This window comes from Peromyscus eremicus, chromosome 6, assembly GCF_949786415.1.
Source record: "Peromyscus eremicus chromosome 6, PerEre_H2_v1, whole genome shotgun sequence".
Lineage (NCBI taxonomy): Eukaryota > Metazoa > Chordata > Mammalia > Rodentia > Cricetidae > Peromyscus > Peromyscus eremicus.
This window is the reverse complement of record NC_081421.1, coordinates 79,181,465-79,325,643: the sequence shown is the minus strand read 5'-3', so window position 1 is coordinate 79,325,643 and position 144,179 is coordinate 79,181,465. Positions and strand designations below refer to the sequence as shown.

At 40.8% G+C, this 144,179-nt stretch overlaps 6 protein-coding genes, 1 long non-coding RNA gene and 2 pseudogenes across 10 annotated transcripts in view; 4 read left to right on the top strand and 5 right to left on the bottom strand.

The window, feature by feature from the left end:
* The window catches only part of LOC131913837 (acidic mammalian chitinase), an 18,819-nt gene extending 4,277 nt beyond the window's left edge, over positions 1 to 14,542 (bottom strand). Inside the window, exons 1-4 of the mRNA XM_059266605.1 lie at positions 14,494 to 14,542; positions 13,232 to 13,433; positions 3,500 to 3,556; positions 2,641 to 2,806 (exon numbers count right to left, since the gene is read on the bottom strand). Of these exons, the coding sequence (XP_059122588.1) occupies positions 2,641 to 2,806; positions 3,500 to 3,556; positions 13,232 to 13,433; positions 14,494 to 14,542 (474 nt within the window). The remainder of the gene's footprint in view (positions 1 to 2,640; positions 2,807 to 3,499; positions 3,557 to 13,231; positions 13,434 to 14,493) is intronic.
* A 28,431-nt stretch (positions 14,543 to 42,973) lies between these two features.
* LOC131912624 (chitinase-like protein 3) lies at positions 42,974 to 59,568 on the top strand (annotated as a pseudogene).
* Positions 51,024 to 57,040, bottom strand: LOC131912625 (uncharacterized). The gene is made up of 3 exons (XR_009379660.1): positions 56,905 to 57,040; positions 54,091 to 54,224; positions 51,024 to 51,099 (listed from the first exon to the last, which is right to left on the bottom strand). It is a non-coding gene; the product is annotated as an uncharacterized LOC131912625 (long non-coding RNA).
* Positions 59,569 to 61,447: 1,879 nt separating the features above from the next.
* On the top strand, positions 61,448 to 79,986 carry Cimap3 (ciliary microtubule associated protein 3). 3 transcript variants are annotated; one of them, XM_059266042.1, is made up of 6 exons: positions 61,448 to 61,683; positions 75,000 to 75,142; positions 75,720 to 75,818; positions 76,516 to 76,646; positions 78,473 to 78,590; positions 79,744 to 79,986. In XM_059266042.1, exons 1-6 carry the CDS (start codon positions 61,515 to 61,517, stop codon positions 79,810 to 79,812), a joined length of 729 nt encoding a protein of 242 aa, XP_059122025.1. In that variant the 5' UTR covers positions 61,448 to 61,514; the 3' UTR covers positions 79,813 to 79,986. The 3 variants fall into 3 exon arrangements, with proteins under 3 accessions (XP_059122025.1, XP_059122027.1, XP_059122026.1); XM_059266044.1 differs by lacking the exon at positions 61,448 to 61,683 and adding an exon at positions 74,685 to 74,825; XM_059266043.1 differs by lacking the exon at positions 61,448 to 61,683 and adding an exon at positions 74,715 to 74,904.
* Positions 63,479 to 66,673, top strand: LOC131913421 (DNA-(apurinic or apyrimidinic site) endonuclease 2-like). Its single transcript, XM_059266041.1, has one exon. The coding sequence runs from the start codon at positions 64,872 to 64,874 to the stop codon at positions 66,432 to 66,434; it is 1,563 nt and encodes a 520-aa protein (XP_059122024.1). The 5' UTR covers positions 63,479 to 64,871; the 3' UTR covers positions 66,435 to 66,673.
* Positions 79,987 to 88,749: 8,763 nt separating the features above from the next.
* On the bottom strand, positions 88,750 to 91,904 carry LOC131913836 (heterogeneous nuclear ribonucleoprotein A3-like; annotated as a pseudogene).
* Positions 91,905 to 95,959: 4,055 nt separating this feature from the next.
* On the bottom strand, positions 95,960 to 112,757 carry Ovgp1 (oviductal glycoprotein 1). Its single transcript, XM_059266038.1, has 11 exons — positions 111,389 to 112,757; positions 110,815 to 110,844; positions 110,222 to 110,426; positions 109,479 to 109,535; positions 107,753 to 107,918; positions 106,641 to 106,765; positions 101,057 to 101,165; positions 100,786 to 100,971; positions 99,400 to 99,516; positions 98,739 to 98,874; positions 95,960 to 97,822 (listed from the first exon to the last, which is right to left on the bottom strand). The coding sequence occupies exons 1-11, from the start codon at positions 111,510 to 111,512 to the stop codon at positions 96,339 to 96,341; spliced, it is 2,739 nt and encodes a 912-aa protein (XP_059122021.1). The 5' UTR covers positions 111,513 to 112,757; the 3' UTR covers positions 95,960 to 96,338.
* A 4,491-nt stretch (positions 112,758 to 117,248) lies between these two features.
* Wdr77 (WD repeat domain 77) lies at positions 117,249 to 125,742 on the bottom strand. The gene is made up of 10 exons (XM_059266040.1): positions 125,582 to 125,742; positions 125,169 to 125,354; positions 123,489 to 123,630; positions 123,167 to 123,216; positions 120,644 to 120,714; positions 120,456 to 120,510; positions 119,960 to 120,031; positions 119,264 to 119,372; positions 118,673 to 118,741; positions 117,249 to 117,976 (listed from the first exon to the last, which is right to left on the bottom strand). Exons 1-10 carry the CDS (start codon positions 125,694 to 125,696, stop codon positions 117,817 to 117,819), a joined length of 1,029 nt encoding a protein of 342 aa, XP_059122023.1. The 5' UTR covers positions 125,697 to 125,742; the 3' UTR covers positions 117,249 to 117,816.
* Positions 125,743 to 125,946: 204 nt separating this feature from the next.
* Positions 125,947 to 143,425, top strand: Atp5pb (ATP synthase peripheral stalk-membrane subunit b). 2 transcript variants are annotated; one of them, XM_059266037.1, is made up of 8 exons: positions 126,026 to 126,086; positions 126,358 to 126,394; positions 130,436 to 130,711; positions 131,382 to 131,527; positions 133,745 to 133,908; positions 136,223 to 136,348; positions 141,711 to 141,890; positions 143,032 to 143,425. In XM_059266037.1, the coding sequence occupies exons 3-8, from the start codon at positions 130,635 to 130,637 to the stop codon at positions 143,107 to 143,109; spliced, it is 771 nt and encodes a 256-aa protein (XP_059122020.1). In that variant the 5' UTR covers positions 126,026 to 126,086; positions 126,358 to 126,394; positions 130,436 to 130,634; the 3' UTR covers positions 143,110 to 143,425. The 2 variants fall into 2 exon arrangements, with proteins under 2 accessions (XP_059122019.1, XP_059122020.1); XM_059266036.1 differs by lacking the exon at positions 130,436 to 130,711 and having other exon boundaries at positions 125,947 to 126,086.
* Positions 143,426 to 144,179: the final 754 nt, after the last annotated feature.

The window sequence follows — 144,179 nt, the reverse complement described above, 5'->3', positions numbered from 1 at the left end:
AGTGTCTGAGAAATGACACTTCACATACATGTGCACCTGAAACATATATATAACCTATACATACACACACATAAAATGTTCATGCTCCTGTGTGTGTGAGTGCAAGCACATGTGATGACCTCAGATACCAGTCCTCACCTTCCACTTTCTTTGAGGCACTCTCCCTTTTTCTCTTTGCTACTGTATATGCCAGACTAGCTGGTCCATTGCTTCCCAGGATGCTCCTGTCTCTTCCTCCCATCTCTATAGGAGCCCTGGGATTGTAGATGTGCATTACTGCATCTGGCCTTTATGTGGGCTCTGGAAATTTGAACCCAGGTTCTCATGCTTTGGAGAAAATACTTTACCTGCTGAGGTATCTCACTAGCCCAATATTGAAGTTATTCTGAAGCCAGCTGGTAACCTGATTGTAAATGGACATCTTCCTGTCCCAACCACTTGCTCCCAAATAACAGACACAGAGGTTTAATATTATCACTCAACTGATGGCTCAGGATTGTTACTAGCTAACTCTTATACTTAAATCAATGAATAATTGTTATCTATGTTTAGCCATGTGGCTTGGTACCTCTTCTCAGTACAACATTATCATCTTGCTTCTCTCGGGTGACTCTGACTCTGCCCTTCCTCTTCTGAGAATTCTCCTAGTCTGGCTCTCACACTCGATTTCTTCCTGCCCAGCTATCAGACAGCCAGCTTCTTATTAGCAAATGGGAGTAGTACATATTCATAGTGTAGAAAAGGATTGTCCCAAATCACCTGATATATGAATCCATTCAGAAAATAATCTATCTTAGAAGAAAGTCTGAAGCTCATGTTGTAGTAAGGTCACTGAGAGGTCAGAAAATGGATAGGATATTTTCACAAACTTGGTTCAGAAATTTCAAAAAGAAAAATCTTGCCTCCAGCCAAACTATTAACTGTAAATGCCAAACAAAACCACAATACTGTCTCACCCTAGACCTGCAACCAAAATCTCTGCCTACTACAGAACTATGAACAATCAGAACTACCTTAATTTTTGTGTCCCTCAATTTTACAGGCTTGATTTGCTTGGAAGAGATTATATATATTATATATAACAAGAAGTGACGTGTTTAGCAGATTCATAGTCTGAACTTCACTCATTCACATTGTGGAAGCTAAACATCCAGAAGCTGCATGCTAAGATGTTTACCCTTGTGCAACAAATACTTCTCTGAAACAGAGACAATTTCAACATGCAGCCTACTTTGTTGTACTGTATGTGGATCTCTAGTCAGTGTTTCCCCTTCCAATGTACCCAATAAACGTGTTTTCTTACTGTTGTAGTATAAATGTTCAATTTATTCACTGCCAATTACTTCCCCAATTTGACAAACATCATAGCTGTTGCTTTTATCATTTATTTTTCCTTGGCAATCATATACCCTTGCTGATAAGTTCAGTAGTGTCCTTTGCTATGTCCTCCAGGTTGGTATCCACTCAGTTCCTTGCAGTTATTCCAGATATGCCACACTCATATTCAAAGCTAACAAACAGTCCTCTTATTATTCTTCTTATCTATACCAGCTGCACTACAATGAAATTAGTCTTCAAAATTAAAAAACTAGGAATCCTTTCTACTTCAAACCCAATTCCTACTGATACTTGTTCTCTTTATGTATCTGTGTATATCCTCTCCTTCCACCAGTGTTAGGGCCACTATTGGGATCTTGTTCACCTCTTCTTTAACTTACTTCATTGACTTACTACTGTATCCTGCTTCTGCATTCCTAATTCATGATTCATAGTTAATCCAAAAATAACCATTCCAAAATATACAAGGTTGGTCATATTTATCGGTTCATGAAATCTTTGAAAGATCTCCATTGTCCTTAGGTAAGTTCAAAATTCTTTAACTTAATATGAAAATCTCTGCATGATCTGATTCATGCCACCTATTTGCTCTCACAGGCTTAAAACTCATTCCTCACTTGCACACACAAATCTGTCTTCTTTGTGTCATCTCCATCCTCACTGAGTTGGATAACAGCAAGTTCTCTCAGTGAGATCCAGCACCACTTTACCTAGAAAGCTTCTTGTGACTTTGCCCAAGAGCAGAATTAGGTAACTGCTCATTTGATTTTGGATTCTGTGGACCTGTATCACAGCATTTATCAAAATGTGCTAGAGTTGTTGCTTATCTGAGATCATTTCCTCGGATGTGTGTTCTTGAAAGCCAAGATTCTGCCTTAGTTTTGGTTTTGACTTTTACCAAATAACTGGCACAGAGTGTAGATTAATCAATAACTGCAGACAGTTTTGTGCAATGACTCAGTAACAGATACACTGGTATTTATGACACTTACTAGCTGTGTTATGTCCAAATTATTTACACGTTTTCAGTACCTTAGTTACTTATCTGTAAAATGAAAACCATAATGCTCAATGAACCTAGATCATAGAATAAATGTCAAGATGAAATGAATTGTGTTTCTGAAAACAGCATATAGAGCAATGTCCAATATATAGCTTGTTCAAGGAATGCATGGCATCTAAGAACCTTTACTATGCTAAGATTCCATAATTCTGAAGTCATGTTTGGTGTGTACAAGCACTCAGTTGTCTTTGGGAAAAACAGGCTTTGAATCTGATAGCACCTCTTCCCGCTTTCCTTACCTTCACCAGGACAGTGAAGAGATGCTTGTCCTGAGGAGGGCTCCCACGAGAGCCTGGGTATTCCCAGTCCAGGTCCAATCCATCAAACCCATACTGGCGCAGAAATTTGATTACTGAAGTGATGAAGGTCTGGCGGTTCTGAGGAGTGGAGACCATGGCAGTGAAACTGAGGGAAACCAAAGTAAGGCAGAGTAAGGTCTTGGTGTTCTTTCTACCCTGGAATAAAAACAGTTTGCTCTTCAGTTTCTGCCTCACAGTCCTTTTCCAGGACCTGATTGAGGATTAAAGCATGTTTCAGTGTCTTCCTGGTCTCCCTTTGCAATCACTACTCTTGCCACCCACAGTATCTTAGCATTCACTCTATCTTATTATTCTTCCCCACTTGCAACTCAGATGTTTATTGCAAATGCCCTTGTTGTTTTGAATGCCCTACAAACTTAGTTCACAGACAATTTTGTGTCTTTAAATATGCCCCCAGTTCATGTGTACTCAAGTAAGTCTTGTTGGTATACATGATCTCCTTTTCCTTTCTCTAGGAAGACAGACAAAAGATATACACAACCTTTATCAGACCTTGTGCCCTCCATATACTTTATAAAGAGGTTTTTTTCGAAGCAAGCAACTAAAGCTCAGAGGATGGCATCCCAAGACATCCATCCAAAATTAGCCCTGTGAAAGCCACAATAATCCTAAATTTTTCTAATAGGTATTAATTATTTTGCATGATAATCTATTAAGTCAGATATTAATTTCATAGGTATTCTTAATATTCATCTGGAGTTTTGAAGTCTAAAAATACAAGGATCATGCTGGGCTACAGTGCTTTTAGTGAGCATTTGGCTTTCTAAAGAGAACTTACGGTGCAGTTCCAAAGTTCCACCCTCCAATGGCCAAGAGGGTTTTCAATTCGCTGTTCCTTTAAAACAAAAGATAAACAGAAATTTTAAAATCCATGGGTTCTGCCATTTAAAATAGCATTGCTGTTCATAGTATTGGGCCTGCTCAAATTATTCAGAGCAGGGTTAATGTCATACTATCTACTGAAGAGCTATTTGAGCTATTGTCTTCCACTACTGAAACTTTCTTTACAAAAGCACTTTACATTATCACCATAAATGAAATCAGGGCCACTCAGAGAAATCAGAATTATACAGCTGTTTGGCTTTATTGACTTGTACTAGCAATATTTGTACTACATATAACTTAAAAACATAATTACCTCATTGCCTTTTCATCAGATAAAGTGTTGAATGTTGCTAAAGTGTAATTACTTCATTACCTTCTATAATAACTAATATAAATTAATTGGTTTGCCATTACACACATACCTGGGAATTGTGGTTATGAAATGTCTGTTTCCATAACAATTAAGCACAAAGGTTATGAGAGGACATGAAAGTTCTAGCTTTATTTTCATTTCCCCTAAGATTCTGACATTACTTTAGGGCAGTGGTTCTCAACCTTCCTAATGCTGTGACCCTTTAATACAGTTCCTCATGTTGTGGTGATCCCCAACCATAAAATTATTTTGTTGCTACTCCATAGCTGTAATTTTGTTATTATAAATTGCAATGAAAATATCTGATATTTCTGATGGTCTCATGGGACCCCTGTGAAAGGGTCATTCAACCCCCTAAGAGATAATGACTCACAGGTTGAGAACTGCTGCTTTAGGATGAGGAGAGGCATTTTTATCAAGGGACACATGTAATTTTGATGCAAATAACCAATGGCTGGAGAAGTTGCTCAGTCATTAGGAGAATATGTTGCTATTGTAAAGAACCAAAGTTCAGTTCCCAGCACCCACATCAGGTGATTCACAACCCAATTACCTGTAATTCCAACTCCAATGCCCTCTTTTTGACTTCTGAATTCACATGCACTTGGCTAAATATAGACACACACATGCACATAAATAAAAATAAAAATTTTTAAGGAAACAAAGAGAATTCTATCAAAATACAGAAAACCCTTCTAATTCTTGACCTCAAACATGTCTAGTTTTAAAATCTTCTGTTCATTGTTTTCTCTTGCAGTGAGCCAAGATGATTTGAAGTTTCCTGGGTCATTACAAAAAGACAGAAAAAAGAAAAATCATCACACACACACACTTTTAAATGTTTTATTAATTTAATTTTTATTTCATTTTATTTAAATTAAAATAATTAAGTATTTTAATGTAATATATATTAATATTGACTACAGCAGGCAATATGAAAAGTTGTCTACATTCTTGCTACTTGAAGTGAGGCTCCTGGACCAGAAACATCACCCTCATGTGGCAGAGCTTAATAGACAAACAGAAGAATTCATTTGAACCCTTCTCTCTTATATTAAAAAAACTAACTTAAGGTGTATTGATGAGCTAAATATAAGACTCAAAATTATAAAACTAAAAACTACTAGAGAAAAATCAGGGAACATGTGGGTAGTTCCATGATAGACTTGCTAAGCAGTGATCTCTATGCGGGAGGGTGGGTATTATGACTGGAAACGTGAGTAGCAAATGCAAAATGGACAGCAGAATTACATCAAATTAAAGCCACTGCATAGCAAAGGAATAAAGGAAACAGAGAAAGGACACAACATGCACGTCACAGGGTTTGTAGCTGGGTGATATTGATGGTTACTTTTCTCTTCTGGTAGCACGCAGAGTATCTTCCAGAATCATGAATGACAGGCAGTAGGGGTGAAGGTTCTACTTGGGCATTAGCTCAATTTCTCCATATTTGATGATATAAGTGAATGCTGTCTTCAGAAACAGGGCCTTACTATCAGGTTGTAGAGAATAACCAACAGCCTTGGCAACAGCCTGGGATTGAGGGGATTGATAACGAACTCCTTTGGTCAGTGATTTACTATGATGTAACCCACTCCTGGCACTTGAGGTTTTATTTGGTAGCATAAGATGTCAAATTGGAACACTGTCTCAACCATGATATGGTGACTCCTTTTAAATTCTTTATATATTCTCTGTGTTCCCCAGGACCCAATCCCACAATCTCATCCCAGAACTGCACCAGAACACCAGCTGCACTCTTCCCCCGCCCCACTGCTCACATCTCCTCTGGACCACACAGACCATCTCCTCCTAACCTCTCTCTCCCAACTCACGGCTGTATCCCAGCTGCCAACTCGAGCAGGCACACCTTCTAAACCACAGGCCAAATCTGCCCGAAAACCAGGTAGGTTGCCTGCAGACATCTTGTATCTCTGTTCCCCCAGAAGCAACCCTACAGTCTCATCCCTGGCACTACACCAGAACACTAGATGCAGCCTTCTCTCTCCCCTGCCTACATCTCCTGTGGACCCCACAGACCATCTCCTCCCAACCTCTCTCCTTCCACTCATCACTATATCCCAGCTTCCAACTCCAGTAGGCTTGCCAAAGGCTGCCCCTCCCAGGGCAACAAGTAGGCTGAAGACAGACCCACACCTCTCCTACTGCTCCTGAGATCCAATTCCCCAGTCTCATCTCAAGCTCTGAAGCTGCTGTGGTCCCTTTCCTCTCTGACTTGTGTCTCAGTAAATCACAAAGACCTTCTCATCCAACTTTGCTTCCTCACCTCATCCCAATTACCAGGTTCCAATGCAAGCATGTACTCCCTGTGAACACATCAGCAGAACAAGCCAGAAAAACAGACAACACACATCCGTCATACTCTCTGAAAAATCCAGAGAGGAAACAGAAACCAAGGAACAAAACATCTACCCAACAAAGATAAATCCAGAAATCAGACTTTAATCATCACCAACCCAAATGTCACACTATTGTAAAAATACCATTACTTAGTAGAGTACAGGTTTTTAAAGTGTGTCCTTATGATTCTCTGGACTGCCTTAGTATCTGTTATTATGTCCTCCTTTTTGTTTATGATTTTACTAATTTGGATGTTCTCTCTCCATCTTTTAGTTAGTTTAGATAAGGGTTTGTCTACCTTGTTGGTTTTCTCAAAGAACCAACTCTTTGTTTTGTTGATTCTTTTTGTATTGTTTTCTTTGTTTCTATTTCATTGATTTTAGCCCTGGGTTTGATTATTTTTTGCATCTACTCCTACTAGGTGTGATTACTTGTTTTTGTTCTAGAGCTTTCAGATGTGCTGTTAAGCTGCTAGTATGAGATCTTTCCAGTTTCTTAATGTAGGCACTTAGTGCTATGGACTTCCTCTTAACATAGCTTTTATTTTTTTCTCTGTAAGTTTGTGTATGTTGTATATTCACTTTCATTGAATTCTAGAAAGTCTTAATTCTTTATTTATGTCTTTACCCATTTTTCATCCAGTAGAAAGTTGTTCAGTTTCCATGAATTTGTAATCTTTCCTTGTTTCTATTGATGTTGCAATCTAGCTGGATTCTGTGGTAGGATAGGATGCATGGTGTTGTTTCAATTTTCTTATATCTGTTGAGTATTGCTTTGTGTTTGAGTATCTTGTCTACTATGGAGAAAATTACATGAGGTGCAGAATAGAAAGCATGTTATTTTGTGTTTGGATGATGTCTATTAGTTCCAAAGATAACACCATCCATAATTTCAAGCTGTACTACAGAGGTACAGTAATCAAAATCACATGGTATTGGCATAAAAACATGTATGTTGATCAATGGAATCAAATTGAAGACCTCAACATGAATCCACATGCCTGTGAACATCTGATTTTTAATAAAAAAAAAAAAAGCCAGAAATACACATTGGTTAAAAAAGACAGCATCGCCGGGCAGTGGTGGTGCACGCCCTTAATCCCAGCACTCAGGAGGCAGAGGCAGGCAGATCTCTGTGAGTTTGAGACCAGCCTGGTCTCCAACGTGAGTTCCAGGAAAGGTGCAAAGCTACACAGAGAAACCCTGTCTCAAAAAAAAAAAAAAAAAGACAGCATCTTCAACAAATGGTGCTGGTAAAAGTGGATGTCTATGTGTAAAAGAATGCAAATAGATCTATATTTATCATGCTGAACAAAACTGAAATCTAAGTGGACCTCATATAAAACCAGATACACTGGCCGGGCGGTGGTGGTGGCACACGCCTTTAATCCCAGCACTTGGGAGGTGGAGGCAGGTGGATCTCTGTGAGTTCGAGGCCAGCCTGGTCTACAGAGCGAGATCCAGGAAAGGCGCAAAGCTACACAGAGAAACCCTGTCTCGAAAAACCAAAAAAAAAAAAAAAAAAAAAAAAAAAAAAAAAAAAAAAAAAAAAAAAAAACCAGATACACTGAACCTGATTAAAAAAAAGAAAAAGAAAATGAGGAATAGCTTTGGATGCATCAGCACAGGAAATGACTTTCTGAACAGAACACCAATAGCACAGGTACCAAGATCAACAATTAACACATGAGACCTCATGAAACTTAAAAAGCTTCTCTAAGGCAAAGAACATCATCAACTGAATAAAGCACAAATTTAAGGTACTTTTGTTAGAACATACCATACATACGTTTCTACTCTTGTTTAAGATATTATACCTATGCAGTTCATTTAACAATGTAATGTAAATTTCTAGTCCTTGAAAGTTATTATTACAAAGTATTTAGGATAATAAAGGAATGTAGGTTAGTAGTTAGTTGACTACAACAATCAAACTTGTAGTCATGTTAGATATGTTTTTAAGGTCAAACAGAGATACATTTTAGATAGATAGATGGTCTTCAAATACTTCAAAGACCTACAGAGTATGACAATTAAAATGTCTTGTTAACATAGGGCTTTTCATGACAGTGAGACACATCTGCTCCTGGCAGCACCAACTTACTTGAGAGAAAATGATCGTCAAAGAAATTCCATATGGAATTTGCTTTCAATGTGGCAAGGCTAGCCATTTGGGCAAGAAACTGCTTTTGCCTTGACTGCTGACAGTATGCTGTACAAACTGGAAAAGCAAGACACAAAGGAAAAAGACTGTCAAACTTTGTCAAGATAAGGCAGGGCAGTCCTTTAAAATACCTGCTTCATAAAATGTCTGCCAAATATTCTAGGCCTGTATGCCAAAGATTGGATGCCCCAATGTTGCAGAGGAACTTTGGGTAACTGTCCAGGTAGCCAGATGTCTCTGTCACTTCTATGTTTTTGGAAGTTACTTACAATGTAATTTGTTTACTCAAGTAAACAAAGATGATTCTCAGATCTTTGATGAAGTTGAAGACTAGATAGAGTTTTCCTTATTTATGATGGAAGGTAAATTAGGTAGAAAACTTTGGACTCACCAAGATAGAATAAATAATGGAGTATTTTCTTTAAAATTGCCAAATATAAATGGACTAGACATTGTAAATGTAATTCTCACCTGATAATTGTTCTTATTGTGTATAATTATACTATGTCAGAGTTAAAAACTCTTTTTTATTTAGACAAAAAGGGAGAAATATTGTGAGATATGTGTAAAGATATGTCACTTGTGATTGGTTTAATAAAAAACTAAGTGCCCAATATGTAGGCAGGATTTTCAAGGTAGAGAGAATGCTGGGACTAAGAGGGGCAGAATAACCAGCCAGATGAAAAGGAAATAGGTCATGTAGGAGATGAGGTAACAAGCCATGAGCCACATGGTAGCATATAAATTAATAGAAATGTGTTAGTTTAAGTTCTAAGAGCTAGTTAGAAACAAGCCTAAGCTATCAGCTGAGATTTCATAATTAATAATGTTTCTGTGTTGTGATTATGGAGCTGGCTGGGGGATCAGAAAAGTCCAACTACTACACAGTTGGGATTGAGAGGAGCATTTGGGTGGTTGGGTGGAAACGTAATGCAATGGAAATTTCCTTGAATCTATGAAGGTGATCTTCATAAGGACTCTTAGTAACGGGCAATATGATGTCTCAACTAGCCACCTCTTTTAGCCAGGCAAGGCAGCCAGTAGCTGGACTGGGTTACATTCAATTGAATTATTGACCAAGGGGATCCCATTGAAATCTCCAAATAACCCATGATATTGTTAAGACAAAAGGCTTCTCTCCAAAAACTGACAGTGGGGCCCCATTGCCAAGAACAACATCCACACAACTCATGAAACATAGAAAAGTTGAGCTGGTGCCTACATAGAGCCTTCACCCCTATATCCTAGTCTCTTTAGTGTGGGAAGGTACTTTACAGGCTACTGAAAGACAAGCATGGACACCAACCCAGCCACAAAACTTTGGACCTACAATCTGTGTTGCCTACAGAATATGCTAGGACAATGGTGGCACAGAACTTATGAGAGTAGCTGACCAATATCTGATTTGATCTAAGGGCTACTCCATGAGAAGGAACTCATATCTGACACTACTTGAATGACCAAGAACCAGAGACTAGATAGCCCAGAGAACTGGGATAAAACAAAACACTACTGATCTAAAATAAATAAATAAATAAAATGGCTGTAATAGTATTATGCTATAGTCATAGACCTCTGCCTTATTCTGTCATCATCAAAGAGACTTCTGGCAACAGATGGGAACAGATTATAAAAGCTCCTACAGTAGCAAGTTTCCAAATGAATTATCAAAAGGCCTTTAGTGTTAGTTGTCCCTCCCCATATTCCCTCCTTTATTCTGCTCCTCATCCCCTTCCCCAGTAAATCCTTCTATTCCACCTCCCCTTTTATCTCTTTATAAAACTATGTTCTATTTCCTTTCTTTGGAAGATTGTATCCTCCTCACTAGTCTCTTACTGACTGCCTAATTCAGATTAAAACACATATCTAAACCTTGAAATTTAACATCCACATATAGGAGAAAACATGTGATGATTGACCTTTGGGTCTGCGTTACCTTGCTCATGATGTTGATTTCTAACTCCATCCACTTAGCTGCAAATTCCATATTTCTTGACAGATGAATAATGTTATATTGTATAAATGTGTCATGTTTTCATTATCTATTCATCAGTTGATGAACATCTAGGCTGTGTCCCATTTCTGGCTATTATGAATAGCACAGCAATGACCATGAATAAACAAGTATCTCTGTAGTAAGATACAGAGTCCTTTAAGTATATGCCCATGAATGATTAACTGGATCTTGAGGTAAATTGATTTTCAGCTTAAAGAATAGGAGAAAATATCTGCAAACCATTTATCTTGTTAGGGATGCTGTCCCAAATATATCAAGAACTCAGCTCAGTAGCAAGGAAACAACCTAATCCTAAAAGGAGCAAAACCCTGAGTAGACATTTTCAAAAGGAATGTAAATATCCCAAAGGTATATAAAAATAGATAATTCATAAGATTGTCTATAAGAGATATGCAAAGTAAAACAGTATTGAGAGTATCTCTTATAAAAAAAACAGAATAGATAACCAGTACTGTAAATTATGTAGAGAATACAGAGAATATTTGAGCACAAATAGGAAATGTAAATGTCTATACACATTTTATGCAAGTATGAAGATTCCTGAACAAGTTCAAAGTAGAATCATTGTAATGCATAGCAACCTTTTGAATAAGCTTATGCCCAAAATAGGTAAAACCAATGACTCAGGTAGATAATAGCACTTCCATATTCATTGTAGCATTATTCTTAGTTATCCAAGGTACATAATCATTGTAAGTGTTTATCAAATAATGAACCTTTTAAAAGCATGTGCTATTATATGCAATGAATTATATCATTGAATTTTAAAAAGAATGAAATCTGCCATTTGTAACAATATTTTAAACCTAGAAGACATGTTAACTAAAATTAACAAGGCATAGAATAACAAATAACACAAGATCTCACTTACAAGCAGATTCTAAAATATTTGAACTCATAAGAGTAGATGGTAGAATTTTATCTTTTTCCTTTTATTGAAAATAATCTTTTTTCGTACAATATTCTGATTTTTGTTTTTCCTCCCTATATTACTTCCAGTTCCTCTTCTTTTCTTCCCCCCTTCTGTATCCACTCCCTTTCTGTCTCTTATTAGAAAAGAACAGGCTTGTAAGGGATAGTTAAACATGACAAAATAAAATATAATAAGATGATGCAAAAACTATCATATTGAAGTTATCATGTTTAAGCAGGGGAAGGGAAGATTAAAGAGATGTTGGTCAACAAACACAAACCTTTAGTGAGATAGGAAAAGTGAGTTCAAGATCTTATCTCTACAATATGGTATCTACAATTCTTAGCATTGTATAGTATTCTGAAAACCATTGGAAGTACATTTAAATTGTTTTATCATTAAAATATGTGTAAGATAATATATTTGCTAATTTTCACATGAACCATTCTACAGTTTATATTTATTTTAGAACATCAATGACCACATGCATTTGTATCAACAAGAAATAAAAAGAACCTGTCTGTTCACAGGTTCTTGGACCTGATAGTGATGTAATATATGAGTTTCATCATGTGGAGCAGGCCATAAAGCAAACAGGGAATAATTACAGAAGACAGGGTAGAAATACTGTAAGAAACAGAGACAGTGGACTACAATAAAAGTGTTTTTCCAGATACAGCAGAGAAGTTGTACATATGAATTCACTGCAATTGGAACAACAGCATGTACAAGATATCCAAAATATCAAACCATACAAAATTCCATCATGAGAAGGGAAGGTGAGCATGAGGTTGCATCCCTAGCTGAAGAATTAGTGCCAAATGAGAACCTCTGAGAGAGTCAGTTTTCCTTAAGGGTGTGACTCCTATAGGTAAACCATATTCCAGTGGATTCCCACACACTCAAGGATATATGGACAGCACAAATTAGACTCAGTGTGTTTAAAACAAAAATGAGGACACTAAAGTTGCATAGGTAGAGAAAGGGAGAGCATCTGACAGAGGTTGAGAAGGGAGTGATATGATTTAAGTACATTATACAAACTGCTGGCAATGGTCGAGAGACAGCCCGAACTGACCTACTCTGGTGATGGGATGGCCAAACACCCTAATTGTTGTGCTAGAAACCTCATCCAACTACTGAGGGATCTGGATGCAGAGATCCATGGCTAGGCCCTGGGTGGATCTCTGGGAGTTCAATTAGAGAGAATGAGGAGGTTTTATATGAGTGAGAATTGTTGAGACCAAGGTTGGATAAAGCACAGGGACAAATAGCCAAATGAATGGAGACACATGAACTATGAACCAATGGCTGAGGGGTCACCAACTGGATCAGGCCCTCTGAATGAGTGAGACAGTTGATTGGCTTGATCTGTTTGGGAGGCATCCAGGCAGTGGGACCGGGTCCTGTGCTCATTGCATGAGTTGGCTGTTTGAAACCTGGGGCCTATGCAGGGTCCCTTGGCTCAGCCTGGGAGGAGGGGACTGGGCCTACCTGAGTCTACCAGGTTGATCTCAGTCCGTGGGGAAGGCTTTGCCCTGGAGGAGGTGGGAATGGGAGGTGGGCTAGGGGGAAGGTGAGGGGGGTGGGAGGGGGGAGAACAAGGGAATCCATAGCTGATATGTAGAACTGAATTGTATAGCAAAATAAAATAAAAAAATTAAAAAAAACAAATTCTCAAAATTAAATTTTATATAAGTAAAAGGTAGAGGATAGATGATAGATAGATAGATAGATAGATAGATAGATAGATAGATAGATAGATAAGCATTGACGTGTTATAGTAAGTTATGAGTAACATCTTCAGAAGCACTGGTATTTGGCAACTACTGGTCCAAAAGATACCCCTTTATTTTACCTGTTTTTCAGGCCATTGAAAGATTTGTAGAGTTCAATGTCATTCCATTCTATGGTAGTGATCTCATTGTTCCGCATCCCAGCAAAGGCATAGATGAGGTGAGTACACAGGCAAGGGTCAATGTCATCAGGTGTGAAACGCCCCAGGCCTGGCCGATACTGGGCCCAGTTGGTGAAGTAGCATACCAGATTGTAGGTAGACCCTGTGGTGGTCAGAAATAAGTATGATGGTCTGGTGTAGATATCACTGAACTATGATAAAAGTTTGGGCTTTACTTCTATTTCCCTCCCCACCTCATAGGCCTGATCTCTGGGTGGAGATGACTAGTGTGAGCACACTTGTAGATAAGTCAAGAGAAGCTACAGATTCACTTTGAGAGTTTGGAAAAGCTTAGGCTTTTTCTAAGACAAAATGCTCATAGTTCTTGAAGCCCAGTGGTCCCGTGAAGTTCAGTGGATGAGAATTTAAAAGCTTTTAGGTGAGCCGGGCAGTGGTGGCAAACGCCTTTAATCCCAGCACTTGGGAGGCAGAGCCAGGTGGATCTCTGTGAGTTTGGGGGCAACCTGGGCTACAGAGTAACTTCCAAGAAAGGTCCAAAGCTACACAGAGAAACCCTGTCTCGAAAAAAACAAAAACAAACAAACAAAAAAAGCTTTTAGGTGGTCAAGCTATAGAAGATAGCAGTAACAGCTGACCTGAAACTCTACTCCCCCACAAAACAAACCCACCTCTCTAATATGTTTTATTTCTTGTTACATTTTTCCAAATAGAGTAATATTGAGGTGTTGCTGGATATTTGTACACTGTCTGAACATGTGTCACTGCAATTGGTTTAGTAAAAAGTTGAATGGCCAATACCTAGGCAAGAGAGAAAAGACAGGACTTCCAGGCAGAGAGAGGAACTCAGAGGGTTAGAATCTAGGTGCAAAAGGCACTAGTGAAATGTGGAACAAGCCAGGCATCCAGAATGGGAGAGAGATAAAAGCCACATAGTAGAATGTAGATGAATTATTTTTTAAAAAAAGGTCAATTTAAGTTATAGAGCCAGTTGTGAGCAAGCTAAAGTCCAAGCTTTCATAATTAATAATAAGTCTCACTGTCATTATTGGGGAGCTAGTGGTCCCATAAAAAAAGCAACTTCACCAGGGTGTATTTTTACTTAAATATATTAATCAGACAATTGCTTTATGGAAATTCAGATATTTGAGTTTTATGGTAGGTAATTGTTTTGTCAACTGTAGAACATGGAATTAGGGACTTACCCAGATGAGCATTCAGCAGAAGGGCCAGACCTAGTGAGAGAAAACACATATTTACTCTGAACCAGCTGCCTAAATCCTCTCAGATATAACCCTAGAGCCTTATGGTTCATCCTGCTTATTGTGTGCTGTGACAGCCGAAGTTAAACTTTGCACTTGTGTAAAGGAGTCATCTTTTCAGTAAACATTCATTGATCTACACTTTACCAGTTGGTCAAAATGGCCATTAACCTTTTCTGCATTCTGTGTCATAATGAAATAGAGCTGACTGGCTCCAAATTCACTGCACTCAGTGACCACACAATCAGATGTGTCTCCATTCCCAGAGCTGATATGAACTCAGTACTTCAACATATAAGGCATCCTCTAAAGCAGACTCAAGCTACAGGAATATGTTGGAAGCATTGTAGTGGGTAGCTGATGTATCTATGACCTTGAAGCACTGCCCCTAGAGATGCAACAGGTAACTGTTCCACCTGCCTATGAACTTGAAGTACATGCCCCTGGGGTTTGGCCTTACCTTTAAGACCTGAAATTCACTAGGCATCACTTTCTTTGCTCCATCATGGGACTTGGATGTGGGACTGATCCAGGCAGTCAGAACAGCATTCTAGAACCTGTATAAATTCTGTTCTGTTCTGTACAGTGAGTTTTTGCCCTTAATAAACCCTTTGCCCGTTAAACAGACTCTGCGGATTTCTCATTATAGCTGGTGCCCCCATGTGGTAGGCCATCCATGGCCCTTATCCATGCAGATAAGCTTCCGTATGAGATAGCCTTTTCCTCCTGCCAGCTCAGATCCTGCCCATAGACTCTGAGCAGCCCGGGCAATCTGCTGCGTACTAGCAGCAGCTCAGATTCCATCCTTCTTGACCAAATATCCCTGCTTTCAAGCCTTGTGCCACTGCCACCAGGTCCCTAACTGGACCCTCCCTCCTGAACCAGGTCTTGGGTACCAGCATAGATGCCATTGTCCCATCACTACTGCCTTGTACTGCAACCACAGCTGCTGGGGAGGGAGAACGGTGCAAGTGAGAGAGTAACCAAGTAAGCATGCCTCCGCAGCAGCCCTACCCCCTTAGGCAGCACCTCTGGTCTGCTTCACTGCCCTTTGGTACCCTCCTGCAACTGTCCTACTGTCCTACCACTGGCACTGAATCTCTGCCCATGACCGCTGCCACCATCTTACATGTAGCACACGTGTGCAACCAGCCCCATAGCATCTCCAACCAGGCAGGCAGCTCCTGACAGGTGCACGTTTGAGCACTTCCAGCCCATTGGTGTGTTCCCTTATTGGTATATATAATCTGTTGTGGATACAGCAACCCTACCTAGTACTCAGGGGTTTGTCTGGGTGAGTCCTTCAACCACAGGAGCCCATTCAGGCAGCCTGGGTCAGTTTGAACAGACCTGCTTTGGAGCTTTATCTCCAACACCTGCTGGCCAAATACTGTTACTACACCTAAAAACCATCAAAAGATCTGGGACATCTGGAACACCAGGACAATTAGGACCATCTCTAAGGGGTAAAATTTTAATTACTCAATAATTTTACCCCTTAAACTGATTAACAAATAAACAAATTAATAAAAGTTTTCTTTACATATTTTGAATATTTCTCACACCATGGCCAATAATATCATGACTCAGGAATTTAAAAACTTCTTTGTACTATGAATGAAAATTTACAAGATGTATATGACCTTTCTGGGTATACAATGTTCACTATAATCGCATTTAGCATAGTGATTCATATCACAGCTTTGAAAAATTGGCTTAATAACAATACCAAAAATGAGACGTTAATGGGACTGATACAGACTTTGCAAAGTGGTAATGAGGACTTAAACAAATGGATTCTTTCTCTGAAATCTGCTAATTTACCACAAGAACTTCAGTCTGATAATAATAACTGGACAACAAATTTAATTGTATTGATAATAAATATAAATACTTAATGGATAAAACAATCTTCAGAATTGAAAATTGCTTCAAAGCAATCTTAATGCCATTTAGATAATTTCTAAGGGGGTAAGATCATCACTAATTGATAGAATAAAGTCTTTAGAACCATATGTTTCAGATGAACATAAAAAAAATGTATGATTCCATAAAATCTCTAGAATCCTTCACAACAGAGGAGGTTCAAACACTAAAAAGGGTGGTAGTTAATTGATTTCAAGCTCTGGAGGAGTCTATCAGGAGGGATAATAAGGAAACTAATAAGAAGAAAGTCAAAGCCATACAAGTCATAACATCACCAGGTGGCTCTCATAAAATGGCTTATCACTGTCCATGAGAAGCCAGCAGATGATAAACAGCCTAAGGAAATGTAGAATATATCTGGCAACCTATTCATATAAGAGATTTAAAACACATTAAGGAGGCTGTGGTTACCTAAGGTATATATTCAACAGATGTTAACTACATGGTCCCCTAAAAATAGAATCACACCAGATTATTGGAATCAATTAGTTTCAGACGCATTAGAATACAGCCAGCAGTTACAATGGAAAAGCTGGTTGAGAGAAGAGACTAAAGCCATTGAACAGCAAGGTAAGATTAGAGGTTTTGAGATCTCCCAAGATCAAATTCTTGGTGAGGGTGGTTTCACTGATATAAATGTACAATCTACCTTTGGTGAAGATACATTATCCCTATGCTGTACAGTAGCTTTAAATGCTTCGGGGGGATATTCCAGAACCAGGGAAACCAACTGAGATATATATATATATATATATATATGGGGTTTCCAGGGGCCCAAAGAACTGTTTACTGATTTTTTACAAAGACTGGCCAAGGCTATACACAAGGCAGTATCCGACCAAGAATTAAGACAAGTATTAACTCAGTCTTTGGCTTTTGATAATGCTAATAAAGAACGCAAAAGAATACTTACACCTTTAAAGCTCAGATTAACATCTTTAGAGAAATAGATTCAATATAAAAATAGTATTGAGTCTCTTAATTATGGTAATGAGGCTTGGATAAGAGAGGTGATTTCCAAAGGTAGAAGGAAGCATTAAAGTGCCAAATATTTTAACTGTGGTACACCAGGTCATATAAGAAAAAATTGTACATAGGGTGTTCCTAGAAGTTCCTCTAGAAATAACCCAAACAGGAGACCCCAATGTTCTGGATTATGCAGAAGATGTGGCAAAGGCTAACATTGGACCAATGAATACACATCAAAAAGAGACATATGAGGCAACCCTTTACTAGTGGGAAATGCCTCAAGGGGCCACTTGCAGGGCCCCAAATCAAATGTGGTACAAACATTTCCAGCCACTGTGGAGGAAATTCCTCCATAGGACAATTAAATAACCCAGTGTCTAATATAAATAATGATACTGCACTGGACAATAGAACAGCCTTGATAGATGGATCAAAAATTACAAAAAAACACCATAAAATGAATATTTTGGCAGACTTCCATAAATGAACAAAGACCAAAGCTTAGAGTACAAATTAATAACATTGTTCTGGAAGGCCTGGTAGACATAGGTGTGGATGCAACTGTTATTACACCAAAATCATGGCATCTGAATTGACCTCTTAAAGAGGTAGATATCCAATTTCTAGGGATAGGAACCTTATCTCAGGTAAAACAAAGTTTGAGATGGGTTGAATGCATATGAACAGAAGGACAGAGAGGAAGGCTAAAGCCATATGTGAATCTTTGGGGCTGAGATCTGTTACAGCAATGGAATAGCCAGATTAAAATTCCTCCAATCTCAAAAGTGAAATATAGATCAATTCATGGTTCTAGGAATAATAATATAAAATGCTATAAAAAAACAACCAACAACCATGCAAGCTGTCCATAAACAGAGCACAGCTGCTGTTGAGCTTTTCAAAGTACCAATGGTCCTACCTTTAAAATGGCTAACTGATAAACCTGTCTGGTTTGGGCAATGGCCTATGACATAAGAGAAACTGCAAACTTTAGAACAGGTGGTTCAGGAGCAGTTAGATGCTCAATATATTGAAAAATCTACGAGCCTTTTGAATTCTTTTGTATTTGTTATTGAAAATAAATTTTGTAAATGAAGAATGCTGATGTATCTCAGAGCCACTAATAATTAATAATTCAGCCTATGCGCTCCCTAAAGAATGGGATACCCTTGCCTTCTCTGTTACCCAAAGAATGGCCTATTATAGTTATTGACTTAAAAGACTGTTTCTTCACCATACATATATAAAAAAGGATAGAGAAAATTTTGCCTTCACAGTACCTACTTATAATAATTCACAGCCAGTCAATAGATATCAATGGAATGTCCTCCCATGGGTAATGTTAAATATCTCTACCCTGTGCCAATATTTTGTGCAAAAAACATTGGAAATGATCCATGCAAAATTTCTACAATCTATAATTTACCATTATATGGATGATATCTTGTTAGCTGATCCAATGTTAGATATCTTACAAACCATGTTTGAATAAGTGAAGTAAGTTCTGCCTTTCTGGGATTACAAATTGCTCCCAAAAAAAATATAGAAAGGAGACTATTAATTACTTAGGATATAAGATAGATCTACAAGAAAATTAGACCCTAAAAGGTACAACTCAGGAAAGACTGACTGCAGACTCTTAATGATTTTTTTAAATGTTAGAAAGCATTTCCAACTTATACACTATCATTGGAATACCTAAAGATGGACTAGTAAATTTGGCCAATACCCTAAAATGGGACAAGGACTTAAATAATACAAGAGAATTATCAGTTGAAGCTAAGAAGGAATTGGCTCTAGTAGAAAAGAAAATATGAGAGGTACATATGGATCATGTGAATCCAGAATTTAACTGCATTCTGGTCATACTACCCCTCTAGACACTCCTTCACAGGGATTTTGATGCAGAGGAAAGATATTATATTGGAATGGATATTTCTACCACATAAACCAAGTAAGAAGTTAAAGACTTATGTGGAAAAGATCTCTGGTTTGATTCTAAAAGGGAAATTAAGACTTCAACAGTTGACAGAAATGGACCCAGCAGAAAATGGAGTACCTTTAACTAATGAGGAAATTTCCTCTTTATGGAAAGATAGTGAATACTGGCAAAGAGCCTGCAGTAACTTTTTGGAAGAGATTAACAATTGTCAGACCAAAAGCAAGAGAAGAGAATTCATAAAAAGAAGTGAATGGGTCCTTCCTCATTTGTACAGCAAAAACCAATTTCTGGAGCCCCCACATTCTGTATTGATGCAAATAAATCAAGAAAGGCAGGATATAAATCAGGAGATTTAAGTAAAGTGGTTCAAAGCCCTTACAATTCTGCACAAAAGGCAGAACTGTATGCCATTCTTATGGTAAGAGTGGACTTCAAAGAACCTCTCAGTATAGTTACTAACTCTCAATATGCAGTGAGAGTTATTTTACATATTGAAACTGCTGAATTTATTCCTGATAATACAGAATTAACTTCACTATTTATACAATAATAAGAAATCATCAGAAATAGGAAACATCCTATATATATAATACACATCAGATTTCATACAAGTCTGCCAGGTCCTCTAGCACAAGGTAATGATGAGATTGATCAGTTATTAATAAGTAATATGCTAGAAGCCTCAGAATTTCATAAGAGATACCATGTAAATAGCAAAGGTTTGAAGAAAGACTTTTCCATCACTTGGCAACAAGCTAAGAAAATTGTAAAAAAAAAAAAAAAAAGTCCTACTATAACCAAACTCCATTACTTGCAGGAAGCAACCTTAAATATATACAAAGGAATAAAATTTGGAAGATGGATGCAGAATTTAGAAGATTAAAATATGTACACCTTACCATTGACACCTATTCAGGATTTCAATGGGCAACTCCTATGAGCTCTGAAAAGTCTGATTCTGTAATTACAAGCCTATTAGAAGTTATAGCCATCATGGAAAAAACTGTACAAATTAAGACTGACAATGCTCCATCATGTGTCTCAAAATGAGACATTGTTTTTTTGCTTATTGCAATATATGGCACATTACAGGTATACCACACAATCCCACAGGCAAGCAGTCATAGAAAGATATAATTGAACTATAAAGGCTATGCTAAATAAACAGAAAGAAAAAAAATGACCCCTAGAAACAGATTACATAATGCTTTACTTATCTTGAATTTTTTCAATGCTGATGAGAAAGGAACAACAACTGCGGAGAGACATTGGACAACAGAAAAAAATTCCTGAACTAAACCAACTGGTTTACTTCAAAGATGTATTGACCTCAAAATGGAAACCAGTATACGTCCTATACTGGGGAAGGAGTTTTGCTTTTGTTTCCATAGGAGACTAAAAGCTATGGATACCTATAAAATTAATAAAATTTTGATTATTAATTAACAGGGGAAAGCCCTTGATGAGAAGTAATAGCTCATCTGCTGATGTGGCAACTCTACAAGTTGTAAGAAAAACTCAACAAAGTTCAGGGCAGAGTTATGTTTTTTGTCTTTACAGAATAATAGAAATACCCATCTTCAAGAAATTATAAGGCCTTGTACACCTAGATGTCTGCAGCAGAAAGGAAGGACATATTAGTACTTATACACTCTGCAGGGTAATATCTCACTGCCTAACATTGATATCTCTTTAATTCTAGAATAGCTGTGGTCCAGAATCAATTATAAATCAAGCTGGCTTTGGAGTTGGAATGTGGCTCCCTCTTCTAAACACAAGCATATTGCTAAAAGAAAAATTAGGAGATTCTGTCTCATATCAGAAGAGCCAACTGGTGTGAGACAGAAAACCAATAATCTATGGACCATTACTGTCAAGATTCTACTTCTTTCCAGGCTTGTCCTTGCTTTCTGGGAATCTTTTCTTGATTCAGCATAAATCCAAACTTTCCATTTTGATATTAGTAAAGTTTCAGACTTCCATAGTGAAAAATAAGTCTTTCCAATAGCAATCTCTGAAGTCTCCTGAAGGAAGATTGAGCCCCACCACAACAATTCTACCCAGTCCAGAATGGTGCCACTGTACATTATTCAACAATCAACTTTGGACTGAAAACTCTCCAGGACAGTTACAAGATGAGATAGTCCATCATACTACACTTCTAGCCAGATTCTCAGACAACCTTACCCATTACCCTGAGACTGGTTGCAGACTCTACAGCTAGTCCTGTTGAGGCCTAAGCTTTTTTACAAGACCCAACAGAGATTCCATTGGCCCCTAAACAGCAGGAAGCAATTCTAAGAAAATGACGTCCCTCTCCCAAAAGTTTCATTTTTCTCAGGGTTATAGATAAATGGTTATAGGGTTAGGGGTGGAACAATAAGATTTATACTCAGTATTCTCCTTAAGAAAAGAAAAAGGGAAATGGATAGGTATAGTATATTAAGGTAGATTATTGTATATGCTAATAAACTAATTTAGTAAAATATCAGCCTTAGATAATTTGCACTGAGATGGATTCTTTAATTGACACAAAGCCAAACTATTTTTATAGTTCTGTTTAAGGTAATTTGTATATTGATACAAATACAAAACTATAATCATCATATTGTACACATATTATTTTGTATATTGATACAAATGTAAAATTATATTTGTCATACTATATGTATGCTCTACCTCTATTTAGGATATTTTGTATATTGATACATATTAAGGATATTGTTGTCATATTGCATATTGCACTATACATTTCTACCTCTGTTTAAGATATTTTGTATATTGTCACAAGTTCGAAGTCATTGTCCCTTTACTATACATGTATTTACAGACTGTTTTTATAATGTGAAGCCTTTAAGTTATTTAGAATGATAAGAATTACAGGTTGATAGTCACCCATACTAGTCATGTTTATACTTATTTAGTTAGCTTTTCCAGATTTACAGAAATATAGGTAGGGTGGATAGGTAATCTTCAAACACTTCATAGACCTAGAGAATATGACATTTAAATGTATTATTAACTTAGATTTCTGTTGACATTTGACACAATTGCTCCTGGCAGCACTGATCTGATCCCAAGAAAATGTTGGGCTTCTAAGACACTCCATTTGGACATCTCTGGATTTTATTATGTTGATGTTGTTCTTGCTGGTTGTAATTCTATTTTTGTTTAGGTTATTACTTTTCCCCTCTCCTGTACAATACTTGGACAATAATCATTCCTACTGTACATAGTTTTGTATTAGGTTAGAATTTTCTTATTTAGACAAAAAGGGGAGATGTAGTTGGTAGCTATTCTGTCTATGACCTTGAAGCACCTCCCCTGGAGATGCAACAGGTAACTGCTCCACCTGCCTACAACCTTGAAGTACATGCCCCTGGGACCTGGCCTCGTGGACCCTTAAGACCTGAGATTCATGAAGGCATCGCTGTCTTTCCTCCATCATGCAACTTGGATATCAGGACTGGTCCAGGCGGCTGGAACAGTATTCCAGAACCTGCATCAATTCTGCTCTGTACAGTTTTTCCCCTTAAAAAAAATCCTTTGCCCTTTAAACAGACTCTGTGGATTTCTCACTAAAAAGCATCTTCAGAGAAATTTTTCTAGAAGAGGTATTAAGTAAGCCTCCAAATGCTTCTGCTTGGCTTCAACAGAGCACTTTCTCTTAGGTGTTATCTCACTCTATAGCCCAGTCTGGCCTTGACCTGGAGAACCTCCTGCCTGTGCCACTTGAGTGCTGGGACCACAAGCTTGAATCACTGTCAAGAGAACTGGGCCACTGCTTTTTTTATATATTGGGCTTCAGTGTCACTTTTGAAAAGGTTTTGAAGAATAACAAAGTTTTGAAATCACAAATTTAGAGCAGCTAGCAAGTTTTAGGTGAGAATTGGCTCTAAACAAGTACTTCATCAGCCACTTTGATAGAATGCCTCAGAGAGACACTTATGTCATCATCCCCTAAGCAGGACTATAAGAGAGAAATAGGAAATAATCCTGCAGAAGGCAGAGCAAAGACAAATTGCATGGCTCTATGTGGATTCCTATTGTTTTATCTCTAAAGGAGCTAGTTCCAGGACCCAAAGAAATAAACATAATATCAATTTAAGGCAGATGGTGCAGCAAGATTAGTGGGGAAAATGAATGACTGGACAGGACAGGAAAGAGTAAGACAAGTACTAAAAAACAGTGAAACTTGCTTTTAGGGCCATGCCAGTGGCATGAGCTTTGAGAACCAGAGAAAGACTGATTGTATGAGGGAAGAAAATTTGCAGCAAGAAGAAAGAAAGGAAAAGTATAGAGGTACAATGTAATGACAGTTTTGTGGTTGTGAGATCCTGAAGGGAAAAAAGGACACAAGGCTAGGCTACAGACTCACCTGTAACAAGAATGAGCTTGGCCATGGTGCCTTCAGTACTGCTCCAGCAGGCCTCAAATGGCTTTTTATACCATCTAAGGGCCTACTTATCACAAGGACTTCTAAATAGACAGTGTTTAAACAAGAGGTGTACACGACTAATCATTAAATTTACAGATCTCCTTAGCAGGATTGGCTGCTTATTTCTCTCACTAATGCCATAATCTTTCCTGCCCTGTGCAGACTAATTACGACCGTATCTCTTTATAAGGGGCATGTTAGACCATTAGACATGCCCTTTAGGCTTAAAAGCTTTTTTGGCTGTTCCCAGTGTGGACAAACACCTGTTCATACACTAAAGTTAAGTTTCATTTTGTGGACACTTCGTACCTGGCATGAAAGAATGTTCTTATTCCAAAGTAAATACTATAAAAACCTTTGGAAATTATCAGCTGTTTTTAAAAGCCTCTTTTTTATGGAATTTCCACATGTAACAGGTATAGCAGGTGTCTAAAGAACTTTTCCTCTTTGGGGGATTCTTTCTAAATATTGTGCCCATTTCTGTTCTTAGGAGTGACTTCAAGTTAAAATTATAAGGTAATTTGGCTTAAGAATTTTTATATTTTATAATTTAATTTAATTTTGCATATCAGCTACGGATTCTACTGTCCTCCCTTCTCCCACCCCGACCCCCGCCCTCCCCCAGTCCATCCTTCATTCCCATCTCCTTCAGGGCAAGGACTCCCCTGGGGATTCAGCTCAGCCCGGTAGATTCAGTCGAGGCAGGTCCAGTCCCCTCCTCCCTTCACCCAGGCTCAGCAAAGTGTCCCTGCATAGGCCCCAGGCTCCAAAAAGCCAGCTCATGCACTAAGGACAGGTCCCAGTCCCACTGCCTGGGAGCCTCCCAAACAGTTAAAGCTAATCAACTGTCTGACTTATCCGGAGGGCCTGATCCAGTTGGGGGCTCCTCAGCTATTGGTTCATAGTTCATGTGTTTCCACTAGTTTGGTTATTTGTCCCTGTACTTTTTCCAATCAATGTCTCAACAATTCTCGCTCATACAATCCCTCGTTCTCGCCAATTGGACTCCAGGAGCTCCACCTGGGGTCTGGCCATGGATCTCTGCATCTGCTTCCATCAGTCACTGGATGAGAGTTCTCCCATGACAGTTAGGGTGTTTGGCCATCCGATCACCAGAATAGGTCAGTTTGGGCTTTCTCTCGACCATTGCCAGTAGTCTATTGTGGAGGTATCTTTGTGGATTTCTATGGACCTCTCTAGCACTTTGCTTCTTCCTATACCCATGGGGTCTTCATTTATCATGGTCTCTTTTTCCTTGTTCTCCCTCTCTGTTCTTGATACAGCTGGGACCTCCCGCTCCCCTAAGCTCTCTTTGCCTCAACCCTTGCCCTTCATTACACCCTTAATGTCCAGTTTGCTCATGTAGATCTCATCTATTTCTCTGTCCTTGGGAGATCCCTGTGTCTTTCTTAGGGTCCTCTATACTAGGTAGCCTCCCTGGAGTTGTGAATAGCAGTCTAGTCATTCTTTGTTTTACATCTAGTATCCACCTATGAGTGAGTACATACCATATTTGTCTTTTTGAGTTTGGGTTATCTCACTCAGGATGATTTTTTTCTAGATCTATCCATTTGCCTGCAAACCTCATGATGTCATTGTTTTTCTCTGCTGAGTAGTACTCCATTGTGTATATATACCACATTTTATTTATCCATTCTTCAGTTGAAGGGCATCTAGGTTGTTTCCAGGTTCTGGCTATTACAAATAATGCTGATATGAACATAGCTGAGCATGTGCCCTTGTGGTATGATTGAGCATTCCTTGGAAATATGCCCAAGAGTGGTATAGCTGGGTCTTGGGGGAGATTGATTCCCAATTTTCTAAGAAAGCGTCATATTCATTTCCAAAGTGACTGCACAAGCTTGCATTCCCACCAACAGTGGAGTAGAGTTCCCCTTGTTCCACATCCTCTCCAGCATAAGCTGTCTTCAGTGTTTTTGATCTTAGCCATTCTAATGGGTGTAAGGTGGTATCTCAGAGTCATTTTGATTTGCATTTCCCTGATGATTAGGGATGTTAAGCAATTCCTTAAATGTCTTTCAGCCATTTAAGATTCTTCTGTTGAGAATTCTCTGTTTAGCTCTATAGCCTATTTCTTAATTGGACTGTTGGGCATTTTGATGTCTAATTTCTTGGGTTCTTTATATATTCTGGATATCAGCCCTCTGTCAGATGTGGGGTTGGTGAAAATATTTTCCCATTCTGTAGGCTGTTGCTTTGTCTTGTTGACCATGTCCTTTGCTCTACAAAAGCTTCTTTGATGGATATATCCATTGGGTCTGGGCTCCACAACTCTACACTTTAATTGGTTGTAGATTTCTGTACTTGGCTTCTATTATTGCAAAGAAATTTTCCTTGATAATGGGTGAAAACTACACTTATCTGTGGGTATAAGGACAAATATTAGAGTGCAGTTAGGAATTATCCTGATTAGTAAAGTGGTGTTTGTAGTTTCTCCTCCAAGATCTATGAATTCACTAGCTCTAGATAGTTGTCTAGGTGTCTAGTATCAAGCACAGTTTCTCTCTTTTTGGGTGAATCTTAAGGTCAACCTTCTGGTACTATGTAAGCTGATCCTCTGGGAGGAGACATTTAGGTGAGTTCCAGGTCAGAAATCTCTGGGCCCTGTGAATGAACTGTACAATGTCTTCAGCAATAGGGATTTATCTTACACCTCTGGTTGTGGGGCAACCAAGGGCAATAGTAATAGTATGTAGTATTTTGGGAGTCTCTTGGACAACCCTAACCAACAACTAAAAGGACCACTTCTCATGTCTGATGTTGGGGTTTTATTAGATGGTCTTTAGGTCTTAGAGGAAGCACTGTCAGCCCAGTTTAGAAATTTTCATAAATATATGTACATTTATATCTATAAATATATGCATATATTTATCTACAAATGTGTTTATTATAGGATTTTAGGTAAATAGTTAATAGGATGATTGATTATGACTTGTTCAGACATCCTTACCATTATTTTATCAGCCTTATTTTGAATTTGTCTCTACCCACCCACCAATTAGAGTCCCCATTTTTCCCCATTTCTCTGATCATGTCATTGTACCCTACTATACCCTTCTCTGTTTCTCCCTGACACTGTGACCCCAACAGTGGTCCTTTTTTACCTTCCTAGTTTTTGCTGTTACCTAGGATATGTATATGCATCTGAAGATTTGGAGCTAGGAGCCTTCAATGGAAGAGAATATACAATGTTTGTCTTTCTTAGTCTGGGTTACCTCACACAATAAGATCCTTCCTAGTTACATCCATTTACCTTCAAAGTTCATGATTTCATTTTCCTTTAGCAGCTGAATAGTATTACATGGTGTGTATGTACCAAATTTTCATTATTCATGCATCAGTTGAAGGGCATTTAGGTTGCTTCCATTTCCAAGTTATTGTGAATAAAGCAACAATGCATAGGGCTAAAAAAATACATGTCAAGTCTTCTGAGCATATGACAAGGAGTGGTATGGCTGGGTCAATGGTAGATTTACTGCTATCATTTTGAGAGTTCTCCACACTAATTTCCATAGTGGTTGTACCAGTTTGCAATTCTATCAACAAAGTTATGGGTTTATTTTTCCCCACACACCCTCCAGTAATTGTTGAGAGTTGTTTTGTTGATCTTTGCCATTCTGGTTTGGGTAAAATGCAATCTCAAATGTGTTTTGATTTGTATCTCACTAATTGATATGACTAGAACCTTTTTTTGAGATATTTTTAGGCAAGTTTTAGAATTCTTTTTCAGGTCCCAGGCCCAATTTTTAAATAGGACAATTGTTTTATTGATTCCTTTTTTAGTTCTTTATATATTGTAAATATTAATCCTCTGCCAAATATGTAGATAGAAAAGATTTTCTCCAAATTTATGGCCTTCCTCTTCAGCAGATTGATTATTTCTTTATTTGTACAGAAGCTTTTCAGTTTTGTGAAGTACCACTTCACAATTGTTGGCCTTAATGTTGTTGAATTGTGATGGTATTGTTTGTGCTCTCAGTGGTATTCTGTGTCTTAATAAATATGGTCTTGTATTTCTTTTCATAATCTCTTTTCTATGCTCAATTCTCTATTCAATGCAAAATATGACTTCCTGGTTGTTGGTTCAGTCTCTGTCAGCCCCCATGAGCCACATTAGTTGATTCTTAGTTGATTAGTTTTCTTGTGGTGTCCTTGATCCCTTTGGCTCCTACAAACCTTTTTCTCGCTCTTCTTCAGATGTCACCAAGCTCCAACTAATGATTGGCTGTAGGTCTGCTGCTATTTCCATCGGTTACTGGATGACACCTCTCTGTTGACAACTGAGCTAGACACCAATCCTAGCACCTCCCATAGGCAGGACAGTCTATAGGTGAGAGGTTACAGATATTAGTTTTTAGGCTGTTTATAATATGGTAAGCTTTTCTTACTCCTTCATTTTTGCAGATAGTTTTACTGAGTATGTTAGTATAGGTTGCCCATCCTTTTTAGGACTTGGAATGCATTAATTCATGCTCTTCTGTATTTCAAAGTTTCAATTAAAAAATCATCTGTAATAAAAACAACTCTGAGATACCATCTTACACCTGTCCGAATGGCTAAGATCAAAAACACCGAAGACAGCTTATGTCGTAGAGGATGTGGAGCAAGGGGAACACTCCTCCACTGTTGGTGGGAATGCAAATTTGTACAGCCACTCTGGAAATCAGTATGGCAGTTTCTCAGAAAATTGGGAATCACTCTTCCTCAAGACCCAGCTATACCACTCTTGGGCATATACCCAAGGAATGCTCAACCACACCACAAGAGCACTTGTTCAGCTATGTTCATATCAGCATTGTTTGTAATAGCCAGAACATGGAAACAACCTAGATGCCCTTCAACTGAAGAATGGATAAACAAAATGTGGTACATATACACAATGGAATACTACTCAGCAGAGAAAAACAATGACATCATGAGTCAAGAATAGCCCCCACCCCCACTGTTAGAAATCCCACAAGAAGACCAAGCAACACAACCACAACATATATGCAGAGGGCCTAGGTCAGATCCATGCAGGTTCTGTGATTGTCGGTTCAGTCTCTGTGAGCTCCTTTGCTCTTTCTTGTTTTGAATAACCCACTGAGTTTAATTAAAGTTGCTTATATGTGCATGGGTATTCATTGAATCTTGGGCAACTTACCAGTATCTTTACTCCTGAAGAAAAATAAGAAATGACCCTCTCTCCCATGGAGCCATTAATTGCCTTCTCAGATAGAACTGAGAAAATAGTTGGATACAAAATTAACTCACAAAAATCAGTAGCCTTCCTAAATGCAAATAATGAACAGACTGAAAAAGGAACCAAGGAAACAACAACCTTCACAATAGCCTCAAATAATATAAAATATCTTGGGATAACTCTTACCAAGCAAGTGAAAGACTTGTATGATAAAAACTCATGGATCTGTAGGATTAACATAGTAAAAATGGCTGCCCTACCAAAAGCAATCTGTAGATTCAATGCAATCCCCATGAAAATCCAACACAATGAGCTAGGTGTCATGTTTCTTCAGTTGTAGAACCACATATCCTTTGATCTACAATAGTGTCCTGCCTGCAAGATATGCTAGTGCAATGGTGGCATAAAGCTTGTAGGTGTAACCAACCAATATCTGATTTGACTTAAAGCCTGCTCCACAAGATAGAACTCATACCTGGCACTGCTTCGATGATTAAGAACCAGAGACTAGATAGCCCATGGATGTAGCTGGAAGTTTTTCTGGACCGGAGAAACTTCCAGCTACACATGGACCTAAGGTAAAAACTAATACTACTGTTCTACTAAAAAAATGTAGAAAAAAGGTACTCTTAATGACATTCTGCTATGCTTGTAAATCAGTGCCTTGCTCAGCCATTATTGGAGAAGCTTCCTCCCACAGCAGATGGGAACAAATACAGAAACCCATAGCCAGACAATATACAGAGGGTGAGAGACCTTGGAACACTCAGTCCTAAATGGGATGTCTCTATCAAATCCCTCCCCTCGTGGATCAGGGAACCCTATGGAAGAAGAGACAGAAAAAATGTAAGAGGTAGAGGGTATGGAGGACACCAAGGAAACATGCCTTCTAAATCAATAAGATTGCAGCACTTATGAACTCACAGAGACTGAGGTAGCATGCACAGTCCTGCACAGATTTGCACCAGATGGGGTCCTAGAGCTAAAAGGAGAAGTGGACACATGCCTCCATTCCTAACCCAGAATCTATTTCCAATCAATAACAACTTGCAAGTGAAAATTTAGTTTTCTCCATGGGAGTCTCACTAGGGAAACAAACTGCTCTTAAGGATAAGCTGCATGCCCAGAAGTAGATGGCCAACAGAACATGAACTCAGCGACATCTTTGGAAGTTCCTTGTCTCATAATGCCATGTCAGGGCTTTTTTAAAATCTTTTTTTATTTTTTATTTGATTTATATATTTTGTATGTGTTTGTTTATGTTTTCTATTTTTACTCTACAGATCCTTTATGTATATAGTATGGTTTTCAGTTTTGTGTTTTTACATGTTTCATGGGTATGCAAACAAGTGAGTCTCTTCAACTATATCTGTTTCTTGTGTCTTTCCTTGAGCTCTTTTCTTTCTATTTCTTTGTTTTGTCCTATTTCAATAATTAGTTTTTGTTTTATCTTATTATAGTATGTTTATTATATCATATCATTTTATATTATATTATAATCCCTTAGAATGTTTGTTTTCTAATGAAAAACAAAAAGAGGGTGGATCTGGGTGGGAAAGGAGATGGGTAGGAACTGGAAGGAGTAGAGAGAAGGGCATCCATAATCACTATATATTATATGAGAAAAATATATAATAAAAGAGGGGAAAGGAAGATGGGCCAAAAGAAGCTACTTGTTTTTGTATGTTAATTTTGTGTCCTGCTACTTTGCTCTGGTGGACTCTTTGGGGACTTTTGTGTATAGAATCATATCTTCTGAGATAAGGATGTTCTGACTTCTTTTCCAATTTGAATCTCCTTTACTTGGCTAGGATTGCAAATGGTATATTCAACAGGACAGTGGACAATCTTGTCTTGATCCTGATTTTAATGTAAATATTTTGACCTTTTCTCATTTAGCGTAATGTTCACTGTGAACTTGTCATATACTGCCTTTATTGTGTTGAAATATGTCCTATATCCCTAGATAATATAGACTTTGATTATGAGTGATGTTGGATATTGTCAAAGATCTTTTCTACATCTAATGAGATGATCAAGATGGTTTCTGTCCTTGAGTCTGTTTATGTGGTAGACTACAGTTTATGATTTCTGTATGCTGAACCATCCCTGTATTTCTTGGATGAAGATCACTTGATCATGGCAAATAATTCTATTTCACATGCTCTTAAATTTGTTGTAAAAAGGAACATACCTAAACATAATAAAGGCAATTTACAGCAAGCCAACAGCCAACATCAAATTAAATGGAGAGAAACTCAAAGTGATTCCACTAAAATCAGGAACAAGACAAGGCTGTCTGCTCTCCCAATACTTATTTAATATAGTACTTGAAGTTCTAGCTAGAGCAAAAAGACAACAAAAGGAAATCAAGGGGATACAAATTGGAAAGGAAGAAGTCAAACTTTCGCTATTTGCAGACAATATGATAGTATACATAAGTGACCACAAAAATTCTACCAGGGAACTCCTACAGCTGATAAACTCCTTCAGCAAGGTGGCAGGATACAAGATTAACTAAAAAAAAAAATTAGTAGCTCTCCTATATACAAATGATAAATAGCCTGAAAAAGAAATCAGAGAAATATCCCCTTTACAATAGCCACAAATAATATAAAATACCTTGAGGTAACTAACTAAGCAAGTGAAAGACATGTATGATAAGAACTTTAAGTCTCTGAAGAAAGAAATTGAAGAAGATATCAGAAAATGGAAAGATCTCCCATGCTCATGGATAGGTAGAATTAACATAGTAAAAATGGCAATCTTACCAAAAGCAATCTACAAATTCAATGCAATCCCCATCAAAACCCCAACACAATTCTTCACAGACCTGGAAAGAACAATACTCAACTTTATTTGGAAAAACAAAAAAACCAGGATAGCCAAAAGAATCCTGTACAATAAAATAATCTCTGGAGGCATCACGATCCCTGACTTCAAGCTCTACTATAGAGCTACAGTAATAAAAACAGCTTGGTACTGGCATAAAAACCAACATGTGGACCAATGGAATTGAATTGTAGACCCTAACATTAATCCGCACACCTATGAACATATGATTTTTGACAAAGAAGCCAAAAGTGCACAATGGAAAAAAGAAAGCATCTTCAACAAATGGTGCTGGCATAACTGGATGTCAACATGCAGAAGATTGCAAATAGATCTATATCTGCCGCCATGCACAAAACTCAAGTCCAAGTGGATCAAAGACCTCAACATAAATCCAATTACACTCAAGAGAAAATAGGAAGTAGTCTCGAATGCATTGGCACAGGAGACCACTTCCTAAATATAACACCAGTAGCACACTGAGAGCAACAATTAATAAATGGGGCCTCCTGAAACTGAGGAACTTCTGTAGAGCAAAGGACACGGTAAATAAAACAAAATGACAGCCTACAGAATAAGAAAAGATCTTCAGAAACCCCAAATCTGACAGAGGGCTGATATTCAGAATATATAAAGAAGTCAAGAAACTAAACATCAAAATTCCTAATAGTCCAATTAAAAAATGGGCTATAGAGCTGAACAGAGAATTCTCAACAGAAAAAAGCTCAAATGGCTGAAAGACATTTAAGGAATTGCTCAACATCCTTAGTCATCAGGGAAATGCAAATTAAAATGACTCAGATATCATCTTACACCTGCTAGAATGGCTATGATCAAAAACACTGAAGATAGCTTATGCTGGAGAGGATGTGGAGCAAGGGGAACACTCTTCTACTGTTGGTGGGAATACAAACTTATATAACCACTCTGGAAATCACTATGGCAGTTTCTCAGAAAATTGGGAATCAATCTTTCTCAAGACCCAGCTATACCACTCTTGGACATATACCCAAGGAATGTTCAGTCATACCACAAGGACACATGCTCAACTATGTTCATAGCAGCATTACTCATAATAGCCAGAACCTGGAAACAACCTAGATGTCCCTCAACTGAAGAATGGATAAAGAAAATGTGGCTCATATACACATTGGAGTACTACTCAGCAGAGAAAAACAATAATATCATGAGGTTTGCAAGCAAATGGATGGAACTAGAAAATATCATCCTGAGTGAGGTAATTCAGACTCAGAAGGACAAACATGGTATGTAATCACTCATAAGTGGATACTAGATGTAGGGCAAGGGACAGCCAGACTTCAGCTCATGACTCTGGAGAGGCTAGCTGACAGGAAGGGACCCTGGGAGGGACACAGGGATCGCCCAGTGAAGTAGAAGTGGATGGGATCTGCATAAGCAGGCTGGGGGTGGGAGGGGAAGCAGAGGGCAAGGAATGGGGGGTGAGAACATAGGGAAATGGGAGGGTGGAGCTGGAGCGGGGACGGATGGGAGAGCAGGGAAGGAGATACCGTGATAAATGAAGACATCATGGGAGTGGGAAGAGGCAAAGTGCAGGGGAAGCTCTCAGGAATCCACAGAGATGACCCCACCTTGGACTGCTAGCAGTGATGGAGGGGGTGCCTGGACTGGTCTACTCTGGTGACTGGTCTAGTGAATACCCTAACAGTCATCATAGAGCCTTTATCCAGTGACTGACGAAAGTGGATGCAGGGATCCGTAGCCAGTTGCCAGGCTGAGCTCCAAGAATTCAGTTGATGGGAGAGAGGAGGGATTCTGCAGGCAGGGGACGATGAGTTCATGATGGGAAGACGTGCAGACATCTCTAGCCACACTGGTGGAGACCCATGAACTGTGGACTAGTGGCTTTGGAGCCTCCATGGGACTGGACTAGGCCATCTGGATGCAGGAGACAGTTGTTTAACCTGAACTGTTTAGCGGACACCCTGGCGCAGTGATCAGGATCCATCCCCGGTGCATGGACAGGCTTTTGGGAGCCTCGTGCCTGTGGTGTGGCACCTTGCGCAGCCTTGGTGCGGCAGGGAGGGGCTTTTTCGGTGTGCCGGGCTCTGTTGACTCCCCATAGGAGACCTTGATTTGGAGGGTGTGGGAATGGAAAGGTGGCTTGGGAGGGAGGGCTGGGGGCATGTGGGATGAGGGAGGAGGTGAGATCTGTGGGTGGTATACAGGTGAGTAGAAATTTTCTTAATTAAAAAAAGAGAAAATAAAGAAAATTACTGCAGTAAAAAAATAAATGAATGAATGAGTGAATAAATAAATAAATGAATGAATAAATAAATAAATGATTTTGTTGTGCAAGTATTTTTACATCTATGTTCATCAGGGAGATTGGTCTATAATTTTCACTTTTATTGAGTCTTTGGTATTGGTATCAGGGTAATATTGGCTTTGTAAAAGAATTTTTGAACTACTTATTCTGTTTTGTTGACTAGGTTGAGGAGAGTTTATGTTAGTTCTTCTTTGAAGGTCTGGTAGAGTTCTGTGCTGTATCCATCTGATTCTAGGCTTTTTTAGTTGTGAAATTTTTACTTGCTGTTTCTATCTCATTGATTGTTATGGGTCTATTTAACTTATTTACTTTATTTCATTAAAATTATTTCATTAATTTTGACAAGTCATATATATCTGGAAATTCATTTATTTCTTTGAGATTTTCCAGTTCAGAAGAATATAGATTTTTTTTAAAGTGTGTCCTCATGATTATCCAAATTTCTTCAGTATCTCTTGTAGTGTTTGCTTTTTCCTCTGTTTTATTAGGTTGGGTTCCCTCTCCCTTTTGGTTACTTTGGCTAATTGTAAATCTTGTTAATTTTTTCAAAGAACCAACTCTTCATTTCATCAGTTCTTTATATTGCATTGGTTTTTTGTTTTTATTTTCTTATCTCTACTTAGTATGTGCCCTGATTTTTATTGTCTCTTCCTGAATATTATTTCTGAGTTTCATTTGTTCTTGTTTTCCTTCAGGCACATCATTCAGTGATTAATATTTAATCTCTAAATTTTTATCTGTGCACTCAGTGTACCCCTTCCTCTTAGGACTGTCTTCATTCTGTCTCACGGATTTAGGTATACTGTATTGTCTTTATTTTCACTTAGTTCTCGGGATTTGTTTTAAATTTCCTTCTTGATTTCTCCTTTGGCCAAATTTTTCATTCAGTTGTATATTGTCTAGTTTCCATGAATTCATGTATGTTCTGAGATTTCTAGTTTTGTTTTTATGTTTTGCTTTACATCCAGCTTTATCCTGTTGTGGTCAAATAGAATCCAGGTTATCATTCAAATTTTCCTAAATTTGTTGAGACATGTTTTGTATACTAATATGTGGTCAATTTTTGAGAAAGTTTCATGGGCTACTGAGAAGAAAGTGTATTATTAGCGTTTGGGTGGAATGTTCTGTATGTCTAGTAGATATATTTGATTTATTTCATTTAACTCCAGAGTTTCACTACAAAGTTTTTTGTGGGATTTTTGTTTTGTTTTCTTGTTGTTGTTTTGTTTGGGGCTGTTTTGTTTTGTTTGTCTGGATGATCTATTGCTGAGAGTGGAATGTAGCTTGAGTTTTCCTGCCTGGCCCACGGTCAGGGCAAATCTCTCTCACCTGCCAGTCCCACAGCCACTCAGACCCAACCAAGTAAACACAGAGACTTATATTAGTTACAAACTGTATGGCTATGGCAGGCTTCTTACTAACTGTTTTTACAGCTTAAATTAATCCATTTCCATTAATCTATGCCTTGCCACATGGCTCGTGGCTTACCGGCATCTTCACATGCTGGTTGTAATCGTGGCGGCTGGTAGTGTCTCTCTGACTCAGCCTTCCACTTCCCAGCTTTATTCTCCTCCTTGCCCCGCCTATACTTCCTGCCTAGCCAACGGCCAATCAGTGTTTTATTTATTAATCAGCAACACATTTGCCATACATCCCACAGCACTTCCCCCCTTTTTTTTTTCAAAAAGGAAGGTTTTAACCTTAACAAAGTAAAATTACATATAATTTGGGAATTTGGGCGTAGCTTCTCTTACTACTTCCTGCTGGAAGGGGGCACTGTATCTTATGGGGAAACAAAAAAAATTTTAGAATTATGGAATAGTCCATGAGGCTGTATCGTCTGAGCCAGATGCCTTCAAACCATTCTGGATGTTGGATCATCTGGGCCATGGTGTCATCGGAGATCTTTCAGGGGGTCTTGGCTGGTCAAACCTGATGTATCTTAATCTGGAACAAATCCATAGCCTTTGGCTTTCTGTAGGAACAAAAGCAGAGACTCTTTTCCAAAGCAACATATCCTTATATCCAAATTTTGAAGTCAAGGTACCTTTAAAATATACATATTGGTTTAACTCAGCTTCCTTTACAATCAAATATTTCTCTGCAGTTAAGAATCCCAAAGACAACACAATCCAGATTCTCTGTGTAATATTCATCTTTATGTGGCTTATTTTTTATATTAATTTTACTGTCTCTTTAAAGACTTTATTTTTTAAAACTATGTATTTGTTTATATAACTGTATATATCACCTTTTTTGTCTCTTTCAAGCCTACATATATTTTACACACATTGTAAACTATTACATCTGAATCTGTCTTACTGTGAATCTATTGCTTTAAACTGCAGCAGCTGTGGCTGCTGGCTCCGCCCACCTCAGCTTCCCAACATGGGGTGGTACATTCACCACCAGCTCTGGGAGCTATCGTGGGTCTATGCTTTTAGCCAAGCAGCGTGTAGCCCGGAAACCTCTTTTTTTTTTTTTTTTTGTTTTGTACTAGCAAAGTCTAAATCCACCATGCAGCTTAATGTGCCACTTGCAGAGGCCTCATTCCCGCCATATGGCGGCAGGTTGAGCATGCAAGCTAGAAACCCACAAGTAGCTCAAACCAGCAGCTCAAACCAGCAGCTGCTGCTCATTTGAGAGAGACAATTAGGAACTGTTTTTAGCTCCGTTTTAGAATCTTTTTTCTCAGTTTTTAGGTGGAAACTCTTGCCCCATGTTGGGCGCCATTTGTAGCTTGAGTTTTCCTGCCTGGCCCACGGTCAGGGCAAATCTCTCTCACCTGCCAGTCCCACAGCCACTCAGACCCAACCAAGTAAACACAGAGACTTATATTAGTTACAAACTGTATGGCCGTGGCAGGCTTCTTACTAACTGTTTTTACAGCTTAAATTAATCCATTTCCATTAATCTATGCCTTGCCACATGGCTCGTGGCTTACCAGCATCTTCACATGCTGGTTGTAATCGTGGCAGCTGGCAGTGTCTCTCTGACTCAGCCTTCCACTTCCCAGCTTTATTCTCCTCCTTGCCCCACCTATACTTTCTGCCTAGCCAATGGCCAATCAGTGTTTTACTGATTAATCAGCAACACAGTTGCCATACATCCCACAGCAGTGGAATATTGAAGCCATCCCTCTATCATTGTTGAAGTTCACTTTGTAGTTTTAGATCTAATAGTGTTTCTTTTGCTAAATTGGGTGTGCCTGTATTAGGTGTTTAAATGTTTAGAATTATAATATCCTTTTAGTGGATTGTTCATTAATGAGTATGAATTGTCCTTTCCTATCTCTTCTAGCTAGTTTTGGTTTTAAGTCTATTTTGAACTTTGGTATCATAATTAACCCTGCTTATTTCTTAGTTCCATTTGCTTAGAATAGCTTTTTGCATCCTTTTACCCTATCGTGGTGTCTACTGATGGTGAGATAAGCTCTACCAAAAGATGGATTATGTTCTCTAATCCAAGATATTTTTGGGAGGGGAAGGAGGATAGTGACTATTGATATTCAGAGTTATTACTAAACAACATTTATTAATTTCTGTTTTCATTTTGATTTGTATTTTTTAGATCTCTTTTCATGAACTGTTGTGGAATTCTTTATTCCTTGTGATCTCTTGGGTGTGTTTAATCTCTTCAAACTGAAGTAATCTTTCTAGTATCCTCTAAAGGGCTGGTTTGGTGAATATAAGTTCCTTAAATCTGTTTTTAACACTGAAACTTTTTATTTCTCCTACAACTATGACTGATAGTTTTGCATACAATATTCTAGGTTTGAACCTGAGATCATTTGGGACTTGTGAAAAATTGGTCTAATCCCATCTGGCTTTCAAAGTCTCCGTTGAAAAATCAAGATGCTGTTCTTTTTTTTTTTTTTTTTTTTTTGATTTTTCAATACAGGGTTTCTCTGTGTAGCTTTGCACCTTTCCTGGAAATTGCTTTGGAGACCAGGCTGACCTCGAACTCACAGAGATCTGCCTGCTTATGCCTCCCGAGTGCTGGGATTAAAGGTGTACACCACCACCGCCCGGAAAGATGCTGTTCTTATGGGCCTGCCTTTATATGTGAATTGGTCTTTATTTCTTGCAGCTTTCAATAAAAAAAATTTTGTTCAATACATTTAGTGTTTGATTATTATGTGATGTAGGAGTTTCTTTCCTAGTTCTTTCTATTTGGTAGTCTATATACCTTTCAAACCTTGATAGGGTCCTCTTTTCATAATTCTTGAAACTTTCTTCTATGATTTTGTTGGAAACGTTTTCTGTGCCTTTGACCTGTATTTCTTCCTCTATGTCTATTATTCATAGATTTGATCTTTCTATTATGTATCAGAGTTCTTGCATGGAGTTCCTTTTTTTTAGATTGTTTTCATTGACTGAGTGATCCAGTTCCTCACTTTGACCTTGAGACTTGATATTCCCTCTTCTTCATGGTCCCAAATCTTCTGGTCAGGCTTTTCTCTGTGTTTTTTGTTTGACTGAGATTCTTCAAGTTTTATAATATTTTGGCTTTTCTTCAGAGATTCTCTTTATTAAATTCTATTTCCATGTCTTGAATTGTTTTAAATACATCATTCAATTGTCTGTATTTCTGTGGTCTTTATTAACTTATTTATTCAGATCCTATTTGAGTTCATTGAACATATTTATAATTGCTATTGTGAAATCATTATCTTAATCAATTAGATTGTTTTTCTCAGAGAACATTACAATGAGGGTAATAATTTCTTAAGGAGACATATTTTCTTTTTTCTTTTAATTAAGAAATTTTTTATTCATTTTACATACCAACCACAGATTCCCCCTCTCTTCCCTCTTACAGATCCCCAAGCCTTTCCCCCCAACTTATCCCCCATTCCCTCTTCTGAAAAGGTAAGGCCTCCCATGGGGAGTCAGCAGAGCCTAGTTGAGGCAGGTCCAAGCCCATCCCCCTGCATCAAGGCTGTGCAAGGTGTCTCACCATAGGTAGTGAGTTCCAAAGAGCCAACTCATGCACCAGGGATGGATTCTGATCCTACTGCCAGGGGAGTCCTTAAGCAGATCAGGCTACACAACTGTATCGCTTATGCAGAGAGCCTAGTCTATTTCCATGGAAGATCCACAGCTATTGGTCTAAAGTAAATGAGTTCCTACTAGCTTGGTTTGGCTATCTCTGTAGGTTTCTCCATCATGAACTTGATGCCCCTAGCTCATAGAATCCTTCTTCTCTCTCTTTGACTGGACTCCTAGAGCACAGCCTGGTGCTTGGCTGTGAATCTCTGCATCTGCTTCCATCAGTTACTGGATGAAGGCTCTATGATGACAGTTAGGGTATTTACCAATCTGATTACTAGGGTAAGCCAGTTCAAGCATCCTCTCCATTATTGCTGTGAGTCTAATCTGGGGTCATTCTTGTGGATTCCTGGGAACTTCCCTAGCACCAGGTTTCTCACTATCCCCATGATGACTCCCTCTATCATGGTATCTCTTTCATTGCTCTCCCACTCTGTCCCTGTTCCAGCTCAACCATCAAGTTCCCTTATGTTCTCATCCCCCATCCCCTACCTTCTATTGCCCCCCTCACCCCCAGTTTACTCATAGAGATCTCATCTATTTCCCCTTCCCAGGGTGATCCATACATCCCTCTACAACCCACAGCTCCAGAGAAACTAGGAAAGAAGGAGATATATTTTCTTAGTTATCCATGTCAGTTTTGTTTTTGCAACAGAAGATGGGGATCTGGAATTAGGTTGGTGTTGGTTTTTCTTGGTATGAGTGTCTAGTTTCACCTTTGTTAGGTGGATATTTGGATCTTTGTTTGATGTTACCCCCAACTTGCTTGGTTGTGGACCAGCTGAATGGTTTTGGATTTAGTCTTACAACAACTCTCTATTGATGTGAGAATGAGGTATCTTAAGGAGTCCCACTTCAGCTAGGGATATGTGCAACTTCTGTTGTTAAGCAACTGAGCTCAAGAACAAACCTTCTTTAGCCTTAGAAGATTCTTGCTTCCAATCTTCAGATGTCTGTGGAGGGCCAACAGGGTTCTACAGATGGTCCTTAAGTAGCATAAGATGGGGTCACTCTCAATAATAGTGAATGGTACTCTATGGGACACCAAACCATCATCTTCAGGCAGAGGATGGTGAGTTTGCAGTTAGGCTAAGGGAACCCCATCTGGAGTCTGGGGCACAGGGCACCATGCTGTCATGGGGTACCTGGTGGGTGGGGTGGCAGACTGGCTCTGGGGTTCCCTACCTGGGACTCTAGGAATCAGAGATCCTTGCAGTCCTGGAGTGCTGTGGGTGAGTGGCATAGCTAAAGAGTAGATGGACTGGGTCTGGGGTATCAATACTTGAGGTTTCTTGTCATAGGACTCCACACTGTCCCAGAATAGCACAATGAGCATGAGCGGTGTGGCTAGCAGACAGTGGACAGACTGGCTTAGATGCCACTACTAGAGTCATAGTCTCAGGATGTCATGCTTTCCCTGTGAAATGTGGTGGGTAGGGTAGCTGGTGAATGGTTGGGTGATGTGCTTGATCTGAGGGTCCCTGCCTGGGTTCACAGTCCTAGAACATTATGTCCATGGGCTGATCACTGGTTGAGATGGCTGCCAAGTAGGCAGACTGCCTCAGGGGTGGGGAAATTCGTGCATGGGGTCCAGTTCTTAGAACTCCATGTGTTCCTAAATCATTGTTGTGGGTGGGGTGGAGGGCATGGGGAAGGACAAACTGGGGATCCATAACTGAGATTCTAGGTATATTCCATCCATTTTAAGAATAGAATTGTAGGACATAAATGTGCATGAAGAGACGTTGTATGATTCTGTGGATGGGAACCAAATCCTCAAGATCTAATTAGCTTTTTAATATTTTTTTGAGATTATAGTATAATTACATCATTTCCCCCTTCCCTTTCCTCCCTTCAAACACTCACATATACACTCCCCTTGCACTCTTTCATAGTTATAATCCATTTTCCTTGAATTGTTGTTATATACATATATGTGTGTGTATTTATACATACATACTCATAAGTACATGAATACAATATGCTTGGTCTGTCTATTGTTACATATACTTTTCAGGACTGACCATTTGGTATTGGACAACCAATTGGTTGGTGTACTGTTCCCTGGGAAATACTATATCTCAGCATTCTTTAGCTAACTGTAGTTCTTTGTCAGGGTTGAGGCTTCATGAGTTTTCCCCCATCCACATTATCATGTTCTATTGGTGTCATTCTTGTTCAGGTCATGTTTTAAGCAGCCATGTTTGTGAGACTTCATGGGTGGAAGTTCTGACATTTCTAGAAGACACAATCTCACATCAAACTCCCTGTTCCTCTGGCTCTTACAATCCTTTAACCCCCTCTCTTGCAATGATCCCTGAGCCTTAGGTGCAGGAATTGTGTTATAGATGTATCAGCAATGGGTCCAACAACTCTACATTTTGATCGACTGTGGTTTTCTATACTGACTGGAAACCTAGTCATGTACCTAGGACTAGTGAAGTAATGAATCTTGGAGGAGAACCTACAACCTCCACTTTACTAAACCAGTAGTATCCTTAACCAAAATTTAAATACCTGTCCTTATACCCACAGATAAATGTTGTCTTCCCCTTCTCCTCAAGGAAATTTTTCTTTGAAATAGACAGAAACCATTACATAAGACATAGTTATTGTAGCAGAATAGATACATTTTAATTTTCAAATGTATCAAATGATGAAAGGAGCCTGGATTCATAGTAACTCTGATGGGGTACAAGGAGGCCATACATTTGCCTACTACTTGAGTTCTAGATATTATCACAAGTCATAAGCTGTACAGACAACATGGGCTAGAGTACATAGAAGGATTAAGAGGAAGGGCATCAATGAATGATAAAGACAGAGTCTGATCTGAACTTTGAATTCTATGATTGGGGTAGAAAGTAAGATGTGAGAGGATGTAACAGCTTGAGCAGAGGCACGCAAATTATGTTGAGGTATTAAGCACACCATTTTAACTAAAACAGAAATTTAATGTAAGATCATACTAGAAGATGGTGTTTGGGAAGACTATAATGAATTAATTTCTATTTTTAAAACTCAAGAAATAATCAGGTAACAAGTATTTCTAGTAAAAGAGACATTTCAATACCATCATCTTAATGTATTGGCAACTGCAAATCTTTTTCAATGACTCTTGGATGTCAATTTATGCTACAGAATACTAAGAGGGTAGAAGCCTGAGAAGGAACATTTCAGGGTCCATACATTCTTAAATAAATTTATCTTATAACCATTACTGGAATTCATTCCAAAGAACAAGTGTGCACACAATATTCAATATTCAAAATGTGGCCCCTAAAGAGTGAAGGTCCATTAGCACTGACCACAAGAGTTACATGCAAATGATTCCAAGAAGAGGGGTTTAAAAACAGAAAAAAAAATTGAAGTGGTTTTATTATTTGTTTTCCTGCAAGAAAATTATTTTATGTCAGGAAAGAAATAAGTACAATAAAACTTAACTGCAATACCTGAGCAGTGCTGTGTGCTTGGGAACTGCCAAAAAATGAAATTAAGGGAATGAGTACTCCCTGTGCTGGTTGTCTCCACCCAACGGCTAAGGCACATCATTGTTTTATCACACAAAACAGGAAAGGTGGTAGCAGTGAGATACTAAAGGAACGGAGTCAGTAGGGGAGGAAAGCTGGGGGTTTACTGTTTAGTCACGTACATCCTAGTAAACACTTTCTGCCTGACAAACCTTGGGATTACCCCAGTCTTAAATTGTTTAAAAAGCCAGCTGAGGCTCTGCTGAAGCAGTGCTGAAGACATCATGAGCAAGCTCATTCTTGTCACAGGTGAGTTGGTAATCAGACATAAAGACTCAATGGTGCCTGTCTTCTTTTGTTCTCAGGATCTGACAACCATGAGGCATCGTCACACTACAGTTCTATGCATTACTGTTCTTCTTTCATCATTTCAAATTTTCTTCCATCATTCAGGAAGTCTGGTTTTCCTAACCTCACAGCTGTGATAACTCTTCTGCCTTCACTGATGACACAGGCATATCCTGAAAAGAGGCTCATTTTTAACAATACTTTTCTGCTGGTTCCCGTTTTTGTCCACACATTCATATTCCTATACTATCTGCCTTTAATTGGCATTATATTTATTTACTTATTTGCTAGAACTAGCTTTTACAGAGAAGAAAATCAGTAGAAACTTAAGATGCAGCTATCCTAGTTGTCTTTATTCTACTGTTTTCAGATTTATTACTCATTTATCCTCCATAGGTCTGCTGCACTGATGAAGTAAAAGTGTTGCTCACAGACAACCATTCAGAGAGATTTATTCGGTAGTGGTTTTGAGCCAAGTCATTGAAATCTTCCTAGTTGCTCTAAATTTGTGCTTTGTAAACTTGTTTAAGCTTCAGAAACTTTTTCAGATGAACACTGAAGCTCAACACATAAAAGACTCGGAAGTGGTCTGGTTACATGATGGTGGTTCAGGCCTATCATTCCAGCTATCAAGAGACATGGGAGAAGGTTCTCTAGTTCAAGGCTGGTCTGGGCTAATTAGTAAGACATGCTGTCTCAAAACCTGCTCTGTTGAAGCCAATGAGAGGTGCCTGGAACTTCACATCTTTGTTCCTCTAGCAAGGTCTCTTCAAAGATGCTTCAAACAACTCAGACTGTGGGAATACTGTTCTCTGCTTTGGTGGATGGCTTGACTGTCAGAAGGCTGGGCTCAAACTCTGGGAGGTGACACACAGTCTAAAGGGGTGATTACTAAGTAAAGGAAACTGAAGTAATTTCAGACAGTATTAGTTCTGTGAACTTTACATTCAGTAACAATTAATTAGGACACAGAAAGTGGACAAGGATGGCCATTGCCATTTTCCACTAAATCATATGAGTAGATTGAAATGTTTATTCACTGAAAATGCCACCCCTTGAAATGGCTGTAAAGTTTCACTTGGGCTGTTCCAATCTATGGCCAGTAGACTGGCCCTACTGTGTTGGAGTTTGATACTCAAGGATTCAGGCAAATGTTTCACAGTAAATGTTTGTTCTCTCTATCTCTCTATGTTTGTCACTTCTGCTGAATTCTCAGCTGGGTATGTCATGATTTCACATTTTATTGTTTACAAAACCTATTCCCACCATAAGCCTCAAATCTCTAAGAGTTACTTAATGTACTTTCTTCTTATTTGGGATTTTTAAATTAAACTCTCATATGACTTTATTTGAAAAAGTTGTCAAGAGATAAACCAATGAGGGAAAGAGACAGAATTTCACTGTTGGGAGTTGACTATTTCAGCTCAGCTATCAGCATCAACCTCTGTGGTATGCCCACCTTAGCATTAACAAGCCAGCTCGTGCAGAGCATCACAGAAACAGTGGCATGCCATCTAACTAGTCTTCTAACTTATCCAAGATTCAAAAATGAGTGTCGCGGTTACAATAATCAACTTCAAGTCAGTGCCTGGTGTCTAAATTGCAATGTCTGGACTCAGGTTAAATTATCGCTTCCCAGGGAACAGGTGCCTGAGGCCCAGCAAGGGAAAGAGGCAGGGCCAACCGTCAAAAGAGTTCTTGCCATCTACATCAGGCCACTGTTCTTGCTCACCGTCCACAGGTTCTTCCTACCAGCTGATGTGCTACTAAAATAATGTGGCCCGGAACAGGCCAAGACTGGAAAGTTTCAGTCCTGCTGATATTGACCCCTGCCTGTGTTTTTACCTCATCTATGCCTTTGCTAGTGTGCAGAACAACAAGATCACCCTGAAAAGCATGAATGACTTCACTGACTACCAAGCTTTAAACGCCCTAAAAAGCAGGTCAGAGAATGGCAGCAGAGCTGTCTGATTTTGCGTCTCTTGCATTGATAGTTGCCACATATAAATACTTCTTTCAATGTAGCTCAGAATCCATGGGTTTGGGATGAGGACCCAGCCAATGTCATCAGTTTTTATTGAAATAATTACATATAATTATTACACATGTGAGTTTTGAATGTTGCCTACATTTTAGAATGGTTCATGACCTCACTAACATATCTTTACTTCACACACTTACCTTTTTTGTGGTGAATATTTTTTACATAAAGCTCTCTTGAAATTTTTCTTCCAGCCTCACTGAATTTTTTATTAAAATATTCTTGAATATTTTCAATTTTTTAGTGAAAATAAATTCTTCTCTCATACAATACATCCTGACCAGTTTCACTTCCTTCCACTCCTTTCAGCTCTCCTACATCTCCCCTCTCCCTCAGATCCATTCCTCCTCTGTTTCCTCTTCAGGAAAGAACAGGCCTCCAAGAGACAACAGTCAAATGAGACAAAGTGGGATGCAATAAGACAAGACAAAAGCCCTCATATTGAAGCTGGACAGAGCAGCCCAATAGGAGGAAAAGATTCCCAAGAGCAGCCAAAAGAATCAGAAATATACATGCTCCCACTGTTAGGAGTCCCACAAAAGACACCAAGCTAGCAGCCATAACATAACACATATGGTGAAGACCCAAGCAGGCTGTGCTTGCTGCTTCAGTCTCTGTGAACCCATGTGAGCCCATGTGAGCCCATGTGAGCCCATGTGAGCCCATGTGAGCCTATATGGGCCCATGTGAGCCCATATGAACCCTTCTTAATTGATTCAGTGGGTCATGTTCTTTCTCCTGGTGTCCTTCATAACCTCTGACTCCTATAATCTTTCCTCTCCCTCTTTCTGGGGATTCCCTGATCTCCTAGGGGAGGGATCCAAAGGAAACTTCCAGTTTAGACTCTCTCTGCATAATATCTGGTGGTGGGTCTCTTCACTTGCCCCCATCTGCTGCCAGAAAAAGCTTCTATGATAACAACTGGATAATGCACCAACCTAGGATCTTATCCATTGGTGGACACTTGATGGGATTCCATATCTTGGATCTTATTATTCAATGTTATGAATACTATCTGAGTGCTGTATCTTCAAGACACTGATTTCATTTTCTTTGAATAGTGATGTTGACAAATCATGTGCAATCTGTCTGTATTTTGTGAGGAATCTACACAGTGCTCTCTCTAGGGCTTTTGTTATTTGTGTTTAAGTCAATAGTATTTTGGTAATTCTTTATACATCCTTGAGGTATTAGTTACCTTTTGATGTTAGCCATTCTAACAGGTGTTAGGTGATAAGTCAATGTGGTTACAACCTGAATAGCTCTGATTAGCAATGGTGTTTAGGGTTTTTGTGTTTGTTCACTTGTTTGTTTTCATACACATACTCTTAGGCTTTTGCCTTCTTTGAGAAATGTCTAATCAAATTTTTTTTCTCATTTTTAAATGATGATTTCTCTTCCAATTCCTGATTTTTTGAATGCTAACTCTTTCTCAGATGTATGGATTACAAATATTTTCTCCCATTCTAAAGTTCATGGGTAGTTTTATTCATTTTCATTTCTTTTGAAGTAATCATAGAGAGTAACTGGTTTCATTATGGCAACTCACACATTTACACCATAATATTTTGTGTATATTTATTCATGTCCTTCCTCCTTTTCTCTCCCATTCTCTCTCTCCCATTTTCTCTGTCTCTCTCCCATTTTCTCTCTCTCTCTCTCTCTCTCTCTCTCTCTCTCTCTCTCTCTCTCTCTTTCTCTCTGATCTTTGTCCCCCCACTAAGTAGTCCACCTTCTACTTTCATGTCTCTTGTATTCTATTATTTCCATTTTTCTCTGTCCCTTAAATTTTTTTCCTACATTCATAGTCACATTTCTACTTTTTTCTTTTTCCATTTCTGTGTGTATGGTGTGTGAGTGTAAGTGGGTGTTTATATGCATGCCTTTATGTGTATTACCACACGTGTGTGAGTGTACATGTGAATGTCCATGCATGTGGAGACCCAAGGCTGAAGCAAGTCTCTCAATTAAACCCAAAGCTCACCCATATGCCTTTTCTCCCTAGCCAGCTTGCTCCAGGGATCCCTTTCTGCCTTCTGAGGCTGGAATTACAGGCTAGCCACTAAGCCTACCTGGAATTCATGGGATCTAAAGATCCAAACTTTCTCTGCAATTTCTTTAAAAACATAAATATCTCGTCAACCTCATTTATGTTTTTAACACACACACACAGAGAGAGAGAGTCCACATATGAGAGAAAAATGTGAGGTAAAAAATCTAATTGATTATATATTCAAACTTTGATTTCTCGAATTTTGAGCAGTTATGGTAAAAGTAGATAGTGCCATAAATATCTACCCTGGAACACATAAAACAGGATACGTTCAAACAAGTATATGGATGTTTCCAATTTCAGTCATAGAAATCTCTGTTATAAAAAAATTATTGCAAAAAAATTATTGCTAAAATTTTCATAGATCAGTTATACGGCTTTTCATATGAGGGCTCATATTCTTTTCTTTATTATATTTTCATTATTAAAAATTTTAAATATATTTTGATCATATTCTTCCCTTCCCCCAAATCCTTCCAGATCTTCTCCCCCCTCCCTGCCTACCCAATTTTTTCTTTTTCAAAAATAAAAATACAACAACCCCCCAAAAAACACCAAGAAAACAAAATAAAACACCCAAAAAAATCAAACTGTAACCAAATAAAAAACTGTGGATTCCATTACATGCTGGTCAACTACTCATGAACATGAGGCCTGTACTAGAGTGGTTGATGTACTCAGATATTTCTGTGTAAGAGAAAACTGATGTTCCCTCTCCCAGCAGATATAATGACAGCTCAGTTGTTAACCTTTACCCTAGCGGCTAAGTTTTCATTCATTCATTCATTTTTAATATAACAAGATAAAACAAAAGCTTATATCAAAGTTGGACAGGACAGACCAAGAGAAGGAAAATAGCACAAGAGAAGGCACAAGAGCCAGAGACTCACTGGTTTGCACACTCGGGAATCCCGTAAGAACAATAAACACAGAGGATCTGGTGCAGACCCATGCAGGCCCTGTGCATGTTTCTTCAGCCTCACTGAGTTCGTATGAGCTTTGCTCATTTTGATTTAGAGGGTCTTGTTTTCTTGGTGTCCTCCATCCCCTCTGGCTCTTACATACTTCCACGCCCTCTTCCATAGGGTTCCCTGAGCTCTGAGGGGAGGGATTTGATGGAGACATCCCATTTAGGGCTGAGTGTTCCAAGGTCTCTCGCTCTCTGCATAATGTCTGACTGTGGGTTTCTGTGTTTGTTCCCACCTGCTTTGGGAGTAAGCATCTCTGATGATGGCTGAACATGGTGTTGGTCTATGAATATAGCAGAATATCATTAGGAGTCATTTATCACTATTTTTTTCTTCTTTTATATCAGTATTGTTTGGTTTTACCCTAGATCCCTGAGCTATCTCGTCTCAGGTTCTTGGTTACCTGTCAGTGTTGGTAAGAGTTCCATCTCATAGAGGGGGCCTTAAGTCAGATCCATTATTAGTTCGTTACTCCCACAAGCTTGAGGCCATCATTGCCCTAGCTTATCTTGCAGGCAGTACACCATTATAGATAAAGTGTTTGTGGCTGGATTGACGTTTACATTTCTCTTTTTGAGAGTGTGCAGAGTACATTCCTGTACCAAAAATGCTGCAATATAAGGGGTGAAGGTTCTATGTAGGCACCAGTTAGACATCTCCATGTTCAATAAGTTGTGTAGCTGTTGTCTTCAGCAATGAGGTCTTGCTGTCAGTTTGTGGAGAGCCTGGGTTGTTTGAGGATTCTTGTAGGGCTCCTTTGGCCAACAACTCAATAGATATAACCCAATCCTGGTATTGGGAGCTTCATTTAGTGACAAGAGATGGTCAGTTGGGACACCCCCATTATTCAGCAATTTCATTTAAATTGCCTTCACATATGTGTATATTTTAGGAATTTTCTACTGTATTAGGTTTCCATACTACCACTCAAAATGCCCCTTAATTTTAGCTGTCTCTCCCTTTATTCCTTTCTACAAGCCCCTGTTCTCTTCCCCTCCCCATGTGATCCTCTCATTCCAGCCTCCCATCCATAACTCTCTATGCTATTTTCCTTTCCTAATGAGATATATTCTCTGTAGTCCCTTGCTCTATCCCTACCATCTGTGGGTCTACAGATTAAGAATTTAGTTTTATTCTGTCATAGCTTGGCTAGGATTAACTTCACATATAATATCCACATATAAGCAAATACATACCATATTCATTTTCCTGAGTCTGAGATACCTCATTCAGTGATTTTTTTCGGGTTCCATCCATTTGCCCGAAAATTCCATTATGTCTTTTTTTTAACTCCTGAGTTCATAATTTCATTCTCTATCTCTATCTCTATCTCTATCTCTATCTCTATCTCTATCTCCAGAATTATTTCAGTTTATTCTTGAATTTGTTGTCTGTGCTTTGGGGACCATATCTTAAAAGTTACTGCCCAGGCCACTCTCCAAGAGCTCTCCTCATATTTTCTTCTAGTACTTTGATAGTTTCAAATCTTGTGTTCAGCTCTTTAATCCACTCTGAGTTGATTTTTGGATACTGTATGGGACATCAGTCTAACCCCTTTGTTCTTCTGCATGTGGACAAGATGGTACATTTCTAGTAAACCTTGGTACATGATGCTGACCAGTCTAGGAGCTATGTGTTAAGTAGCAAGGATGTAGACAATCTGTCACATCACTACTATGATTAGCACGTGAAAAATAGGGGCTATGTTTCTTCCTTTCATTGTCTTATTTGGAGAGTTTGTGGGGAAAAGGAACTCCAACCAACCTCTGCTACTTATATCAGGAAACAAGAAGTAGATGATATTAGAATTTAGATATCACTGGGCCTACAAATTGAACAATTTGATGTATTCTAATAGAGTTCTTCATTGTGTAAAACAAACAATAAGGCCTCATATCTAGTAATTAGCAGATTCGTTCAGTTCAACCACATCAGCAAGAAGGAAGAGTCAGGTGACTTCTCCCAATGTAATGGCACTATCGTGAGTGCAGCAGGATGAACAGATGCTATATCCCAAGCTGGAAGTAAACTCCTTTACCAGGCTTTGTGCCAAGTGTGGCCCACACAGTTCTTGCAACAAAACTGCATGGACCACTTAAAAAAACAAAAACAAAAACAAAAACAAAACATACAGACCTACCCTAGCACACAAAATCAGAATCTCTAAGAAAGGTGCAATAAACCTAGAATTTTCTTATAGGAGTTGATGTTCATAGTCAGTATTCTCAAGAATGTGTGTAATTCTAGCCTGACAAATTTATGCTGTTGTGAAGGAGGCTGGGAAAATAATAATGTCCAAACAATATTTATTATTTTATCCAATGGAAGAGAATATGGGCTGATTATACTTTAAGTTATAGACACCATAATTATTGTCAGTCACTACCCTAAAATAAAAAACAAACACAATTCTACAATTCAGATTTTCCTCAAGGACTTGAATTACAATTATGATAAATTTTTTAAAAAGAGAAAGTTTATGGTAATGGAAGAAAATTGTGCTAATGTGTGTCATATCATGTCAGGACAATACTGAGTAATACCAGCTGTATTAACTAACAAAGCTCTTTTAAATAGGGGGCCATGGATTTTTAAAATCATTTTTATCTTTTGCTTTTAAGGAACATTCAGCTGAAAACCCTCCTGGCCATTGGAGACTGGGACTTTGGACCTGCCCCATAAGTTCTCTCTAGAAAGCCACTTTTTCATTCACTGAACTGAAAGCAAGCAAGCCCAGCACAGCCCCTACTGCAGTACTTCACAGCATCAGAGAAGCTGTTGAAGGGATCCAATGAGTGAACTGTTAACTCTGTCCATTGACTGGAACCTTACTTCTAAGCAGAACATAGTGAAAAGATTACTATGATATCAAATGGTCAAATTCAAGTGGGTATTCAAATACAGCACCCTTTGAGCATTAGTTACCTGCTTCCAGAGTACTTCTACCTAAGGTATTTCAGGGTCACAATGGCTCAGGAAGGTCTTGTACAACTTCTTTGTCTGTTGGAGAAGGGAAATCAAAAGTCTACTCATAAATAAGACTCTTAGAGAGCACATGAACTTGGAGGGTATTTGAAGACAACACGGTAAGTTGTCATGGCTGGCTATCTAAAGAAACAAAGATAATTTGGGGAACTCTCCAGAGGCTGTCCGACAATATGGAAATAAAAGGGATAACAGCACAGAGGGGATGCTGAGATCTGAGGCTGACAAGAGTAGCGATTGCAAAGGGATGCTGGGACAAAAAGAGGAGCAAGCGTTCATCAGATTGAGGCATCCTAGTGAAGGGCTCAGAGGTAGACTTTGGGCTGTAAAGTGCTTTTATTCCAATGTGTTGATGTCGGAGAGGCCTTACTCTGCCTTCTTTTGGACTCTCTCAGGTTCAGTGCCATGGTCTCCACTCCTCACAACCGCCGGACTTTCATTAACTCGGCCATCAAATTCCTGCGCCAGTATGGATTTGATGGGCTGAACCTGGACTGGCAGTTCCCTGGGTCTCATGGGAGCCCTACTAAGGACAAGCATCTCTTCACTGTCCTCGTGCAGGTAGGGAAGCAGGAAAAGCATTAGTGTCTTCAGCTCTAAAAGATTCAAAGTCTGTTCTTTCCAAGGAGAACTGGGAGGTTACAGAGTAAAACCAAACTCAACTGAATTTAGAAGTACAGAATCTTAGCATTACGAAGACCGGGCTGTATTACATACCCCTTCCACAATTACATTCCAGATGTCTCATATTGTTTTAGGAATGATGGTTCAGATTCACATTTAATGAGTGTTTTAATTCTTTGCGGATACCATACATTGATTTTGACCATATCTTCCTCTCACTCATCTTCTCCCAAATCCACCTCTGATTTCACACACACACACACACACACACACACACACACACACACACACAACTCCAATTAGAGTTGTCTAGGCACCCTTGGTTGTACAGCCATTGACTGGAGCATGCCCCACCTATCAGGGGCCACACCCTTAAAGAAAGTTAACTTTTCCTGGAAATTATCAATTACTAATAATTCCTTCACTAGGAATGGAATTTCTTGATAACCTCCCCACTCTATGCTGGTGTTTTGTCTGGTTGAACTTGCACAGATCTTTGTGTATTAAGTGCTCTATGATAAAAGTACCATGAGTATTATGATCTTTGTTCTACAGATAAGTAACTAAGTATATATGATAACTGCCTGTGTTATCTGACAACAGAATTCAATGCCAGGAATAATTACATGACACAATCTGTTGTTATTAGAGTAACACATGCTCTGTAGCACATATTGGGTTTAGGCTTCGAATAAGAATAAGGCAAAATCTTTGGCTTCAAAGAACTATGAGGCAGAAGACTAAAACATAACCAGCAATTGCAGATACATGATTATGATAAATGTCATGATAAAGGTCCAGAATACAAAAGAAACCCAGAGAAATTTGTGTGAAGCAGAATTAGAAAGACCTTACCCCACCGGGCGGTGGTGGCACACGCCTTTAATCCCAGCACTCGGGAGGCAGAGCCAGGCGGATCTCTGTGAGTTCGAGGCCAGCCTGGGCTACCAAGTGAGTCCCAGGAAAGGCACAAAGCTACACAGAGAAACCCTGTCTCGAAAAAAAAAAAAAAAAAAAAAAAAAAGCTTACCCCAGTAAGAACCGCTCAGTCTTAGTCTTGGAAAAACAATGGTGTTCCTCAATTAGGTCAGAATGGGCAGGCCCCAAATGAAGACACAGAGATCAATGATCAAGTGATTAGGAAAAAGAGTATGAGTTTGCACAGGTAACAAGCATCTGACCGTGTGGGTCCTTAGCTGAAGGATCAGGAATTCTCCCTCGAGATAATTGGGAATGCTGAGAAGGACTGTACACAGTAGAGAAATATGACCAAACGTTTGGGTCTGACTTACTGTTCGGACATTAACCACAAACAAGTAGAGTCGTCAGGCCAAGTTCCAGTGGAAGGTACCGGCGTCAGAGGGAAGCAGCGCTTCTACACTGGGGAAGGAGGGCTTTACAAAGAGACGTTTGAAGATAGACGTCAGTAGGACCTGGAGATAATTTCTAGTACAAAATATAGAAGATCCCCAGTTTTCTGCCTTAAAGGGCTGTGTGGGCATAAATGGGTTAGTTAAGATGATAAATGCAGCAAAAGAGTAGGTTTAGAGCAGGAGAATTGATTCCTTTACACCCGAACATGGGGACTGTGACGTATCTGAATGGCCAGGATGCATCGGATGAATGCAAATCCAGAGCTCGTGGGAAAGAACTTGACTTGATGAACTTGTGTTGTCAGCAGGAGGGATGATCACCAAGCAAAAATGAATAGATTATGAAATCAAAGATGACAGACGGCTTTTATTTATTCCCATTCTTTACTTCTATTTTCTACTCCTTTAGGGCAGAATCTCTACCACTGTCCTATACCCACACCAACAGATTATTTCCATATTGTCAGGCAGCCTCTGGAGAGTTTCAATACTATATAATTCACTAACTCAGTTTACTTTTGTCTGATAACTATAATTACCAGACACAGTAACTCCATTCCTTTGTTTTTGTTTGTATTTATTCTTTGGTAATTTCATACATAAATCAATGTACTTAGATCATATTCATCACCTCCCCCACCGCTACCCCCTTTCAATTCTTCCCGGACTTCCCTCATGTCACTCCCAACTTCAGGGTTTCTGTTTAAAGAGGCCAATGACCGCTGCTCAGATTTGCATGTGTGTATGGCGCCATCTACTGGAGAATAGGCAAACTACCATGGGCCAAACCGCTCAGGAAAACTGATTCTTTTTCCCACTGTAGCCATTAGCTCCTCACCTAAGGGTAAGACCCCTTGAGACCCTTCCCTCTCTATAATGAAGTGTTGATTAGCTTGATCTTGTGCCATTCTTGTGGAGACAACCACAACTGTTGTGAATTTGTGGGTACAACAGCCCTATTGTAGCCAGAAGGCATTTTCTCAGCCATCTCCCCCAACCTCTGGCTCACCGGTTTTTTCTCCAATGTTCCCTGAGTCTTGGGGAAGTGGAGTGTGATCCAGATAGCCTATTTAGAGCAGGACACTCCACCAGTTGTGAGTCTGTATTAACTGTCATTTGCTGCATAATGGGAGCTGCTCTAGTCTGTGGGTACAAGGATAAGTTATTTAGGAGGCAGTTCAATACTAGGAACACAGTATTTGCAGGGCCTATGACTCCCCAGCTCACAGGTTGTTGGCCAGACTTACAGTACTAGGCATGAATTCCCCTCCATGGAGCAGGAATTAAGCTCATTAGAAAGGTGTCGATCACCCCCATACTATCCAGGCCTGTATTGCACTAGTTGACATATCTTTTCAGGCCAGTTGTTACTGTAGCTCACACAGGTCACAGCTGGTACAATTTCTGGTGGTTTTTCTTCCCCACCAGCCTTCCAAGTACCTTCTGGCTCCGTGAAAGCTAGCCGGCAGGGAGGGGGCTTCCAGGTCAGCTCCAGATTGACTTTTCTATATCCTTTGGTCGAAGTGTATGATGTTCTTATCGATAGGCTCTCACCATAAAGTTCTAGTGGGTAACCCACAGCAATGTTAACAGCCTGTGTTGTCCTGGGGGTCTGCAGGACCCCCCGCCCCCCTGACCAATGACTTGAAGTCTAGTATACCACATCTGGCCCTGGGCTTTTTTTGTTTGATAACCTATGGCTTCTGGAAAGAGCTTTACACCATCCCCGATGTAGGTAACTCCAATTAAGGTTTTTCAATAAACATGTTTTAGGTTTCCTACTATATTATATTAGATAGTAGGAATATAACCTATTATAAAATAGTGGATTTCCCTATGGTTTTGTCAAACATTCTTAGTGTTAGTTATCCTTCCTCTTACCCCTACTGTATTCTACACTAACCTCCCACTCCACACTTAAACCCTCCCCATTGTTCCCTTTTCCCCCTCCAGACTATCTGTTGTCTACTATCCTATCCCCCCCTTTAAGCTCTTTCTTCATTCCCTGTACCCCAATGGCCCCTTTCTGGTTTCCTGGCTTCTACAGACTATCTCTATTTTTAATTGAAGCATGCCTCCAGCCCACTACAACAGCACAATATAAAAGCACGTGCCTGCAATATATGGGGTTAATATTTCAAGACAGCTCTAACACCCTTCTTATAATGCCTCATCGTCGAGTAAAATGTCCTAGTCACTCGATCACTTGCACACATGGCAATTTCTGTGAGCATTCTGTTGGAAGATGACCTGGCACTCGGAAATAAGGCAACTGTAAGAGTTGACCCCAGTGCTTCATGTAAGATTAAAGTCACATAATGAAGAGGTAGATTACCATCTGGCACTGACTACAAGTCACTCAGTCATTACCTCCTTCTCCCTTAGGTAGCTTTGCATTTCATGCAATGAGATGTTGGTTCCCTGACGTACTTCAACTATTGAAAAAGGAGAACACTTTCTCTACCACTGAAAGCTCCATTTAGGGAACCGCAGCAAGGGAGGCTTTGAAACGTGGTGATGGTGGCAAAGCTCTCAGTCACCTGGGATCTGGATTTGGGATGACTAACTTTAGGTGGGACATAGTGAAGTTTCTCAAACCCCATGAATATTAAATGACTATTAATACCACCTGTTCTACTGACTGTTGAGATGGTGACAGAATAAGGTAAAACAAAATGTGAAAGGGATTTTTTAAAAATACATACTCATGTTATCAGGAGAGCTGAAATGAACTTGTGATATACTTACTGTACTATCTTAATATTCTGTAGGAAATGCATGAAGCTTTTGAACGGGAAGCCTTTGAGAACAATTGCTCCAGGCTGGTGATCACTGCCACAGTAGCTGGTGTCATCACCACCATCCGCTCTGGCTATGAGATCCTCCAACTGTCACAGTAAGTGGTCTACCATATTCTGAAATCTTCATCCTTGGGATGCTTTGCTGCCCATGGACTTTGTTTATAGGCTTTGCAAGGGTGCATTTTCCTGGCATAGATATGACAAATGGCCATCCAAAATTATTTTAAACAGCATCCTTCATCCATAGCTCCCTAGACTACATCCAGGTCATGACCTACAATCTCCATGGCTCCCAAGATGGCTACACTGGAGAAAACAGTCCCCTCTACAAGTCCCTAAATGACATTGGTACCAACACCTTCCTCAATGTGGTAAGACCCTACACAGTTGCAGCCATCAGTTTTCCTGTATCCTGCAGCAACTTGGTCCCAAATAAACACACAGAGGCATATATTAATTATAAAACTGTTTGGCCTGTGGCTCAGGCTTATCATTAACTAGCTCTTACAACTTCATTCAACCCACTTCTATTCATCTATGTTTTGCCACTTGGCTTCATGGCATTACCTGTGTTCCATTACATCTTGCTCCCTTGACAGTGCTCAGCATATCCTCTGACTCTGCCTTTCTTCTCCTTGTCTCTCTGCTTAGATTCCCTGCCTGGCTCTATTCTGCCTTGCCATAGGCCATAGCAGCTTCTTTATTAACCAATGGTAGCAACACATATTCACAGCGTACAGAAAGACCATTCCATAGCACACAGTTGCAAATGCAGACTAGAAATGGTCCAAATTATGAAAGTTTCATCACAAAATTTAAAACATCAAATTTTGAGCATGCAGTATTCTTATATACCTCATTAACTACAACTTCAGGGAAGTATTTTGGAAAGAAAACTAATCAATAATCAACATATAATCTGAGCAGTTAGAACAGGGAACTAACATACCCCAGCACAGGTCACCAGCTACCTAAGGCCTATAGCTAACATGCTGCCACTACAGGATTACATCATGACCTACTGGATTGAAAATGGAGCCGCTCCTGAGAAGCTCATTGTGGGATTCCCAGCATATGGACAAACCTTCACTCTGAGTGACCCCTCCAACACTGGAATTGGCACCCCTACTGCTAGTGCTGGTGTACTAGGGCCCTATACAGAGGAGTCTGGCATCTGGGCCTATTATGAGGTCAGTACATTGTCTGTACAGTGCTCTGTGAACATCAGGCCTGGAGCTGTGCTGTTGCCCAGGAGCTGAGGGATAGAAATCTACTGAATTTTAATGTTCAGTCTGTCCAGTGTCTGCTCTAAGCTCTAAACAGAGTATCATTCTAAATGCTTGAAAGTTTTGTATTTATAGTCTATATTTAATAAAATGAGGAGTAGGTAACAATATATAATAGCCCTTCATGCAACAGACAGCATTCTAAAGTCTGTTTATACGGATAAAGGAGTAAATAAATGTATGTCCCAAATTACTACAGTTCTAAAAATCCAACCCTAAAATATGGACAGTAAATGAGCATTTGAAAAACAGCATGAGCTGAGGGTGTTACTCAGTGGTCTAGCTCTTGCCTTAATTAGTATGGCCTTGGGTTCAATCTCTAGTACCATACACTTTTTAAAAAATGTATCATAGTGTACAATGATACATCATGAATATTTCTGTCCAGTATGGTAATATATATATATATATATATATATATATATATATATATATAAAACTGTAATATCAGCTTTCAGAATGCAGAGATAAAGGAGTCAACAGTTTGAAGTCTGCTATAGACTGAGACTCTATACCAAAAACAAATAAGTAATAAAAAAATGGCTGTGGATGAGGCTCAGTTGCAGAGTACTTATGTAGCATGAGCAAGGCCATGACTTTCATCCCCAGAACCACCAAAAGAAAAATACCTCAAACTTCTTAACTCCAAATAAAATCCACTAGAAAACTAAGGAAAACCCCACTAGACACATATATTAAAGGAAGAAAAAATGAAGTCTACCTTTTTCTCTTGCATGACATAATATTTAAAAGATTTTTGTCTCTTGGCTTTTAAAGATTTGCACCTTCCTTAACGATGGAGCCACTGAGGCCTGGGATGCTGCTCAGGAAGTACCCTATGCTTATCAGAGCAACAAATGGGTTGGCTATGATAATGTTAAAAGCTTTCATATCAAGGTAAAGTCAGTCCTATGGACGTTCTGAGGCCCCAACCCTGAACTTCAAGAAATCAAACAACTATTGTTAACCTCTATCCTTCAACAGGCCAAATGGCTTACACAGAACAACCTGGGAGGTGCCATGCTATGGACCCTGGTGCTTTCTGCAATCAGGGACAGTTCCCTCTGACCTCTGCCCTGAAGAATGCTCTCAGAGTGTACAGTACAAGTATGTAACACCAGGGACATGCCAAGGGTATGCAAATATCCCTCCATCAGCTCAAGGGAAGCCTTGACATGCCTATATCCATTGCCCATGGAGACTCTTCCCACCTCATCCCACTGCTCTTGCCCAAGTGACAGTCACTGAGCTTTTACAAACCCTCAACTTCCATGCTGGGGATGGTATACCTTCTGGGCAAACCAAGAATACCTAGAAGCAGGGTGCAAGTCTGTTAAGTCTTTGGGGTGTGCAACAATCTACAGAAATTGTGCTGACCATCACTATAGGCATCTATGTCTCTATGGGGCTGTTCTTCAATGTCTCACTTACCCCTCTCTGGGGAGATTTATCAGGAAAGCTCAATAGTACTCTCACGTTGCTAGGCAGATTGTTTTTTACATTGGAGCATATTTTTACCTGGATCTTAAAAACTTTTTACTTTACATAGTAGGTACATCCACAAGTATGTTTTAATGAGTTAAAAGGAGAAAAAAATACTTTTTTCATTTGTAAGCAAAGTTTTCCTGTCCTGGCTACCCAGTCCCAAATAAACACACAGAGGCTTATATCATTTACAAATGCTCAGCCAATAGCTCAGACTTGTTACTAGCTCTTACATTTAAATTAACTCATTTCTATTCATCTATGTATTGCCACTTGGCTCGTGGCTTTACCTATCCTCTAGCATGTCTTGCCTCCTAGGAAGTTGGCTGGCATCTCTCTGACTCTGCCCTCCTTCTTCCCATCATTCTCAGTTTGGCTTTCCTGCCTAACTTACTGCCCAGCTACCAGCGTGTCAGGTTTTTATTAACCAATGAGAATAATACACATTCACAGTGTACAGGATTATTCCACAGCATTCATTCCAAGTCCAGATGGCTTTGAGGCAAGATAGGAAGACAGGGAAATGTGTGAGGACTTGGGTTGATATAACTTCTTAAATCCTGAGCATAGAATTATCCTCTGATCTAAGCCCTGGTCAAGGCCGCCATGTCCATACTTCTCTTCACCTCCAGCAGAAGCCTGCCTTCTCGTGAGGGTCCCTGCTCATCACTTTGTGCTGTGTTTCTCGGGTTGCACAGCCTCTGTTTCAGAAACTTCAGCAAGTAAATGATTCTCTAGAAAGTGGAAGTGGGAGCTGGAAGAGAGGCTCTGAGGCAGTAGATTCTGTGTCACCCATGCCAAGAGAATAATCAAAATGCCTTCTGGCACTTCCCAAGTGGAATCTCATCCCAGCACAATTTCCAAATGGACCTTCTACTCAAATAACCTGTTATGAAAAAACTAGTCAGGAACTTGTCCCTGTCAGCTTTTCCCAGTGTGCTGAAGTCTCCTTTGCACCTTACAAAGGTCGTCTTGAATCTACCTAAAGTACCAAAACAAAATCAACAGTCAAAACATGAGTTCCCTGGGGGTTTCTTGTGATTGGGTGGACGCCTTTGCTCAATGTGGAAATGCCAGCTGCTTCGGGTGAAAGGTGGAAAGACTGTGTGAGAATGTAGTGGAGCCATCACCCTACAGTCTTCCGTCTGCCTGTGTACATCTGCATGCTGGCTGAGACTGTGAGAGGGAGACGGTTAAACTGTTGGTGCACAGGACAAGATGAGGACATTTTCGGGGACGGTCTGTAGCATCATGACCACTTCCAGGAAGGAGCTGCAGTGACTCCTGGACTCACTAGCATAAGCAGCACAGCTCGTCTTGTCCAAGATTGGAAGCTCAGCACATCTTCCTACTTCTGCGGAAGGTCCAGTGCTGCTCCAGTGTTTCCAGGATTGATAACTGCAGTGGGCTCATCATGGAGGGGCATCATGGGGTCTCTGCCCAGAATATGAGCTAGCAGGATCTTAAAAAAAAATGTACTGTACTTAAAAACCATAGTAGTAGCTGCCAGCTGCTGTTACTCCTCACATGGTTGTCTGATTAGCTGGTCATTAGACTCAGTGGAGCAGATTAGATTATCACTTCCTGGAATTCACAACTGAAAACAAGGACTGTTGGTCTGTCTGTCACTAAAGAGTGGCAGAATGTAAGCTCAGGAGCTGTAGAGGACTGAGAAGAGAAAGTTACTCTAAATGCCAAAGCTAGAATGTAGGATCTAGTGAGAGCACTTACCAATAGCTTCACAGCTCCTGATTCTAGCTCCTTTATGAAGCCAGAGGCATTTGTGCCTTTAGAGTCTATAAGACTCCCTTTTAACTATACACTTCTTGTTTGTTCCTTAAAGCACTCAAGTGTGTTTCTCTTACTTACAATTAAAAAATGTTCTCATGTAATAAGAATATAATGGCTCTGGTTTTCTCCAGAACCCACTTTAGACTCACTTTATGTATCAAATTATTTTGGCTTTGTTTCTTGCCTTTTAGAATAGGTTTCCCTGTATAACCCAGACCAGTCTCAATATCCTGGGCTCAGTGATCCTCCTGCCTAAACCTCTGGGGCAGTTGTGACTACAAGCAGATGCCACCACATCCAGCTCAAACTCTAAGTATTGAACATACATTTTCTTACTTAGTCCTCACACAAACCTCTTAAGACAGATACTACTACTTCCTGGGAGAGGAGGCCTGGAGAAGCTTGGTTCCTTGCAAAGCCAGATCCAGACCAGGCAACCACAGCTCGGACCCTTCTCTACTGTTTTACTCCATCCCCTGACACCAAACACGGAGATCTCATGAGAGATGATAGCACTGGCAACTGGCAGATAGTCCTCCCCCTGGGGAATAACCAGTCACCGCAAACTCCAAGCGCTTTCTACTACACGCCAGATGTCCCCCTCAGTGTGAAAGGCAGAGTGGTTGTGTTGAACAATAAATAAAAGAAGGAAATGAACAAGGTGAAAGCTTGTTTAAAAGTACCCAATGAATGACAATACTTTGTTTTGTCCAGTCCCAAACAATGATTCTTGTGGGACAATCTTAGCCAAAGCCAAAGGCAGCCAACAATTTTCTCACCTGGGAAGTTTCTCAGGCACAGTTAGGGCGAGGACAAGCTCCTCTTGGTAGAAATGAACAAGGCACATTAACTTATACCAGAGCTGAAGGGAGTGAGCCCAGGATCCTGTTGTTGGTCATTGGTAGAGTTACTACTCAAATCAGGCTTTCCAGCAGCCTTCATACGACAATGCTGATTTGCAGAAAGCAGTGTCACAAAGGGGAACTTCTAGAGCAGAGCTGTTGCTTAGCAGCCAGTCTTGAGAGCACCCTTCATTTTCTTGCTTAAAAACATCAAGAGAGTAGTGTCTCATGCAAACAAATGAGCCCAGGCTTCCTGAAAGTTCCCATGCACTACAGTTATGGCCCAAAACTCTCGAGACATCTGGAAACCCTAAGACAGAAGACCTGCCTGACAAGACCAAAGACAATGAATTCACACAACACAGCAACCATCCAGTCTTTTGGAACTTCCATCAAGGTAATGATGCTCTCAGACTCTAATATATATATTATATAATTATATATTATAGTCTTATATATTATATTTATATATATAATAAATCCCTTTGTGGTAGAAGATAAACTTTGAAAAAGTTTATCCTGAAAAACAGGATAGAGATCACATGAGGATGGCAGGAGGAACCTGGTCCTAGGTGGGAAGGAGAAGCCTCTGCCCGCTATGCCAAAAGCCAGCTGGTGCCCTGAACACAGAGTGGTAGACTAGAAATGAGTTCCCAGCTCTTCATTAACAAGTTTATACTCACTCTGCATGATCTGCCCCTGTGGAGACTCCTACAATCTCCTGGCAGCCCCTGGAGGAAAGACATGATTCCTGCCATACTCCATAGGGCCTCATAGTTTCAGTAGCTCCCACAAGATCATGAAGCTAGGAAACACAAGTCAGTACTTAGTGCACACCAGTCAGAGAGACTTCAGAGCCTAAGTAGTTCACTTGTTACTACTGAATGGCAAAGTCTGACACTGAAGAAAGTCTAAAAGGGAGGACTTAGGAAGTCTGTTTCTTCTCCTCTGTCTACTTTCTCTGGACACCTGAAGCAGTATTTTTACTCCCCAGATCAGAGGTCCCCAACCTTGTTCAGATCTAAGGCCTACTTTGGGTGACAAATTATTTCATGATGTTCACTTCCTTGTTCTGTTGTTAATCAGTAACACATTACACAATTTCATAAGCTCACATATAATGCCCTAATTTTAGTTTTAAAAAGAAAACTGAATTCTGGTAATAGGTCATGTATACCAGCAAAGAGATGCTCAGCCATAACTACTTTAGAAGACAGTGAGGTTGAATTCTTGCACCATGTATTTTACAATAAATAAAATTAGGATTAAGAAGATCATGCCAGGCAGTGGTGGTGCACGCCTTTAATCCCAGCACTCAGGAGGCAGAGCCAGGTGGATCTCTGTGAGTTCAAGGCCAGCCTGGGCTACCAAATGAGTTCCCGGAAAGGCGCAAAGCTACACAGGGAAACCCTGTCTCGGAAAAAAAAAAAAAAAAAAAAGAAAAAAAAGATCAAATTTTATCTCATATGAGCATTAGAGAGGATTTACAATTGGACACCAAACAAAACAAAAGAAAAAAAACAGTGTTAATAAAATTAACACCAGGTATGTTGGTGCACACCTTTAATTCTAGCACTCGGGAGGCACAGACAGACAGATCTCTGAATTTGAGGCCCGCCTGATACACATAACAAGCTCCTGGACAGCCAGGGATACATAAAGAGACCTTGTCTCAAAAAAAGAAAGGAACGAATGAATGAACAAACAAAGGAATGAAGGGAGGAAGATAATACTATCTTACTAGCTTCTGGTAACAGGAAAAGGCAAATAACTACCTGAACTTGGGTTACTTGTAGATAAAATCCCTTTATGTCTAAAAAGAGGGATGGGATAGGTCATGAGTGAATTTCAGGAAGTAAACAATGTTGTTTCATTTACTAGTTTTTCCATGCGTTCTTTGAAACAAAGTCTCATTGTGTAGCTCAGAACCATCACAAACTCAGTATTCTCTGGCTTCCACTTCCAGACTGCTTGGGTCACAGGTGGTACCAGAACATTTGGCTCAGAGATACTGACATAAATTATTTTATTGGTGTATAATACATACTGAAAGGGGTCTAAATCAAACATGAAGTGATTGGTGAGCTCACTGGTGTAATCAGTACACCAAGATAGAAATTCACTGTCACTCCACAACCTCCTCCATAGGGCCTCTCAGCCTGCTCTGCCAGTCTAGCTGTCCTGACTCCTAACTCATAGATTAGGTTTACTTATTTTGAAATTTCATACAAACTGACTTATGTATCTTGTGAATGTTCATCTGAGTTCCTTCATTCAACACAGTGAGACTCTATTATTGCCTTGCAAGATTTTCATTTTGTTTTGTGTTACGTACAAATGAGATGGATGCACATGGGCATGTGGGGGTGATATGCATTTGAGGCCACAAGAACACATCAGGAGTCCTCCTCTATCAGTCCCCACCTTATTCCCTTGAGAGAAGTTCTCTCAGTGACCCCAGATCTCAACATTTTTAGCTAGGCCAGAGACCAACAAGCCCCAGTGATCCTCTTTTGTCCAGTGCTGGATTATAGGTATGAGCACCACGCCTGGCTTTTTATAGAAGTGATTGGGATCCAAATCCAGGCCCTCATTCTTGAACAGCAAGCATTCCTACCCACTGAGCCATCTCTCCAGCCTCTTTTGTTTAATTTCTTTTATTGTTGAGATGATGATATAATTACATCATTTTCTCCTTCCCTTTCCTCCCTTCAAACATTCCTGTATACTCCTCCTCGCTCTTTCAAATTTATGGCCTCTTTTTTCATTAACTGTTGTTACATTTATATATCAATAGATATAGATACATATATATTCCTAATTATAACCTGCTCAGTCTGTATAATGTTATTTGCATATATGTTCTCAGGCCTGAAATTTTGGTATTGAATAACAAGCGTGTGTGCTCTTCTTCCGAGGAAACTTTTCTCCCACTCTCAACATTCCTTAGTTGTCTGTCGTTTTTCTTGTGTAAGGTGAGGCCTCCTGGGCTTTGCCTGTCCACTTCAGCATGTTATTGTGTGTTGTCCTTATTCAGCTCATGTTTCAGCAACTGTGTTTAGACTTTATGGATGCAGTTTCTGGCACGACTAGGAGAAACAATCTTACAGAAAGTTCCCTGATCCTCTGGCTCTTACAATCTTTCTGCCCTCCTCTTCCACAGTGTTCCCTGAGCCTTAGGGGCAGGAGTGTTTTGTAGATGTAGCCATTGAGACTGGACTCTACAACTCCATATATTGATTGGCTATTGTTTTCCTGTAATGGCTTCAGTCTGCTACAAAGAGAAGTTGTCCTTGAGGATGAGAGACTCCCAGGCTTTTTTTCATTATTTTTGTCTGTGTATGTGTGTGTTCATATGTGAGTAGGTGAGTATTTGCAGAATGATGAAATATATAATCATTTGGCTGCCATCAGAGTGGACATTGGTAAGACAATTGGGGATAGATAGCAAAGCCCATGAGTTCCCTGAGGAGCAGGATGTTGGTGCAATATAAGAATGTTTTCTGAGGAGGAGCTAGCTCACTTCCGGGCGGCGTTGAATTTCCGCGCCTAAGCTTGCTTCCTGAAACCGGGCAGTTTACCAAAATGTTGCTCGTGGTAAGCTGGAACATCAATGGGATCCGGAGTCCCCTGCAGGGGCTCACATGCCAGGAACCCAGCAGCTGTCCCACGGCCTTGCGACGCATTTTGGACAAGTTGAATGCCGATATTGTCTGTCTCCAGGAGACCAAAGTGACCAGAGATGCACTGACAGAGCGCCTGGCTGTTGTTGAGGGCTATAACTCCTATTTCAGCTTCAGCCGCAGCCGTAGTGGCTATTCTGGTGTGGCTACCTTTTGTAAGGATAGTGCTACCCCAGTAGCCGCTGAAGAAGGCCTGAGTGGTGTCTTTGCCACCCTAAATGGGGATGTTGGTTGCTATGGAAACATGGATGAGTTCACCCAAGAAGAACTCCGGGTTCTGGATAGTGAGGGCCGGGCCCTCCTTACACAGCATAAGATCCGCACATTGGAAGGGAAGGAGAAGACCTTGACCCTGATCAACGTGTACTGTCCACATGTGGATCCTGGGAAGCCTGAGCGATTGACTTTCAAGATGCGTTTCTATCGCCTGCTGCAGATCCGAGCAGAAGCACTCTTGGCAGCTGGCAGTCATGTGATAATCCTGGGAGACCTAAATACAGCCCATCGACCCATTGACCACTGTGATGCAGGCAGTCTGGAGTGCTTTGAAGAGGACCCAGGGCGTAAGTGGATGGATGGCTTGCTCAGTAACCCAGGGATGGAGGCTGGATCCCACACAGGGCTCTTCATGGATAGCTACCGCTACTTCCATCCAAAACAGGAGAGGGCCTTCACCTGCTGGTCAGTGGTCAGTGGTGCACGCCCTCTCAACTACGGCACTCGAATTGACTATGTACTGGGGGATAGTACCTTGGTCATGGACAACTTCCGGTCCTCCTTCCTACTCCCCGAAGTGATGGGCTCTGACCATTGCCCTGTGGGCGCTGTCTTGAATGTGTCCTGTGTGCCAGCAAAACGGTGCCCAGCTCTGTGTACCCGCTTCCTCCCTGAGTTTGCAGGTACCCAGCTCAAGATTCTTCGCTTCCTAGTTCCTCTCGAACAAGAACCTGTACGAGTTCAGCCAGTACCGCAGCCCAGCCATCAAATCCAGGTACAGAAACACCCAAGTAAAGCTCGCATGCATTCAAGCAGGCCTCGGAAAAGTCAAGGTGGCGCCAAAAGAAACCAGAAAAACCTGATGAGTTACTTCCGGCCTTCCTCTAACCTTCCCCAACCCCCTCCTGTTGTGGAACTACCTAGCGTGCCTCTGGTGGGCACTCTTACCGTCCCAGAGACTCCAGAAGAGGTCACAGTGGCCACAGTGGTGGAAGAGAAGGCCAAGGTTTCAGAGGCCAAAGATGAGAAAGAAATACGGACCTCCTTCTGGAAGTCTATGCTGAGTGGGCCCTCACCCATGCCCCTCTGTGGAGGCCATAAGGAGCCATGTGTGATGCGTACTGTGAAAAAGGCAGGACCCAACTTGGGCCGCCATTTCTACATGTGTGCTAGGCCCCGAGGTCCTCCCAGCGACCCCTCCTCCCGCTGTAACTTCTTCCTCTGGAGCAGGCCCAGCCGAAAGAAGTGAGGCCTAGGGACGTCTGGCATGGTTACCTCATGCACGGGGTCTGATGCCAGCTCCATGCCTCTGAATTTGCCTTCTCCCCTGAGGCTTCCTTTCTTTCTCTGCTTTCTCTTCTCTCATTTCCCTCCCTTTCTTCCCTTCTTCTTATATCTCTGTTCCTTCCTCTTTATACACATAGGAACTAGGAACTAGTTTAAATCCCTTCTGCCCTTCTAGACACTGTATTTGTTCATAAATAAAGTCCGGCCTTTGTCTCAAAAAAAAATAAAATAAAATAAAATAAAAAAAGAATGTTTTCTGAGACTTTTTTTTCATATATATATATATATATATATAGGCTATAGTCTCTGATTCTTTCATTAAAATACCTTGTGTGTCATCCTTCAGGTGATAACCACCTTGTCTTGTTGAGACAGAGACTCTCAGTTAGCCTGGGACTCCCATGCTGGCCAGCCATCGGGCCCCAAGAATAATCCCGTCTCCACCTCCCCAGTGCCAGAGTTACAGAAACGCACCACTATGCTTTTTATGTGGGTCCTGGGCCCTGAACTCAGGACCTCGTGTTTGTGCAGCAAGCACTTTACCACGTGAGCCCCCTTCCCAGCCCTGGGATCCTCTTATCTGTTTACATTGCATCTCCACTGCTGTCCTTTATATTACTATTCCACAATTTAGTTTTTCAATTTCATTAGTAATGGATATTTTTGTTTCTAGTTTAGTACTATTACGACCAATGTTGCTCTTAACTTTTTGGCACGTGTCTTTCAGTACACAATTGTGTGCATTACTGCCAAGTAAATGCCGAGGAGGAAAAATTAAGGGTCCACAGAGCCGTCTATGGTCAGTCTTATAAAGGTCACCACAGTTATCCAGGGTGAACGCAATGACTGGTTTACATTTCCGCTGTGTTGATTACTTTTCTCTTAGTGTGATAAAACTGCATGGCCAAGGCAGTTCATAGAAGAAAGAGCTTATGGTTCCAGAAGACTACAGTCTATGATAGCGGAGTGGAAAGAGCAGGCTGCTGGAGCACGGCTAAGAGTTCACATCTCAAACTGCCAACACGAGGCAAACAGCCTGAGTCTTTGAATCCTCAAAGCCCTCTCCAAGTGACATACTTTATCTCGCAGGGCCACATCTTCTAATTCTCCCCAAATAGCTACCAACTGGGCAGCAAGTATTCAAATGCCCAAGACTTATGGGGGCATCTCATTCAAACCACCAACCACATCCACCGGAAGTTCAGGCTAGAGTTTTTACTGTTTCATGTTCTTATCATCCTCAGGCTCTTGGTCACTCAGTGTCCATCTCATTCCAGCTTCCAACTGCCTTTATAAGTTCTCAGACAAGCACTTTTATATACTTGCCAATTATTTCGGTGTTCTTTTGTGAAGTTAACACTCAAGTCTTGTTCATCTTTTAAATGAAATGATTTTTCTTACTACTTTGTAACAGTACTTTATACACTCTAGGTCAGAATTGCCCCATAGAAATACAACATATGCCATGTGTATAATTTAAGTTTCCAAGTAACCAAATTAAAAGAATAAAACACAAGAAGTTCATTTTAATCATGGTTTGATTTAACACCAAATACTGTCATTTCAATGTGTAATCAATGCAAAACCTAGTTTACACCTTGTTCAGTGTGTTTTTAAAATACAGTGTGTGTTCCACTTGTAGTTATGTTTGGGACCTAAAACATCCCCTGGAAGCTCATGTGAAGACTTGATCTCAATGGGCAGTGTTCACTTTGAGAGTTGACTGGATCATGAGGGCTCTGGGCTCACTGATGTGTTTAAACACCATGACTTCATAGCTTGATGAACTATAGGCAAGTTCTGGAAACTTTAGAAGTAGGGTCTAGTTGGAGGAAGTAGGTCATTGAGGACCTGTCCTTGAAGGCTACAACTTGTCCCTGTTCCCTGCACCCCAGACCCTACTTCCTTGCTGCCACTGAGTGAACAGCTCTGCTTTCCCTTTGCTGCCTGCCGTGGCATCCTGCCTCAGCACAGGCCCAAAACAGCAAAGCTGAGTAACACAGCTAAAACCTTGAAGCCGTGAGCCAAAACAAACATGTTTTCCTTTTAAATTCCTTTGTGTAGGTATTTTGTCACAACGAACGAGTGTAGACTAGCACAGCTTCTCTAACTTGGAGTAGCCATGTTTCAAGCACTCAATGGCCACACATTTTAGTGGTTCTGTGTTGAATGCTACAGGCCTCAATGCTTTGCTGCTGTTAGCGTCTCTGACACCTTGGCTCACTTTCTCACTTTCTAAATGGTTTCTCTTGGTTCAAATTACTATTTTGAAACCATGTCAAACCTAAAGAAGAGTTGCACAAAGAACAACCTTTTCATCCCAGTTCTTCAGTTGTATGACATTGTCTTGTGCTCTTTCTCTCTCTGTCTCTCTCTCTCTGTTCTCTCTCTCTCTCTCTCTCTCTCTCTCTCTCTCTCTCTCTCTCTCTCTCTGTGTGTGTGTGTGTGTGTGTGTGTGTGTCTGTGTGTCTGTGTGTCTGTGTCGTCTGTGTCTGTGTGCCTGTGTGTGTCTGCGTGTCTGTGTGTGTGTCTTCTTTAGAATACACTTTTTCTGACATGGTGCCCAGTCCTCCATAAAGCCTCCAGTGAAACTCCCAGCAGACAGCTCTCTCGCACTGTGTCTGTATGGCACTGCCACTCTGTAAACCAGCAGCAATGGAGTACTACCCTTGAATTCACACACACACACACACACACACACACACACACACACACACACACACTGTTGAGTTCCTCCAGCTGTCACAACCCTATCTCATCTAGGATCCTCTCCAGGAATTTACGCTGCGCTCCACTGTCATGTTTCATCAATATCTTTCAATCCACAATAATTTCTCCAGCCTTTCCTTGCCATTCAAATGCTTAATGGTCTTTTAGAAGATATCTGCAGGAAGGTCCTTAACCTGGGTGCATTTCAGGTTGGGGGAGCTGGCTAAGCAAGTCCAAAACACAGGCAGGCCAAGTCACTCTACAGGCTGATGCTATGCAGAGGCAGTTGGAATTTTCCTTCTCTTACTGTACCCTATCTCTTAGTGGAACCTTTAAAAGCCCATCCAGATTAAGGAGTAAACTTTACTTGAAGTTAACTGATGAGGGACTTTAATCATATCTCCAAAATCCCTTCAAGTAAACCTTAAAAATTTTAATGAAATAATTAGAAACTATAGCCTAGCTAGGTTGATATATTAAAAAAAAAAAGTTGTCACAGAAAACATTCTTATATTGCACCAACATCCTGCTCCTCAGGGAACTCATGGGCTTTGGTATCTATCCCCAATTGTCTTACCAATGTCCACTCTGATGGCAGCCAAATGATTATATATTTCATCATTCTGCAAGTATTTTCTTTCTTGTTATTTCTGTAATATATATTATACATATAATATATATATATATTATATATACATATATATCATCAGTATGAACTCATATTCATTTGTTCTTCAGTAGCTTGTAAATATGGAAAGGTGGTCATCCTTGTTTGCAATCTCCAGTTGAAATTTTTCATATTTTCATCATGAAGTGTATTTTGTATATGTTGGTCATTAATAATATCAGATTAAGGAAGCTTCTCCTAATTTACAAAGAGATTTTATGTTTAAAATTATGAGTAGGTATTGTGCTAATATTTTATCTACTGAGATAATCACATTTTAGTTTGCTAATATAAGAAACTATATTGGTTTTGCTTTTAAATTTTACAGCAAACCATGCATTCCTGGGACAAACTACAACTTGGTCATGAAATGACAGATTACATTTGATTTGCTCAACTTTGTTTCATTTTTTTCTTTTCATTTATGTTCATAAAGATTTTCTTGTAATGGCAAATATTATCATCAAGATTTTGCAAGTTTTATAGACTAAACTTAGTAATGGTGCCTCTTTGATATATTTTTTCCTTTTCTTTATCTTTATTTTTTTAGGATCAAACTAGATTTCATTTCAGTTACAAAAATTTACAGAGTATACAGAGAGTTCTCACAAATTCCTCACCCAGTTTCCTCCATTATCAGTACCTTATTGGGTATATTATCAAGATTAAAAAAGCGACATTGCTACATTATTATGATAATTATAAAGGCTAGATCTTGTTCCCACTAGATTTGTTCCAGAATCCATTGCATCACATTGCTTTTTTAAAACTTTATACAAATTTTAATTAAAAAAATTCTTTTGATACAATACATTTTAAGCTTACTCTTTCCCCTCCCCTAACATCTCCCAGATCCTCCCGTTTCCCTACTCCCACAATTCCATGCTCCCATGTTCACTCCACATCTCTCTCTCTCTCTATCTATCTATCTATCTCAAAATATTTCTTTAAATAGTTAGTAAGTTCACTGGCAAAGCCACTTTTTACAATTTTCTATGTTGTGAAAGCCATATACTGTGAATTCTACTTATAATACTTTTGACATTACACTTTTCTAAAAAATTTCCTAAAAACTACTACAATAACTTTTCTAAAAACTGCTGATTTCATCTAACTCTTTAAACTTAATTGAGGGTTGGGATTTAGCTCAGTGGTAGAGCGCTTACCTAGCAAGCGCAAGACCCTGGGTTCAATCCTCAGCTCCAAAAATAAAAAATAAATAATAAATAAAATAAATTTAATTGAATATAGTCTTATGGTTTCCACTTGCTGTCAGTGTTTGCAAAGTCTCTAATAGTGCTGCCCTTTTTTAATCTCAGTTGTTTGTTCCTTCCCTCATGTTTTACCCTAAACACTATTATCAGTGATTTATTAATTTTCTTTGTGTTCTTAAAGAGCTGGTTTTCTAATTTTTTTTAGGTAAAGGTCACAGTATATTTCTGAGGCTGGCCCCAAACTCCTAGACTCTGATGATCCTCCTGCCTCACCCTCCTAAGCAGCCAAAACTATAGGCACGTACTATCCATTCAGGCTCAACATCTGTTTAGATTTTTCTCACTACATATTCGGTTTTTCTTGTTGACAAATAGGTGTACATAGTTTTTCTTGCTGCCTTTGTTTTCCTTCCTTCAGATTTAATTTAATACAAGTTCTCTAATTTCTTGAGATGAGTTCTTACATTCATATTTTATAGCCTTCTCATTTTCTAACACACGCATTTAATGCTACAATTTTTTTTGACTGCTCATTATTTTGGCTACCTTATGTGTATCATATTTTCTTTATCATTCAGTTAAAATAATTTTCTGTCTGTTAATGACTTTTTGTGGATCTATTTCATTTTCCCTGTAGTTAAGGAACAGACTCTCTATGAACTCAAATTTCACTAGTGTGACATTTGTTAGATCTCTGAAACAAGCACAAGTCTGAATAAATGTGTCCAAGGACTTAAAAGCACATCTACATCCATTCTTCAGTCATTAGATCAGTGTAATGTTCCTCATGTGGCGATTCCATCATTTGATAGATGTAGTTTTTTAATATTTTTGTTATGTGTATATATGTGGGTAGGTGTGGTGTGTGGATGGTATGTACACATGTTGGGGGCACCATGTGCAGAACATACACAGGAGGCCAGAGAACACTGTACTCCTCACTGTCTCACTTTCCACATTCACTTTGTACCAGGTCTCTCACTAAATTTGAAGCAAGGCTAGTAACCAGCAAGTCCCAGTGAGCCTCCTGCCTCCACTCCCCACACCACTGGGGTTACAATCATGTGTGCAGTCACTCAGCTTCTTTGAAATGTGAGTGCTGAGTCCTGACCTCAGGTTCCCATGCTTCCACAGCAAGCACTGTCACTCACAGAGCCATCTGCCCAGCTCCAAGGTGACAGTAGTGTTAACCAAATCTTACCATCCTGATTTTAGTCTGTTTATATTGTCCATTACTAAGAGTGGTACTTTAAAGTCTTCCATTCTGGACATAGAGTGATTTCCTTTGTATTTTATTCCATCAAGCTTTTGCATAATATATTCTGAGGCTGTGTTGTGAGGTAGATGCAAACACATTCAGAAATGACCCAGGTTCTAGGAACATTGGCTTTTGTGTTGACTAAAAATAACCTCTATCTTTGCAAAGCCTCTGGCTTTCTTTCATCTGATACTACCACCCACCCATGCACTTTTTGTTGATCTTCCTATGGAATTTGAATGCCATCCTTCGAGTCTTGCTACTTCGGGCACTAGAAGACAGTGTTCCATTGTCTTCTGCCCTGTACTGTAACTATCAACAAGTTAGCTATCAGGAAGGAAACTAGCCTACCAATGCTGGATATTGATGGGCTGCCTATACTAGGCTGCCTTATACTAGTGCTGGGTATTAATGAGCTGCCTACTTTCAACATACTTTGCAAGATATGTTTCATATCACTAATGATGCAAATGGAATTCTCAAAAATATGAGAAGTTGAAAATATTAATATTTCCTAAAACACAGGTTGAAGGTTTAAAAGGTATCTTTTTTTTTTTTTTTTTTTTTGAGACAGGGTTTTTCTGTGTAGCTTTGTGCCTTCCCTGGATCTCGCTCTGTAGACCAGACTGGCCTCAAACTCACAAAGATCTGCCTGATTCTGCCTCCCGAGTGTTGGGATTAAAGGCGTGCGCTCCGCCGCCACCGCCGCCGCCGCCGCCGCCGCCGCCGCCGCCGCCGCCACCACCACCACCACCACCACCACCACCTAGCTAAAAGGTATCCTATAAACAGTGTGTTCAAGGACTTGATGAGTCAGTGCTAAAAGTCCCAGAGTCAATAAAGTAATATTAACAATGAAGTAATGAAGCTTTGATGAAAGACTACTGGAAAAACATGATTTTTATACAAAAAGAATTCAGTCCATTTTTGTTCTCTTAGAATTCATCTAGGATGTTACCTTGTATTAAGTCATGAAAAGCATAAAACTTCCCTATGTGTTGACTATGTTCTTGAAATCTTGCACAGACTTGCCTACAATGTGCTGTGTTATCAGATTTTCCTCAGGTAAAAGAAAATAACAAATATCTCCCCACACATACATTCACCCCACAGACACCTGCGTGCAAGTGCCACACATGCATATAATTGGATGTGCTCGCACATACACACACACAAAAAAAAAGAAAAAGAAAATAAAGTAAAATAAATGAATTTTTAAAAACTAAATAAATCTGTAAAATTATCTCTGAAAAAAGTGTTAGTCTAAAGCACACGTGCACTGCAGGATCATCTTTAAAGAGACAAAGAGCAGCAGACAGCAGACAGTGTGCCTCCTTACCCCCCACACCTGCACAACTCCTAAAGCTGATCTACAACACAGCGAAAACAAGTCCTTGTTTCTGCCCAGGACCACGTTTAAAGGTGAATGACAAACACTGACATTTTTCCTCATGTTAGGGGACTCAGAGGCTAGCCGGCTCTTATCTTCAGTGATGCAAACCTGTCATACTGTCAACCGCTAGGACGCCGACACCACATGGTTTTGTTTCCATCGCTTCAAAATTCTCAGCAACCTTATCAATTGAATCATGAAGACACTGAGACTTAGAAATTAAAGAATTTTTTTAAATTATTAAGCAATTCTACAGTGCCAGTGCACTCTTACTGTTCCACTGAGAGCCGCTAGTCTTTGAAAGCCCGTTACCCACACCCACCCCTACACTCTCCTACCTCCTCACCCCTGTACACACACACACACACACACACAAACACACACACACACACACACACACACACACACCTTTCTGTCTCTTTGCCTCTGTGTAGCTCTCTCCCTCTGTCTCTCTGTCTGTCTCTGTCTCTCTCTGTGTGTCTCTCTGTCTCTCTGTCTCTCTGTCTCTCTCTCTGTCGTCTCTCTCTCTCTCTCTCTCTCTCTCTCTCTCTCTCTCTCTCTCTCTCTCTCTCTCTCTCTCTCTCTCTCTCTCTAAGAAAAATGTGCCTAAGATGGTCCTGATAGTGTCCTAGCTGTCAGCTCAACCTTGCCCGCATCCTCTGCTCCTGTCATTGTTCAACTACACATCCTCCTCACTTGTCAACACAGTTCCTGAGTTTTTTCTGCTTCCCTGGTGCCAGTAGTCCAGACCTAAGGCGGTCTGAACCCCATGCCCCTACCTTTACAGCACTGCATTCCTCGTGGATGTTTCCGAAGCAGTTTGCCACCCTCTCACCTACTCAGCCCTTCTATTTGAGGTCTAGCAGGCTCCACCCTCAGTTCAGAGGATGAATTAAGACATCCTCAGAGCCTAGATCTGAAGGGACCGATGCGCGCGGGCCAATCCGCTGCTCATGCGCACTCAGGGCATTATGCTCCACCTCTCTGGCTCGCAGCCGCTCCGTTCCCTTGGCAACGTAGTACACAGTGCGAACCCTAGTAGTGCACGATGTGCTTCAGCAAAGTAGATGAGAAGAGTAGCAGAGGACTACAGAACAGACAGCAGAAAAGGGGTAAGAAGACCAGGAGAGATGAACACGGAGAAAGTACAGCTCGCTCACTCACTCCGTGGAGTTACGCAGCGAGGTTTACGTAAGAGTTGGCCGCCGCCGGGTCGTCCTATCCACCAGCTCGGATGCTTCCCTCCACCCTCGTGCTCACTTGGAGTTTCTCCTCTTGATCTTTAGGGAAGGTGGATGATTACTCCTTTGGGACACGTCAGAAGAGGAAACTCTTTCCTCACTACCACCCACCAACCTGGTTGGGGAACACGTTTCTCCCTGTCAGGGGATCGCCCCACACAGGCCCGGGGTGTTACACGGCAGCAGATGTGAGTATTCACCTCCCTTCAGTACCCTATGGAAGGATACCCAACTGTTCTGACAGAAAAATTACTCTATGTGTGCCTTTTTTTATCTGGGTGCCAACATGAGAAGGAGCCCTGGTCCACAACCAGCTGTAGAGCCAATGTGTAAAGGCCCATAGTTCACCCCTTTCCATCCCCACCAAACGCAAGCTGTATCCTTATGCAATCCCTGCTCCATCTTTACTTCCAGCATCCCTTTGAGCTGATGTCAGTTTCTTCCTGCTTAGTTCAGTCCTCGGGCTGCCTCTTCCATAAACACAAATTCAGTTGTTACAGGGCTCTGAAGATGGAAGTCACTGGAATTCACAGAAATTCAATGTATTCCTCTCTCCAGCCAGACTTCTTTGCACAGTCACTCGAGTTGTTTGTTTAACACTATGGTTTTAACTATAACAGAATCAAGACAAGAAAAAACAATAATGTCTTGCAAAGAAGTTCACATAGGAACATTCTAATTTCACTCCTCTTTGAAGGCTGCTTTATGATTGTATTACTGATATTTTTCTTCTCCCCCCCTTCCCTCTCTTCCTTCCACCGGAAGTGGAATGGTTTAGCATACAGCCTGTCTCATGTCCCGACCAGTACAAAAGGATATGCTATTGGAGCCAGGACAGCGGTGAGGTTCAAGCCAGTCAGCAAGGTAATGTTCTGGGATTGTAAAGCGGTCTGTATGGCAACATAAAAAGTTGAGGCATTAACACTGCAAGCAGGAAGTAACCCTGGGAGAGTGAAAACAGTTCACTGAAGAAATAGTCCTCAGACAGAGCTTTAAAATATAGAAGCTAAGTTTATTTACATCACACTATCTTGTCAGTTAAAGGACAAATTCCAACTTTTTCATTGTGCGTGAGTGTGTGTCTGACTGGATTTCAAGTCTAATTGTGAGCAGAAACAAAATCCTTATCTTTCTCCTTTTTCTGATGAGTGCTGAGCCTAGACTATACCAGGCAAATGTGCTTCCACTGAGCTACAGCCCCTGACTAACTAAGATTCTACTTTCCTGCTGGACAGTCTAGGACTGGCAATCTAACTATAAAAATATCCCAGTGGTAAACTGTACCAACTTGCTTTGATTCTTTACCCATAATATATATATATATATATATATATATATATATATTATATTATATTATATTATATTATATTATATTTACATAGCTCAACTACATCCATATTTAGGGTTTTGCCTACATAGGCCTATTTCTACACCTTTGACACACTGAACTGTAGCTGATTTATAAGCAGTATTAAATGATTGTCCTGTTTTATCTTAAATAATTTGTGATAATATAGTTATTTTATCAGCCTCTAACACACCAGTCCTTTTGTGATTACAGGATGTGACACCATATCCAGGAATGTACCAGAAAGTTTGTACTTGGAATGAAAAATCCAAACAAAGCTTTGCACCATTTAATGCCTTGATGCCTCGATTTAGGAGTGAAGCTCAGGGCAATTCTTATCCTGGGTATGTCTCCTGTTTACTGTGCATTTCATAGGAAAGAAGCACATAAAGCAGGGATTACATCAAAACTTTCCCAGCTAAATCTGTAAAGACTTAACCTCTAACTTCTCTGGTCTCCGGTACTGTATCATTGAAGAACCGGTTATTAATTCAATAGATATTTACTAACGTGTCAGAAGGTTTTGTATCTTCCACAGATCATTCAGTATACTCAGCAAGCAGGGATCCTGATCTCTTGGAGAGTAAGTCAGAACCAAAGAAATCAAAATTAAGTACTCAAGGAAATGCCAGCAGCAATAAGGTTTTATTAGTCAAATTGTAACACTTCCAGGAGTGAAGGGAACCAAGTGGCAGTTCTCTCGGGACAATATCTGTAACCTAAGACTACCATGGGTACACTATAAATGTGGGGAGCTGGTGTTGTCCTATGAAGACATGTGACAGAGTTATAAGTTGGAGGCCACTTTGTCTGAGATTATTAAGGAAAACACTCAGCAAATGCCACTTGATCTGAGATCTGAATGAATAGATTAAGCCAGTCCTGCTAAGTGGCTTTAATCTATTGTGTGGAGACAGAGCACCCCAGGCAGAAAGAACAGTGAGTGCAAGTGCTTTAAGTTGAGAAGACATTGGATCAGATAGAAAAGGAAGACATGATCATGGCTGGAGTACAGTGAGGAGAGAGGAAATGTGAACACAGAAGGGCAGGTTAGAGTATCTAGGCCTTGAAAGCCAACGGGGTTTAGTCTAGATGCCTACGAACCCACTCAGTATATGCACCTGCTGTGGAAATAGTTAAAAATCTTTCCATAACTGATGAGAAATCCAAGGACCAGAGAATGAATGTAATTTTTCCAAGCTTATGTTAAGAAAGTTAGTCTTGGTTCTGTATCTACTTTACAAACTATTCCTCACAATAGAATCTATAACAGCTTTACAAACACAGGCAATTCAAAAACAATATTGTTGTCAAGAACCAAAGTAACTGACTCTGCTTTGCTTGTCCCTAGATTTCAGAAAGTTTTTCTCTGCATATATTTCACCAAGTTCAAATTGTGGGCAGTACTAATCCATCACCATGGTGGGTCCCTTATCAGTCACTCTCCTGGGATCCTCTTTCAGCTAAGGACACTAAATTACAGAAATACTGTAGATTAAATATCTAAACCATCTTATTAAATAAAAAACACAGAGCCAAATATAGGGGTGAAAGCCTTAGAGAAAGATCAGGGAAATAGGGAAAGCCACCAGCCAACCTTACCTCACCAACTCAGCAGCTTCCAAATGAAAGTTACTTCTTGTCTACCCACACCTTTATTGCCTTGCTGTTCTGCCATCTGATTTGCTCTCTGTCTAGCTACACCACTTCCTGTTCCTGGCCAGCTCTGTCACTTTATGTCTGTCTATACAGACCTCCAGAACTCTATGGTTGGAAATGGGATTAAAGGCATGTGTCATCACGCTTGGCTCTGTTCCCTAGTGTAGCCTTGAACACACAGAGACCCTGCCTGCTAAGTGATAGAATTAAGAGCATGTGCTACCACTGCCTGACTTCTTTGTTTACTTAAAATAGCTTGCTATTTCCTCTGATCTCCAGGCAAACTTTATTAAAACACAAATAAAATATCCACCACAAAATACTTTTAGAGTCTATCTTTACTCTACTTGGACGTTGAGGCTCTCTTTCACACTGGCAGCCTAATTAGAAATACACTAACAGGGAAATGAAACGCACGTTGCCTGACATTGAAAACTTAGTCTTGTTTTTCCCAAGGAAGGTGGAACTCATGTTCAGTCATCAACCATGATATTTGCATGTTTATTTCTAGCCCTGGTACATACAATCCAGAGAAGAAGTCACCCCCAAAAGTTGTTTGGCCAATGAAATTTGGATCTCCAGACTGGTGTCAGATTCCATGTCTAGAGAAAAGAACTCTAAAAGCTGAGGTAATAAGATTGGTCGTTAACATACCATTCTGTACAGTGCTATCCTATGTTATCATTTGTTCTTAAACAGAAGCCTGTAAGGGAACTTTAACAAGATCATGGTCCCCTGAAGTTATTATATTTTGTGTGTATGTCAATGTTAGAATCTTTTTGGAGAGTCATATGTCTGCATTAGCTTTTTATAGATAATTATGACTGGCCATTTGTTCTTAAACAGAAGCCTGTAAGGGAACTTTAACAAGATCATAGTCCCCTGAAGTTATTATATTTTGTGTGTATGTCAATGTTAGAATCTTTTTGGAGAGACGTATGTCTGCATTAGCTTTTTATAGATAATTATGACTGGCCAAATATCATATTTTATTTGATCCTTAGATAAGATATTAACTACTCTTGATAATTCCTTAGGGTAGACATGGGAAAATATCCTATATAACATAAGAAGATGCTGAGAATAGTAATGATTAGGTGACTGGGCGGCTGCAATCCACATCTATAACTCCTGATGTATTGTTCTTTCTGACATATCCCATGTGTTAGACCACTAGAGAATTTGAAAGCATTTTAAAAAAGAGCAAAAACAGGAAAGCACTACCTGTCTTCAAATAGGAATCCAGCATTGCCTTTCTGTGGGACCTTTAGGCCTTTTTCTATGTATCAATTTTCTTATCTTTAAAATGAATTTAATAATCCAATTTATCTGGCATTGTGGTAAAATTAATAACATATAATATGGAAAGCCATTTAATACAGTACATAGAATACATACTTAGTACGGGTTTGCTATAATAATTCTAGATTTATGGTTTTTTCCTAGTGGAATTTATTATTAAATCCATAAGTATTTGTTAAATGCCTAATATATGAATATATGTATTAAGACCTATGGATAACATATAGTTAAACATACAATCCTTGTCTTCAAGATGCTGACCAACTACTCAAAAATTTCCAAGTAGCCAATAATTCCTAGCATGATGAACACCAGAGTATGTTTCAGTTATCACGAATCATTACACCTCAGTTACTCTTGGGTTGGGCTTTACCCGGGTCACAGGATTAATATGTGAAGTTCTGTTTCACATAGTCAGGAAGATCAGAAGTAAAGGATTCCTGCTGGGATACTGAGCCAGACCATCTTCTTTTATTGCAGCTCTCCACAGACAAGGACTTTAGAAAGCATCGGAACCGTGTGGCCTACTTTAGCCTGTATTACAAATGAGAAGTGGGCAGTGTCTTCACGTGATTTCCTGACCACAGAATCTCCAGACCTGAGGACAGAACTGCTCCTGTGCTTCTGTGTTCCTGGGGCCTCTTGTTGGCCAATTCGGCATCCAGGGAGGGGCAAGGGTCTCACAGTCACCCTATGAAAACATAAAGACTGTTCTAGAATGTTCCTACTCTGTCTCTTTGTTTGTGGTCTAACGGTCCCTGTTGGATGTCCAACCAGGTAGTTTCAATGTTGAGAAATACTTAGGTATCCCTTAACCACTACCTCCAATTCTTAGGCATCAGTCTTGAATGTTCTACCACTAGCCTTGCCACTAGCCCATATATGTCAAGGGCTTAGGTAGGATTTGAATGTACAAGACATAGAAAATAAATTCAGGTTAAAACATTTATGTTTGGGGAGTTCTTTCAAACTTTATCAATTCTCGGGTATAAAAATGGAAATGTCCTGGTTCTGTTCTTTCCTAAACTGGCATAAAACTCAAAGAACCCAAAAAAGTCCCATTACCCATGATATCACCTGTTTAGCCTGCACACCAAGTTCCTACTTAATGTCAGGCAGAGGGACAATCATTGGGAATATTCTAGGAATCAGCACATACCTAAGCTGAAGTCTGAAAGAAGGTGTTTAGGACATTGAGTGTGCCCCTTCCTTAAATGGCCCTGAAGATTTTCAAGTGAGTCTTGGAGTATGAAATAAGAATTCACAGTAGCTAGTCACAGTGGCACTCACCTTTAAACCCAACACTTGGGAAGCAGAGGCACATAGCACCCTAGACTACATTGTGAGTTCCAGGACAGCCAGGGCTGTATAGAGAGACCCTGTCTCAAAAAGCAAAAAGTAAATAAAAAGAAGAATCCACAGCAGCCACCTTTAAAGTACATATCTATATCTATATCTATATCTATATCTATATCTATATCTATATATATATATATATATATATATATATATATATGTTAGGTCTCAGACCTGGGACAAATGGCTAGCTGAGGTGCTTATTTAGCATATCAAAGAGGACCTGGCTACTGGGTCCCTACCTATTACAGGGCCCTCCTGGCTGAGATACCCCACTCTCTACCCTAAACTTCTCCAGCCCAGGGACTGGGCTGTCCTTCCCTATATAATTCAGCCATTTTGGTTACCTGCCCCCTTTTAATCTATCTTTTGTACTCCTGGCCTCTTGGTCTGGCTCTCCACTCTCCCCTCACCCCTCTCCTCACATGGCCCAACTCAGGGTTGTGTTCACTCTGGATGCTCCCAGATGTTCCTGCCTCTGGCTATGCTCTCCCTTTTATCTACAATAAACTTTCTCCTCCAGCATACCTAGGAGCAGCCATGTCCTCTGTGTTTATTTCTTTTCTTCATTCACATGGTGTCAAAACCACAGGATTGGCGTATATAAGCTCCCTTCCACAGAACTCAGCCTCTCCAAACCAAGCTGCTGATTTGACTGTCGTAAGGTATGTATGGAACATTTGTTTCTGCTGGCTCCTGTCATCCATCAAATTTGACCCCAAATCTAGAGTTTGAAACATTTGTATGTGGCAAGGAAGTAGAAGGGGGCCATTTGTGAATAGAAAAGGGACTCCAGGAGGGAGAAGGACAGGTAAGAGGCAGGGCAGTGCAGGCTGTTGGTATGCTAGCTAGAAATTTTAATTTAGAAGACATATTACACAAGCCAACAATGACTCAGTATGAATTACTCAATATTTATTTCTTTATATCTTTATATTAAAGATCATCTAAAGAGCTCTGATTAATAAGCATTGGTAGTATTTTCAAAAACTGCCCTTCTGCATTCTCCTCTAGGGATGTTGTTAAAAGCACTTCCCCCAGTAAAGTTCTAACTTGGCATCACCTCCACCATGAAGAGTCTCTGTGTCTTCTCCTGTCTCTTTTACCTTGGAGTTGTTTTCTTCTAAATTATCTGCTCTTTCCTCCTACCTCTGTAGCTATGACCCTCCAACTCTAACCTATGATTCTCTAACCTAAACAAGGGCACTGGGCAGGAGGAGAAACCTTTAATGTGGTGAGAGTGCTAATGAGAGGTGAGGAACACACCCTCCACAAAGGACAATTAAGGTGAAAGACCACAAGCTGTGAGATATCTCTGTCGTTGTTATCTTCTATGACTCAGGAGTAAAATTTTCTTACTCTAGCTTTGCCAATTACATCCATTTTTTCCAACAGGCTGATAAATTTTTTACCTGCTGACAAATTTCAGACAATTCATAGTAACCTGTATTTAACTGTATATCAGAGAACTTTCCAGAAGCTATGTCTCTTAACTGAAGATCTCTTCTGTAACCTCTTGAGGTCAAAGGCCAGAATATGAGTAGAGATGCTACTGAATCAGTGACAGTGACAGACAGAGCAAGAGGTGAGGACTGAGGTGGATTTGTGCAAACCTGTGTCTCCACTTCTCATGGCAAGAGGAATCTATTTCTCCCACAAGAGAAGCTCAACACTAAAGAAAAAAGGAAATTGGAGTCGATGGGCTATTAAATTTAAAAAGAAGAGAGCAGAAGTTTGGAAGATTATGGAGGAGGTGGGCCTGAGGGGAAGTTAAGTGAGGGGTTAGGGTAAATAAAACCAAAATAGGGTAAGAAATTCTCAAAGAATTAATAAATATACTTATACTTAAAAAGGAATGATGCCAAGCATATATAACTCAATTTAGCGAGGTCAACTGATCAGCTCCATTGTGTGTGAGGAGATGGGACCCAGAAAATGACAACAGGAAACATGTAGCTACATCCATTCTCACTCCTACAAGCTATCTGGGAATGTTTTGCATCTTCTACCTGGACAAATCTTTTTAGTTACATAGTGTTCATGTTAACTCTCCACTATAGAAAATTTTAAGGTTTCTGGGGAATGCCTATAGTTGGTTTCCTGAACACAGCTCTCTGCATTGAAGGAACCCACCTCCAATGGCCAACTGTCAACTACTGGGCTCCATCAAGCAGGAAAGATGCTCAAGAGTGGGACCTGAACAAAATTTGCTGGGGCCCCAAACCATGGTTTGTTTCTGGTTTGCATTCCCCTGTGATGTAGTTGAGTTGATTAGCTGCTATATGTGAAAAAAAAAATTTTATTACAGAGTGAATCTAGATCTGCTTTTACCCTAACCATATGATCACACTTCCCTGCCTCAGTCCCTTCCCATGTAAATTAAGATTAAGGTTTTATATTTGTCCTTATACCAACAGATAAGTGTAATTCTCACCCCTCATCAAGAAAACTTCTCTTTGAAAAAGTCCAGACCATTACAGAAATCCACAATCAAATCCAAACACAGTTGTGGAGCCCAAGGGATACATCTTCAAAACATCCCTATGCCCAGGAGACATTGTGGAAGAGGAGGCAGAAATATTGTAAGAGCCAGAGGATCAGGGAGCTTGCTCTGAGTCTCTCTCTCTCTCTCTCTCTCTCTCTCTCTCTCTCTCTCTCTCTCTCTCTCTCTCTCTCCTCTCTCCTCTCTCCTCTCTCCTCTCTCCTCTCTCCTCCTCTCTCTCTCCTCCTCTCTCTCTCCTCTCCTCTCCTTGTAATCTCAGAGGCTGCATCCATAAAATCTCCTCAACAAGACTGCTTAAACATGAGCTGAACAAGGACAACAATAATAGACATACCAAAGTATGTAGGGGAAAGCCCAGAAGCTCTTTGTTTCAGGGTGTGTGATGATGTTAACTTTAATGGTAATGAGAAACATAATTTGATTTCATTTTTTTGTTGTTGTTGTCTGTTACATTTATTGGTTTGTGAGTGTTTTGTGGGGAAACTTCACTGTTTGTAATGACCAAAGATCCATGCTAGTAGCACTGCATGCATCCAGATATTGATGATGCACAGAGGTACAGAATTAGAGCAAGAAGAGAGCATATTCAAACACTAGCACACCTCAGGCCCCGTTTTGTCACTTGTTTTGCTAATATTTCAAAAGCCAAGTAAAAATTTGAATTCAACCTTCAACTGAAAAAGAAAGCAACAACAGGCAGAGCACATACTTGGGGCTCAAATGAAATTGCACTAGCTGGCGTGACAGTAGACATTTTTCATGTATATGACCTTGGTATCTAAAACTACTCTCACCCAGGGTCTCTGAACAAATTGTAATTCACACCAACATGTTTTAGTATGAAATGTATACAAAGAATAATTGTGTGTTGTAACACAGATCTTAAAAGGTCTTATTAATAAAAACAAACCCAGAGCCAGGTATTAGGGTGAATGCTGAATGATCAGAGAAGCAGAACAAGCCACAGCTAACCTCACCTCACCAACTTCTCAGCCAATCCTGCTTCCTCAGACTGAAAGCCTCTGAGTCCTCATCCGAATGGATCTCAGCTGAACTGCTGCTAAAAGCTAAAAGCTTAAAAAGCCTCTAGTTCCTGGTCTTCATGTCTTATATACCTTTCTGCTTCCTGCCATCACTTCCTGGGATTAAAGGCATGTGTTAGCATGCCTGGCTGTTTCCAGTGTGGCTTTGAACTCACAGAGATCCGGATGGATCTCTGCCTCCAGAATGCTAGGATTAAAGATGTGTGTGCCACCATTTTCTGGCCTCTATGTCTGTCTAGTGGCTGTTCTGTTCTCTGACCCCAGATAAGTTTACTAGGATGCTCAATATATTGGGGGGGGGGGACAATATCACCACATTTCCCCTTTTTTGTCTAAGATAACAAAAGAAGCTTATAGCTATATCCAATAAGTATATACAATATATACAGTCAAGAATTACATTAACAATGTCTAGTCCATTAACATTTGACAGATTCAGACAAAAAACTCCATTATATAAATGGTCATATAGAGTACTAATTAATTCTAAATAAAAAAAAAGGTTTCATTTAGCTGCCTATACATGTTTTTGTGTTCAAGTCTCTATCAGTTTTCTCCAGGGAATCAAACCAGGCCTAATAACAAATTTGAAGCCTCCAGAAAGTTGATGGGGCCCCAGGACAACAATTTCACATGGACAATAATAATACCACTAAGCTGACAAACATCACCCAAACTGCTCAGAACAGTTTCAAGATGGCTAGCTGAGATGATCCAGCCTCACAGACTACTTGAACAAGAACTTGAGATAAGACCTGCACTTTGGCATTATGCAGAGACTGGGCAACAAATGATATAGCTACCCCTCCTGGAACTTGACAATTAGCCCAAAATTTTTCTTTTCAGGATCCCCTAAAGATGTCTTCACCCACAAACAGCAGGAAGCAATTTTAAGAACACAATGCTCAAAACATTTCCAAGATGTGGGGTAGGGCAGGTGGTTTTGGATTTGGGATAGTTATTGTTTAGGAGGGTTGGTTACAAGTTGTTGTTACTAATGGTCAGGAAAAGAGCTAAACAAAGATTAGATTTGAGGTTCTTATTTGGGAAAAAAATGAAAAGAAAAGAAAAAAGAGGATATAGAGAAGAGGTAGATTATTGAATCTACTCTGAAAAAAGGATATATAGAAATGATAGAATAAAGGATAGATTATTGAATCTACTCTGAAAAGAAAAAAGAGGGGATATAGATCTGATATAGATAAAAAGGTAGATTATTGAATCTACTTTTAAAAGACAACTACTAGTTTTAAATACTTTACATTGGATTGGATTTTTATATATTGTATACAAATTATGTATATTGATATTGTTAGAAAATGCCATACATATATTTATAATCTTGTTCAAGATATTGTACTTATACAGTTCATTTAACAGTGTAATGCAATTTGCTAATCCTTGAATGTTATTATTACCAACTATTATGATATAAAGAAATGAAAGTTAGTAGTTAGACATTACAATCAAACTTGTAATCATATTAGTTATGTTTTCAAGGTCAAGCAGAGATATATTTTAGATAGACAGGTCATCTACAAGCCCTTCAGAGATATACAGAATATGGCATTTAAAATGTTTTAATAACTTAGTTTTTTTTTCTTCTTTTATGGCTATGAGACATAGCTCCTGGCAGCACCAATTTACTTCAGAGAAAATATGGGCATTGAAGAAACTGCATATGGAGTTAACTTTCATTGTGGCAAAAGTTAGCCACTGGGCAACAAAGTGCCCTTGAATCGACTGCTGACAGTATGCTATCCAAAATGGACAAACAGGACACGAAACAAAGGACTACCAATACTTGCAAAGACAAGTGTGGTTGCAGCTTTGGCAACAGGTGTCCTCTGAGGCCAGGACAACATGGCACCATCTCTGAAGTTGCTTTGCAATCCAGAAAAGTTACAGTGCCCCTTTCTTCAAAGGCAGCTGAACAGGCAATGGACTGATGACTTCTGGTGTGCAGTGAAACAGTAGCTGAAACAGTTAATTCTTAAAAGAGTAAGTAAGCTGACGGAGTCTAACCTCTCACTGGTAGACTGGCATTTAACAAAGGAGATGAAGCCACCCACAAGCCGAGAAGAATGGGATGCCTAGATGAAACCACCCACAAGCCGAGAAGAATGGGATGCCTAGATGAAACCACCCACAAGCCGAGAAGAATGGGATATGGAGAAGAATGGGACACTGAGATGAAGCCATCCACAAGCTGAGAAGAATAGGCAGCTGAATTCCAAAAACACCAGCAATTTCCAGAATTTAAAATCCTGACAGGACACTGGCAGAATTCAAGTTTATCTGGTACATGGAATACTAGCACGGAATGTGAGGTCAATCTGTGGGCCTTGTGTTCATCCTACTTCACAAATGAGTCTGTCAGATATGCTAAGCCTGTAGGCTGAATATGATGCCCCATGTGCAGAAGAACCTTGGGTGACTGTCCAGGTAGCTGGCTGTTTCTGTCAACTCACAGTTTTTTTGGAAGTCGTTTGTTTGCACTTCCTGTTTTACTAGGTAATATTATTTCCTTCTTGGGTCTCTGAGAGAGTTGAAGATTAGATAGTTGTAGTAACAATTTCCTTGTTAAGAAATTCAGAAAAGAAACTCACTAAGAGGTGTTAAATGTGTAAGTTTGAAAGACATCATAAGATAGTTTTCTGTTGGTAGTACAAGTTAGAATAGAAAGTGAATTGGGTACATTTTGGACTCACCAAAATAGGATATATAATGGAATATTTTCTCTGAATTTGTCAAATGTAAATGGACTGGACATTGTTGATGTATTTATTGCTTGCATAGATTGTATATAGTTATTGTACTTATTGTATACAGTTTTTCTTATATTAATTATAACTTTTTATTTTTTTATTTTTATTAGACAAAAAAGGGGAAATGTGGTGATATTTGTTAATAAATAAAGTTTGACTGGACATCAGAGGAAATAGTAAGCCATTTTAAGTAAACATGAAAGTCAGGCAGTGGTAGCACATGCCCTTAATCTGATCACTTTGGCAGGCAGGGTATCTGTGTGTTCAAGGCCATACTAGGGAACAGAGCCAAGTGTGGTGACGCACGCCTTTAATCCCAGTACCAACCATAGAGACCTGAAGATCTGTACAGACAGGCAGTGACAAGGCAGTGAGGTAGCTGGGCTAAGAGCCAATGAGTGGGCAGAACAGCAAGTCAATAAAGGTAGACAGGAAGTAGTACACTTTGGAAACTGCGGCATGGTGAGGTAAGGTTAACTGACTATTAGGTGACTATTCCTATTTCCCTGATCTTGGAGGCTTTCACCCCTATATCTTGCTCCATGTTTTTTTTTTTTTTAATTTAATAAGACTGCTTAGAAATTTGTCTAGAGTGTGTTCTTTGTGGATTTACACATTCAGGACTATCCAAATTTGAACTCAGATCTTTGGGAAGTGAGGTGCTTATACTAAGCAACTGTGCTACATTTTCTCCTGCTTTGTTTTGGACAATGATATCTTAACAATCCTTGGCTTCATCATCCAGCAAAATGTATAGGGAATAAATGGGAAAGCATGCCAGCCAGTTAGGGATTCAAATGAGTGACTTTTATTCCTCTGCTCTGAAAAGTTGTCTTGGGGGGAGGGGAGACTAAACCCAGAAAATTGACTGGATCAATGAACTTTAGGACTTTAAATTTGAAAAGCAGAATAAACCAGGTACCTATCAGTTTGCTCAGAAACAGCAAACTTAGTCACCCTGTATTAAAAGTAGATTGTTAATACAGGAGATGAAATACATCCACCATCCTTTTCCAGAACTTAAGTAGAGGGCAGTATAAATACTTCATATCCCAAAGTATTGGCAGCGGTTTCAGTGTGACCAAGGTAAATGTGGAATGGAGATGATCTCAACATGGCTAGAACTCCGTAAATCGAACACACTAAAATCATGATTACATTTTGAAAGAAAATCCACAAAAACCAAATAGGAACTTTTGAGGTCTTTTTCATTTGAAGATAATTTTAACTTTATTAAATCCACAAATATACTAATTTTTATTATCCAATCCTAATTATCTAGAACACACATTGCAAACATACAAATACCTACTCTGTCCACATGTCAGACCCTTTCATGATGGTTTGGGAAATGGGAAGAATAGATTCCCCTTAAACTGCAGGCCAGTAGGTGTTTCTTTATAAAATTTCATACAAATTTTCAACTTTACCAAAATTCATACAAAATAGTAGTTAACAACGATCTTCTTTACTTGTTATCTCACAAGGAAACACCTTCAAAACTGCATTTAACTAAAGTTTCTGTACTAAAATGTAGAAAAACTGAACTACACCAATACTGAAAAGTTAAACATTTCTTAATTTTTTTTTTTATTCCTGGTACCACTGCCACAATTTACAGGGCAATATACCTGGTGTAAAGAAAAGGAAAAGAAAAAGCTACAACAGGTTTAAAAAAAACTCAGGAATGTCCATCTAATTGACACTACATTGCTCGATTCAACAGCTCACTTTTTGCAGACTGTGGCTATGACAGTCCTGAGCAAGAAGGATTTCCTGTTTAAGCTGCCTAACTTTTCTATGGATCATCGTTCCTTCCGTGGCAGATTTGTACAGGTCCTCTAATGCAGTTGGGATGACTGTCTCAATGAAGCCTGCAGTGTTCCCGACAACTCCCTGCTCTCTCTTCTGCTAAGAACTGGAGCCTTTTTCTGTTGTTTTTAAAACCTTCTGCTACCATACCTACCACTTCCATCATAGCTACCACCATAGAGACTACCTGAGCTTCTTCTCCCAAAACTGCCCCCCTTCATGGGTCCATAATTTGATTGCTGTTGTCCACTATAATTTCCAAAGTCATTGTAGTTCCCACAACCACCATATTTATCTCCACTAAAATTTCCTCCATCATTATAACCACCATATCCTCCCCCTCCACCACCTTGGTTTCCATATCCTGGTCCACCACCACCATAGACTCCTCTACTACTATAACTAGGACCACCACCATAGTTGCCACCATCACCTCCAAATCCATTATATCCACCATCACAACCTCCATAACTACCTCTGCTGCCACCACCTCCATCATCATAGCCTCCTCTTCCACAGTTTCCACCATGACCAAAATTATCTCCACTGCCTCCAAAGTTTCCTCCAAGACCCATAAAATTGCCAGATCCACCTCTATGACCTCTCTGTGATCCAGCAGGCTGCGTCTCTTGTTTAGAAAGGGCCTTTTCTGCTTCACAGTTTTGCTCATTAATAGTGTGGTATTTCTGAACAATTTTATCAGCTGTGTCATGATCATCAAAAGTTACAAATGTAAATTGTCTCTTTTTTCCACTCTGCCTGTCTTCCGTAACTTCTCTGGTTTCAATCTTGCCATACTTTTCAAAGTAGTCTCTTAGATTAAGTTCTTCTATATCTTCTTTAATACCACCAACAAAACTTCCTTCCCTTCTAGAGAATCCTCTTTGTAAGTTGCTCTTAGGTTCCACTGCACATCCATCAACCTTGCGTGGCCAAGCACACATTACTACGGCTTCCACCTCTTCAACACAAGTGTGAGTCACAAAACCGAAGCTCCTGGAGGTTTGTTTGGGGATCTCTCATTACCACACAGTCTGCAAGCATGCCCCATTTCTCAAAATGTTCTCTTAAGCTGTCATCCATGTGGTTTCAAAGCTCAGACCACCAATAGTAAACAGCTTCCTCAACTGTTCTGGTTCCTTTGGATCATGACCCTCCTCCCCGAGCAGCAGCAGTAGAGACCAGAGTCAGGCTGGGGAGACAAGATGGTGGGTTTACCTTCATTTTGAAACCAGACTCACCTCTTCCAACTCTTGATTTCATTTCATTTTCATGGACATGTTTAGCAATTGTTTTTCTCATTCCCTAAATAATAATAATAATAATAATAATAATAATAATAATAATAAATTTTAAAAATAACCCTGTGTGCTACTGCCACCTGGTGACAATATTTCTAATTTACAAAACGTATGATCTTGAAAGATTGAAAACTCAAGTCAGGTGACAATAGTTTTTTCCTAGACAACTGTCTTGTTGTTTCAGCCTGTGCCCTGCCCCCTTTCCCACCCATCTCAAAATAGCCAAGCAATTACCATCCCAGCTGTTCTAAAGACTACCCGCATTTGACATCCGTGTCTCTGTCCGCTGTCAGTTTCTCAACACCCAGGCTTTCTTAGTACAGGTAGAAAGCTTGCATTTCAGCATATTCGTGCATAAGCTCTCTGAGTCTGTTTCCTTGACACAACGTGAAATAATGTGTGCAAGGTGCGAGTGCCTCACTTTCTCAGCTTTGTCATTTAAGTACTTGTCATCAGCGGGCTGGTGAGATGGCTCAGTGGATGAAAGCGGTAAGGCTGGTGACCTGGGATCGGTCCCTGGAATCCACAGAGTGGAAGAAGAGAACCAGCTCCCTCAAGTTGTCCTTTGACCTCCACAGGAGCACCGTAGCATGTGTCTGTGTGCACATGAAATAAACAAACAAGTGTAATTTAGATCAAGCCAACAGTAAGCAAGTTCTAATGTCACCATTGCATTTAATGGAGGCTTCCACGGAGAAGGCACACACAAGCACATAAGAACAAGCCATCAAATTTGTATTTCTGCTCCACCGTCTCCACTCCCACTTTTTAGTTACAGAGCCAACTATCTAAGTGGGAGAAGGTGGTAGGACTCCAAAATGTCCTATGAAAATACACGTATTTTGGGCCAGTGAGGTGGTTAAATGGGTGAAAGTCCCCGCCATCAAGCCTGACCATCTAAGTTTGATTCCAGGACCCACATGATATAAGAGGATTGATTCCCACAAGTTGTCCTCTGACCTCTACACACATGCGGTAGCATGTACACACTTCACATACAGAATAAAAATAATAAATTACTTGTAATGTAAAGATTAAATTATATTTTGCCTGTTTTGCTCACTAATGAGCTGTCATTATATCGCCTAGAATTTCTCATATTAGGTGGGGATGGAATGAGAAGTCAGCCACATCTTCAATGAGAAGCAGAGGAGGCAAGGACAAAGTCCTAAGCAAATGATGATGCTGGGGAAAACAGCATGGAACTTTGTGTAGGAGTCTCAGGAAAATAAGGAACAGAATATATTTTTTTCCTGAAGAAAGAAGCCTGACTTCCCCTCTTGCTATATGTGCAAAATTAAACTACATTCATTCTAGAATGTTCCCATCCAAATTGGAAACTTTGTTAATCACTTTCCTGACATACTTAGATTCTTCTGCTCTGTCTAGATCTTGGCCAATGTGCAGGACCTGACTACATCCAGTGCCTCCAGAACTCCATGCTGAGCTGTAGAAACAAGTGATGTTTTCATCCCAGCATCAAGATTATTGAACATCTTTAAGTGACAGAGAGAATATGAATCTCTGTACCAAAAAAAAAAAATCCTAGACCTCCTGGCAAACATTTTTACCAAAGAGGAAACCTACAGGCTTCCACAAACACTCCGCACAATCAACATTCTGTCCCTGCACAGACTAGGGCAGTGGTGGAGCCTGCTTGGGAAAACCCCAGGCATCATGCCAGATAACCCAGCTGATGTGTTACTGAGGAGGGACATATGGAGTATCCAAGCTTTGTTTCTGCACCAAGACAGTCCTGAGCAGAATCCCTGCCATTTCTCCTCCATGTTTACTTTAGTAAGGTTGATTGTAGGTTTCTTCTTCACCTATTACCTTGAGCAGGCCCTCCAGCAGCCATGCTGAACAATGATCAATCTTGCCATCAAATACCTTCTACAGACATACAAGAGAGATGAAGAAACCCACGCTCTTGGAACCTAGACAGCTACACTCCCCACTTACCCTGCAACACATTCACACCTGCACAGAATTAGCTTGGTTTTCATTTAAAGAAAAGAACATGTAGGTGATTAATGAATGGTACTAGGTTTTTGTTGTTATATCTCTCATTTTTACTTTGAACTCTGAAAATTCAGAAGTTCAAAAGATTTGTGAGAGGATCACAAAACAACAGCATTCCCAGGCTGTGTATAAATTTTCATGTGTGTGTGTGTGTGTGTGTGTGTGTGTGTGTGTGTGTGTGTGTCTGTGTGTGTGTGTGTGTGTGTGTGTGTGTAAACATAGAACAGTCCATTCTGGGCCCTGTTATTCTAGCACTTTCTGTAGTAAGAGGTACTGAAGCTGGTGATATTGCTCAACAGGTAAAAGTATTTGTCACATAAGCCTGATGGCCTGAGTTTGATCCCCACAACCCACAGTGGAAAAAGAAAATCAATTCCTGCACGTTGCTTCTGACCTCCACGTGTCTAGCCTTTGTCTTTGCTAACTTTGTTAAGTTTTAACTATTTAGAGAAACTGGGTCATATGAAAAAATTATAATATTCTAGGGAGGAGGGGACTGGACCTACCTGGACTGAGTCTACCAGGTTGATCTCAGTCTGTGGGGAAGGCTTTGCCCTGGAGGAGATGGGAATGGGGGGCGGGCTGGGGGGAAGGTGAGGGGGACGGAAGGGGAGAGAACAAGGGAATCTGTGGCTGATATGTAGAACTGAATTGTATTGCAAAATAAAAATTAAAAAAAATAAAAAATATATAATATTCTATAAAAGATATTATTATACTGTTAAAAAGCAGAAAGATGAGGTTCCCAGTCTGTGTGCTGTATTTAAGGTTTAAAGTTTGATTTTGATAATAAAAAATTTCAATTAAACCTTCAATTCAAACTTTTAAAGCTCAAACTTAACAGATAAAATTGTAAAATCCTAATCTTATTAAAAAGCTACTAATTTGTTGTAAAGCGTTAAAGGTAATTGAGACGTGCAAGTTAATGGTCAGTCACTTTATAAATGATCAGATAGATTCTTTAATGTGCTCAGAACTAAGCTTGTAGTCATGCTAAATACAAACACAATTCATTTGCAGGGACAAGCTTTAGCCTTCTGCATATGTGAAAGTTGAGCCTGAAGCAAGTAAAAAAGAACGTAAAGTTTGTTTGAAATCAGGTATACTTAATAGATTGGATAACAGCCCTCAATCCCTCCCCTGTGAATAAAAATGAGGTATGGTCCAGAAGATTTTTATCGTAGACTCGAGGAAGGGAACAGCCAGAAGAGTCCAGACTGAACATGGCCAGCAGAATAGACCAGGCCATGAGAGGAGGTGTTGAGAGCAGAGAGGAAAAGAGAGAGGAAAGAGGAGAGCGGGCAAACGGATGGAGAGAGGCCAAGGAGCGGAGTCAAGAGCAGAACTGAGAGAGCACAGAGCTAACTGGCTGAGTTACATGGGGAAGAGAAGGGAGGCGAGCAGTGAAGCTCAGGGCTGGAGAGGTTTAGGGTAGGGGATGGGGTACGCCAGCCAAGATGATTCTGAAATAGGCACTCAAGTGAGTAGGGACTGAGGGACATATGAAGCCTAGAGGCTAGCATAGACCTTGATATGCTAATAGGCAACACAGGCATAGGTTGATAGAAGAGCCATATGTCCAAGGGAATGCTGACTTTTATCTAAATGCCAGACTTTGGGAAATGGAATTGCTTGGGACCTAACATCTTTTGATAGACAAAAAATATTAGCTTCTGGTAGCAGCACTGAAGCTATCTCCAAAGAAGATGGACAGCAAAGGACTCCATCTATGCCTTGCTTTGAATATAGTCACCCTAGCCACTAGGCAAAGAACTGTCCCCATACCTAGGCCACCACCCAGGCCCCACCCAAACAGTAGACAACTGTTGGGTTGACTGCCCTACTCTGACTTGCTAAGGTAGGTCACTTTCCCCAAGTTCATCTTACACAGGAAAATCTCTCAGAACTTCTGGGCCAAAGGCTGATTCTACCCTGTGTGGCAGCCAGAGACTTAGTGCTGTCCTGTCTGACAGCCAAAGACTGAAGACCTCTACCCCAAACAAAGCCATCCAGATCATCATGGAGGATCGTAGGCTGGCTGTCCAAGTAGCAGATCTCTGTCATTCTAATTGTTACAGAAGTCATTTGGTTTATACTTCTTACTCAGACTTAGCCTTCTCAGATCTCAGTGATGGTGTTGATGGTTTGTCCTGTTTTACCAGTTTAACAGCAGCAAGCAGATTTAGCCAGATTCTCCTACAAACGTTGCAGCTGCCAGGCCAGTCTATTTTATAGGTAAAAATCAGGTCTTGCTTTTTCTAGACCTACTAGGTCTCCTGCTGATAAATGCAAACTCACAGACAGGTTTACCTTGCTGGCAGGCTTCATGCTGAGAAAGGTAAACTCACAAAACAGGCTTCAGTGTAAAGACAAATTCAACCAACCATGCTGTTGTTACTTATTTACTTTCATTTAAAAAAAAAAAACTTGCTTCTCAATGACTGCTCTCAGTAATCAAGCGCCTATGTCTCATAGTAAATGAGTGCATGTTTCCAGAAGGAAAAGAAAAAGAAACAGTTTAAAGTTTATGCAAATTGTAAAGGTCTGAGGAAGTGACTTAAGGTACATGAAAAAAATGAGACTTAAATATGATACATATGATGTTACGACTTCAAAAGTTTAGAGTTTTAACTTTTATCATTGGAGTTCTGATAAGTTATTAATCTAGCCTTGGTAAAACCCTGGCTACTCAAGCTTTTTTAAAAATTATCATAGTTCACAGACTCAAGATTTATACATTTTCCTTGGTATCATAGGAAGTAAGCAAAATGGAGTCCATTTCCCACAAAGTGGTGCCCAACTAATGGCACTTAGATCCAGAGACTTCAGAATACCATCTAATCATTTTAAATAAACTCCCAGCTCACATTTTCCCACTTAATGATGGCTTGCTTTGAATGAATTCCTGCTTGCTTCCCAAGGAAAACTCTTCCCAGAATCTATGCTGTATGGGCACTAAGCCATATCTAAGGAGAAAGCTCTGGAGACTGGCATGTTGCATTAAGAACACAGAGATGGGCAAGGAAGATGGATCCAATCATAAATAGGCTTGGCACATAAACTTGACAACCTGAGTATGAGCCAGGAACTCACATGAAGAGCCTGAATATATTTTTTGTGCTCTGTGTGTGCCTGGTGCCCAAAAGCCAGAAGGGGGCATCAAATAACCTCGTGCTGGAATTAGAAACAGTTTTAAGTCTGGATTCTGGGAACAAAATTTTATTCTCTAGAAGAATAGCCATTTCTCTTAACTGCTGACCCATTCTTCCAGCCCCTATTAAAATAGTTTTAAATTAATGCTTTGTTTTTCAACTTCTTCTTGAGGAGAAAGTAAGTGAGAGTGTTTTTTTACAGGAACAAATAAAATTCTCCAAACAAAAAATGTCCTTGGAAAATTCATTTTCTCCCTCTTCCTCACAGCTCCCCTTGAGGATTATGAGAAACCTTTCTAGAAGAGATAGATTTTGGCTCTGGTCCCCAGTGATGTGTGTGGGTGCTCACGTTAGAGAAGGAAACCCATTATGTACAAAGGGAAACATCACTGTAGACTAGACTCAAAGATGTTTCCAAAACCAGCAATGGAGGAAATTCACCTTGAAAGAAGGAAGCTGACAATTGGTTTATTGACATCATTTTAAGAATCTCAGAGTGAGCTAGAGAAACAATTCAGAAGTTAAAAGTACTTGCTGCTCTTGTAGACCCCCCAGAACTGGGTTTGCAGCACCCACGCCAGGCAGATCACAACCTCCTGTAACTCTGGTTCCAAGAAAGCCAGTGCCCTCCTCCAACCTCCCCAGACACGCATGTGTGGGGCACACACACATATACATAAATAAAACAGGCACACACATATACATAAAGAAAAAATAAAATGATTGCAGAGACCACAGGAAGATTCTCATGCTTCCAGTTTATTAGACAAAAACAAGATTGCCCCATGGTGGCTTTGGTGCCAGCTTTGCCCCACAAATGGTTCATAGGTGGCAGCATGAGGTGACTTCTGTTATATCACACAGAAGAAAAAAACAAGGGTTTTTCCCGGGGATTTGCCACCAATGGAGCTCATGATCTTTGATCTGTAACAGAGTGTTCTGGGTGTTCTTTTTGTAAGAGAGAGGAGATTTGTTAGAAGGGCTATGGTGTTGACAAAGCAGTGGTTTCCATCAATAAGAGTGAAGCCATTTTCAAAAGAGAAAGGAGCGTATCCTGGGAACAGGACAATAGTGTTGGAGGACAGCATTCTGTTCTCCGCTGCTACATGAAGACCAATTCATCCATTCTGGGGGTAAGTCTCCACTTCAGTAATCAATCTCTCCCACTTTAGAGCTGTGCTCTGCCCATTAGGTGCAACGGACATCTCTCTAGGGGGAACAGTGATCTTTTCAAGGACCACAGCCTTCTTCCTCAAAGTTCCCTTCTCACTGGGAGTCATAGTCTGAAGATAGACAAGAGTTGTATCCATCCCTCCAGGAGTCACAGGCTGATTATCCACTGTGTCTGTGGTTTCCTCCTCAGAGATCACAGGCTGATTACCCACTGTGGCCATGATCTCCTCCCCAGGGATCACAGACTGATTATTCACTGTGTCTGTGGTCTCTGGCCAAGGGATCACAGGCTGATTACCCACTGTGGCTGTGGTCTCTACCCCAGGGATCACAGGCTGATTACCCACTGTGGCCGTGGTCTCCTCCCCAGGGATCACAGACTGATTACCCACTGTGGCTGTGGTCTCTACCCCAGGGATCACAGGCTGATTACCCACTGTGGCTGTGGTCTCTACCCCAGGGATCACAGACTGATTACCCACTGTGTCTGTGGTCTCTACCCCAGGGATCACAGGCTGATTACCCACTGTGTCTGTGGTCTCTACCCCAGGGATCACAGACTGATTACCCACTGTGGCTGTGGTCTCTACCCCAGGGATCACAGACTGATTACCCACTGTGGCCGTGGTCTCTACCCCAGGGATCACAGGCTGATTACCCACTGTGGCTGTGGTCTCTACCCCAGGGATCACAGACTGATTACCCACTGTGGCCGTGGTCTCCACCCCAGGGATCACAGACTGACTACCCACTGTGGCCGTGGTCTCCACCCCAGGGATCACAGACTGATTACCCACTGTGGCCGTGGTCTCCGCCCCAGGGATCACAGACTGATTATCCACTGTGGCCATGGTCTCCGCCCCAGGGGTCACAGACTGATTACCCATTGTGTCTGTGGTCTCCGCCCCAGAGGTCACAGACTGATTACCCACTGTGGCCATGGTCTCCTCCCCAGGGGTCACAGACTGATTACCCACTGTGGCCGTGGTCTCCGCCCCAGGGATCACAGACTGATTACCCACTGTGGCCGTGGTCTCCGCCCCAGGGGTCACAGACTGATTACCCACTGTGGCCATGGTCTCTTCCCTAGTTGTCTGTGTCTGGGCTGTCACTGTCTTCCCAGTAGTGGTCTCAGATGGAAGGTCCAGTGAGGTTGTGGCTTTTGCCTCAGGAGCCACAGTGCTACTTTCTAGAGCTACCACATGTGTTGCAGGAGACGTTGTTCCCTCAGGGGTCACGAATCCACCATTAGGGACTGTAGTCACATTTTCATTTCTGTGGACTTCGGTGGCCATAGCTTCTCCTGGGGATAAAATCTTTACAGTATCAGTGGTGAACCCCTCTGTCACAGGCAGACTCTCAGAGCCAGGTCTTGAGGAATTCACAGGCGATGTAAACCAAAATTGTGGCAAAGGGGTTGGGTTGAACTCTGGAGAAAAATCATCAGAAAAAAACAGTAAGGTTTCTACCTCTTCTTTCCTTTCTTATTAATTCTCAACAATGCTAAAGCCACTCCAAAGCTGAAGAATTTGATCCAAAAATCCAGCAGCGAAAGATTTCATGATTTACTCCCCAGAGAAAGAAGATAAAAATCCCACCACACTGAAGCTCTGTTCCCTTACCCTAAGGTGTTAGCACAGACCCAAACTGAGGGCCATCTATGGATTTGCTGCGTTTCTGGTGACTAATTCAAGGAAGGCTCTTAGGTCCCCACGTTTAAACCCTCACTTTAACCTCCCTGGGTACCTCTAGCCAGACCTATTGTTCAAGGCCTAATTTGGTGTGCCACCTCAAAGAGAAGCTGTCAGTATGCCATACTGGAGGAGGTGTCAGAAACAAAGCTGAGGCCTGGAGACTCTAGAGAGCAAGTGGTAAGCCATTAGATTAGAGCTCACATAAGTGCTTGGCCTGGCTGAGCTCCAGCCCTGAATCTCTAAATCTTACATACGATTTCCTAACTGCCAGTGTAGCCGCTAATATCAACACAACGTGTGCGTGTGTGCGAGCATGTGTGTGTGTGTGTGTGTGTGTGTGTGTGTATGTGTGTGTACACCTTCTCTAGTCCCTTGCCCAAGATATGAGAAGGAAAAAACAGAAATTAATGTTAACTATGAAAAAGTATGCTGTTCACTCAATATCTCATTTATTGTTCATAATGTCCTGCGTCTAGAACGATTTCACTTTCAGATGAGGCAAAGGAAGCTCAAGCAGGTCAAATTTGGTTGACAGTGAAGTTTGCTCTCGTCATTCAATGTCAAGTCAAAGAAGTTAGACCCAGCAGAATGGACCCACCAGTGTCTGGTTCTGCCACTCACAACCCTGGCTCCCAGGTCCCAGTTACTCACCTGCCTGCACCAAGAGCTCATTCAATATATGGACAAGGGGGAAAGGGCCATTGCCACAGAAAAGGCCCCTGGCATCGTCCATATCCAGTGTCCACACCATGGCACCCCCAAAATGTTCTCTTTTCACGAATGTTGCCTGCAAAAGCAACAGTCAGTTTCTAACCACCCTCCAGTCTGGGTAGAGGGAAGACAACAAAGATGAGCAAACCTGTAGAAGGCAATGAAGGAGGGCGTTTATGATAATCATCTGCATTGGACTCTAGCCTCTATTTCTCATTAGCATAATCTGAACATTTTTATATGACTCTTATCTTCCTTGATCACCTCATTCAAGAAAAATAACATTTCCAATATTTTAGGGCCAAAAGAATGCCTACACACTACAACATGAATGAGTTTTGGAAGATACTATGCTAAGTAAAATAATCAGACAAAAGAAAAATGATAAAATCTATATGATTCCACATATTTTTCAAGGTATTTAAAGCAGTCAAGGTCGCCTCATCCCTGTCACCTATCAGGAATATTCATGGATGCTTAGTGTAATATGAACCATGTCTGCACACATATGCGCATGTGTATACACACGTAGTATTAAGGAGAGTCCCATCTAAGCTAATGAGAACCTGAGTACTGGAACAGGAAAGAGCAAGTGTCTCACCTTGTAAGTGAAGCTGATGGTGTCATCGTAGGCAACCCACTCCTTCCCCTTATAGGCATATGGGACATACTGATAATCAATCCAGCGCTGTTCTGCTCTCTGGATAAAGGAACAAACCTGCCAGGAGAACACATGTAAGTTCCATGAAATGCCTTGAAGAGAAGTACAGAAGACTCAGTTGATTCTTGTCTCAGGAGAAAGAAAGGGTCCAGGAAAAGGTCCATCTCACCAGGGCCTGAGATGACAAACCAAAGAGGGAGTGAGAAAACTGTTCACAGAGGACTGCCCCTGCATACTATGTCCCTTCTGTTACATGGCCTTCCTCTAGCATCCATGGTTTACGAGAGAGAGAGAGAGAGAGAGAGAGAGAGAGAGAGAGAGAGAGAGAGAGAGAGAGAAGTGATTGACATTCACCAGAAACAAAGTCAGGGTTTGGTAAATAACACCAGCACCACAAATGTGACCAGGACTAAATCTGTTTGTTGTCTTCATAAACACACCTCTCTTGTGTTTATTAGAGCTCAGAACCATCTAGGTAGCTATCCAACTAGCACCTGAACTTCTAGTACCTCTAAAGGTCTTGAAGGCAGTGTTAACTTGTTACAACCCACCATGCTCTTGAGTACCCATTTCAAGCCCAGCATTGTGCTAGAAACTGAATATTGCAGAGGCATATAGGTGTACAAGTTGTACTGCAGAAGTTAACATTTAAGTCATGCTTTGTGAGGTTCTTTTTCCTTTTTTTCTTTTTGGTTGTTGATGTGTTTTTTGTTGGTTGGTTAAGTTGTTTGGCTGGTTGTTTGGTTGGTTGGTTGTACTTTAAAGGTTTTGTGTGTTGAAGTTTCTGTAATCTATTATGTCCTTAAAAAATGTTCTTTCAACTATGACACGATGCACAATCATGCTTCATGAGATTAGCTGGAAAGTATCTCCAATAAACCAACAGAGAGCAGAGCTTACAGGCACATGCAGCATCTCTATTCTTCCCTAAGGGAGGGCTATACCTCTGCATCTGTCCTCTACTTACCCCTAAGATTCTCCTCTGTGTGTGTGTGTGTGTGTGTGTGTGTGTGTGTGTGTGTGTGTGTGCTAAAAGGCTGGCATTTTTTTAGGCCATTGACCAAGTCTGAATTACCTATGTAACATTTAAGATTCTTTGCTTTTTTTCCTTTTCATTCATGTTCTCCGTGGCCTCTTATCTCTCACAAAGGACTCCACAACCCCAAAGGAAAAATATTTCAGTGAATCTCCTTATCCGGAAAAAAAAAAAAACACTGTCTCTTTGGCCTGTCTCTAGCCCTCCCCCACAATGGCTCTGGCACTAGCCCTTGCTCCAGTGTGAGGGAGGAGCCCCAGGTACTAGACAGAGGTCTCTAATCCCATCACCTCATAGTAAGCCAGGAAGCCAGCCTGCTTGGTGTAATACCCAGGAGATGCTGGTCCCGTTGAGGCAGCCTGCAATCCATTCTTAGATTCTTCGAGGAGTTGAAAGGTACGTCCATAGGCAGGGAAGCCCATGATAAGTTTATCTGCAGGTGCCCCAAGTTTTCTCCAGTAATCCATAGCATAGGCCTGTATGTGGAAAGAAGACAACCTCACCAATTGCCTGGGCTCAAGGATGGAAATTTGGACCACCTGAGACCTTTCCTTTCCTCACCGAAGATCTGGAGTCATCAGGAAGGGAGAACAAAGGACTGTTGTGTCCTGTAAACTTTTCCCAACTTCCATGTAAGTCATAAGACAATACATTAATGAAATCCAGACGTCTGTAAGGAACAGAGGGGGAGATATAAATGTCAGACCAACTAAATACTCAATTCGGATCCTCACAGCACTGTTCAACTAAATAGCTGTAAGCTGGCCATCAAAGCTTCTTGCTCTTGTGGACCTGCCCACACTAAGCAAGTCACTTTGAGATGGAATGAATTGCTGGCTAGAGATAGCTGTGCATCAAGCTCTGTGCATCCTGAGAGTATGTGTGGAGGTAGAAAGAGCTCAGAAAAGAAAATGAATACATGCAGGCCTGACAGAGTGCTGGCAGAGGTCTGAATAAACTGTCATGAATCGAGGTATAGTGCTGCCCCGCAAGAGTACAAGAGATGCATGTCAAAGAACCACTGACACCCACTCTTCCATAACGACCAAATGTTATCATGCCAGAATGTAAGGGTTTAATTGTTCTCTAATTATATCTGGTGAATGTGATAAATAGAGTCTCCCTCTCTGTCTGTCTGCCTGTCTATCTGTCTGTCTGCCTTTCATGACAGTGTCTCATTATATAACCCATGCTGATCTAGAACTGACTATGCAAACATGCTAATCTCAAACTCATGGTCCCCCTTCTTCTACCTCCCTGATGCTGTGATTACAGACACGTTAAAATGCCATATCTGATATCCAGGGAGGCCTGCCCTAGGTCCCATCCCTGGGCCCCACGCCATTCCCGGGGAGGACTGGCAAATTTGGCCCCAGTTGCCGGCCAGCGGGCAGGGCTCCTGCTGGAAGGTTCCCCTTCTCTAAGACCCCCCCAGTGGACCCTGCAATCTACACGCCCTGTACCCACACCCATCCGCCCAAGACCCCTGTCACTTCCTGAGACTTGGAGACCAACCCCCAGCTACCATCCGGCCCAGAGAGAGCTCCCATCCGGCCCAGATAGCTCCCAACCAGCCCAGAGAGCTCCCAACCAGCCCAGAGAGCTCCTGTCCAGCCCAGAGAAAGAGAGCGCTCTCATTGGACAAAGAGCCGTCATTGGACCAAGAGTAAACTCAGGAGACAGGGAATCTGCCAGCCCTGATTAGACCAAGAGTGGCTTTCTGAGAAGTAGAATCTACCACCTCTCATTGGACCAAGAGAGGCTTCCTGAAATGCAGAATCTGTCAGCTCTGACTGGACCAAGAGCCCTGATTAAGACCAAGAACGAATCTGTGAGTCACAGAATCAACTAGCTTGGGCTGACCCAACAGCAGCTCGCTGAGACACAGAAGCTGCCTGCTCCAATCAGACCAAGAGCTAAGATTGGACCCAGAAGGGCCCCCTGAGACACAGACACAACAAACATAGAGTGGACCAACAGCAACTCGCTCAGACACAGGCACCTCTTATACCTATTAGAGGAGGAGATGGGCAGACATCAAGGCAGAAGTACATACAACAACATAAAGAGCAATACAGCACCACCGGAACCTAGCCCTCCTCCAACAGCAAGACATGAACATCACAAGGTGGGAGAAGCAGAAGAAAGCAACCTTAAGAATAACATCATGAAGATGCTAGAGGCTTTTAAAGAAGAAATCAAACATGAAATTGAGGAAAAGATAAACAAAAAAGTGGAGGAAATCAATAAAGAACATGAAAAGTCAAACAAAAAATGAGAAGAACACTATAAAAAAAACTAGAGGAAAAGACAAATAAAGCAGAAGAAAACAATAAATCCCTGAAAGAAAACCATGAAAAAGCAATGAAACAGGTGAGGGAAACAGTTCAAGACATGAAAAGGGAAATAGAAACAATGAAGATGACACAAGCAGAGGGAATGCTGGAAATAGAAAATCTGAGTAAACGAACAGGAAACACAGATGCAAGAATAACCAACAGAATACAAGAGACGGAAGAGAGGATCTCTGGTGTAGAGGATACAATAGAGGAAATGAATTCGTCAGTCAAAGAAAATACTAATGCCAAAAAAAATTATACCATAAAATGTCCAAGAAATCTGGGACACCATGAAATGAACAAACCTAAGAATAATAGGGATAGAGGAAGAAGAATACCAACTCAAAGGCTCAGAAAATTTATTCAACAAGATCATAGAAGAAAACTTTCCCAACTTAAAGAAGGAAATGCCCATGAAGATACAAGAAGCCTATAGAACACCAAACAGACTAGACTCCAAAAAAAAGTCCCCTCGCCACATAATAATTAAACAACTAAACGTACAGAATAAAGAAAGAATATTAAGAGCAGCAAAGGAAAAAGGCCAAGTGACTTATAAAGGCAAACCCATCAGAATAACACCCAATTTCTCAATGGAGACTTTGAAAGCCAGAAGGACCTGGACAGATGTAATGCAGACACTAAGAGACCATGGATGCCAGCCTAGACTAATATACCCAGCAAAACATTCAATCATCATAGACGGAGTGAACAAGACATTCCAAGACAAAGCCAGACTTAAACAATACTTATCCACAAACCCAGCCCTACAGAAAGCACTAGAAGGAAAATTCCAACCTAAGGAAGTCAGATATACCCACGAAAACACAGGCAATAGATAACACCATAGCAGTAAACCCCAAAGAAGAGAAGTACACACACACTACCACCAAAAGATAACAGGAATGAACAATCACTGGTCATTAATATCCCTTAATATCAATGGACTTAATTCACCTATAAAAAGACACAGGCTAACAGAATGGATGCGAAAGCAGGACCCATCTTTCTGCTGCATACAAGAAACACACCTCAAATTCAAAGATAGACACTACCTAAGAATAAAAGGCTTGGAAAAGTCTTTCCAATCAAATGGTCTTAAGAATCAAGCTAGTGTAGCCATCCTAATATCCAGCAAAATAGACTTCAAACTAAAATCAATCAAAAGAGATCAAGAAGGGCATTACATACTAATCACAGGAAAGATCCACCAAGATGAAGTTTCAATTCTGAACACTTATGCTAAGAGCTTAGGAGTTCCATGACCATAGTGATACCCTGGCAAATGATGTAGGTAGAGAGGGGCAGGAGAGGCTTCTTCAGTGTGATGTAAGTACCTGAAATCTATATCTGGCTACATCTCTTGGACTGCAAAGCTTAAAATATTTACTACCTTGCTACACTGTCAACTTTACAGAATCTAGAATTGCCTAGGACATAGATCTCTGGATGTACATGCAAAGAATTTTCTAGATAGGCCAACTGAGGTGGGGAGGATGTAGTGGGTACCTGTACCACCCCTAGGGGCTGGTAGCTCAAGGTCATAGGAGGACCAGGGACCCACTACAGGAAGACCACCCTAAATGTGAGTGGCACTGTTTCATGGGCTCAGGTCATGAACTAAGTAAAAAGGAGGCCCACTGAGCACCAGCCTTCATTGTTTTCAGCTCCATGACGGATAATCCAGTGCGACTAGTCACTTACAGATGCTGCCTCCAGAACTTCCCTGTCAAGGTGGGCTGTACCTTCAAACTGTCAGTCAAAATAAATTCTTTCCCCTCCTAACTCACGTGTGTCAGGTACTTCGTCCCAGCAGTGAGAAAGGTAGCTGACACACCTGCCAAGTTTTGATCCAAAGAAGTCACCAAGAATCATGACAAAGTTGTGTTTGAGTGGATGAGAGTGAGATATGACAAGACGTCTTCAGTAATTAGTGAAATCACATTGAGAATAAGTCCTAAATTATGAGAAAGAGCAGTGGATAGAACAGCTCTGTGTCTGCCCCCCTTCATGTCACAGTTTTCAATATTTTCAGAAATCTTGGAAGGAGAATGACCTAGGGGTGGCAAAGGTTATTGCTAAAATAAAATAGGATTCCAACATGCTTCTAAAAATTATTGCCTTGCCATTATCATTACGGAGGTATAAATAGTTATTGTGCTGAAGTAGAATTTAATAGACACTTGAAAACTATAAAAAGATTAAGCACATAATCAATAGTGTACCATCAATGTTGAATTTTTAGCAAGTTTAATACAGTTCTGAGACAAGCTTCTCCTATGAAGCTATTCCAAGTGTCCTTGGTTTCAACTCTAACGTCTTGCTCAGAAGTAAACTTTCCATGCAAATTATTCATTGCCTGAAGAAACTGAGTTCACGGGATGCTAAAATTAGAACCACCATCCAAGGGATTGTTATTGAATATTTCAAACAACTGATGCTTGCCTCCATTGCAGTCATGACAAGAAACAGGAGATGACAAAGGAATAATTTTTAATAGATGGCTATTTTTTTCTGCATCATTTTTACTTTGAAAATGATCTCCATGGGCAGAGTCCTATCAAGGGGAGGATGCATGAAATGGTGAGGAGCAGTGAAGTTCAGTCCCAAACACCCATTCATCCTTGTCTGACAATGTGACATTAGTAAGTTACTATCCTTCTTTGGAAGCAAAGTTTCCCAAACCACACAATGAAGATGATGTTACTAACACATGCTGGGTCATTGTAGAAAGTCGAGGTCATGTGTGTCAAAGTTCTCAGCACTATGTCTGGTTCACTGAGGCTCATACACCATTCTTCCAGGGCTATGCCTGTTGTGGGTCCATTTACAGATGAATGAGAAAGAAATATTATACGACAATTTCTCAAATGGAAATTATGGGTTGTTTAACCAATAAGTAGCAAAAGCAAACTATTCCTTATGAGAAGAATTCAAAATGGTGCAGAGAGAAACTTGTCTGTTTGTGCTCATCTATTCTTTGTATTAGGTCAATGAAACAAAATCCCCATAAAGAGCACCAGTATCTAAAAAAAAAAAAAAAAAAAAAAAAAAAAAAAAAAAAAATTAAGTGCCCTATCCAACCAACTTTATACATTTGAAAGTTAAATAATTAGAAACTCATATTAAATTTTTAAAAGTCACCCATTTAGGTAAAGGCAGCCCTCTCTCACTGTTACCTGGCAACACAAGCTTTCTCCCTTGTTGTGTCTCTCTTTTCCTCCCACATGAAAACACCTCTCCCTCACGCGATTACACAGGGACATAGTGTCCTTCTCTTCCTCTGCATGAGCCTTGCTTTCTTCATTAGTACTTGATTGTGAGTCAAGAACACTGGTTCAGAGCCAGCACGTCTAGAAAGAATTATGACCTATCTATTTTTGTCTGCTTTTTAACTTCTGCAACAAGATCTACTCTGGAAGGTGAGCCCGACTGGGCATTTTCCTGTGTTGTTTTCTGTGGCATCGCTTGCTACTCACCTGCCATCTGTCGCTGTCATCTACTGCATCGTAAATGTCTATTCCTGTGTTCAGGGGAGGAAGAGGCCAGGCCCATGGCATTCTCTACCTATGAGTTCCAGGAATGGGCCCTAAACTCTGCCTGTGGTAATGGTGTCATAAGCCATCAGTACAAAAGCCAGTTCTGAGTTTTTAATTGAACTCCAGGGATGGATAAGATACCACTCCAATGCTCACCTCGCTAGCTCCTCACACTACTCCTCGGATCATCCAGAACCTCACCCACATGGGAACAGCAAATGGAGGCTCAGACAGAGCTTTAGCCACTCTGGAGCAACATCCACTCACCTTCCTAAAAGGTGCACATCATAAGATGTTTGAATGATGTATGCGATGCCAGAGACAGCAGCCGACAGCAGCAGCTTTGGGCGCTGCGTGAACAGTGCCTCCTTCTCAAAAGCAAACTGGAGCTCCTAGGAAGAAACACACACACACACACACACACACACACACAAAGTCAGGGGAGAAAAGCATCATCCAGAAACTGTTTAAGCTCTTTAAGCCAGACTTGGGACAGAAAGAGAACATGGGTTCTGCCCAAGACTATGTGAAAGACAGACAGCATACCAACATGGTACTTGAGTTAACAGAGGGAAGAAAAGCAGGCTAGGGACACAGAATGCAGACTGACACTTCCTGAAAAGGGCCAGAAAGCTTCAGAGAGAAAGTGTCCCTTAGCTACAGAGCTGGGGCAAGATCCAGATAAGGACAGAAACAGCCATGGGCAACTGCTCCACAGCAGTGTGACCCAGCACCTCCAGGGAATGTCAGTCAAAGAAGATTCAGTTCCTTTCCCCTGCCCCAAACTTGTGTTACCTCTCTGACATTCACTCACACCAAATGAAAAGTAGAACCATCTGCACTAGGCCCTCTGAATGAGGGTGACGGTTGTGCGGCTTGAAGTGATTGTGAGTCCCTTGGCAATGGGACCAGGATTCATCCTAAGTGCATGAACTGGGTTTTTTTAGAGCCCATTCCCTATGGTGCCATGCCTTACTCAGCCTTGATGCAGTGGGGAGGGGCTTGGGCCTGCCCCAATTTGGTAAGCCAGCCTGTGTTGAGTACCCAAGGGAGGGCTTACCCACTATGAAGAGTGGGTGGGAGTGGGATAGGGAGAGTTGGAGGGAGTAGGAGAAGGGGAGAGAGCGGGAAAAATGGGCAGTATGTAAAATGGAAAAAAACTTCAAATAAATGAGTAAACCTTAAAAAAGAAAGAAAGAAAGAGAGAGAGAGAGAGAGAGAGAGAGAGAGAGAGAGAGAGAGAGAGGAAGGAAGGAAGGAAGGAAGGAGGGAGGGAAGGAAGGAAGAAAGAAAGAAAGAAAGAAAGAAAGAAAGAAAGAAAGAAAGAAAGAAAGAAAGAAAGAAAGAGAAAAGTAGAACCATTTGCTTGTTGGCCTTACTTCAATTAAGAAGAGAAAATTCCACCGGTCATGCATGGGGCTGCCCCGGAGTCCAGGGTACAAGAAGAAGAGATCAAGCCCATCAAAGCCATGTGTTCTCAGGAAGAATACGACTGAATCAACAAACTCTTCACGGCTGGCAAGTGTGGACAGCATAGTGGTGAACCTGCAGGAAGTCCAGGGTAAGGCAAAGAACACTGTCTTCAAAACCAGTGTCCTCGGAGGCCCTAGCGAGGTCTCCCATACGGCAGCTTAAGTTGGCACAAGAGACGAAGTGCTTTCAGGAAGAATTTCCACCCCTGGCTCTTTCATTCTCTGGCTTTTTTGATATTTTTGTTTGTTTTCTTTTCCATAGCAAAACACTTAGAAGTAATTATTGCTTCTCAGAGCTGAACTTTAAGCAAACCCAGATTAATCCTGTGAAAAGTGATTATAAAATAAGTAGACCTAGAGATAAATGGACCTGGGTTCCATTGTCTATTGGCCACCACTCAGCTGGGCCCTCTTGAAGGGTGAGGACACCTGGAAGAAACCTGGCAAATTCCTAAACACTTGTGACTGTTGCTTTCTTTTCCTAATAATTTGAAATATAGCCATTTTACAAGAAATCATTCATCTATGCATATATATGTACATGAATACATACATACATACATACATACATACATACATACATACATACATATATGTGGCATCTCATTTGGCTTTAGGCTCACAGCAAGTCAAAGGAACAGAGATGAGGCCTGGGGTTGGACAGAGCTAGTTGTCAGATACCTCACACCTGGAATCCTCCATCCCACCTGGAGGTCCCTTACAAGGGACATCCTACACACACCAGGCTATCAAGTCTCCCTCCAAGGCTTGAAGGCAGACTCTGCCCCAGACCTTAGCTAGGAAGCAAGGAAGCTGTCCTTCTGAGAATATGAAGGTGGTTTGTCATTTCCCTACTGAATCTTGATGGGGACACTACCAAGAGCTGCCACTTCATGAAGGATGCAATCTGTGAGTCCCCACAACGGCACCAAAGGAGCATTTGTTGCTTCTTCATCTCTAACACAGACAGCTCCGTGCACAGAGTGGGAAAGCCCAGGGCCTGTGACGTTTGGGGGTTACTCTTCTTGTCCTATATAAAACTCCTCTCTTCAGAAACAAAATCCCTGCCTCCAACAAAAAGTGTTAAAGACTCATTTGTGGGTGTCCCATTTTACCTGTTACTCATTTCTCACCCTAAGTTCCACATCCGATGCCTATTTTCCTTGGTATTTTTTCCTATGATTTTGTATCTTGTGTTTTGGTTTGTTTTGTTGTGGTGTGTGTGTGTGTGTGTGTGTGTGTGTGTGTGTGTGTGTGTGTGTGTGTTTTCAGATGGTGCTAAGGGTCAGACCCAGGGTCTTGGTCCTGTTCACCACTGTGCTCTGCCACCGTGCCACACTGTCAGTCCTAAGTGCGCCATACGGTCTCTCGTGTTCCCCTGCCCCTTTTCTCACCACCTTTAGGAACCTCTTTTCCTCCTGTAATCCTCCGTGGAAAAGGATCCCTTGAATCCAGCACTTGAGAAAGTATCAACATGGGCTTTGCTGTCTTTGTATCCAAGCTAGCTTTTACACAAGCACACACACACACACACACACACACACACACACACACACACACACACACCATTATTCTCATTTCCAGCCCATCTTACTCTACCTCCCAGAGAGAAGACAGTGACAGAGCGGCTCACCGTGCTGTGCCGAAGCTCCACCCTCCGATGGACAGCAGTGTTTTCAGTGCCCTGTTCCTGGAAGGTGGGGGAGAAAGTGGGTGAGCAGGTCCCTACTCTACGAGCAGCTGCAGTCCCTGCTCTTCTTTCTTCTGTGCATTGGGAAAACGAAGGGAAATGGAGCAGGGGACATGAGAAGAATTGGAGAAGGTATGTGAGGGAGAGCACAGAAGTACAGAAGATAGAGATGAATAATCAATCCAACGACCATTACAGCTCTGTGCACCAAGACTATACAAAGTGCTCCAAGCTCCTTCACTACCCTGTAATATTTCCAGAAAAGTCTAAAATGTTTCTTGTCACTCATTTTCCGACTCAACAAATATTCACTGAGCAATGACTATGTGCCCTTGACTGTTTGAAACACAACAGCAAACACGTAGACAAGCATCCCACTCACCTCTCTGAAGCACTTGAGCAGCATTAATCCCTCACAACTGTGCTCAAAGGGTGAGCCAGAGTTTACCAGGAGAAAGGAGTGTGAAGACATCCAGGGACAGGCAACATTAACTACCAAGTCATTGAGGCAAGCAGCAGCTCAGGAGGCTGGGCAATAGAGAGCTCTTAAGTTGGAAGCACTCAGATCCCCATTTGAGAGAAAGGTAGGGATAGGAAAATCAGGAAAATTTAAGAGTAATAAGAGAAATAGGCTTAATTTTCCTCTGGCTATAAAATCTGAAACTCCAACCGCATATCTAACATACCTCTCCTTGAGTTTGTTGAACTCTGGGTAGAGAATTTTCTCATCCTGGAGATTCTTGGCAACAATCTGATTGTTGTTCATTGAGGCAAAGGCAAATATCAGGTGTGTACAAAGAAAGGGGTCCAGGTCATGGGGCAAGATGGAGGCAGGGTCTGGCCGACTGTGAGCCCAGTTGGTGAAATAACACACCAGCTTGTAGGCAGTACCTGGCAAGGACAGCAAGTATTAGCAGAGATCGTGGGCAAGGAGGGAACTCGGCTTCTGGAGGGTAGAGAAAGCACAGCCAAAGAGACCAGGTCACTGTATCAGCCTCCATCCCTCCCGCATACAACAACACCTCCTCCACATGTTCCTAGACCTCTTGCCCTTGCTACTGAGGCCCAAGAGAAGGAAAAATGCCTTATCGGTCTAGATCCTGGCACATACTGAGCCATACAAACACCAAGTGGCCAGCGTCCTGTGCTGAATTGTATTGGATCAATAACCTCTGACCAAGGAGCCAAGACAGGTGGGAGTCCGGGAGACACTGAATGGAGGAGATTTCCTAGCCAGAGAATCTCCCTGGCTTTGGAAGGGAGAAGGTGGTTTCCTTACCATCATTGTGTTTCGTCAGAAGAACAAGGCCTGCAGGAAAGGGAGGAATTCATATACACATGCAGTGGGACATACCCCCATACACCCTGCAGTTAGCAAGTGCCCCCTCCAGCTCAGCACCATACACATATGCAGATGCACAAATAGTGACACACACCACTCTGGTTTCCTCTCCTTCAAAGTTAACATAGTGGAGCTAGTCTAAGCCCCTTTTCTAATCATCACATGTACCTGTACATGCTTTGCATAGGGACAATGATAGAAGTCCAAGCTGAGGCTCTCAGCCAGTGGTTCTCAATTCTGACAATAAATTCAGAAGTACTCATATCAAAGCACTCTCCTCCGAAATCCTGAATAACCTGATCCAAAATGAAGCCAAAGGATGAAAACAACTAGGTTGGAGAACTGATGCCCTGACCCTTTCCCTCTGAGTACCTCTGGTTCTTTATTACATCTATCTCATATGTACCTAATCCAGACTCCCTGAGTCCCAGGCTGCTCTACTGGGCACCAGAGAAATGACAGACTGGTATCTCCTGAGCTGTGTAGCATTGCTAGGCTCTGCCATACTCACCAACCCACAGCAGCAGTCTCCCCATCTCAGCTGTCTGGCAGCTCTGGGAATGGAGCTCAAGTCCCTTTAATAGGAGCTGGCCCGTGTGCAGCATAGGGAGAGCCCAGCTACACATACATGCCATGCCAGAAACGATGACCTCACAATGACCTCAGAAATGTGTGGTTCTCAGGGCCAACAAAGCCATATTCCTGGCCTGACATTAGCAGGAGTCAAGTATTCACCACAGGCTTTAACAAAGACAAGGGCAGTGTTCCTGAGCCTTGTCTGGCAATTGGCCCCATTTCCTGATATCCAGCTCCCCACAGCTGAGGTGGAGGGGAAACACTGCGTGATGGAGCACGGCCATAAAGATTATCGGGAAGGCAATGTATCATATAGCTCCAAAGCTTCAGCTTTGGATTCACGCTTTAAGGCCAAGGTATGAATTTCTGTGATATCACTTAGAAGTTTTATACTTTTGGATGAGTTACTGAGCCCCTGCAGTTTCCACACATAAAGGAAAGCCTATTTTCCTTGAGTTAATAGTTCATTCTTACCTCCCAGGAATATACAGAAACTGAAGAGATAAGCTTAATTAATTACAAATGTTATTAGGAAGTTGACCAAAAGAGCAGGATGCTCAAACTCAAATACTGACACTCACCAGGCAGCTTATGTCAACAGGTGGAGTAAATACACTAAAACAGCATGTTCTCTACATGACACAGAGTGACAGTTCAGACCCAGTGTCTAATGTACAACCAGACTGGAAAACTATTGCGCTAGTTCCTTCCCTGCTTCTTCTGACCTTGCACTGTCAACTGAGACGAAGCCTTGTGGTCTGAGAGATTGGTATGGCAGGGGACAGCAGCAGCTATTGGTTGTCCTGCTTGGGAAGTGGAGCTGATAGAGCCATCACTTTCTCAGAAAAATAAAAAGAACCCTGAAACTTTGCAAGAGTCAGAAAACATCTGGGTGAGTATATGAGCCAACCATGAGAATGGGCCCTGAGCCTCAAGAATATGAATATGATTATGGACACCCCAGAGCCAATTTTAAAGAAATGCAACAATGCAAACGTTAAAAAAAAAAAGTCTGTACATCAGATGTTGCTCTGATCCATTGATCTTCTTTCTTATGGTCCAGATGTTTTCGGACTGTGTGCCCTCTCTCTGAGAAAGATGTTGCTGCCTATGTATTAGTAGGAGGGGCTAAGCAGATGTCAATGCAATGGAGGATTCAGAGAAATCAGTGCCCAGTGGTGAAATCTGTTGAACATCTGTCCTTCATTTATGGAATGAAATAAGCAAGAAACTTCATAATCTTTAAACCAGTAGTTTACTTACATATCAAAACAAAACAAAAGACAAATGGAGTAGAACGTGTGTGTGTGTGTGTGTGTGTGTGTGTTTCTTGGAAAGCAACAATGCTTGCAGTGAAGAAGCATGGGCTTTAATATCAAGCAGACCCTAGGGCCCCTTCCTGCACTGTATCATCCCTGGGGTCCCTTGAGCCCTGTCTACATGCTTCATGTATCTTCTATTCCTTGGGCTACTGTTAACCTAAATCAGATCAACAAGCCTCCCAAAGCCAACACAAATTAGGACCAACAAGAACTTACACCATTGGTTTAATGACTCTTAATGTTCTTTTTCACTCTTACGACCATGCTTGTGTTTCCCAGTCACTAGTCATGTGCCCTTATTGTTGTTATTGGGTCTACGATTTTGCAACCTGATCTATAAATTATTGGCATTGCAGCTGGTTTCTTGTCCGGCTCTCTTCCTCATGGCCTGCAAGGGGGGGGGGGGGGGGATGGGTTCTTGGTTCCCTTTCGAGACCTTGATAGGAAATGTTGGTCTACTTCTGAGCCTTCTTCCACTGTGACTCCTGCCTTTCAAGACTTCCTGCACGGCTGAGATGCCCTTTTAAGTAGATTTGTGCCCTTCAACTCACACTGTTGCCAGGAGCACTAGCTGTCAGTGTAATTTGTCTGCCAGTCTGTACCTCATTTCTCCACATCCACAGGAGTAGCTATGACGCTGAGAAAGCCAAGTCTAATTCAGGGGTGACCATGCCAAAAAGCTGGCAACTCCGATTCTGTATAGTGGTTGATAATCACATTAAATAAGGATTAAATTGAAATCAATGTGTCTGTTTGTTCACAATCTTAATCCTTCCGTTCTTGCTTTAAAACAAACAACGAACAACCCAGCCAAGGCTTATGTGACACATCCACTGGCACTTAGAATATATTCCTTAGTGCTTAGCCCATTCTTATGGGGAAAGGCATTTACTAAGGTATGTTACTTGGGTAACTAAAGAATTCCCCGAAGCAGCATGACGTGAAGCAGATGTGAAGTCCTTTGTTTGATCAAAGCATTTGACTAAAAACTTTGACACTGTGGAGGAATTGCAGGTCAAAGAAATGTTTAAATCAGTTGTGTGAATGATACAAAATTCCAGAGTATTGAGCATGTTTCACAGTAGACCTGAATGAGCATTTTCTAGCCAATTACCTCATCTTGTGAAGGCTGTTTCCCAGTATTTATTATAAAAGATGACTATTGGTTAAGCATGAAGGCTTTTACCTTTTATCTTCATATTGAATGTTTATTAGAAAATGTGCATTATCACATAAAGCAATGTATTCACAGCTCATGTTCCTTGTCTTTTATTCTGACATGTTTGAGTGCATGCCAGTACTACTTAGACTTTTATAACACTGGATTTAAAAATTAAGCAAATTGTTCCAGGTTTCTTTTTTTGCTTGTTTGTTTCTGAAACATGCCCTCATATCCCAGGCTGATGATGTCAGCTCTTCACTGAAAGATCCATGACTACCTCCATAGCTACAGATCCACAAGTTAAGCAGTCTGCCTTTGGAATGAGAAAATGTACATCCAGGGAAACCAGGCACACTAAGCTTAATGTTTCTAAGCCTGGTCAATGTTATGATGTCTGACAAATTGTAGACTGCAGAACCCGAAGCCAATTTAGCTTGTAGATATAAAATGTATTCTCAGGTACAATCTTCATTGCATTGCTGAGATCCCAAGTGAGAACTACTACCAAAGTGGAAAATTTTCATTTGAAACTAATTCTTAATGCTTTTAGCACAATGCCTCTAAAATGAAATGCTTGCCTACAATCTGGCACTCTTAACATCACAGGGGCAAATGAAATCTGTTATCATGAGTGACTTTTCAACCAGTGATACTGGCTGGCTTCCACCAAAACCGTATGTTAGGGACTAAACTCTATTTACTGAGCTTTTGGATTTTGACAGTCTATTCCTTACACAAAGAACAGCAAGAATATCATTTATAATAAGTATTCCACAGTAAATGGAAGACCACATTAAACATAAGACTGTAGGATCATGCATTGTGTTCTATGTAACTTAACAATTATTCCTCCCTTCCAGAAGCTCATTTCTCCTTCAGCCCCTTTTGGGTGTCCCTGTCCTATTACCACACAGTAAGATTAAAACATCCATGCTTACATGGAAGTCCAAAGCCCAACAGTCATGGAAAACCTCATAAGGAAATGTGTTTGGATATTCAACAGTGGTCTACATGCCCTGCTTACTTTCCAACAGTATTGTGTAGACTAGAGATGAAGTTCTGGAGAGAATTTCTGAGACCGGAGCTTGCTTACCCTTTCCCAAACAAAAACAATTCTGGTTCTGAACTTTTTCCCCAGTATTATCCATATTGGCAATAAGCAGCTCACTACACATGCTCACTAGATACAAATTCTCTGTAGCTTCTCCCACACATGGACTTTGTTTACATGCTCTAAGCCTTCATCACACACACACACACACACACACACACACACACACACACACACACTAAAGGTTATCTTGTCTTTTTCTATTCACATTTCCTTGGTGGACTCAAAACACAAAGAAAACAAGATGTCGTTCATTCTGTCCAAATACTGTACCTGTTAAAAGCCAGAGCTCTTTACTCTCCCATCTACCAACAGCAATGTTATGATGACCTGTGGAGTTGATGAGTTTTAGAATATAAGGCCTTTTCCCCAATAGCCTGTCCTTCCTTTTATACTAAAAATATAGAAGTCCAAAGCAGTTTGAGTTTGGGTACTTTCTAAATTTATGTGCATATAGGTGGGCAGAGGACGACTTGCAGAGTTAGCACTATCCTTTCACCATGTGGGTCCCAGAACTCAGCTCATCAGGCTTGATGGCAAGCACTTCTACCCACTGATCAATCTCCTGACCCTGACTTTAGGTAATTTTGAAGCTGTGACAGTAAGCCACAAGCAATGGCCACATGGCTCTTTACTAAAGAACCAGGGACCAGCTGTTCTACAGTGAGATACACAAAGAATCAGTAATACCTGATGTCACTTGAGACTATACAGACCTTCAGTGTTTCATGTCCCAAGAACTAACCACTCTAGGAACAAGTCTCAGACCTTAGTGGGCCAGGGGTCAGCAGTTCAACAGTGGTCAGGCTAACAGATTTCTAAGTATGAATAACAGGGCTGAGGAAAAGCATTCACTCATGTTCAGACATTTGAACAGTTGTATTAACCTGAAGAACAATGCTTTTCAACAAGCAAAATGCCCCCATTGTTCACTGTCACTGGGCCTTGCAGGACTGGAAATACTCTCAAAACAATGAATGACCTGCTACAACTCCAGCCATATATTCCCGATTATTTCCAGGTCTTTTATTAAGTATCTTCTCTGCTTATAATATATAATCATCCAAAAATTATGTTTGTCATTACTTGTGGCTTTGACTAGCTTCGTACAACTGTGACAAACATTAATCAATGTGAACTACTTTCTATCAATACAGACCTAAAAGGAAACTTTCAAGATTTTTATGTGCATGTGATGATGACTTTGGAGGCCAGAGGTATCTGATCTGGTGTTACAGGTGGTTGTGAGCCTGGGAATCAAACTTAGGTTCTCTGAAGAGCAGTGCTCTTATCCACCCACTATTCATTTCTAAATAATGGTGTCATTTTAGCCATTCTAACAGTTTTTATTTTTAAGTCTTATTTCTTTAAGTTTTTTCCCCCCTCTATCAACCTTGAGCCCAAGAGACAGGCCATGTAAATGCACTACCTGCCCTTCTTCCTTAAGCGACTACAAAACACAAGCTTTATCTCTAAGCAGCATACAGTAATTCCACCTACTCATTTTATTCTTTCCCCACAACTTAAGAGCATTGGAAACCCGTACTCCCACCCAGTCCTGGGTGACCATGACTGCAAATTCTCAAGTGTTTCACTCAAGGGTAATCACAACAGAGCCTTATGACTAGCAAGTATAGAAGGGAAGCCCATATTCCTTCAAGGGGCTCACTTCATGTGCTTTTTCCTAAACTATAAGTTGGAAAGCTCTGAAGTATATAACCAATAGTCCTAAGCTCCAATATAATGTTATTTATCATGAACTAAATGGAGTGGCTAGACCACCAAGGAGAAATAAATGTTTAAGTTCTAACTTGACTAGCTACTTTGGGATGGTAGAATACAGTGGGCAGGAAGACTGACACTCTGGTGATTCACCTAAGTGAGGCAGGCCAAAAATAACCACAGCTTCAGTATTTCTGAGTTTCCCTAATACTAGATCTCAAATCTCAGGAGTCCACAAATACAGCACTCAGACTTCCTATCTCCAGAGGAAGGTGCCAAGGGGCAATCAGGCCTCAGGGTATCTTTAGGTAGGAAAAATGACAAACAGTTCTCTGGAACAAACCATGTCAGTTTTCTGACTTCACTGAAACACCTTTAAGTGCTGTATCATCCCTAAAACTTTCTGTGAAATCTAGGACAGGACAGCACTCATATCTCTCATCCACAACAATGAGGAGGGCACAGGGTGAGCAAGGACTACATTGCAACAGCCAAATTTATTTACCCAGAAAATGGATTTGATTCGGCTTAACAGGGATTTGTAGTATTTCCTGTGTCCTCTCAAGGTACTGTGGGCTGGACTTTTGTGAATGGAAGTATTTCCCATAATAATGAATTAAACTCTATATAAAAATAAGTTACCCCATCTGAGTAGCAGAACTACTCCCACAAATCTAGGGATACCCACATTCCATATGCCAAACAAAATAGCCAATTCTTGGACTTAGGGAGCATAAAACCCTCTGGTCACTTTGTGGGGAATACAGAACATTGCTTTGGGAAAGCTGAAGGACAATTTCCCCCACCCCAAACTACTCAATACACTCATACACATGTGCTCTCACACATACATCCATTTATAAAGGAAGTTTTCCTCCTAGTCACTATGGAATGCAGCCTCCCTGAGGCTGAGATTCTGCCTATTTACTGCACAGGACTAGGGAGTAAACCTGCTCTACAAGGCTCCTGTGCTCTCACAATCAGAAGGCAGGGGCAAGCAAGTAGATTCTTGCGGGTGGAGGGCTTGTTTTTTTCTGAAATCCATTCTACTCCACAACATTCTCAGGTCCAGGGGCTGGGAGAGGCTCTAGGGGCACAACATGGTGGATGACTTGATGGTCCCAGCCAACTGTGGTAAGGAGGGAGTGGTTGAGTGGAGACCACGTAGCATCTCTCACGAAGTCTCTGTGGGCTCGACTTCTAAACCTAGAACAAAGGGGGTTGAAATGGGGTGTGGTAAGAGACAAGACAAAAACCCAGAAAGAAAACCTAACATGCTCTGGACACATTTTTTGAAACATTTCACCACTGTACAGCCTCATCACCAGACTGGAAGTTCAATCATCCAATGCAGTCTAAAGAAATGGTGGGCAGAGCAAGGAAGTGGATATATCCTATCTACAACCAAGCAGGAAATCATAGCAAAGGAAGATGTACACCCAGGTCTTCCTCCCAGTGCCTTTTACGCTACCAAAGTGGTTCCCTACCTGAAGCTGGAATGCTAGCTAGACTTGGCCTACAATCAGACTGTTTCCAGTGCTCAGTCTCTGCACACACACAGACACAAATGGAGAGAACTCTTGGCGAGAATAGGGGTGGTTGTTGAGAAATTTCTTCTATTTATTTTTATTTTTAATAATGTTTAAGTGAGTATGTGCACCTAAGTGCAGATGCCCACAGAAGCCAGAGGCATCATATGCTTTCTATATGGAGTGGCATATAGCTGTGAGCAGAATGATGTGGATGCTGGGAACAAAAGGAAGTGGTCTTAAGTGCTGAGCCATTTTTCCAGACCCAACAAAGGAAGAATTCTGCATGCATGTTCCTGAAGAGAAAACAGACCTGCTTGCCCATTGGTCTTGATCCCCAATTCCTGACCATGGAATTCTACTTCAAACTTACACCTCAGAAAGGCTTGAATCCAGCACAGCAAGTGAGCAGTCTTCACTGAGAGAGGCCAGAAAGGGAACACTAGGAGAGGGCACAAAGGGAAGAGAAGATAAAGCCCACAGATTCCACAACCAAAACCTGACTGGGCTAGCTCCAACCCCACCGTAAACTGAGCCAAGTGAGAAGCCAGCCTGGTATGCAGTTCAGGTTAACGTCTTGCTGGCACTACAATTCCAAACAAAGACAGGGAAAACCGAACAGAGCCCATGCTCAAAGAAACCATCCTGGCAACCAACTACCCCAATGGGTCCCTCTCTACATTAGCAATTACCCAGAACCAGACTCCTCAACCACATGGTGCCAGAAGCCTACATTGTTAATCAAGCTGTGGTGAACAGGAATGAGATCACATTTCAGCCTATACAACCCCTAATAAGGACTACATTGACTAGCTTAGGAAAACCAAGCTAGAGCACTGTCCCATCTAAGGAACAATGTAACCAGCTAATGCTTTGCTAATAGACACATCCCTTATCACTCCATTCCTACTCCTTCACCAGAGTCCCCACCCATCCCTTCCAGGTCCTTGGTGACAAACAGTACCTGTGTGGAGAGAATACCAGTCTAGTGACACACTGGGAGTGTACAGCTGAGCTGAGGGTACAGCTTGCATTCTTGGTGTCCACAAGGGAGACAGATCCATTCTCATCACCTGTAGAAGAAACAGCATGTCACAGTAGTTAAGAACATACACTTCAGGCTGGGCATGGTCAAGCATGCCTTTAGTCCTAGCATTCAGGAGGCAGAGGCAGGATGATCTCCCAGAGTTCAAGGCCAGCCTGGTCTACATACCAAGTTCCAGGGCAGCCAGAGTTACACAGAAAGACCCTGTCTTAGGAGAGAAAACAACAACAACAAACCCACATAGGCTTTGTTATCAGCCAGACCTGGATTTGAATGAATCTTACGTCCCTCAAGATATGGACAAGCACCACCCTGAGCACCAGTTTCCTTGTGTAAGGCAGGATCAGTAAGTCACTGTGTGGCTGTGACAATTACTGGATAAAGTTATTACTTTAACTACAAGCTGTTACCATGTGCAGTCACTAACCATGCTCAGAATAGGGGAGCTGGAACAATGAGGAATCAAACCCACTAGGAAAAAAATATGATCTCCAAAGCTAAACAAAACTGGCATAATTCATGTAGTGCCTAGGTATACGGACAAGAGCATGTACACCGTGCAGGGAGCATTTTCCCATCCTGCCCATGCCCAGTCAGCATGTCATGCTGCCTTACCAAAGACAAAGACTTCACTCTGCTGAGGATGCCAAGTCAGGGAGGTAGGAAGGTAGCCAGAAGCATTGCAGCCTAGAAAGGAGAAAAGGGAGGTTTGAAACAAAAGCCACAACCTAGAAGAAGCAGTTTTTCAAAAGAAGTCACAAAGTCCTGGGAACATTTTCACTGGGTTTCTTAAATACTGCTATGGCAATCATGCCTGTCCTCATCCCCGAGCCTCACAACCGACATCTATCCATCAGTCTCTTGTCATTTGGGGTATACATTTAAAGCACAAAGCATAAAACTATAGCATAACTCCAGCCCTTTGTCTCTGTTTGACGCTAGTCCTTCCTCTTGGTACTCACTGCACTAGGTCAGCAGAGCATCAGTGACACTGAAAATGATGTCACAGAGGGTGGGCACCTGGCAACTCTGCTCTGACTCTGGGCAAACAAAGCCTCTTCCAAGTGGGTTCCTATTCCCACTTTCTCCTCATCATTGGTCTAAGACTCACCTATCTGTGATGCTGGCTTAGGACAGCGGGTATCCCAGAGCAAAATTCGACTGTCCTAGGAAGAGAAACAGAAAAAGGGTTCCATAAGCCAAAAGAACAGCTGCTGGCCGGTCTCCACACTGGAGATTTAATAGGATATGGGACTATTAAAGTTCAGCTGTGGATGGAAAGAAGTGACTGGATCTCACCTCACTGCATGAAAGAAACACGGAGTCCTTGTGGGGAGAGGCAGCAACACAGGTGACCTGGCCAGCATGAGCTGTAAAGGAGAAACATGGCAGAGAAAAGAGACTCTAAGAAGTAGGCCTGCTTCCATCATATAACTTAATAAATATTATGACAGATTATAAACCAAAACAACAACCAGAGGAAAAGTTGATAGTTAAAAAACCTGAAAGGCTACGGGAAAATAAAGAACTAGTAGAGATGATGAAGTCCAATTACAATCTTAGAAAGAACAGAGGAGGAGTTTGCAATATGGATGTTTCAAAGGAAGAGGCAAACTAGTTCTACAAGAGTTCCCCTAATAGAGACACAGACCTCCAAGTAGTACAGAAAAACTCGAGAGTTCTGGTGCTACGTTTTAAGCAAAGTGAGTTTTCTGATCTGCTTTCCCATCATCCTTCTCCCACTTTATAGGTGGAACATGTACCTTCCAGCCTGATAACCTAAGGCTCTCAACCTAAGAGCCAAAGAGCAAAAGGCTCTTGGGAGAACTCAGTGAAGGGACTCACCCTGTCTCAGCCACCCCACAAATACAAGGGCAACTCTGTGACTTGCTTTTCTGTTTCTAACAGTGAAAACTGGAAAATGAAATGGTTGCTGTCATAAGAACATAACCAATTAGCTTATCTGAATTAATAAACCAAGCTGGACCTTTTTCTAAAAGGAAGTGAAATCTAATGCTGCTGCTAACAATACAAATTAGTTTTCGTCATTAGGCTATTTGTAAATAGTTTCTATGAGTAGGTTACTGACACTGAAAAACACATGCTTAGAAAAAAATGTATAACAATGATATGACAAAAAATTAACTTCTTGGCAACTGCCTAATTTTTTAGAAACATTCATCTATTAATTGTGTATGTGTGCATATGTGCCACAGCATATACATGGAGATCCAAGGATAGCTTGCAGGAGTCAGTTCTGTTCTTACACCAGTGGAATCCAAAGATCAAACACAGGTCTCCCACCAAGCCATCTCACTTGCCTACTTAAATCTTTTCATTAACAATGTTAAAATGTATGGGAGGGTATAGCTTTTAAATTCTTTTAGGAGGTCTACATGCAAAAAAAAAAAATCACTGCTACAAATTAGCTAGTGGCTGAAGACATCACTGAGGTTGTTTAACCAGCCCTTCCAGAGTACTCAAATGGTTCTGTCTTAAGGATTAAATCACCCTCCATCCTTCTATCCTCATTAGAATCCATCTTCATGAATTCAGAAACCATGAAGAACTGCTACCAAAATAAAGTCAATTGCTGGTTCTGTTAATGAAGCAAAGTAGAAAGCACGTTAAAGAAAGTGATGAAATGCCCTGAAAAATGTTTTACAGAGGTGAAAATTCAAAAGTCTTGGGCAGGAGAGACAGCTCAGTCAGTAAAGCGCTTCCCACATCAGCATGAAGACCTGAATTCAACCCCGGAATCTACGTAAAAAGCCAAGTATGGTGGCACTTGCTTATAATCTCAGCTCTGGGGAGGCAGAGACAAGTGAACCCTGTGGCTCCCTGGCTGGTCAGTCTCCTCTCATCTGTGAGCTCCACGTCCTAGTGAGAGAATCAGGATCAAAAAACAAAGTAGGTATCTCCAAAGTAGACATTTGGCATCCACATGCAGCCACACATTCACACACATGCACAAGTCCCAGGGCTTATCCTCTGAGAACAAGGCTCTACTTTGTCTGGGCCAAGCTGGTGCACAGCTTACTGTCATAATAAAGCTTGAATGCTGACAAGAAAATGGAATCTTGATCTGCAGGCTACAAGAAACCAATGAAGAACGGAAAGAGTCAAAGATTACAGGTGAAGAGATGAGTGAAACTGTCTACTGCTACAGCCTGATGGTAAATGGAATGTAAGAAATGGACAGGAAGGAGACATTCCAAATGGAGACTCAAAAGAATCTGATGAACCCTAAGTATAAGATGATAGAGGCTGTTGGCCACTGTGGTTTAAAATGTTTGGCTCCTAAATGGTGGACTATTTAGGAAGGACTGGGAGGTGTGGCCTTGTTGGAGGAGGTTTGTCACTGAGGGTGGGCTTCAAACCTCAAGGTTTCAGAAGCCCACACCAGGCCCAGTCTTGCTATCTTCCTGCCACATGCTTCTGAATTAGGATGTAAGCTTAGTTACCGCTACAGCACCATGCCTGCTTGCTTGCCCCCATTCTCACGATGACGGTCACGGACTAACCCACTGAAACTGTAAGCAAGCCTTCAACTAAATGCTTTTTCCTTAATCACGGTGTTGTTTCACAGGAAAAAACAGTAACTAAGACACCCATGTAGTCAAAAGGCTGTTAAACCAACAGAAACAGGAACACAGAGAAACAGATAGGTGGCAGATAATGGAACCTGACTGCAGGTAGGGGGTAAGTAGAAGCTACCAAGAGAACACAGACTTGCTATTATTATCCAAACAAAGTTCAAAGATCCCAAAGGAGAAAATAAAAGATAACTACAGCCAGTACCAATCAAGAAGGAATACTTACCTCGGTATGAATTCAGTGACATCTGCTGAGCCAGGTCCCAAATTTTGATGCTATAATGCAAAAAAGGAAATAGGAATCGTGACTTGCACTATCAACGTAAAAATGTACTCAAACAAGAACATGTTTGACCAACATGTCCCCTATCTGCCTTCTAAACTCCTGCTGTCTTATTTATAATGCACTACCAAATCTCTAAGGAAACAGACATGCCTTTACTCACTATACTCTAAAAACAGCCCAAAACATTACTCAGTGAAATTAAGAGGATAGTAAGAATGCCCACAGGAAGCCTAGAGAGGGAGTAATGAAAGCAGGGACCCACCAGAAGTCTTTGCTACCACTGACAGCTTGTGTGCCAGAGCTCAGGACAGTGACAGTAGACACAATGTCATCATGCTCATACTTGCAGAACTTGCTGACAATAAGTGTCTCATTCTCATCTAGTTCCCACAATTCAACAGCACCTGTTGAGGATAGAGTGGGGTGAGGTGTAGGTGAGGGAAGCACAACCCTGGGTTAGACTAAGGTGGTAACTCATGCCTAGGACTCAAGCAGGCATTGTTACTGAGCTAACAAAAAGTTGTTCCTGTAAAAGCAAAGTCCACATAATTAAAGGGCTTAGCTAACTTCCAGGTCCTTTGGTTTTAAGTTACCTTACTGCTTTCCTAACAACAGCCCAGATGACTATGTGAGGAAAACTGCTAGAAAAAAGACAGGGAAATCGATATAAAATCAATTGTTTTGCTTCCAGATACTGGGATACTGGGAAACTGGTTCCCAGGGAGACAAAGACATTTGTCTTTGTTCCCAGTTATTCAGACATTAATAAATATTTGATTAGACTGCTTGAAAAAAATGCCTTGCACTCTTTTAACGTTCAACACTGCCAGAGAGGCCCAATCTCTAATGTTCTACTTTTCAACTTTCACACCCTACACCTTAAGAATACATGCATACAATAGGTGGCACACACTTTTAATCCCAGCACTCAGGAGGTAGAGGCAGATGGATCTCTGTGAGTTCGAGGCCAGCCTGGTCTACAGAGTTATACACACACACACACACACTTGAGATACTTTTAACTGTATATTCAGTGCCCATGGAGGCCAAAACAGAGCACTGGATTCCCCAAAAACTAGAGTTAGAAATGGTTGTTAGTGGTAATGTGGGTGCTGGGAATCCAACTTGGGTCCTCTGGAAAAGCAGTCAGCATTTGTAACCACCAGGTCATCTTTCCAGACCCCAAATAAATCTTTTTGAGACAGGGTCTCCTTATGTAGCCTTGGCTGGCCTGGAACTCGCTATGTAGAACAGGCTGGCATATAACTCCACAGAGCTCCCCCCTGCTTCTGCTGGGATAGGCAGCACCCACACCCAGTTCCCATCAACTTCTAAATTTTATTTAATATAATTTTCATTTAATATGATTTTTAATGTAATGTTTGATTCTTTGAGAATTTTGTCCATGCACACAATAGTTTGATCATACTCATCCCTAACTTGCCTAAGATTCACCCCCAATTTCATTTTTTTTTTTTCCTTTAATACCAAAGCCTATAATTGCTCAGCCTGACACTCAGTTGCCTAGCAAGGTGGCTGGGTTCAATTCCCAGAATACCCACAACAGTAAAAATAGAAGGCCAGGCATGGTGGCACATGTCTTTTATCCCAACACAGGGAAGGCAGAAGCAAGGGAAAGACCCCTGTGAGTTCAAGGCCAGCCTGGTCTACTTAGTGACTTCTGGGACAGCCAGGACTACATGGTGAGAGACTGTCTCAAAAAAATAAATAAATAAACAGGAATAAAGGTAGTACTGACTGTCTTCAGCACCACCTCTTAAATCAGCATTCTCTTTGGTCTAGGCTGACTGGGAGCCAAAGGAAAATTGCAATCCATTTCTTACTTTTTTGCGTGAATTGACTGGACATTGGCCCCCTAGCAGTTTAAAACCTTTTCCAATCCCAACCTACATCTTCAGTTCCAGGGGAGGGAGTGACTCACCTGAATCAGATGCCACTAGGATACCTTTGTCCCCCACCCAAGTGAGGTCAGCTACTCCGGCCTCGGTCTGGACGCCCGCAGAACAGAAGCCTTCGTTGGGGGCCGCATTCGGATCCTTGAAAAACCACAGAGAGCCGGCCCAGCAGCGACCACTCAGACTGGAGGCCCCGAGCAGAAGGGAACCGTCTACGGTGGGGAGAAGGAAGTTACAAGGTGTCAGATGGCAGGCCTATGGTAACCTCAGAAAACCCAGCGCCGGCCGGGTCTGGATTTGAGATCAGGTTTGTGGGCCAGGGCTGGGCAGCCCCCGAACGCCTGGTCGGAGTCCGGAGGGCACAAGGGGCTGGGTGGACTTGGCAGGGTCAGTACCGGGGCTCGGTAAAGGGGCTTCCAGGCCCAGAATCTCGGCTCACCAGACCGGTACCGTGCAGCCTCCAACTGCCGTTCCATGCAGGCGGGTGCATTGGGGGGCAGGTTCCACTCGCGGGCCGCCGGGGGCACGAGCGGGGTCGGGGTTTCCTTCCGCATCTCCACGATTCCAAATCCAACCTGGACCCAAACTAGGCGATACCGACTCCGCCCCACGTGGTGCACCTCTGCGCCTCCGCCCCTCTCCAAGCGATACGTTCTCCTTCTCGCGAGAATTGCGTCTACACTTCCAGCTCGCTTTCCTTCTGCCCTTCCTGCCGCGGGATTTCAGATTTTTTTTTTCCCCCTTCTCGCGAGAAAAAAAAAAAAAAAAAAAAACTAGCAGGGCAGAGAGAAACTACTCCTCTCTCTTCTCGCGAGATATGCGAGCGGCCATCTTGCTCCTGGCCTGAGAGTCTCGGGTTGGGGTCAAAAGGACGCGAAGACCGCTGTCTGGGCGTTTGCGGACCATGCTGTCCCGGGTGGTACTTTCTGCCGCCGCCACAGCGGGTGAGAGACGTAGACCCCGGGCTGGCCTGTCAGGATGACTGGGAAGAAGCTAGGGTCCCAGGGAAGCGGAAAGTGGGTGAAGCAAGGACAGCGACGATTGGGCCTGAGCAGAGGAGAGAGCCGAGCTGCCTGACAATGTAGGATCTCGGGGGGACGTCAAGGAGGCATGCATGGGCGTAGGGACCCCGTCTCGCGGAGACCGAGGAGACCGAGAAAGGTAGAAACTGAATTTCACCTTGGCTTTACTAACCTGCGCCTTGTATGTTTGCAGCCCCGTGTCTGAAAAACGCGGCTGTCCTGGGACCAGGGTAAGTGTCACCGCGTTTTATTACTCGGTTTCCTTAGCTTTAAGCCAGAAATGACCGTTTTCCTTCATTTTGACGAGCCTAAATCTTCACTCAGACGCTTATTCTAGTTGCCTTGAACGTTCTCATCTCCCTCTGTGACAGACACATAAGAGGGTAACTCTCGCCCCTCACAGTGAGTGACCTTCAGGGACACACAGCTCTGAATCAGTTACTAGATTACACCCAAGAACAGACCTGATTAAATGTAACAAAATAAAGCATGTTGTTTTGGGTGTCTCCCAGATTTCAGTCTTCTGTTGCCGTATCAGGAGTCAGAAATCATGCATTAATTGGGAAATGTTTATCTTGACGATCACAGAATGAGAAGGACAGTGCATCTTCACGGAGCTCACAACAACTGGAGTCAGGACAGCTGCATAGAACAGTTTACAGGCTCCAGAGGTGGAGCGGGGTACACTTGGCTCCTCCACTCACTTGTCGCTTAGAGCCATATATTATGGATTATGAGACATAAGAGACTTAGTTCTTGTAAAACTCAGGAAACAGTGCTTGGTACATTGTGTGTACTTAGAAATGTTGGCGCTGTTGCAGTTAAAATTCTTTTCTTAAAACATATCGGTGTGTGTAAAACATTGTAACTCCTAAATTTAATCATGAAGCTTCCACAGTTAAATGACTACAAAATGCTTGGGAAAAAAAAAGTGGCTTCATTTAGGTGTAAATGTCTTGTGTGTGCAATAAAGTGAAACTGTCATTGACTGCTTTCATCTTATAGAAAAATCACTCCATACAAACATTGAAAAATAGCTGTATGCTGGAAATGTACCCTTGGTGTGATCCTTGGCACTGGCAAGTATGTATTATGGCACAAGTGATAAGTGAATTGCATAGAGAAGATACAAGAAGCAGCCTTCATTTCTCCTCTGTCACACTCCATTCTAGTACATCAGCAGTGCTCAGCCCGGAGATTATTCTTTGACTGACTATGCCTACCACCATTATTATGGCATGAGCAGCCAATGGTTTTGAATGGGCAATTTCATTAGCCCTTTAGTCTTAACTTCTGTTTTATCCCAGTACAGCCCATTGTCCATGTAGCATAGAGATTATGACAATCTCACACCTAAAACCTTCAGAGCTCATATTCCTCTTGAAATAAAATCCAAACTTAGCAAAACCAAGAAAACTCAGCCTGAATCTACCCCACCTATCTTTTGGTTCTTCTTCAACCTTCCCCTTTAGCTTTATATTCCAGTCATACCAGCCTTGCTTTTCTCTGGAAAATGCCAAGCTTTGGGTTTGGGTTTTTTGGTTTGTTTGTTTTTTGTTTTTTTAAGAATTTTATTTTTCTGTGTGCGTGCACACTTGCTTTCACACAAGTGTATCTGCACGAATGCTTGCAAAGGCAAGAAGAGGATGTTAGATCTGCAGCTGGAGTTAAGGGTGCTTGTGAGCAATCCAGCATAGGTGCTGGGAACTAAACTCTGGTCCTGTAGAAGAACAGCAAGCACTCTTGACTGCTGGGCCATCTTTTCAGCTAAGCTCAATTTTAATTGTCATATGTTCATTGTATGAAGTACTGACTTTTATAAGGACATTTTTATACAAGTATATAATGTACCTTGAGCAAGCCTAGCGCCCCACCCCCATGCTCATCTACTATCTTTTTTCTCATTTCTGTCCTCTCATTAGTCCTCTTCATTCTTTTGTACAGTTTGGCTCCCATTTTCATGTTATGGACATGACTTTATGTACCTCTATAAAATCTAATATCCACAAATGAAAGAAAACATGATATTTTTATCTTCCTGAGACTGAATTTGTCTTATATGGTAATCTCCAATTATGTCCATTTTCCTGCAGACAACATAGTCTCATTCTGTATACTTGAATAAAATTTCATTGTGCATATAGCACATTCTCTCTGTCCATTCCTCTGTTCGCAGACACCTAGATTTCTTCCATAATGTAATTATTGTGAATAGTGATGCAATAAACACTGATGTACAAGTATTTCTGTGGTATGCTGACTTGCAGTCCTTAGCTTAAATATACAGGGGTATATAGCTGAGTGATATTATCTATTTTCAGTTTTTTATGGGCCCTTCCTATTGATTTTGGGGCTGGACTAATTTACATCCCCCACCAGCAGCGTATAAGGTTTCTCTTTTTCCTTATGTCCTCACCAGCATTTGTTATTTGGCTTAATAATTTCTATTCTGACTGGAATGAGTCTCAATGTGGTGGGGTTTTTTTGTTTGTTTTTAACTTTCTTTTATTTATTCTTTGTGTCTTTTATATCATGCATCTCTATCCCATTCATTTCCCCGTCCCTTTGTATCTACCCTCTGCCCTTGTATCACTCCCTCCCCAAAATAAAATAAAATTTAAGAGGAAAAAAAGAGAAGGAAAAATCAATCTCATCATGGAAGCTGTAGTGTGACAGTGAGTCATGCAGTACACCCTTTTATCCATATATCTTGACTTGCAAGTGTTCGTTGCAAGTCATTGGTCTGGTTGGAGGCCTCTGGTTTCTGTCACACTATCTGCTACACTGCTAGGCCCTCACTGGAACTCCTGTTGGTTATTCTGCTGTTGCCCTGTGTCTTGGAGATCCTGCAGCTTTGGGTCTGCAGGACCTGTCCCTTCACATGCTCCAGCAGATCACAGATGAGGTGGATATTGGGGTGGGCTAATTCATAACTGGTTCTGGGCCTGAGTAGTTGCAGGATTGGTCAGCCCACCAGCTCTCCCTTGTTCTCACCACCAGGGTGAGCTCTCCTGCATTGTCCTGGCTAGTTCACCCCTTACAGGATGAGCATGGGGCTGAGTCAGTTCTGCTTTCATGTCCTGGGGTCAGTTCTCCCACACCTACACCTTCAGGATCAGCTCTGCTGTATTGCCCAGGCTGGTTTAGGGGCCACTCTCCTAAGTGCTATAGCTGATTAGTGACAGGGACACCTCTCCTGCTCCTATGACCTCAGAGCTGGCTTTCCCACCTGCCTCAGATGTTGATTGGAGAGGAGGGAGACAATGTTTATTTTGGTTGGGTTTTTTTTTTGGAGGGGGGGGGCTTTCGTTTTTTTGAGGTAGGATTTCTCTGTGTGCAGCCCTTGCGATGTCCTGGAACTCACTTTGTAGACCAGGCTGGCCTCGAACTCAGATTCACCTGCCTCTGCCTCCTGAGTGCTGGGATTAAAGACATGCACCACAATGCTAGCTTCAGTGTGGGTTTTTGTTTTGTTTTGTTTTGTTTTGTTTTGTTTTTATTTATTTCCCTGTTGGCTGGTGATATTGAACCATTTTTCTTTGAGACAGAGCTTCCCTCTGTAGCCCTGGCTGGCCTGGAAATTGCTGTGTAGATCAGGCTGCTCTCAAGGAGCTCCCCTACCTCTACCTCCCCAGTGCTTGATTAAAGGTCTAGGCTCAGCCTTTTTCTATGTTTATTACTCACCTTTTGAATATTGTCCATTTCCTTGGCTCATTTATTGACTTGGTTGTATTTCTTAAATTTAAGGGGTTGTTTTGTTTTGTTTTGTCTTATTTTATAGATACTAATTCTGTTAGCTGTACTTACCAAAGATTTTCTCCCATTCTGTAGCTGTCTCTTCATTTATTTATTTCCTTTGCTGTGAAGAAGAGTTTTAATTGTATAAAATTACATGTCAGTTGTTGGCATTATTTCCTGAGCAATTAGCACCCACAGAAAGTACTTGCCTGTGTTTGTCTTAAAGGTTTTGTTACATTTGGGATAGGTTTTTGTATAGGCTGGGAAATAGATATCCATTTTTTCCCAGCATAATTTGTTGAAGCTTGTCTTTGTAGAGGATATGCTTTGAGGTATCTGGAAGACTGTTTGGATTTGGCTATCATTAAATAAAAGGCATACCAAGAAGAAGAAGCAGTATAAGGCGAGGGCTTGTTTTTGAGAGAGATGAATAGTTACATATGAGTAGAGGTAAGGCACTAAAGAAAAATGAAGATGCTCAGTTTGCAGGAACTGGGTCAGCTGTGCTATATAGTTTTGTTTTCTGTAAACAGAAGAGAACCTGATGAAGAGTTTTCATGTCAGATTCATGTTTAGAAGCATTGGCAGTAATATGAAAGAAGGAGCTACATTTAAGGAATATTTGACAAGAAGAGCCATCATGTTTGGGGATGTTAAAATAGTTTAAGAAAGAAAATGAAGGCTTCAACTGAGGTAACCTTGGCAAACTGAAAAGGCCTATGTCACATAGTGATGAGCAGTCCATCAAAGAGAATATTCAGAGTCAACATTCTCACTATCAGATTGCCTACAGCAGCATTGGCATTGAGGTAACTATTCATGTGGAACCCTACCATGTGACAAGTTCCATTCTAAGAATGTTACATATATTAATTCAGTCTTCATAATAGCCCTGTAAAGTATATGTTTTATTCCTTCCATAAAGAAATCTGAGATTACACAAACTTCAGTTCTAGGTGCTGGTAAGATGACTTAGCAGGTTAAGATACCTACCTGCCAGTAAACCTGACAGGTCTACCCGAGTTCTGTTCCCAGATTCACGTAGCTGAAGGAGAGAAACAACTGAAAGTTGTTGTCTGACCCTCACGTGTGTGGTGGTGTGCATGTGTGCAGACACAAACAATACAAAAAGGAAGAATAGAAAGATATTTTTAAACTTCAGATTCTTTGCTCAAAGTCTAGTAGTTGGTTTAAGATTTTAACTCATGGCATCTGGCTCTGGTCCTTTCTCTTGTGTTTCATTGCTCCTGATTGACACATATCAAGTCCTTGGTAAATGCTCCATAGTGTTATACAAAGATTTCAGTAGAGTCTTAAGTCACTGCCCTGGACCTTCCTATTTCTGTCTGTTCTCTTTCTTTTGTGACAGTAGGAAATACCTCAGTCTTTATCCCCATTCATTGTTTTTGTTAATTGTTTGTTTGTACATTGTGTTTTCTCTGAAAATTGGTTTTTAATTTGTATAATGATTGCTTGTAGGGTATTGCAGGCAACAAAGGTCTTTCACACTGGACAGCCACGTCTTGCCCCTGTACCACCTCTTCCCGAATATGGAGGAAAAGTACGTCTAGGGCTGATCCCTGAAGAATTTTTCCAGTTCCTTTACCCTAAAACTGGTGTAACAGGTGGGCATTGTCTGGTCTTTAGTATTATATTTGAGTGGTACCATTAAAGTCAAGTCCTTTTTTCAGAAAGTAGTGATTCCATATATTAAAAAAAAAAAAAATTTGCTCAACTTCTCTTTGAGATAAATTTTGTTTCAGGATTTTAATTTACTTTTGTAGCTTTGTTTCCATTTATTGACATGCTAATCATGCTAATTTCTTTGATTTATTCCTGATATTGTTCTAACCATACAATAATGAACTAAGTTTAAGTGTCTGATATTGTGGAACATGTATTATAGGATAAAAAATTTTTAAATGAGTACCTGTATGTTATACTGTTAGACAATAAAGGGAACTATGAATAGAAATAAGGCAGTAGAGACTTAGAGAGAGGAGTGTGTGTGTGCACGTTCACATGCATGTCTTAACAAGTAGGAACACCTTCCCTCATCAGTTGTTTTTATAAAAAGGCATAAACTTTCAGAATCATATTTTTTTATAATGACTGATTTCGCTTTCGTTATTCACCACTAGAAAAGTGGTTTGCAAGGGTGTCTTACCCCACTTGTGGCTGAACTGGATTGGAAGTTAGGTCCCGTGGCTAAGTTAGCTTTCTTTTGTCTCTACACACTGCCTTACTTTCATGGAACACCGGAAACCCAAAATTTGTTTTTAGCCCTAGACTGACCTAAAATAGCATTTCCTTATTTGAAATGGAAGAAAATAAGTGTCTTCAAGATATTCATAAATCATTAAAATGTTAATACAATGGGCCTTTTTTTAAAACTCATATTTTAAATATATTCACTAAAGACAGTGAGGTTGGGGAGAAGCCTGAAACTTTGAGAAATCTGGGTTCTATATGGTTGGGACTGTAACTCTTACTCTTGTAATACATGTTCACAGTATTTGTCCCTACTGCTACTCAGACTACAGTGCTGTTCTTACAAGCCTTATGTCCCATCCTAACATCTGGTAAGATACCAAGGAGAATGTTAATACAAATATTTGTCTTCTAAAGACTATAATTTAAAAATCATGACAGTGTAGACACTTAGCTGGACAAGGGTGCCATATCCCTGTAATCCCAGCCAGAAGCTAACACAGGAAGTTTAGTGCCAACCAGGGCTACAGAGCAAGACTGTCTGGGAGGTGTGAAAGACAGGGTGTCACTTTAGTTACACTCTTTTGAGAAGTCCAGGTCCACTCTATGCACTAGCGTAAATTTTCAACTTTTTAAGACTTAAATTTTTACATGTATGTTTTGCGTGCATGTACATCTGTGCACCACTTGCATGCAGTGCTAGAAGAGAGTTTTGATCTCCTGGAACTGGAGTTACAAAAGGTTGTGACCTGCCCTGTGGGTGCTAATTCAGGCCTGGGCCCTCTGCAAGAACAGCAAATGTTCTTGACCACTAAGGCATTTCTCCAGCCCCATAAATTCCAACTTTAAAAAAATTTAAAAAGAATGCAAGACTTCAATAAGAAGTCTGAAGCCACGTAGTGGTGACACACACCTTTAATCCCAGCACTCGGGAGGCAAAAGCAGGCGGATCTCTGTGAGTTCGAGGTCAGCCAGGGCTACACAGAGAAACCTTGTCTCAAAAAACCAAAAAAAGGAAAAAAGAAAAGAAAACTGTGTGTCCTCAATCTTCTTCTTTCTAAACTCATGGCCTAGTTTTTTGTTTTGTTTTGTTTTAAGTAACTATATTGGAAGTATTATAATTAGTTGCCTACAGAAGTTGAGAATTCTGATAACGTAATTCTTTTTATGTATATATTTTTTAATATTTGGGGTTTTTTTCTCTTGTTTCTTACATCTTTTATAACTCTTCAGCAAAGAATGGATAGTTTTGTCCTGTCCTGTATTTCCATTCAGTCATCAGTATTTGTTGCTGAAAAGATTAATCTAGAAAGCAGTTTGTCTTTGTAGAATGGTTCCTGTGTGCTAAGTACTTTATGTTTTTATTATTTCTGTTTTTATCAGCCCTTCAAAGAAGGTACCCTTTCCCTTTGTGGAAAGAGAGTTCAGAGATTATTTTGATTTCTATTTCTGATAGATTGTAGTGTTTATGATACAGATTTCCTTCAGTCCAGATCTTTATTCTTTCAGCTCTGTGTACTACTTAAACTGTATGTGTATAATCTGATTATCATTTTTAACTTGGCCTTGAAGTAACCAAATGTACAGTAGGCATAACATCTAAAATATGAGTTAATCCTTTGTTCTTCCAGGACCCTACGTGCTTGGAACTGGGCTCAGCTTGTATTTTCTCTCCAAAGAAATATATGTGATTACCCCAGAGACCTTCTCTACCATAACAGTAGTAGGGTTGATTGTCTATGTGGTTAAGAAATATGGTGCTTCTATTGGAGAATTTCTTGATAAACTTAATGAGGTAAGAATCTTAAACTTTGTTTCCCACTTTAGACTATAGCATAAACATTTCAGTTATCCAATATTATTTATATGAATGTTAAAGGAGAAAGTATACCAATTAATAGTTACCATGGTTACAGTCATATTGTAGTTAGTTACTGCTTTGATATAAAATTGAAATTTACTGAACTCTTCAGATTTTCCTAGTCTTTTTCTCATTTCTAAAAATGTCATTTAACTCTTAAGTAGAAAAAACTATATGTGTATAAAATTGTCAAATAAAAATTTTTAAGGATGTTTAATTCTCTACATTGAGTATCAACTGGAATAAATTGGAACAATTATTTCTTTAGAATTAAAACCTATGCTTCCATTTGTGTTTCATTGGTTGGTGATGTTGGGACCCTGTTGAGGGCTTTCATGTAGCACAGGCTGACCTTAAACTTTTCTGTAAATTCAAGGCTGACCTTGAATTCCTGAATCCCTTAATGTCCGTCTCCTTAGTGACAGAATTTTGTTTTAACTTTTTTTCTTTTCTTTTTTTTTTTCTTTTTTGAGACAGGGTTTTTCTGTGTAGCTTTTGGTGCTGTCCTGAATCTCACTCTGTAGACCAGGCTGGCCTTGAACTCACAGAGATCTGCCTAGCTCTGCCTCCCGAGTGCTGGGATTAAAGGCGTGCGCCACCACCTCCTGGCTGTTTTAACTTTTTAAGACAAGGTCTCTGTATGCCTTGCTAGCCTAGTGATCAGTGTGTGTACCAGGCTAACCTTGAACTTGTGGACATTCTCCTTCTGACAGTTTCTTATATGTGCTTTGATCGGATTCATTTTTCATTACCCTCTTCCATCCCTCCTCCCATTTCTGCTGAACCTTTCTTTCCAACCGGTCCTTTTCCTGCTTTTGTTTTTGTGACTCATGTAGTTTAGTTAGTGTTGCTTGCTTGAGCATAGGTGGGGGTTTGTTTATAGAAGCATGGGCAACTTACCAGTGGGTATACTGGTAATAGAAAATGACTCTCCCTGGGGGTTGGGGATTTAGCTCAGTGGTAGAGCGCTTGCTCAGCAAGCACAAGGCACTGGGTTCAGTCCTCAGCTCCGGTTAAAAAAAAAAGAAAGAAAAAAAAAAAGAAAAGAAAATGACTCTCAGCAACTATTAACTGCCGGTAGTGAAGTGTGGGGCTTCATGAGTCCCTCCCACATGATTGAATGTTGACAGCTAGCTCAGTCTTGCACAAGTAAAATAATCCCAGCTGGTGTGAATTCATTAGTGCAATGACATTAATGTCATGTCCAGAAAAGAGCATCTCACAGCATTTTCCATAGCCACCAGCTCGTAGATTCATTCCACTTCCTCTCCCTTGATGTTCCCTGAGTTCTGGTGAAAGTGATACGGATGTCACATTTAGGGCTGAGCACTACACAGTCATGTAGTCTTGGCACTTTGACTGGTTAATGAGTCTCATAATTGCCACCCACGGAAAACAAGCTTCTCTGATGAAGACCAAGAGCTGCATTAATCTATGGTTATAGCATAAATATGCAGAAAGCAGTTTGACACTGTATTCATTTAAAAAACAATATGTTACAGCCTTCTCAGCCATGGAATATTGACTAGGTTTACAGAGTGTAGTCAAACATTGTTGTACCATTGGATATATCTTCCATAGCAGGTTGGTCTTACAGCTTGAAGGGTTCAGATGCAGGAAAAAAAACAGTGATGACTTTTCTTCCTCAGCAGTCTTCCTAGCACTTTCAGACATTGTAAAAGCTAGCCGACAGACAATAGGCTTCCATCTTAGTTCAAACTAGATTTCTCTGTCCTGCAGCCAAGTGTCTTCAGCAGTAGGATCTTAACCATCTCGTTCTGGTGCTCAGTCAAGAGCAATGGAAATAGACTGACTGTATTGGGGCCCTTGGAGCCTCCCTAACCAACAATTTAGTATCTCACACGTGGCACTGGGGTATTTGTTTAATAACCTATGGCTTCTAGGAGCAGTATGGCCCACCTATGCAGGGTATCTTTGTTCAAGCTCTTTTATTATTATTATTATTATCATTATTATTATAATACATTAATTATCTTACAGAGTAGCAAGTTTTTGTATGGCTTTTTCATACATCCTTAGTTTGAATTAATCCTACACCCTCCTTCCTTGATCTTTCTTATTCAATGATACGTAACTCTTACAGGTAATACTTTTGAAGATTTGTGTGTTTCCCTGTGTATGTCTTTCTTGTGGGCGTTTTTATAAACGAAGGCTAAAACTGAGAAAGCATAAAATGAATCTTTTTGGTACCGTTTGTGTTTCCGCTGACATTGTAATATAATTACAGGAAAAAATCGCTCAACTGGAAGAAGTCAAGCAAGCAAGCATAAAACAGATCCAGGATGCAATTGACATGGAGAAGGCACAGCAGGCGCTGGTTCAGAAGCGCCACTACCTCTTCGATGTTCAGAGGGTAGGTTTCAGCACCTTCTAAGGGTGGGGAAGACACTTGTGGGTGGACCAAGACAAAAACAGAAACAAAAATTAGTGTCTGGGATGTAGCTCAACAGTAGATCACTTCCTTTCCATGTACAAGAAAGTCTAACACTACCAAAAAGTCAGAATATTTTGAGGAATGATTAAATTTTTAAGATGGGCCTTATTTTATATAGAAACGAAGATTTGCCTAGAAGTTGACAATTACAATTATGTAGATATTTAAGAACTGCTAAGTGAAAAAAATACTTAGGATTGTTCTAAAATTAGAAACAATATAAAGTGTGAAAGAACACTCTTTGAATCCATACAAAAGGAAAATAAATAATAAGTTAGGGCTCCTTTTTAAAAAGGCATGCACTGTGTAAGAAAGGCCAAAGGTGAAATACACTCTGCATTTTGTACATACTTGAATAAGAAAATCTTAACATTTGCCGTTAGATAATTTGATCCTTAACATACATTCAAAAAAGCTGTCTAGAAAGCAGTAGAGCTTTTCATTGTACCCAGAGCTTAATTAGGTTTTAAAATTAGAAACATGTAGGGTATTTTGTCATTATTTTCTTTGAGCCTAGTATCTTATGCCTGATATTTAAAGGTAAGATGTCTCATACTGAAATTTTACATTATATAAGCACACATGTGGGGATGGTTCAGCAGTTAAGAACATTGTTGCTCTTTTTCTTTCTTTTTTTTTCTTTCTCTTTTTCCGGAGCTGAGAACCAAACCCAGGGCCTTTTTTTCCGGAGCTGAGGACCGAACCCAGGGCCTTGCGCTTGCTAGGCAAGCGCTCTATCACTGAGCTAAATCCCCAACCCCTTGTTGCTCTTTCAGAAAACTCGGGTTCAGTTCCTCATAGTGGCTCACAGCCATTCTTAACTCCAGTTTCGAGGAATCACACACCTTTTTCTGATTTCTACAGGCGGCATGCATGTTACACACATACATACAGCATGCATGCAATGAAAACAGATACTGACATAAAGTATCTAAAATACTAATAATAAGGATCTAGGCCACTGGTTCTCAAGTTTCCTTACCCCATGCACCACTCACTTGTTTTTTTCACCCATTTCAAGCCCTATAGAGTTTGGTCTCTTGAAGACTTAAGAATCTACACTCTTACTAATTGGATTCATTAAGCATATGAATATTTATAAACTTCAGAAAATGTTAAAGCCAAGCTTGGTATGATGGTTCACACCTATAACCCACTATTCAGGAGGCTGAGACAGAAGGATTGCTCTGAGCATCATACTTGTTGAGTTCTTATCTGGATACTGTGGTCAAGGCAAGGTGTGAAGAAAGAGCAAGAAATTTATGTCTTCATAGTATTTACTACACAATAGTATTTGCATAGTATTTTGTCTACACAAAAGATAACTCTCACCTTAAAAGGAATAAGAGAAAGTTTATTCTGGAACTAAATACGAGTGACCCCAGAACAGATTCAGGTTATCCCAAATACTGTGCTCCAATATAGTATCACTTTAGTAACAGAACAAAAGAAGTTCTAAATCAAGACATTTTTCAAATACATTGGTAGAGGCACTGGAGAGGTGGCTCAACAGTTAAGAGCAATTGCTGCTCTTGCAGAGAACCCAGGATCGGTTCCCAGCACACACATGATGGCTTACATCTGTAACCCCTGTTCCAAGGGTTCCAGTACTCTCTTCTGGCCTCTGTGGGCACACAAATATACACACAGTGCAATTACATGCATGCAATCAAAACATATAAAAGCACATTGGTGGAAACATTATGTAGGCAAGTTACAGCAAAGCAAAAAAATCTCTTCTCTAGGCCTTAAATATATATATAAAATGATAAAACCTGATCTGTCTGTACATTCCTAAGTATTTACCTAATAGTCACAAGGGTGTTGGGTCATAGATAAAGTGATAATAAATGGCAATTTAGGGTCTAAATAACCTAAAATGAAGCATAGCCAAGAACTATAATGTCAAGTCATTCATGTTTCTATAGAAGGTCTTGACCTAAAGTGAATGAAAGAAAGTTGTTACAGGCAGAGGAGTAATAAGGTTTCACTTGTATTTAAAGGAATCACCCTGGCAACCTTGTTGCAGATAGCCTTCAAATTGGTTTTGACAGTTAGCAAAGAACAGATCTTAAGAGTATGGGGCTTTATAGCCTGATTGCCTGTGTTCAGATCTTAGTTTCATAATTTATTAGCTCTGTAACCTTGGGCAAGTTCAACTTCGGCCTCAGTTTCTCTCTGTAAAATAGATACACTGATACCCCATGATGTATTTCTAAAACTTGACTAAATTGACACAAACACAAGAATGTTTAGAACATTACTCAGAAAATACAAACTACCATTCAAACGTAAGATAAATATCTCTCCCCTCTCTCTCTCTCTCTCTCTCTCTCTCTCTCTCTCTCTCTCTCTCTCTCTCTCTCTCTCTCACACACACACACACACACACACACACACACACACACAGGGGGGGGGGGGGGCGGGGGTAGCTATTTGTAGTAGAAAAGATCGGAAACAGCCTAACCTATTAGCAGATCTTGGGTAAATGAATCCTGGAACACAAGTATACTAGACTCCAGTGTATTTTAAAATTGTGGTGGGTAATATAACATAAGGAAAGTAATACGTGTATGCATGTATCTCTGTTGGGTGTGTTAAATATTTCTGGGGAAGTGTAACACGAATTGTTAGTTCTTATTAATAAAAACAAACCCAGAGCCAGGTGGGGTGAGTGCTGAAAGATCAGAAAAACAGAACCAGCCACAGCTAACCTCACCTCGCCAATTCCTCAGCTGATATTGTTTCCTCAAACTGGAAGCCTCTGTGTCCTCATCTGAATGGATCTCAGCTGAACTGCTCAAAAGCCTAAAAGCTTAACAAGACTCTAGTTCCTAGTCCTCATGCCTTATATACCTTTCTGCTTCCTGCCATCACTTCCTGGGATTAAAGGTGTGTGTCATCATGCCTGGCTGTTTGCAGTGTGGCTTTGATCTCACAGAGATCCAGATGGATCTCTGACTCCAGAATGCTAGGATTAAAGGTGTGTGTGCCACCATTTTCTGGCCTCTGTGTCTGTCTAGTGGCTGTTCTGTTCTCTGACCCTAGATAAGTTTATTACGGTGCACAATATATTTGGGGACACAATATCACCCCATTTCCCCTTTTTTGTCTAAAACAATAAAAGAAGCTTATAACTATATTCAATAAGTATGTACAATATATATACAGTTAAGAATTACATTAACAATGTCCATTCCATTAACATTTGACAGATTCAGACAAAAAACTCCATTTTATTTATATATGTCCAGTCCTTTAACAGTTGACAAACTCAGACAAAAAATTTTATTACTTATCCTATTTAAAACAAGTAGTTCCTTTTTAACAGTAGATTCAACAATCTACCTTTTTATCTTATCATATTCATATTCTCTCTTTTCTTTTCTGAGTAGAGTCAAAAATCTACATTTTATCTTATCATTTTTATATCTTCCCTTTTTTCTTTTCAGAGTAGATTTAATAATCTACCCTTTTATTCTGTTATTTCTTTTTTTTTTCAGAGTAGTTCAATAATCTACCTCTTACCTATATTTTTTTAACAAGAAATCTAAATCTAATCTCCTTTGTTTAGCCTTTTTTTTTTTTTTTTTTTTGACCATTAACAATTAACAACTTGTAACCAACCATCGTAAACAATGACAATATCCATAACTGATTAAACAACCAAAAACCACCCACCCAACCTCTTGGAAATGTGGGTGTCGTTTTCTTAAAATAACTTCCTGCTTTCTGGGGGCAAAAACATCTTTAGGGGATCCTGAAAAGAAAGTTTTTGGGTTAATTGTCAGGTCCTGGGAGAGTTAGCTGTATTATTTGTTGTCCAGTCTCAGATAATGGGAAAATGCAGGGCATTTGTCTCAAGTCCTTGCTCAAGTAGTCTGAATCTGAATCATCTTAGCTAACCATCTCAAAATTGTCCTGAGTAGTTTGTAGTCCAAAGCAGATCTTTCAGTGGTGTTAATCAGTTTAATGGCTTTATCATAGTCCATATGGAATTGTCATTGTGGGGATCCCATCATCTCTTTGAAGATTTCAAAGTTGCTGTTAGGTGTGGTCATGGTTTCCTGCAGAAATTTTTTTTTTTTTTTTTTTTTTTTGCCTCCTCTGTGGTTTGAAGCAATCACAGTCCGATAAATGTCTGTTTCTTGGAACCACGAGCATTCTTCCCTAGAAGAGAGTGTCTTCACAGCAATTTCTCCCCACCACTTGCCTCAACAAACTTCTCCGAACTAACCTTTGCTGATGCTTTCTTGTAACATGATGGTCCTGGTAATTCTTCTCTGAACAAGCAGCGGTAAACTCTTCGTCCCAGGTAGCAGCATCACCACAGTCACCAACACGATGAGAAGCAGCCAGCAACATGGAACAGCAGCCACTGCCTCCATGGTCCCACCACCACCATTTGTGGCCTGGCCCCAGCTGCAGCTTCTCAGCAAGCCTCCTAGGCTGGCCTCAAACTCAGGATCCTCCTGCCTCTGCTTCCTTCAGCAAATCCTACCAAGCATGCGCCACTGCAACCAGCAACGTGTAGCTCGAGTGCTGGGACCCACAAGGCCACAGGCAAATAACTTTTTTGCGAATTCATACCAACAAGTTGGGCATCAGATGTAGACAAATTTCTAAACAGTCTTATTAAATAAGAAACACAGAGCCAAATACAGGGGCGAAAGCGGTAGAGATCAGAGAAACAGTGAGCGTCATTAGCTAACCTTAGCTCACCACGCTGCCATAGCTTCCCAAGAGAACCAGCTTCTTCCTGTCTAATCTGTGCCTTTATTGCCTTGTTGTTCTGCCTTCTCATTGGCTCTTAGCCCAGCCACCTCACTTCCTTGTCACCGCCTGTCTATACAGACCTCCAGGTCTCTATGGTTGATACTGGAATTAAAGGCATGTGTCACCGTGCTTGGCTGTGTCCTTGAACGCACAGAAACTCTGCTCACCATGTGATCGGATAAAGGGCGTGTGCTACCACCACCTGACTTTTGTTTATGGCTGGCTATCTATGTCCTCTGATCTCCAGGCAAACTTTGTTTATTAACATACAAATAAAATATCACCACAGGGAAGAACGTAAGAAATGCAAGAAAATGGTAGTCTGTGCCATGCTTGGTAAATATTTGCCACATGCTGTTTACTACCTGCATATTAAAAGAATTTCACATAAACGTGAGAAATGGAGTATGCTAGCTGGCAAAGCCCCCGAAACAGAAATGTTCCTTCATGTGTGCAAACAACATTTCTTAATTAAATGAAACCATTTCTTAATTCTTCCCCTCAGAATAATATTGCCTTGGCCTTGGAAGTCACCTACCGGGAACGACTATATAGAGCATATAAGGAGGTAAAGAATCGCCTGGACTACCATATTTCTGTACAGGACATGCTGCGTCGCAAGGAAGAAGAGCACATGATAAACTGGGTGGAGAAGAATGTGGTGGAGAGCATTTCTGCACAGCAGGTACATGACATTTTGTGGTTTCTATGGTTGGACTGGTACCCTGACAATAATGTGCTGGTGTGTGTGTGTGTGCGCGCGCGCGAGCATGCTGATGCCATGACACCCATGTAGATGTCAGAGGATAACTTGAGGTGGGGAGGTGGAGGGGCAGGACAGGACAGTTCTTTCCCTCTACCATGCAGTTCCCTGGGATGGCACTCAGGAAGTTTTCAGGTTTGGAGGCAAGTGTCTTTGCCTGCTGTCTTAGTTACTTTTCTACTACTTTGACAAAGTACCATGACCAAGCCAACTTATAAAAGAAAGATTGTTTGGGGCTCACAGTTCCAGAGGGTAGCAGAGTCCATGACATCATGGCGGGCAGCAGGCAGGCAAGCAGGCAGGCAGGCAGGCATGGCACGGCACCAAGCATTAACTGAGAGCTTATATCTGATCCACAAGAAAAAGACTAGTCCTGGCATGTGCTTTTGAAACCTCAAAGTCTACCCCAGTGACAAAACACTCATACACATAAAATTAATCTTTTTTTTTTTTTTAAAGATGATGAAAAAGAAGAAAGCATGGTCTGTCAGAATTTGATGGATTGTAATAACTATCTTATTTTAAAAACTTAGAAAATACCCAAAGATGTATAGGAAAGAGACTGATAATTATTTTTTTAAGGTTTATTTATAATAGGTATTTTTAGTAGGGGTGCATGTATGTGTACATACACATGAATGCAGGTGCCTATGGAGACCAGAAACCTCAAATCCTCTGGAGCTGAAGTTATAGACAGCAGTAAGCCACCTGATGTGGGTGCTGAAAACCAAATTCAGGTCCTTTCGAAGAGTAGGAAGTGCACTTGACTGCTGAGCCATCTCTCAGCTCCAATTATTTTCATTATTAATATTTCTGTATTACTAGTATTTGTTGGTTGATCTTTTTCAATGAGCTCTGATTACCCAAACTAACATCAGGTAAAGGTGTTACTGACATATCTGGCCTTAAATTCTTTGTAGGTTTTACTCATAAAAGCTGTCGGCCAGGGAATTAGTAAGCTTTCCACATTAAGCAATAATCTTGAGGTTCTGTTCTAGTAGGAATTATACCCCCTTTACATGTTCTTGAGATAACTAACTACATTTCTCTTTCCTTGTCACAGGAAAAGGAGACCATTGCCAAGTGCATTGCGGATCTAAAGCAGCTTGCAAAGAAGGCTCAAGCTCAGCCAGTTATGTGAATGTATCTATCTCAGTTGAGATGGCCAGAGAGAGTTAACTTAAATGGGAACTAGTCTATGTGAAGAACTCTTCTGTATTGCTGTCTATTGAAATTACAGTGTACCTTTCCTGAAAAATGATCGAGATTGATTTAGTGACTTAACACTGTTGGCCAGTCAGGTATTTCTGATCCTTGCTGTGTATCTGGAGTTGTCTGGTGATCACTTTTGAATTAGTAATTTGCAGCAACTTGCTGCCTGACAGAAATTACCAAGTTATGGTTTAAACTTGTAACAAGTTATACCGTCTTGCAATAAAATAACATTTGAAACAGAATTTATAAGTTTTATACTCTGAAATAGCACTTCATTTATTATGAGTAAGAATTATATGATTAAAAAACGTCTTTGACTGCTGGAGGTAGCTCAGTGGGTAAAGGGTTCTTGCCATGCATTCATGAGTACCTGACTTCAGATGGTGCAGTGGTGGCGCATGCCTTTAATCCCAGCACTCGGGAGGCAGAGGCAGGCGGATCTTTGTGCGTTCGAGGCCAGCCTGGTCTACAGAGCGAGATCCAGGAAAGGCACAAAACTACACAGAGAAACCCTGTCTCGAAAAAAACCAAAAAAAAAAAAAAAAAAAAAGAAGCCAGAACCATGTAAGAGCTGGGTGCAGAAGCACACATCTGTAATCACAGCACTCCTGTGAAGAAGATGAGAGGCAGAGACGAGAATCCTCAGAAGCTTGTAGCCCATGATGGTATACACAGCAGCAAACAAGATGCCAGGCAAGATAGACACCAGAGGTTGTCTTCTCACCTCCACACAAACCCACATGTACATACATATATGTTGCAGAGTTTTAGAGATGGCATTGAACTAATTCATATCTTGCTTATGGGATGTTCCAGGAGAGAGCATAATACTGAATAAAGAGCCATAAAAGAATACCAGTGTTCAAAGAAGTTGATCAGGAATGGCAGAGAAAAAGAGGATTTTGGAGTCAGAAAGTAGAGTGGAGCACTTTGTGTAGAAAAAGTCAATAGTAAGCAAATTTTCAGGTTGAGTAAGAGAACTGAAAGTATGAATTC

Bases quoted from the DNA above. Each gene is read 5' to 3' on its own strand.
- Cimap3 (XM_059266042.1), top strand. From the start codon at position 61,515: ATGCAAACAAATGAGCCCAGGCTTCCTGAAAGTTCCCATGCACTACAG. The intron at 61,684-74,999 runs GTAATGATGCTC...CTTGATCTTTAG, and splicing joins CTTTTGGAACTTCCATCAAG to GGAAGGTGGATGATTACTCC. The intron at 76,647-78,472 runs GTATGTCTCCTG...GTTTATTTCTAG, and splicing joins CAGGGCAATTCTTATCCTGG to CCCTGGTACATACAATCCAG.
- Atp5pb (XM_059266036.1), top strand. From the start codon at position 126,047: ATGCTGTCCCGGGTGGTACTTTCTGCCGCCGCCACAGCGG. The intron at 126,395-131,381 runs GTAAGTGTCACC...GATTGCTTGTAG, and splicing joins GCGGCTGTCCTGGGACCAGG to GGTATTGCAGGCAACAAAGG. The intron at 131,528-133,744 runs GTGGGCATTGTC...TTGTTCTTCCAG, and splicing joins CCCTAAAACTGGTGTAACAG to GACCCTACGTGCTTGGAACT.
- Ovgp1 (XM_059266038.1), bottom strand. From the start codon at position 111,512: ATGGCATGTATGTGTAGCTGGGCTCTCCCTATGCTGCACACGGGCCAG. The intron at 101,166-106,640 runs GTGAGTGGATGT...TGTTCCTTACAG, and splicing joins GATGTGCACCTTTTAGGAAG to ACGTCTGGATTTCATTAATG. The intron at 97,823-98,738 runs GTGAGTAACTGG...ATTTTTCTCCAG, and splicing joins TGAGCTCTTGGTGCAGGCAG to AGTTCAACCCAACCCCTTTG.
- Wdr77 (XM_059266040.1), bottom strand. From the start codon at position 125,696: ATGCGGAAGGAAACCCCGACCCCGCTCGTGCCCCCGGCGGCCCGCGAG. The intron at 123,217-123,488 runs GTGGGTCCCTGC...TTTGCATTATAG, and splicing joins AGTGGTAGCAAAGACTTCTG to CATCAAAATTTGGGACCTGG. The intron at 120,032-120,455 runs GTGAGTCTTAGA...TCTCCTTTCTAG, and splicing joins TAAGCCAGCATCACAGATAG to GCTGCAATGCTTCTGGCTAC.
- LOC131913421 (XM_059266041.1), top strand. From the start codon at position 64,872: ATGTTGCTCGTGGTAAGCTGGAACATCAATGGGATCCGGAGTCCCCTG.